This window comes from Trachurus japonicus, chromosome 21, assembly GCF_045865225.1.
Source record: "Trachurus japonicus isolate A0001 chromosome 21, Traja_1.0".
NCBI classification, from domain to species: domain Eukaryota; kingdom Metazoa; phylum Chordata; class Actinopteri; order Carangiformes; family Carangidae; genus Trachurus; species Trachurus japonicus.
Window position 1 is genome coordinate 20,037,889 of NC_140927.1, and position 121,896 is coordinate 20,159,784.

General features: G+C 42.8%; 3 protein-coding genes and 1 long non-coding RNA gene across 10 annotated transcripts; 3 read left to right on the forward strand and 1 right to left on the reverse strand.

Moving 5' to 3' along the window:
- Nucleotides 1-9,819: 9,819 nt before the first annotated feature.
- Nucleotides 9,820-14,111, forward strand: abhd13 (abhydrolase domain containing 13). The gene is made up of 2 exons (XM_085764966.1): nt 9,820-10,045; nt 11,180-14,111. The coding sequence occupies exon 2, from the start codon at nt 11,214-11,216 to the stop codon at nt 12,267-12,269; it is 1,056 nt and encodes a 351-aa protein (XP_085621092.1). The 5' UTR covers nt 9,820-10,045; nt 11,180-11,213; the 3' UTR covers nt 12,270-14,111.
- Nucleotides 14,112-15,370: 1,259 nt separating this feature from the next.
- tnfsf13b (TNF superfamily member 13b) lies at nt 15,371-18,432 on the forward strand. 2 transcript variants are annotated; one of them, XM_085764967.1, is made up of 6 exons: nt 15,371-15,984; nt 16,076-16,190; nt 16,774-16,830; nt 17,080-17,204; nt 17,520-17,670; nt 17,827-18,432. In XM_085764967.1, exons 1-6 carry the CDS (start codon nt 15,751-15,753, stop codon nt 17,937-17,939), a joined length of 795 nt encoding a protein of 264 aa, XP_085621093.1. In that variant the 5' UTR covers nt 15,371-15,750; the 3' UTR covers nt 17,940-18,432. The 2 variants fall into 2 exon arrangements, with proteins under 2 accessions (XP_085621093.1, XP_085621094.1); XM_085764968.1 differs by having other exon boundaries at nt 15,493-15,984; nt 17,104-17,204.
- A 5,489-nt stretch (nt 18,433-23,921) lies between these two features.
- myo16 (myosin XVI) lies at nt 23,922-121,250 on the forward strand. Of its 6 annotated transcripts, XR_015034662.1 has the most exons (36): nt 44,443-44,687; nt 48,661-48,930; nt 59,223-59,293; nt 60,214-60,357; nt 66,324-66,432; nt 68,767-68,891; nt 69,041-69,166; nt 72,492-72,567; nt 74,549-74,699; nt 74,869-75,019; nt 75,206-75,316; nt 78,444-78,509; nt 79,913-80,040; nt 81,525-81,630; nt 82,948-83,065; nt 84,573-84,720; nt 85,076-85,193; nt 87,161-87,278; nt 87,981-88,052; nt 88,286-88,427; nt 89,089-89,161; nt 91,738-91,890; nt 92,454-92,654; nt 93,125-93,200; nt 94,229-94,425; nt 95,608-95,688; nt 96,766-96,971; nt 102,638-102,740; nt 103,421-103,517; nt 103,615-103,888; nt 105,883-106,256; nt 106,375-107,634; nt 110,736-110,888; nt 111,675-111,760; nt 113,917-114,029; nt 117,824-121,250. XR_015034662.1 is itself a non-coding variant. In XM_085766180.1 (35 exons), the coding sequence occupies exons 2-35, from the start codon at nt 48,696-48,698 to the stop codon at nt 117,992-117,994; spliced, it is 5,820 nt and encodes a 1,939-aa protein (XP_085622306.1). In that variant the 5' UTR covers nt 23,922-24,085; nt 48,661-48,695; the 3' UTR covers nt 117,995-121,250. The 6 variants fall into 6 exon arrangements, 5 of the variants coding, with proteins under 5 accessions (XP_085622306.1, XP_085622307.1, XP_085622305.1 ...); XM_085766180.1 differs by lacking the exons at nt 44,443-44,687; nt 113,917-114,029 and adding an exon at nt 23,922-24,085; XM_085766181.1 differs by lacking the exons at nt 44,443-44,687; nt 113,917-114,029 and adding an exon at nt 29,320-29,469.
- Nucleotides 82,644-85,919, reverse strand: LOC146965142 (uncharacterized). Its single transcript, XR_015034663.1, has 3 exons — nt 85,885-85,919; nt 84,590-84,674; nt 82,644-82,725 (listed from the first exon to the last, which is right to left on the reverse strand). It is a non-coding gene; the product is annotated as an uncharacterized LOC146965142 (long non-coding RNA).
- Nucleotides 121,251-121,896: the final 646 nt, after the last annotated feature.

Genomic DNA, 121,896 nt, shown 5'->3' on the forward strand with positions numbered 1-121,896 from the left:
CAACTATTGACAGGCATTGGAGTGAATGTATGTTTACAAATGATATTAAATTACCTTATTAAAAGCTTTAACCTGACTGTGTGCTCCAGCTTCCTTCCTCTAAACATATGAAGTATATTTGTATGGGCTAGACATAATACTGTACTGTATGTCCGTTTTTGTTGTACACATTTCATATATGGTAATTTACATAGGTATAAAGAGTTACATTTGCATACGGAAACACATAACTAAATATTGCAACTATCATCAGCGGGGTAACATTACGGTTACATACCATTGTTGTTATATGACATTATAACATGGTTGTAGATCATGCTGGGTCTACTGGTAGAGATAGAGACAGTTGCAAGAGATATTAAAAATCTATACATATGATTTTAAGAAACAGGGTCTTGCAAGGGTTCGATCAGACATGCTGTCGACATGTTTGATCAAATCAGAGTCTTAAATTCAAGCGTCCCCGAGCCCGTGGGCCTGTTTTTCTCCAGATGGAAGGAGTGGGCCCCTGTAACATCAGCGTCAGTCCAAGTGTAAACAGCAGAAGGCAGGATTTACAGGAACTCCAGGATGCAGACAGAGGCTCCACACTCCAGCAGAGAGAGCTGAGGCCCAGCCCAAAGAGTTTCTGTCACCAAGCATCCCTGCTGTCAACACCAGTCTGAGCTCATTCTCGTCTCCCTATCCGTCCCCGCGTCTCGGTCCTCTAGCTTCACATTAAATCTTATTGACTTCAAAATAGAGATCTCCCCTAAAGTGGCTGTATTTCTCTACCTGCACGAAGCTGGTGGTATCATTTTTACTTAGTATTCCTTATGTCATTTGAGTTTACATAAAAAATACATATGCTGAAGCCAGTGGGTCAACATAGAAGACGTTGGCTGAACCATTTAGTAATGCAAAGCATGGTAAAGGCTCAATGTGTGAGCACAGAAAATGAGCATGGCGTTTCTAAATGCATTTGCCTCTCGCTAATCTGTGCTGTCAGAGAAAAGCACCTCTTGATGAAAGGGATATGTCTGCCCCTGGATCCAACAGGAAAGTGGAAGGGGGAGAAAAAAAAAGGCATAGTACAGCCTTTGAAGAAGTGGGATTGAAGTCAGTCCTGGCTAAAACATGGAATCTGAACAGCATCCAGCACCTCGATTCAGTCACCTCTCATCCTGTAGCAGAGGGGGTTTCACATGAACCAGTATACAGCTACTGCCCAGACTGTGCCTGGGATGGGGCTGGAGGGAGGCCAGCGTAGCTCTGCTCCAGTCCCTATCCTCCTTTCCTTTCTGCTGTATGTTGTCATATGTCTGGTACACTGAGCTAAAACATTTCACCAAGCCGTCACTGCGACTGTGCTAAACCGCAGCTTATAAGGCTAATCACACTGGTACATACAAGTTCCTGCTTTATGTTTCTGTCTCACTCATTTTGCTGTGTGTGTACTACAGTACAATGGCTCATTCTACATTAATGTGTTGTCGCTGCTATTTTGGCTTTAAGGCTTCTAAGAAATAGTGGGTCTACCTGTTTGGTCCACATTGAACATCTCTTGAAATTCTGTACAGACAAATTCATGTTATAGCGATTGTTAGCTTGCTAGAGCACTAAACCAGGACAAAAAAGGAAGAAAAAAAAAATCATGCTCATTTCCGCCTTGTCATTAGCATATTAACACATTTAAATTTTAATTTAGATCATAACACATCCTCACAGAGATGTTATATGGCAGTGTGGACTAATAAATCCTAGTAAATCTTTGATCACGTAGCTTAACTCTCCACTTGACACTCTTTCTTGTTTTGCAAATAAAGCCAAGGTTCAGTCACCATCTCATCTCGTATGCAAGGTGTTTGTGAGCCCGGGCCTGTGTGGCGATGTGCTGTACTCGGCCTAAGCCCTTACTCTGCGTCATCTGCCTCATCACACACAGACTGGCCGACCTCAGATGACTTTGCAGACACACTCTGCAGTCTACCAGCCACATGCGAATCTCTCCCCTCTCTCCCCATGGTGGCTTGCTCTACTTCTGATCACAGCTCACATCTGTGCATCTCCTGGCAATCTAAAATCTATGTCTGAGGGGGAGACAATCAAATGAGCGGTGCCAATCATTAGCAACTTGCTTTTTTGAACGCACCGTGCTATATTCAGTTAACCCGGGGTCATAGCAAATGTATAGATTGCGCGACTGTAAATTGGATTATTCGTCCACATTTGCAGCTCTGCAAACAGCTCCCGAAAAGCTGCTTTGATAGGAAGGAGGCAGCAAGTCGCAGACACTCAGACTCATGACCTCGTTCCTTCCTAAACCACTCTCCTCCTTTCTCTCTTGGACACTTATCCCTCTATCTCCAGCAGTCATGCTCCTCTCTACTAGACTCTGCAAATATCTGCCACAGACAGAGTAAAGTTCAGCAAAAGGTCAAAAGTGATAAATTCTGCTGTGGTTCCGTCCACTGTGTCCCAGTTTGAGGAAGTACCTATTGTTCCACCTCAGCGTATATCACGGTTTCATCAGATGAGAGGTTATGAGATGGCTGCAGCATGACCTGCCTTCATTTTTGACTCCCATTCATGCATTTATTCGTGTCATTCAGCTGTTACTGTAACCATTAGACAGACCCACTCAGCAATGATCCCTGGAAGAACATCAATCCTTCTCGCTGTAGTCCTCTAGGCTCGCTGGAGCCGTGATGCATTGCACCACTGAGATACTCGATTTGAAGGAAGGGAGACTAGGGGAGAATAAATGATATGCTGAATTATGGCTGTAGTTAAATCAATCAGCTCCAGAAGATCGGCATCATCTGATTTTCGCGAGCTCCCATCATGCAGCGGGGTTAATTTATGGGGTCACAGTGGGGTCACGGCTGTATCTGCAGTGATACGCTGTAAACAAGCCAGGGTCTACTCTGGTGAGCCGAGACCTGCACGGGGGGAACATAAGTCAAGCACATGAACTGCGGTGATCTGCCACACACACACACAGTAGGACAAATACACTGTAACTCATTTAACCAGGTATCATGCACTGTCATCAGGATGCTCACATTCACACACAGATACAGAACACTCTGCTCTCTGCTAATTTCTCCCATTAACAGTGACATTTAAAGATATCTCCCCAGTGCACAACCGTCAGTGTAAAGTACCTTTTCATTAAGCTCTTATTGTGTGAGCCTCAGGGGTGAGGAGCAGGGGAGGTGCCTGGGAGAGTGTGTGTACCTGCATGTGTGTGTGTGTGTGTGTGTGTGTGTGTGTGTGTGTGTGTGTGTGTGAGAGTGAGAGAGAGAGAGAGAAATAGCTTGAAACAGATGACAACTAAGAGTCATGTGTGGACATAAAGCGGGGGAGGAGAGGAGGGGAGGCATTTGATATATTGTTCAGATTTGCTGATTGCAACTCTTGTCTTTAAATCACATGGCTCCCTAAGCCACAGCCATTACACTGGGTCACATGACTGGAAAGGGAGTGAAGCAGGACACTAAATACCTACATCACTGCATGGATTTGTATGGAGGCCTTTCCTCTCTGTCATTTTTGTTCCCTTGTCACTCTCCCCGCTGCCTTTTCCCACACTCCTTCCTTCCATTCCCTTGTTTTTTCTCTTCTCTGTTTCCTCTCTGGGTAAAGATGTCACATTTGTAAGCTGCATGCTGTGGTGTGATTACCCACAGGTTATTTATTCTGATTTTATAGCAGCCACCTTATGTGACTTCCTGTGGACTTGTTGGATGTATGAATTGTAGCATTGGTCAATCAGTCTAGAGTGTTTGCGACAGGCTTTTAAACGGATGGATGATTACTCTGCCTGTAGGTCTTAAGAGCCAATATTTGGTGTTAGTGGACTTATTTGCCCCCGGACTGAGCTATTAGTCTTTATTTGTAACACACTGCTGCATGATCTGTTGAGGATATGGCCGGCTCACAAACACTGATGAATAAACGCCTGCCCCTCCAATTTTGGATTTCATGGAGCATTACTTTCAAGAAGACAATGATATTGTACATTAGTAAATGGCAGTACATGTACTGGGTAAGAGCCTTTACTATATTGCAGAGCATGTATAGCAACATCTTGGAAAGCTTTTTCTTGTGATAAGGCTTAGAAAAAGTCATTACACAATGCAATTAACTTGCCATTTAAAAGACAAAAATCCTAAATTTTCAACAACTATATCATGAACACCCCACTGATCAGCCTTATTTATCAAAGTTTGTATATCAGTTTATCTAAAGTCAAAAAAACTAAACTTGAGAAAAGATTGTCCACTCTACTTGTAAGCTGACCATTTTTTGTTCATCCGCATACCCACACTCACGTCACGTGCACAAACACACACCCACACACACACACACATATATTAAATGGGAAATGAAAGATGGCCTTTCCATCCCCACAGGATAAAACAGTAACCTTTAATCTTGACCACAACCCTGTCTTTTTCTTCTGGCGACCAGCGTCTACGTGTCCTCTGGTATCAGCTCAGTCAGGAGTGATCTCCCAAAACAACTCAAACAATCACTTATTACTGGTTTGACTGACCTTCACAGAGTAACTGAGCTTGCTCTAAATTGAGTGAATTTGCTCTTAAAGTGGACGGCGGTTAGAGCATGCACTCACATTCCTGCAGTTTACCTCACCTTTAGAAACCTTCTTGACTTCACTCAGACAATGTGGCTGCATTTTTCAAGGACGGTAGGTTTCTATTCCTCTGCAGAGTCTGAAGTCTCCACAGGCCAAATTGAACACATTGTAATTACAGCATGCCCTTGATATTGCACTTTTTCAAACTGGGCTCACTGCTGACACTGTTTCATAGTTGCAATTCCTTCAAAAAGAAAATGCCCTTCACAGAAATAAAACATAGGTTTTTTTTTCCCCTGATGCGATGCGCTCTGGGCCCCAGGTAGCTGTTAAAATATTATTGTAGACAGGATTAATAATGATGCTAATGCCAATGATGATGAGGAGGAGGATGTGGTTGTGGCAGCTGGGGGTGGTTATTGCCTCAGGGAATCTGTTTGACATGTCATGACATATGGTCATTCCCTTTCTTGCTAAGAGTTAGAGGGGAGGATCAATACCATTCACTTATCTGTAGCTGGAAAGGAGGAGCAAGAGATTAGTTTAGCATAAAAACTGGAAATAATGGGAAAGAGCTAACATAATTAACATGCTGTGCCCATTTAGGTTGTGGTTTTACAGAGTACCATAGAACTGTTTCTTGCTAAAAAAAAAAAAAAAAGTGGCCCATGATTCATTTTGCGCTATTAATGAAAGCACATAGATTGCCATTTAAACAAGGGACCTTAAAACCTGATGTTTTTGTGAAAAAAAGTTGTCAATGGTTTTAAAGGCAACAGGAGATGTATTTTTTGACACAGTGGTAACAGTAAGCAACCGGTGGTGCACGGCACAAATCCTGCATTGACCAAACCATCTCAGTTCAGTTCAGTCCTCAAGCAATGGCTAAAAATAAGAGGACCACACCTTCATAGACCACACCCTCGGGAGGATGCAACACCTTAATTGGGACTATAGGGTTATATTCTAGTATTTATGCTTTGATGTTATACTACAGTATGCTATGTTATCTTAGGCTAATCGTCTCCTAGCTTGTATCCTTCAACATGAGTGCAGAATTGACACTTTTCACGAGAAGGTTAAAATGTACTATATTGTCCAAAATATTAACTTTAACTTAAGAATCTTCTATCCCAGAACTTAGAGACTCTGCAACACCATTATCGTAAACAAAGCCACATTCTAACTTATACAAATAAATGAGGAAGGGAAACAGACTTAGATGAAGTGCATTAATAAACCACATGAAGACTGCTTGATTTAGAAGCTCTGGCAAATGATGTTACCGATGAGGCTGTTCAAGTGTCTGGAGAGCCAAAGAAGGCTTTCTCTGAAAGTCATCGTTTCATCTTTATTTTTGGCACAATGGCCAAATGTGCTAATTATCTATCTCTACCATCACAGGAGGTTGGGCAAAGACCAGGAGATTAATGATGGTTTCGATAACATCATTCCCACTCTAAAGATGCTAAGGATAATGAGAGGAGCATTTTAGGGAAAGTGGTGATTATCCTTCTTAATGTCCTATGTGTCATGTTGACGCCACAAAACGGAGCGAGGAATGTAAATTTGCTCAAATCCAATGTAACCACAAAACTGTGTCAGCATGTACAGTATATTGCCATTACTCCTTTATAATTCTACCAAATGGCTTTGATCAGACCCCACTCTTTCTATAACCTTAAGTCTCCAAATCCGCACCACTACTTGCACTTCAGAAATATGGGTCCATACACACGAAAAGACACATGTACTCACAAACCTATATCTGCAGGTTAATTAGAGTGATTAATATCATTGTAGGTGTGGCAGAAGGTTTATTTGAAAGGGAAATGAGGGAAATGCAGCCTGTATTAAACGTCTGCCTTTTCACCACAGGAGGCCCCTAATTGCTGCCTGAGACGTACAGCAATTTCCCCACCAATTTATTCCTGCCAGGCGTATAGTGTATAGGGGACTCTTTTCGCTTTCTGCAGGTATTCATTCCTCTGGAGCTGCAGAGTTGGACCTGTGATTGCAAGCCACCTACTGCCTCCACAATATATATTATTATTATTACTAGTATTGTTATAATTATTATTATTAAAGTAGAGTCGAGGTCCACTCCATGTGAAAAGTGCCCCATGACTTCTGTTACAAGTTACTTGACTTGAGTAGGCAAACTCTTTGCAACATGCCCACAATGTCTAGCAGGTTTACCTTCTCATTGAGTTGATAGGGAAGTCACAGTACAATGTAGAGCCTCTAAACTTGGTTGACTGACACTTGAACAGAGCCATTGGAGCTACACCAGCTCCTACTGTTGCCATTATGTAGCTGTCCTCGCTGACTCTGCTCTGTCTCTGTGACAACACATTTACATTGTAGCCATGGACACTGCATCACCGAGCGCATGGCATTCAGTGACTTGCAAATAAAAGGAGAATCACTCATGATGATGTCAGGCGAGCTCAACCGTGTCTTTCACAAACCCCGGCAAAAAATGCAATTATGGCAACTCTCTCACGTGCAGAGATAAAGCCACAGCACCAGTCATACAAGATGCTGACTGACAGAAAGATCAATGTGTATCGATAGGTTGGTTTCTGTGTAAAAGCCAAGTGCAATTTTCAATCATTCTCATTTCATCAGTGGGAATCATGGGTGCCTTGTAGTTTTATACTCTGTTGCTCTGGTGTCCCTAGGAAGCAAATGGGTGCATGGCATGAGGTGAATGATAAGCATGTCCCTTGGCCTGATGATATGATATGCCCAGCCAGGTCGTCGGAGTCACTCCTCATCCTATAGCAGCTCTGACTTTGTATTATTGAGCTCAGGCCCTCCAGCTGTTTGGAGTGCTATATTTCAAGTAATAGAGTCGTGGGATATGGGAGCGGAGTGACAGAGCGCGTGCATGTGTGTGTGTGTGTGTAAGGGTGTGTAAGTGTGTGAGTGTGTGTGCATATACCCATCAGTGTGTGTGTGTGTAATAGATGTTTTGACTGACATGTCAAAGGTAATTGAGTAGTAGGTAAGAGAGAGTGGACTTGCCAGCTGTCAGTCTTATAAGCTGAGTCCATCAGAATGCCGCACTCACTATAACCTAGACCGACAAGTGTGTGTGTGTGTGTGTGTGTGTGTGTGTGTGTGTGTGTGTGTGTGTGTGTGTGTGTGTGTGTGTGTGTGTGTGTGTGTGTGTCTGTGTGGATAATGAATAGAGCATAAACATAACATTAAAAACCGTCTGCTCAAGCTGAAAAAATAAAGTCCCTCAAGCTCATTCTTCACTCTCATTTGATTCATGGTAGTGTTGTTGTACTGTCATTAACCTCGTTTGAGCCCAGACTTGAGTCGAGTCCCTGGTGTTTCAGTCCAAGTCTAAGTTATCAAAGAAGAGTTTGAGGCAAATCCAGATGGAGTCCCAATTACCTGAGTATGGGCTCCAGCTTCCTGTCACAACAATCACAATACCCAAACAAGCATGCACACATATTCACAAAAAGAATGAAAAGTCAGAGTCCTTGTCCTATATCTAATCAAGTTCAGATGAGTCACAAGGCCTGAGAATGAGGACCAAACTCTTTGCTCTGACATAAAAAACAACACTACAACAAGACCCCTGTGCTCACACCAACTGTAGTTCTGAGAAGTTTGTCAATATCAAATACGCAAAGACAAATACACTGAACATCATTTGCAAGGGAGATTTTCAGCAGGACAATCACAATATATACTGTATTTCTGTGTAGATCACAATTTATTTCACCTATACCTACTTTGTATCGACAGCTATCATGCCGTATACAATAGTCATGCCACCATAACCACCTCCAATGCCATGCACAGCAAACCTCTGCTCAACAGCATCTCTGCTGCATCTTAAGGACTTATTACAGCGCTGTCAGCATTTCTGCCCCAGCAATAATTAATCCACATTAACCATATACTTTCAAGTATAGTAACTTAATTTTGGTACCCTATAAGTTTTATCTAACAGAATATAACAGCATGCTGGCTTAGACACCACAGAATCAAATCAACGAACCTCAAGGACAGAGCTGAATGGCCAACAGCTGTGCTAGTCTGCACATAATCTGTCTGTCTCCTCCAAGGTCACACTGAGTGTGAGCAAGATGTTAAATACAAAAATACCAATGGGCAACCTAAGACAACCTAAGAGAACATCAACTTACAATATTCAAATATATTTTATGAAACCCTTTTTACATGATGGCATGTTTATTTTCTCATTCATTTCATAGCTCATCATATAAAAGTAATTCCTACATCTAATGCAGACAGTCAAATCCTTTGTAATCTCACCTGTTGTTGATCTCACCCTGTACAAGCAGTTGTCAGAGCCTGTTGAGTCAATCTCCCAGAAAAATAGTGACTGAGGTGAATGTTACGTGCAGCTTGACATGCTCTCTGGCCTCACTGTTCTCTCATCATGGGACATTTCATTCAAGGACATTTCTCTCATCACCCTACCTGCCAGCAGTCAACAGTGTTACAGCTCACTGTCACATCTACAATTTGACCCACTTTTGTAGGCTGTGAGATGTCTCAACTGTGACTCCACCAAGACAAAAAGGGAGGGAAAAAACAAGTTTTTTATAGTCTCCCTTTGAGATCAAAGCAGCAGGTTGACATAAGCTGTGGAGTTACGGTTTATATTAGGACCATGTATTAGAGGGTGAAGGGATTAGGCTACAACAGTCCTTACCTTTGGGACCATACTTCCTAAGAATACCAGGCTAGCTGATTTTTGCATCTCTGTATCAATATTTTTTTTAAAAACAATCCTCTAGCCTAGGCTACAACTGGAAAAACTACTTCCTGTATTTGATTAGTGTTATGCATGCTTGATAGCCTGGAGGCGCTACACAGTTACAGTGGCCTTCTTATTTGTGCTATCCATTCACGGCACTGTTCATTATTCATGAAGCATCCCCGAAACCAGCTACTTGTATTTAAGGAGTTTACTAGAGAACTGTTAAATGAACAGTCACTGCTATTTTCTCTCTAAGAGCAGCACCTGGTGGACAACAATCAAACAGCACACTTACTGGTGATGGCTCCACTAAACACAACACCAACACTATAAAATAAAATAAAAACACAACTGTTTTATTTACATAATGAATTTTTTTTTAATAATGTGAGATATTTGTAGTATATTAAGATAATTTAAATGCTGCTGCACTGGACGTGAGTGAAAATCCTGTTTTATCCCGGAACCTTTCTCTCGTCCTCCTGAGTTCCCACACGGACCTCATGAAGGGAGCGGTAATGCTAAGGAGCCGTGTAGCTAGCTCTACCGGTTGCAGCTGTCAGTCACTCACCTTTCGTTTTCGCTCCTTTTCTCGCCCGGTGTAATTTAGTCTGCCAGGTGCGGAGCTGGATGACAGCGACTGTACTGTCTACGTGTCTCTGTTTCGCAAAGATTTCACGCAGCTGAGGCGCTGAAAAAATGAGAGAGGGGTGAGTATATGTGGCTGCTGCAGGTGGCTAGTTGTAGCAGCGCCGCTAACGTTCATTTTAACAGGCTTTGTCGCGGTTTTATGGTCAGTAACTTCAAAGCTAGGTGTGTCGCCGTTGTTGAATTCACATCTTGTTTTGGCAGCCTATATAGATTTGAGTAGTTTTGACATGTACGGTATTTAATATTAGCTGGCTAACGCTTACTGTCAAAGCTGGCTGCTGGTTGAGTCGTACAGAGGCAGCAGCAGCAGCAGCAGCAGCTGTAAACAGCTCTTCCTGCTTCTAGGTGGGGTCAAGGCACTTTACAGGCTTGTAATGTTCACGTATCCCTCGTTTATCCCCAGCAACACTAACGTTAGTGTAATGTAATGTGACGTAAGTGGTGCTCCGTTCTCGTTTCACCAGATGCTCGCCAACATCTGTTTCTACATCTGTCCACATCTTATTAAGTCAAACTGGAGTTAACACTTCACTGAGACCGTGTGTATCCACTTGGTCGTGACTGGCTGCACCTCCACCGGATCCATCTAATTACAGTAGGTGTAGGGAGTTCAGCAGGACCAACACTGGTTGGTGCTGGCTACTATCTGTAAAATGATTTTTTTTTTTTTTCGCGTATTTGTTCAGCTGTGATGTATTACCCTGAACACAGGATGGGAATGGACAGTGTTTTTCCAGTAGCAGGATGGGCCGAGTTACAGAATCACACCATAAACTAACTACAAATACTAATGTGATAGTTTTGGTCTTGAAATGAAAACATGTTTCTTTACATTGAGAAAAACCAGAGCATCTCTGTGGCCCCATGGGGCTTAAATGTATTCTTCAAACCTGTGTCCTGTGATCATTAAAAGGTGGCATTACTGATAATCAGTCATCAATTGCATTGATTAATTCTTTCTCCTTTATATGTTATCATCACAGATTGATTTTAACTTGTAAGAACACATACAAAATTGCTGTGAATTTGTCAGTTTATTTATAATGTAGATTAAGAAACAGACAATAAATCTGGTTAGCAGTAAGAAGATTTGATACTTTTTATATTATTTTTTACATGGCTCATTGGTGTTCTTTTGTCAAACGATTTCTGTGCAGATTCACTAAAGCTTTCCCTTTCTTCTGTATTTGCAGAGTGTTTGTTGTGTGACTCAGTTCGTGTCTAGCCATGGAGAAGCCGTGGAGGTTGTGGGGAGCAATGGAACGCTGCACCCTGGCTCTGGCCTCCTGGTCCTGGGGCGCCTGTCGAGTCTCCCTCTTGGCCCTGATTCTCACCTTCCACCTGTACGGAGGATTTTTTCTCCTCGCTCTCATCCTGGCCTCTGTGGCTGGCATCCTGTACAAATTTCAGGATGTGCTCCTCTACTTCCCTGACCAGCCCTCCTCCTCTCGCCTTTACGTTCCCATGCCCACAGGAATCCCTCATGAGAACGTGTACATCCGCACCAAGGATGGCGTCAAGCTCAACCTCATCCTGCTGCGCTACACGGGAGGGGACGTGGCCCCCGGTGTCACTTCTGGCAATCAGAGCAACCCTGCGTCCTCCTCTCCGCCCACCATCCTTTATTTCCACGGCAACGCAGGTAACATTGGTCACAGAGTGCCGAACGCTCTGCTGATGCTGGTCAATCTGAAAGCCAATGTGGTGCTGGTGGACTACCGTGGCTATGGAAAGAGCGAAGGCGAGCCCAGCGAGGACGGGCTGTACCTGGATGCAGAGGCCACACTGGACTATGTCATGACCCGTCCTGATCTGGACAAGACGAAGGTGGTGCTCTTTGGCCGTTCACTAGGAGGCGCCGTAGCGGTTCGCTTGGCGTCGGTCAACCCTCACCGTGTGGCGGCCATTATTGTTGAAAACACCTTCCTCAGCATCCCTCACATGGCGGCGACGCTCTTCTCCTTCTTGCCCATGCGCTTGCTGCCTCTGTGGTGCTACAGGAATCAGTTCCTGTCTTATCGGCAGGTGGCGCTGTGTCGCATGCCGTCGCTCTTTGTGTCTGGTTTGTCGGACCAGCTCATCCCGCCAGTTATGATGAAACAACTGTATGAGCTGTCGCCCGCACGGACTAAACGCCTGGCAATCTTTCCAGAGGGAACGCACAATGACACGTGGCAGTGTCAGGGCTACTTTGCTGCTTTGGAGCAGTTCATGAAAGACCTGCTGAAGAGCCACACCCACGAGGAGAGTGCTCAGCCCTCAGCTAGTGTTACCATTATCTGAGAAAAAAAAACAACAGTCAGGGAGTGGGACTGTTGAATATAAGTTCTGGGCATGATGGAGTGAAGGCTGTCGAGGAAATAGCTTGGATGGACTTCATTGATTTTTGGAAAGAATGTACATTTTCTATGCTTTTTCTGGGTTTTTATTTTATTCTTCTGTAAATGTAACATATTTGTCTAAATAATTTGACTATTTCAAGGTTTTAAGAGAGGGTGACAATCCCTCATGGATATTTTTTTTGTTTGATTTTCAGCTATGATTGCATGTATTTAAGACCTTTTATGAATGAAGCCAGAGCAAACATGCCCACACTGCAAGACATGACACAGAACAACTTGCTAGAATGGGTCTTGATAAAATCAAATGAAATGAAACAGTTGCACATCGTACAATGACCATATGAGGACCATGTCTCCATTGAAATTGATTACTACTAGAATTAAAATGACACTTCTTCTAATATACATTGTGAGCCACTGGTAATATATAGGCCTATATTAATATGTATAATTGTTTTGTTAATATGTTGCACTTTTTTTGTTGTTGAGATTAAAGTGTTGACTTGTGTAGTCTAACATCTGATGAGCAATACGTGGAGAGGCATAAGGATGTGTTTCTTTTTGTTCTCTGCCCTTTAGGCGAGGGACATTGATATTGAGTCTGTGCAGCAGCTTGGCATGTCATGACATTGTAGTGATTAATATTTATATAGTCCCTTGAATTTTTTTTTTTTTTAATTTCTGGCAGAGTAGCATTCAAGAAAAACTTGGGCTTTTGTGTAACCCACAGAAACCGTTGACTGAGATGAAGTGGTTAGTAAGATAAGGTGACATGCTTGTTACATCTGGCGTTTAAAACACATTTTTGAAATCTAATTTCCTGTCAAACTGCCTCTGTTTCAGTGCGATTGGGATAAGCCACAAGATTCTCTCTGTTGTCGTGTCCTGCTAAAACACAACCAGTACACAGGAGAGCGTTTACTCTCAAATGGTCGTGAGTTGAGTAACTTTGGCTCCTGCAGCTTGGTGAGGAGCATTTGCTCTGTGTGTAGTTTGTCCTTTAAAGGATGGGTTCAGATTTCTTCAACTCTCTGAGTACAGCACCATACTGCCCATGTGAAAATCATTTTATGCACAAGAATAAAGTTGAACATTGGCTCCAACAGTCTGAAGGACACAAACACAGACAAACATGTCTTCTTGTAGAGTAGAAAATCAGGAAACAGTCCAGCAACTTCAAAAAAATAAATTTGGTATCAAAAGAGGAAAAGGACTAACTCCAAATGATACTTCTATTAATCAAACTCATACTGAAACTCCAACCCCCGCTTAGGCTGAACTTTGCAATGAACCTTTACACTGAAAAAGCACTGTGGACTTTGTCCCATGTCTTTCACACTCGCACTAGTAGGGGATTTCTTACCAGCCAGGGCACACATAAGGAATCATTATGGTAACCAGTTGCTTTTTGAACGCTGCATTAAGATTGTCTTGAATAATCCTGAACCTATCTCAAGAACTAAAAACAATATGAGCTTTCTTTTTTGAATCAAATGTTGTAATTATTTGTTAGCTACTATCATCTCACCCATGTGGCAAAATGGCTTTACTCACTTGGAGGGCTTTTAATGAGTTAATTAACCTTTCCTGCATGTCTTCCAGGGGGTGGAGCAGAGCTTGACGATTAAAACACTGTTTTCTGCTCCTGCTTTCCAAATGCAGCACGCTGCACTGCAGTGGTAACAAAGCCATTTGAATACACTCAACAGATCTCCTTAGCCATATTTGATACTGTTTGTAGACAGTATGCTCAACAAAATTTAACAACACCGAAAGACCAAAATTTACTTGTGTCAGTGTTAACAACAACTTGAAAAAAAAAAACGGTCTAAAGGCTACTATGAATGTATAATGTGGTCTTAAATTAACAAGTGTGCTTTATATGAAATTATTTATAGTCTTTTTCTCCCTTGTGTGTGTTTTTTCCACCAGTGGCACTGAACAGTTTCAGATATTTTTGTATTATATCAAAGCTGTAAGCTGAGTTTGATGCATCCTATGTAAAACATTTTGATCCCATCACACGTTGGAAGAGCCTGTTGTGCAATCTGAACTTCACCCATGTGAATATACACTTTTTTTTCACATGCTTTGCTTTACACACTTCTGCTGTGTGTGTGTGTTTGTTTGTTTTGTTTTTTGCATTGTGCCATTTCTTCATTCATGAAAAGATGTAGGAACTTGTCATCATGTATTTGATTTATTTTTTTGGTGGCTGGTCGAAAGCAAATTTAATAAACAATATTATATAAATGTTTTTATCTTAGCCCAGTGTATTGTCCAACACTTTGATGAAAGAACTGACTCAGACTGAATGTCCTTTAATTTTTTTTTTTTAAATAAAGAAAATCACTGGCCAGGCACTGTGTGAATGCACTATAAGAACATATTTTTATATGTTCATACAACTCTGAATATAGTGAACCGATGCTGGCATGATTTGGATTTTACAAGTTGCATCTGCAAACTGGCCTGTGATTACATCGAGTCTTTACGGATTTCTGTAATAAACCTGCACAGTGATGACATAATGTGTACATGGCCACACATGGCTTTGTGTACATCTACCATGACTTCCAGTTACTCCACACTGAAGAAACATTAATGGGACATGTGAAAAGTTAGACATCTGAATGATTCATCTTTCTCTTTAAGTAGAAGCAGAGTGAGTTTTCCATTTTAGCATTGTGTTTCTTTTCTATTTCAGAAACAATGTTGACAACTTCTTTTATAAGCACACATTTTCACTTTCTATTTTCTGTACTGTAACATGCAATAAATTGATACATTAAAGCACTGGTTTGATTTGTGTTTGCTTCTTCAGCGTGACTTCCGAATTGACTCAGTGGTCCTAATATCACTTCACTTTTTACATTCTGAGAATTGTTTGATTGTTTTTCGGGTTTTCTGTTATGTTGCCAGTCACAGTTGAGGTATTTTTTTTTGCACTTCCTTCTTCCAGTGAATGTTGGGTCCTCTGGCTGCCAAATTCAAATGCAATATCTTTGTTTTTCTTCTTAGTATGAATCACTTGTCTGAACTGTCTGTCGTGCTGTTCCCACAGATTATTAGAATATGGCACCGTGCAATTTGAAAGAGCAGGATGAAGAGAAAGGCACGAGAGACTCGTCAGAGCTGCTGGTCAGACAGGAAGCAGAGTGGTTAGCTGAGCGGAACAGTAGAGGGGAAGCTGTTTTTTTTTTTCGTCTTCGTCTTCTTCTTCTTCTTCTTGACTGTATTTAGTCTGCGTAGTCCCTCCGACTGAGCTGGAGCCGCATGAGGATAAGAGTGAGTCAGGAGAATCAGTGGCGGGTGATTAAGGCAGACAAAAACATCCACCATCCCTGGGTCAAGTCTTCGAAGCCTCGTAAATTCAGGGGTGGGTCGAGTCATGCTGCCAGTGTGAGCGCTCAGAAGACTGCATGGGCTCTGAGATGGCAGTTTTGGCAGGTGTGAAGCCTGGGACTGGACAACAAGCCGGCGAAGGGAGACTGTCCTGGTCAGTTTTCCTGCTGACATTAGCTGCTGTCACCTGCTCCTCTGTTTCTGTTTTGTCCCTGTATCAACTGGTGGCTCTCAGGGCGGAGGTGGAGGGACTCAAGTCAGAGGTCTGCCGCAGGAGAGAGGAGGGACAGGAGGCCAAGCATGGAGACCAGGTGAGAGACAACAGAAACAACAAAAGCCCATCATGAAGATATGCAAATTGTTATATTTCACTTCACTTTTGCTTGCTTTGTGTCCACACAGACTGAGAATATCAGTGGAAGGAGAAGCAGCCACGAGCCTCCACACAGACCTGAGTCCCTGCAAACTTTCCACCTTCCAAGGAATAAGAGAGTTGCGCCTGAGACAGACACATTAGGTGAGACACAATAATGCACACCTGACCATGACACTTTCCTGCTAAAGAAATGCAGCAAAGTCTGTGATACAAATGCTTTGGTTTACTTGCAAAAGACTGATTATATACTCTTATGGTCTCCATGTGGTTATTATCATGCCAAGTCAAGTTTATCTATGTAGCTAATAATCATCAATCACTCAGTTTTACTCTCTTTCCTCATCTCTAACTTTAGACATCTGCAAAGAACACAAAAGGTTCCTCTGAAAAAATTAAACATCCTAACAACCGAGCGTTCATGACTCATCAGTTAAGGATATACTGTAAACAAGTTTTTTTTTAAAGTGAAGCCGGATGTCCCTGCGGTTAACTGAGAGTGTGAATCATCTGCATGGTCATTTATACACTTCCTAGGGTGCACAGGGCACCAGTGTTTATACCAGTACTGTTGCTGCTGCTTCCCCTTGTGGAATTTTGCCAGATAAGGAAAATTGGACAGGGCAGAGGGAAAAGAGACACATCTGAAGAGCGAGCAACATTTAGACTGCAGGGAAACAGAAGAGCAGTTTTAAGATCTCTACGTTTCTCCTTTGTTTTGTCACAGTGTCTCAGCCGTGCCTGCAGCTGTTGGCAGACAAGAAGAGACAAACCTTCAGCAAAGGTACAGTAGCCTATGCCAGACTTGCTTGGTTGTTTGACACTGTGTACTTATTTACATTTTACTAGTTCAAGCTGTTTTTTGTTTGGATGTTGCAACATTGACAACACTCATAATTACACGGTCAAATTATATTTCACACAGGAAACAATTTAGTGCAGCGACCTCAAACAGAAACTAACTCACTAACAGGTGGACTCCTGGGATATATGCTTACTTGCTTTCTAATATATTCTTATTTATTTTGATCAGAATTGGACTCGACTGTCTACACAGGTATCCCTTGGCAGACTGGGCTGAAGAGGGGCTCTGCCTTGGAGGCAGATGGAGACCGCATAGCAGTCAGACAGGAAGGCTACTTCTTTGTGTACAGTCAGGTGGGTCTGTCTGTTGTCATTTCATAGTTCATCCACAGGGAGGTGCTGCTGCTCTGTTTGTCAATTACCACATTTTTTACATAGGAGTGGGTGCATGCCTCCGCATAGTGCGTAAAAAAAAAAAAAATGGGTGTGCTCGATCTACGCATGCAGTTGGTTAACAGACCTTGAAGAGAAAATGCAAATGATGCACGCATACTAAATGACATTGCAAATGCTACACCACCTACCAGACTGTTTATGCATGTTAAAAACCATGCCAGAGCCACACCTCCTGGATTTAACCCAGCATTTCTGATTTACTGATCTACACAGGTCTTCTATGTGGACAGTACCTTTGCAATGGGTCATGTGGTGATCCGGCATAAGAGCAATGTGGTGGGAAACGACGATCCTTTTGCAGTCCTGTTCCGCTGCATCCAGAGCATGAACCCTGTCTTCCCTTACAACACCTGCTACACAGGAGGTGAGCCTGCAATCACCTTTTTTTCACAGCAGCTGCTAGGGAGGCTCAGTGTGCACACAGTGTGAGTTCCACTTTTGAAACTGAAATGGCTGCACATGTGTGTTATTAATTAAATGCCAATTCAAGGTCTGAACAGTTTACATTTACATCCTTCAGGTATTGTGAAGCTGGAGGTCGGGGACCACTTGGAGCTCCTGATCCCCCGCTCCACAGCCAACGTGTCCCTGGACGGAGACGTCACCTTCCTGGGCGCTTTCAAACTGGCTTAAAGGGTGTCACCTTGCTCTGGACCTGAGGGATGCTGTTGTCATGGGAAACATGTGCCACACTGGGAAGAGAGAAAGAGAGAGCGACATGACACAATTCTGCTGACCTTGCCTGACCTTGGGTGTTTGGGAGAAGAATTCAGGAAGCGGCCATTTCTGCTCAGGCTCAGGAAATGAAGGGTTCGATAAGTTGAAAGCACAGTCTTTACTCTCTCCATATGCACCTTATAGCACAGCTTTATTGTGTTCATTTCTACCACATATCAAGACAAAATATCAGTAAAAAATTACCGAGTCACACTGTTTCTTCAAATAATCACAAAAGTTATGACATGTTCTGACTTGTAGGTGTGTTACCTGTGTGAAATCATTCTTATACTCTTCTTATACTCTGCAGAAGCATTCGTTTACCACTGAGATTTATCTTTTCAAATGCTTTATTTGTTTTTTCTACTTTTATTTTAAGATTTTCTAATAAAAGCAAGAGTCGTCCCAATGCCAGCGTTTAATTTAAGTTCCCCTGCATGTGTCTTAAAGGATGTGACAGTTTTAGATACAGAAAAGTGACAGTTATTGCTCAAGAGATGACATCATCTTGAGTGGAGGAGGAGGTTGTTGTTCCAGCGTTGGCCACTAGAAGGAATATGACATCCTGCCACACAGAAGAGACACAAATCAAACCTAAAGCTGAGCAGGAACAGTGAAAAGAAAGAGCAGAGTTTTAGCTGGAGGCAAAACTGTAGGCACTCAATGTCGGCATATTCAGAGGAGCTGCTCAATGAAGTTGTAGTGCCTGAGGATCCAATGGAGGTAAAACAGTGAAATATCCTCAGTGGGTAATTCTTCAGTTCTTCAGTTTATATTAAGTTATCCATCTATGTGACATTTGGAGTACGTTAGTTAGGGAGTACGATAAGTCACCGTTATCTACAGTGATAAGTTAGAAGCTCCACAAATAAATGGACTGAAGCAAACTGTAATCAAACACATCACAGCATCTTATCACATATCTTATGTAACAGTGAAAAAAGTCGGCAAAGTGTTTGGTACTGTTGCCTCTCAGCAAAAAGGTTCTCGGTTTAATTCCTGGGGCCTTTCCGTGACATGCACATTAGGCTGACTGGGAACTATAAAGTGCCTGTAGGTGTGAATGTGAGCATGTACAGTAAGGTTGCTCATATTCATATGTCGGTCCCGCATAGCAACCTGTTCAGGATGAACCCCGCCCTCGCCTTATATCAGCTGGGGTTGGCTCCAGTTCAACTGCAACCCAAATGGATAAGGGGTACAGCCAATGGACAGGTGGATAACAGAGAAAGATAATTCAAAAATGAAAAACAATTTCACATGATTCTGCATAAATTTCACATATCACTACATACTGATCTATTAATCACTATGAAACAATAAACGATAGAAGCCAGAATAGAAAAAGTATGAACATTGTGACATTGATCTCAGCCATGTCAACTATTGCTAATATGAAGTACACTTTACATAAACTTGTAGTTTGAAACAATTCAACAAGAAATAATGACACACAGAAGCACAGAGTGCCTAATGTATTGTGGGTATAATCTTTGGAAATTCTACAAGTTTTGATATACTTGTTAAAATTTGTTTTTTATGTGGTTGTTTGTTTGTGTCTAGACAGGCGGCAGACTCAAAGTAATGCAAAGAGGAGATTCATGTGGAAACCCATTCATCGCTTTGGAGCAAACATTCAAAATGATTTTCACTGATTATAAAAAATGTGAAAATTCTACATTTAGGGCAAGATGCCACCTAGTGGTGGCAAAATGTCTCAGGGAAGTTTTCACCCACCTCTTATTTTTTGTTGATGCCTAAAAATGTATAAAAGATACACACGCGTATCTGAAAAAACAATGAAAGGACATGCGATTGGTTGATTCTTCATCTGCTTGTATGCAAAAACTCCTGAAAATGATCCGTGAAGAATAAACCATTGTTCAGCTGCAGATGATTTCAAAAATTAGGAACTGTTATTTTGTTCAGTGGCCTATTTTAGTTAAACATCAGTACTTTAATTTGACTTGTTCGTTTTAAACAAATGTAATATTTGTTCATTGGTGTTCTCCACTACCTGCCAGACTGTCTGGTTTGTTTCTCCCTCTGCGTGGAGCTCTCTCTCTCTCTCACACACACAAAAAACACACACACACACACACACACACACACACACACACACACACACACACACACACACACACACAGGCCTTCTGTCTGCTGGGGCAAAAAGTTAGACAAAGCCCAGTGGGTGGTCACTTCTTCACTAGGCATTTTGCCCTCAGAGTCATGGCTCCATTTGACAAGAAGAGTGACCAGAAGAGGGGGAGGATGGAGGGAGGGAGGGAGGGAGGGAGAAAGTCTGAAATAGAACTCTTAGAAAGAAAGATTTCAAATTGTCTTAATGGGTAGCCGTAGCCATCAGTGGAAGAGCGAGCGGAAGAGAGGAGGAGAGGCTATGAAGCTAAAACACATACGGAGAGGAGGCCAAAACCAGGGCACTAGAGCCAGAGAAGTCAGAGAAGCTCTTTGATGATCTGGTAAACAGAGCAGGCGGCTGAACAAACACAAATTGAGAAAAAAGAAGAAGGAGGAGAAGAAGAAGAAGGCGGAGGGAGGGAGAAGGGGGGGGGATAAGAGGAGAGGGTGAGTGGAGCACAGACCTCTCCTATAAATGTGTCAAGCATGATGCTCCCCCTCCCTCTGGGCCCGAAATGTCTTTGTGTGGTGCCATAGTGACGACTGGTGTGTCGGCGGAAGCTGATGTCATTGTGGGCTCGGCTTTAAAAAGAGAAACCAGTGTCTGACTGGAGAATCAGGAAATGAGACCTGCTGTGGACACATGCTGGCGTGTTGTGTATAGTTCACACACTCACATAGCCTACACATTGTTGGTACACAGGGACTCCCCCCCCCCCAAAAAAATATATTTTTAATGTTATTCTTCAGCACATGATGAGAAAAAAGTTTACCCCAAACTTACTTTTTGCACCTTTAAACACAAATATGTGATTTCATTTTTTTTTTTTTGTAGTATTCAATCATATTTTATTAAAGAGGAACTATGCAACATTTTTTGCCATTATTAAGTTTAAATTATTTGTTTATTAAATTAAGCTTGGGAGTCACTGTGATGGTTACTTGTTACGGAGAGAATGGGGGCTCTTCCCCCTAGCATCTATTGGCTGGAAAACCAACCTTGCAAAATCAGTGCCTCCACCCTGGTGCCCCACCTTTTGTCCCGATGGCACCGCAGCATGTAACCCATAATCTCTTGTTTATGATAGATACTACTACACATACAAACATGTATATGATATACTGTATACGATATTTAACATTATCCACCACTCCATGGATCGCCTTCTCGCCAGCTTTGTTGAAAACAAATGCACATGGCCGGGAGGAGGATTAGCAGAACTTACATAGTTCCCCTTTAATATTTCTTTCAAGAAATAAAGCAGGATAACATCATCCAGATTGCTCATTAGTACATTTCTCACCTTTTTTGTGTAAAGGATAAAATTGAATGGAATTAGGGTTTTTTTCATTCTGCTTTTATATAAACCTATGAATTCTAAAGTAATTCCACACACCAGCTACCCCACAGTACCCCTGGTTGAGAAACGAGAAACGCTGCCCTGGAGTCTGTCTCTTTTTCTCTCTCATTTTTCAGGCTGCATCACTTGTCCCCATCTGTCCTTTCATTTCCTCCCCCCTCCCACTTTCCCTGTTTGTGAGCCCTAGGACAGGTCTGACTGATGACAGGGGCTAAAGGTGAACCCTGAATCCTGATTATAAAACCCAGCATGCTCCGTTTCTGCAGCAAACCGCCACAGATGCACTCCTACACACACTCCGCTGCACACTCTTTTTGCAGATAGGCACACATTTGCACATACACGTGTGCCTTCATGTACACTAAACGCTAACAAAATGTACAGCACCCACATGGTCTCCCTGTTCCTCAGTGTACTACACAGTTGCTCCATGTACTTCTCTAGTATTTGGGGATTACTTTGATCTGCTGCAGTCAGCCCAAAGTAATCAGGCTGATCCAGAGCCCTCAAGCTGAACTGGCAGCAGCACTGCGTGGATTTCTCATTTAAGTGAGGATTTGGTTTATCAACAAACTGGATTGTGGCATCCGTTACTCTGAATTCTAAACACCATGTTCAGTGCTTTGCCATGCTGTAGATTTTTTAATCGATTCAGCTTGAGGAGACACTAATTGTCTCTGATCTGAAAAACGTGACTGACCCAGCAGAAGCAGAGCTTTATTTGTTTTGAACAGCGTTACTTCTGAAAAGGGTTTTAGTTTTCTCTCCCCTGACTGCATAGGATCTGTTGGAACGAAAGCTGATCTATAATTCATATGGTTCTGCCTCTGCCTGGAATCAAACCCACGAACGACGAAAGCGCCGGTTGTGCAATCTGCATGTGTGCAAGAAAAGTGTAAGAGCAGATTCATAAGCTGAATCTGATAAAGTGTGCTTCCTGGTCTTTTTTTCTCAAGGACATCAGCCTATTACAGAGAAGAGGAAAAACATCAAATGGATGAGAGGAGAGAAGCATTTTTGGTTTGCCACAACTCTGCCCCCCCACCCCCCTTCCCTCTCCATCTCCAGACTCCCACTCACTACTCTGCTTTAGTAATGGCTCTTTTTGGTATGCACACTCACAGGAACAGCAATATTTGTCTAGAGTTGTTTCCATGTTGTGCTAAAAACATGGTCTGTGTTGTTTATTTGTTTAATATGTGTATTTGACTGATATTGCAGCTCTGCGAGGCTTTACTTAACCACAGATGCGTTTTGAGCTCAGTGCTAAAATCAGCAGCATGCTGACAGGTTTGCCATCAAAATGTGAGCGAGGTTATACTGTGTCTGCTGGGGAGATGTAATGAGTGTTTGCTAAGTGCTAACATTTGTTGATTTGCACTAAATGCAAAGTACAGTTGAGGTTGATGGGAACATAGAAATTCATATTATGGTGCCAGAGGATCTCGGGAAAAAAAAAAGAAGTTTTTACAGCAATCCATTCATCAGTGCCTGCACTAAATGTGGTCACCATCCATCATGTACATGCAGAAAATGTTCACAGGATCAGTGAATGCGTTGGCCTACTGGTGGATACAGAATGACAAGTAAAGGCAACATGAAAAATCAGTCAGGTTCTTCCACTGGGAACGAATAATTTAGTGCTGTTCAACCAAACATGTTAACCTCCTGATGGCACAAGAGGGAAAGTCAATGGAGTTCTTCCTCTGGTGACCATGAATGTTGCTCAAATATGAACCATCTATAACTAACTATAATAGCTCATATCTCCATATTCCTGTCTGTCGGTATTCCTACACCAGCCACTCTTTGTCATGCTGATGGAGAATAGAGTTGAAGAGCAGCATAAGGAGGAGGTGGGGTGAAGGAAGGAGTTAAAGGGATGAAAGAAAAGAGGAGAAGGAGAGGAGGCACATAGTAGGTAGGAGCTGCCTGGCACATCTGCTGTGTTTTGCTCTCTCTGTTTTTGTCCTATTTTTTTCCACTCTGGTTTCCCTTTTAGTCCATTGTCTGAGTGTTTGCTTCTCCTCCCCGTAACACTAATGCACAGTGTACACACATGCACGCAGCGCAACAGTGTGTGTGTGTGTGTGTGTGTGTGTATGGACTCCTGTGTCAATCATTCCCACCAGCTGCTTATGGGCTTGTGATAAGCAGTTGTAATTAGAGATTTAAACTCCCGTCTCGCTCTCTTTCTATTTCTCTCTCACACAAACACGCACCCTCACTAACTAACTCCTAAATCTCTCTCTCTCTCTCTCCCTCCTTTCTCTCTCACTGACTCACTTTCAACTACTCCCCCTTCATTCAGCCAAACTGGCACACTCCCCCCCCCCCCTCTCTCTTTCCCCCTCTCTCTCTCTCTCTGACTCTCTCTGATGGGATGTCAGTGGTGGATCTTTGCCTTTGGGTGTAGATGTAGTGGGAGCTGGGAGCTGATTCCTCCCCTTGTGTCTCTTCTGTAAGTGTTTCAAGCCTTTGCAGCTGAGAGCAGACTGGATTTTATTTCTCAGCTGGAAAGAAAGAAAGCATCAGGAGCTACAAGGCGAACGTTACAATGAGGTATGGTGCCACTTGTTTCTTGTGTGTCCTTTTTCTGTTGTCCACTGTGTTAGTTACTGTGTGAGCTGTGGTCACAGAAGGCCTGATAGTGGGCCACTGTCAGTCTGTTCTTCTTCTTGTGTGAGTTGAATGTTTTATTCTTTCCCTCAGTTCATTTTCGTGAGTGAAAATCTCACAAAAACAGTCAAAAGCCTGTGTCTGTCTGCTTTCATTCAGGTGTATATATATTTTCCAAGCAGTATTTCTTTTTCTTAAATGGCATTATCTTTGTTCGCCGCCTGAAGACTGCCCTTTGTTTCCTTCCCTTTTTCCATCTTGCATGCTGTTGTTTGCCCTGAGATGTTGCATGTGTGCCGGCTGGCAGCACAGCAAAAGGGAAACAGGTTTGTTGGCTTGTTCACTGCGCGCGCACACACACACACACACACACACACACACACACACACACAAACAACCCACACACACACACCATCCAAAAAGCCCTTGGGCTACTGGATGTCAGCTGGGAATCGTCCCAGTTTCAGAGGACCTTGGGCAACTTTCACCCAAACGCTGTGTAGTTTTGCGATGTGTACAGTGCCTTGCCTGTGTCTCGTTGTTTAGAGAAAGTGAGACAGAGGGTAGAGTCCAAAAAAAAAAAAAGCAGGAGAGGCGGAGGTAGGAGTGAGGGAGGGAATTAGAGACACAGACCAGAGCACTGTCTCTGCAAGACAGAATAGAGTGGAGAAGAGACAGAGAAAGGAACAGATTTTACAGTCTGTAAAGCTGATGTGACAGAATGTAGAACATGGCTCTGGATGTGTCACCCCACAAAACTCTTCCTTTTGTTTCATAGGGGCTCACAGATGGGCTCATTCAGACGGCGGAGAGTCTGCACGCCCCCAGTGTGTTTGTTTGTGTGCATGCATGCTCGTAAGTGAGTTCATGCAGGTTGAAGTGAAGTTGTTCACCCCTGCGGTGATGTGATGCAGAGCAGCAAGTGTTGAAAGCAATCGTGGTAAACTGCAAGTACAAGGAGGAAGAGCAACCGTCATCCCTGTGTGTGTGTGTGTGTGTGTGTGTGTGTGTCTGTGTGTGTGTGCGTGTGCATGTGCTACACCCATCTGTCCTCTTGCTCGGACAGATTGTGGGCCTCTGTCTGGCAGCAAGGAGGTATCACTTGCTGTTTATCCCCACCATACATTTACTTAATGCCAGGCTCCAGCTGTTGCATTCAAGTCTCTTTGGTTTCTTCTTCTTTTTCTACACGTTTTACTTTATGACCATGACTGCTGCTGGTCTTTGGGTGTAACTGGCAGCAGACAAATGTCTGAAAACTGTAGTCTGTCGGTCTGTGTCAGGACACAGCCCAGTCCCCTGTGCTGTGGTCAGCTGTTCTGCCACATGGTCTCAAGACTTAGTCACCACCCTCCTTCATAATTATGGGTTGATTTATGAGCAATAGAGGATGATGACGAGGAGGGAGGGAAGGCTATGCAAAGACTTTGCCTCACAAGAAAGGTTTTTGATGTATCTGCTCCCGTCAGAACTCCAGAGGTGTTCAAGGGATATACAGCCCCCCCGTTGTTTCACTCATGTAAAGCAGGCCACCGGCCGTGTTGCGATGCTGAGGCCCCGTGGCTTCAGCAAGATTTAAATGACACCTCTTATGCATGATTAAAGAGGGCAATACTCATTCGCCGAGGTCTGTGGGGATGTGCTCTGAAAGTCATGGCTGCATAAAATTCAGAAATATAAAACTAGAAAATACCTCCACCACCTGTTTGCGAGAACAGTTGTGTCTGCTTTCTGATCAGTGAAGTCAAGCTGGAGAGAAATTCCTGTTTGCTATGAGATCTATTCTTAGACCGACTAGCTGGTTACCAAGCTTACTGGATTTCCAGCTCCTCAGACAGACACCCCCCCCCCCCCACTGTACCAGTCAGCCTGTGCTCATATACACCAAGTAGATAGATGCATTTCATGTGCCTGACGTCAGAGAGCAGACAGCTGATCTGGCAGACAGAAGTAGGGGGTGGGATGGGATTAAGGGGGTTACTGTTCATCTGAGGAAGCCATAGATTTATCACACCCTTAAATCTGATTAGTGCAAACTGTAGTCTCAATCATGTGCTATTTATGACTGGTGACCCGGTGAATAGACGGGTTAATGTTGTTTTAGACTGAAAATGTGCAATATCCACAAAAATGAGAATAATAGAGGAATAATATTGATTGAAACTCTGGGTTATACTTTGAGTCATTGTTCAGTCTGTGAGGTTAAAAATATATTCCCAAAGAGTCCTGAGCCAAAGGAAATATCTGACTGTAACAATGTGTACTTTGTCTGACCAATGCTTTTCCAATTCCAGCAAATGCCCAAGTAAAACAAAAAATAATTGTTGCAGAAACAGAGATATCATCATTAATTTATTATGTTATTGCATTCTGCTTCCTTGTGAAATCCAGAGACCTAATATTATCCATAATTCACAGCTGGTGACTTGGGTGTGTTTTGCTAATGTAGCCTCAAGCCACCAGTCTCATGTAATGATGAGGACTGGACTAAAGAGGACTGGTGACATCACTGTTTTCTAACTCCACACCCATATTCTTCTTTTTCCATTTTCAGTTTGTAGTCTTCAGACCCAAATACTTAAAGCAGAAGTAAGTGATATATTTGTGTTAATATAAGTCTTAAATAGTTATATCTTCCGACAGCAATCACTTACATAGAGTGTTTGGACCGAAACACAGGTCTCTCAGTCCCTCTGCTCTGCTCTGAGCCGAAGAGAAAACATTTATCGTATCCTACAGTTTTTATCCAATGAGGAGAGAGAACGGCATGCAGGGCTGTGTGTGCAGCCAAGGGACGCCGTGAATGTGGCGACGTAGGGACGAGGACTGTTATGGTGCGTTCAAGGAAACTCGTGTTTTTCCGACCTGTGAAGTCATACCAGTTCGATCTGGTACGAGTTCACCGGTCGGAAGTTACGAGTGGCCATTAGTGACTTTCACCGGTAAAACAGGTCGGAAAAACACGAGTGGGTTGCCTGAAACGCTACAAAGTCGTAAGTTGTGACTTGAAGCTGTAATTTACGATTTCAAAAGCCTGCCTGGAACGCAGCATTAGCGAAAACGACCGGACCACTTACTTCTGCTTTAACTCAAGTCACTTATCTTGTTTGGCACAGCTGCCTCTAGAGCAACAAAAGACTTCATATAGTTTTTTGTTTTTGTTTTTGTTTTTACAACAAAGGCATTAAATCAGATCTTCTCCAATGTTTAGAAATTATTTCATTAATCAATTAAAGTTGATCTGTTTGAGAGAGATTTCTGTTGTCTGTCCACAGTCAGCTGAACTGCTGTAATGACAAGATGATTTAGATGAATTCAAAATGAAAATATAATAAATGGAAGTAATATAAACATCAAGTGTAATCTATAACCTCTCTTCCTCCTTTATACATACCTCAGGTGTCCGTAGAGTGACTGTGAGATGCAGATGAAATCCCAGACTATTCTTATAAGTGAGGCCCATGGGACTGGACAGTTGGTCGACTCAAACAGCAGCTAAAGCTAATGACAGGTGGTGGGAAGCGCTGCTGGCAGCAGCAGCAACAACATGTTATTTGGGAGTGGAACACTTCCAGCAGGGCTAAGATTAAATCCCAAACCTTTGGTCCAAGATTTCCCCCATCTGATGAAACAATATCATCAAAGCAGAGCTGTCCACATGGGTTCAGGACTAAACAGGTGCATACAAAGGTCTGACCGAGCCTATATAGTCTTTGTGGGAGAGGGGGTGGGGGGTGGGGGAGTCTGTTCTCTGTGTGACCTCATCTTTCTATAGAAGACTTCCTCATACTAATGCAGGCATGCTGCCACTGGCATGTGACTGGCGGCCTTGCAGACTTTGTTTTCCTTCCAGGGCTATCATTGGACAGCATGTCAGTGAGGGACATTGATGTCAGGGTCAGTGTGTCTGGGCTTGCCAGGACTTGAATCTGCAACATGTGTGTGTATGTGAACATGTATTGCCTCTCATATGTTTGGACTGTGAACTGGAACGGGTGGATTTTATTTGTCCATGGAGAGGCAAAAGATGAGGTGAAGTGGAGAGTGCTGGAATTTATAACCGTGAAAAAAGAAGCATTTGGTGGTACTTGAATATTATGAGGGTAATGTAGTGTGCAGGAGTGGGAGCTGAAAGGACTAGATTGTGTGACACGGTGAGGATGAAGACAAGGAAAGAGAGAGGGTAGAGGTCCTTCTTAGCAAAGAGAGAAAGAAAAAAATAGAAAAGAGCAGGGCAGACAGATCGGCAGAGTAGATCGGGAAGCAGCTGGTTCTCTCTCCTCTTTTGGGAATGTGTGTGAGGGCAGGTGCATGCAATGTAGCTGCTTCGCTGCTCCCATCTCTATCAGGCCTTTAACCGTCCACACACATACAGTACACACACACAAAAACAGACCCTCCCCCTTGCCACAAACACGTGTCCACCTACCAGGTTGTCTTGCTTGAAGCAAGACAATAGTGTACATTAGAGTGCTGAGTAGGAGCCCAGCTGCAGAGCCCTGGTAATCATTCGAACAGCATTGGTTAAGTATTCCCTTTAAAAACTCTGCTTTGATCTAACCAAGGAGCCGTGAGGGGAATTTACACTGAGATGAAAGATATCGTCTGGCTGTGATGTTTGTGCACTCGATTTCAAACATGTCATCTGCCACATTCAACCCATAATCAAATTAGGTCAATACTTAATGGGGCATGATGCTCCCCTCTGAAGATGCTATGATGCTACTCCCACTTACTACCATGCTGATGTTCTGCAGATCCCTGTCAAACTGGTATTTATAACTGTGGGTGTGAGAAAGACAGAGGGTATATTGATGGTGGAACATGGTGAAAGGAAAAAGAGAGGATTGAAGGTGAAGGGGAATGTGAGAGGTGAGGAGAAAGAGCATGAATACAGAAGGAAGGGGCACTAAAGGATTTATGTAAGTCTTGTATTCTCTGTTCACGTCTCTAAGTGGAGGTAAGGGGTCTAAAAGAGGGATAATCTCTAGTTAAAGCTATATTTCAAACCATACTGTGAAGGAAATTGCTTTGGCTTTGGATCACAGCCCCCGCCCTCACCCCTCAGGTGTGTGCATGTGTGTGTGTGTGCAAATTCTATTTATATGTGAATATTTCGTGCCCATGTAGACCTCAATTCCAAAGTTTAGATTCTTACTCATCACTGAACCTTTTCCGTTTCTTTCTTTTCTTTTGTATTTACTCTTTCCTTTATTCATCATCTTACACTTCCCAATCGCCCTTTAACCAGAGTAGAGGGAGATTAGCTCAGCTGGAGCCATGACCACACGCTTACCTGCAGTGTGACTATAGGGGACGAGATGAAGGTGAGTGCAATAGAGTTGTCAGAGTAAAGTGTGATAAGTTCAAGGGTTCATATTGTACCAGTGCTGTGCTTTTAGATTAAAGAGTGGCGTGACAGATTGCTGTAAGCATGGCTATTTTCAGTCTCACATAGTCAGAGGTAGACTGATGAGAAGCACATTTTGCTGTGTGGATATCTAATGTGGTCAGTTATGTAAGCGGTTGCAACCAACAATTAAGTAATCTAGTTTAATAAGCACGAGTTGTTTACTCAGCACTGTGCCAGAAAAGATAAATGTGCAAATTCCATTGTGCAAAATGTGTTTACGTTTTTTTAAGGAGGTTTCAAACATAAACTGTTATGAGGCATTATGAAGGGATCCAGACTATATTATCTTCAAATAATGAACAATTGATTAGAAAAATTAATTGTCATAGCCTACAGCAGCCAAAGATTTGTAGCCTAGGCTTAACAGTGTAGCTTTCAGTGAAATATTACCCTTTCCCAAGCATCACTGTTGTAGGAAAGTAGGCTAACAGTAATGTAGCCTATAGGCTACTGTAAGTTACCTTTAGACAGTCTCTTACTTTTATTTGGTGTAAGAAGTGCAGAGATGTAGTAGTAGCCTATCATGAAAACCTCAATATCAACTTCAAATTTGTGAAAACTTTATTTTGATAATCAAAACAAACTCTGCTCTGTTTTACATTTGGATGCACTGGACAGGATAGGCCTAGGCAGGTTAAGATATTTAAAACCTTTATTATAAACACGCACATCATTATTTTTTTATTTTGTCCACACCAAGACAATATAGGGTTAGGGGGTCAAGTTAAATCAAAAACCACCACACATAGACTTCATAAAATTTGTAATAATCCGTTTACCCAATTAGGTCACGTGCTCTGAAGGCCCACGCGAAACTAGCGTCCACCAGGGGAACCGCCCATTGGTCCGACCTCCCATTGGTTCGACCTCCCGTTACTCCGACAAAATCAACCACAAGTCGGAGGCTCTTCAGAGTGGAGAAGTAGCTAACCTGTTCCTAATTGAGCTGTTTCATTTTATTTTTACTTCTCTAACGGGACAAACACGTAACAGATGACAGGAAAAGGAAGAATTTAACATGAAAACTTTCATAAATTCATATAAATGGATGGGAATCGAACTGCAAACATCATTATTGTCCCACAGGTGAGTTATGTAAACACGAACTGCGTCATCATCAGGATGCTAATTGATGCTAGTTAGCATAATGTCAAATATGATCAGAATAATGGGAAGGTAACGAGGGTAAAGCATTTACCAGTTTATTTAAAACTTTTGCAGTGGCTTGTGTTGTGTTGTTTAACCTTTGAGCACCCAGCGCATCTTTTTTTTTGCAATAGTTTGACGTATTTCTTTAGCATCTAAAAAAGTAATCAATGTCAGCATCTACAATTACACTAAGCTGTGCCTCACTCTGCCAGCAATTACTGAGTTAAACCAGCTTTGACTGAAACAGGAAAAGTTAGTAATCCATAATGTCCACTATACTATGTACAGTAGATGTAGCTAAGCAGCTTGACTCTCCAATTTAGGTTTTCAGCTAATACAACTATACATCTCTTCTAATACAACTATGTAGGCTACAGCCTCTCCATGTAGTTCATGATGACTGGTTATTTGCCAGACCAGTACTATTTGGAAAGGGGGAAGAGAAGAGGTGGTAGTAGGGTAAGACTAGTCTAACCAAAATCATCTCATCCAGGGTATAAGACTAACTGTAGTGACTTCTTTTCCTCTTGCCATAAAAGAGAGTCACTTACTGTTGCTGATGTAGTAGCTTATAGTTGACGCGTGCATGGTGCTAGTAAACCCAATTGCCACAACAAAGTTTACCATAAAAAGGGGATTTATTTGTACAAACCAGTGGAACAGGTCTTCATGTCACAGCACAGCATGTCACGGTCAAAGAATTGTTTGCTTCCAATCAGCAACACCTGCCGATCGTTTAGCTCAGTTTAAATAAGCCACCGTGACCGTATGCCCCACCTCACTTCCTATGTGGGCGGAAGTTACAAAATAAGACACAAAAATATACCAAAATAAAAGCCCAGAATGGCTCCTACACCGGCCCCTAAATTGCTTTCTGGCCGTAGACAAAACAATTTACAAAATATACATATGAGGAGCCATCATTTACACAAATCAAAACAGTCAAGTTCATGTTTCATATTAGCTGGCAGTAGTGGCAGTCGGCCTTCCGCAGCCCCAATGGCCACGGTGACTGCTGGCAGGTAGCTCTCACAGCTCCGACGACAACCCATGGCCCCAATAGCCACGGCAACGGCGGGCAGCTCCGCTGACGACCCATGGCCCCAATAGCCACGGTAACAGCTGGCAGCTCCAATGACGACCCGCGGCCCCTATAGCCACGGTGCCCGCAGCTCCAGCCGCTCTGCTCCGCCGCCGCTGCTCCGTTGTCGACCCACAGCGCCAATCGCTCCGTGCTGCAGCCGCTGTCTCCGCCGCGTAGCTTCAGCCGCTCCACCCCGATGACGACCCGCAGCCCCTATGGCTCCGATCCGCACCGGTGATGACCCGCAGCTCTGCTCCGCAGCTCCTCCACACCAAACGCTCCGCGCCGCCGGCGATCCACAGCTCGGCAGCCGCTCCCCTCGCCCCACCGCAGCCCCTATGGCTTTGGTGAGGGCCAGCAGTTCGGACAGCTCCGCTGTGGCAACAGCCCCAATGGCCCCGGAGACGGCAGCAAGGTGGCGTGGCGTGGCGTGGCTCAAACCCACTCCACTCGGCATGAACGGCCGCTCGCTCCCACCATGCTTTCCTCAGTCCACAAATGAAGCAATTCTTTGACTTATGTAGTGACTTCTTTTCCTCTTGCCATAAAAGAGAGTCACTTACTGTTGCTGATGTAGTAGCTTATAGTTGACGCGTGCATGGTGCTAGTAAACCCAATTGCCACAACAAAGTTTACCATAAAAAGGGGATTTATTTGTACAAACCAGTGGAACAGGTCTTCATGTCACAGCACAGCATGTCACGGTCAAAGAATTGTTTGCTTCCAATCAGCAACACCTGCCGATCGTTTAGCTCAGTTTAAATAAGCCACCGTGACCGTATGCCCCACCTCACTTCCTATGTGGGCGGAAGTTACAAAATAAGACACAAAAATATACCAAAATAAAAGCCCAGAATGGCTCCTACACTAACCGTTAATTATGCCAGAGAAGCAACCAAGAGATTAACCATGTCGAGCGAGGGATTGATGCAGACAGATGGGGAGATTTTCCAGGAGAAAAGCAGGGGAAAGCTAATTAAAAACCAGATGATGCAGGAAGCGATAGGACAGAGAGGAGATCCCCCCCTCTTTCAGACAGACCCTCTTTCTTTCTTTCTTTCTTTCTTTCTTTCTTTCTTTCTTTCTTTCTTTCTTTCTTCCTTAAGGGGCTTCTTTATTTACTTGGTCACTGCTTAATTACTTTCTTTACCTCGGTGCCACTGTGTCTTTTGTTTCACTGCAAACCTGTTTCCTCAGATTGTCTTTTTTTTATTATTTAATTTAAATATAACCGGCCATGTGTCTTTCTGTTTCCATTATTTAGTAGTATTATATAGTCGCTGAGATACTGAATGGGGAATTAAAACATGAAAACAGCAGGGTGGTGGGTGCGCAAGGTGAAATGGTTGAAGTGAGGTCGTCAGCCCTTACTTACAGTACTGTAGATAAAGGAGAAGGCTTCAGACAGGGTGATGGTGTGTCTAAGTGTGTGTCTGTGTTTGGTTTTGTCTCTCAATGACCAGGTTTTCCTCCAACCCCCTTTTTCCAAGGTCAACATGAGGATTATTAGCAGAGGGGCACCTTAATAATGATGGTGCTGGTCATTAACTATTCATCACCTCACAGTAGTGCACTGCAGGGCCGAGTGTTAAGGATTTGTGTGTGTGTGTGTGTGTGAGAGCTTGTTGTGAGTGCACTGGGGAATTACAAACACATCTGTGCATCAGGCTGCATTACATGTTGTGTTTTTCTGTATGTCTGTGTGCAAATGAGACAGCTGGCTCACGTCTAAACAAGTGATTTCCAAGCAAAGCCACTCAGGCTCTGTTGTGTCTGCCTTGTCTGGCAGCAGGTCCCCTTGAAAAAAAAAAAAGAAAGTGTGTCTGTTTGACCACAAACTCTTCAGGGCGTGTATGCTCCATGAGGTGAATCCAGGGCACCTCCCCTTCTTGTGTTTCATACCCTCCTCCTCGTTTTTTTTATTATTTTTTTTCATCACACCAGACAGGCGGCGTGATAGTGGAGAAGAAAAAAGGGGGTGGATGCAAAGTGTGGCTCGGGGTGTAACTGTACCCCACAGATGGAGTAAGTGGGCTGGCTTCACTCGAGTCTGGAGAGGGGGAGGGACGTCGAAGGAGAGAGAGAGAGAGAGAGAGAGAAAGGCAGACGTAGAAGAATGAACAGGTCCAAGCGGCGGAGTTGCCATGGCTACGGAGAAACGGATGAATGAGTGACATCACAGTGGCGGGGAGGTGAGGGAGTGTGAAATTGATTTGGTGGCGGAGCACACGGGGGAGGTGGCTCTTGTTGGTGTTCCTCGTTTGGGCAGACACATTTCTCTCTCTCCTCCCGTACGCTGGTGTCTCCTGTGTGTCGGGCTCTCACCGGTAAGGCTCCGCTTTTACCTCCGTATGTTGCCTCCCTTCCCATTATTAGAGTGAGGGTGAGCTGATTTTTGAGGACGATGGATGGCGAGTGCATGCGTGATTTCCACTCTTTGGTCTTGTCAACATGTGAGACTTAACACAGAGAGAGGATATTAGCCTATGTGTGTGTGTGATAATGTTCATATGCTGCTCACAGGGAATGAAAGGAAAGGCAGATGTTCCCTGCAGTTGTCATTGGTCTAAATATATCATGAGATACTTAAGTGTGGAAGAATGTGTGTGTTTCTGACCGGGAATGAACAGCTGATTGTGCGGGAATGATGAGCACTCCTGGGTATACATGGCATGGTTTGTCACACTTTAGCGCTGGACTTGAGCACAAACCTGTTGTGATTGTGTTTATGTGAGTTAGAGAGACATGCTGCCTTGTTGTTGTGGTGTTGTTGTCAAGCAACTGGGTGTGCTGCTGCTGATACTTTCACTTGTCATGAATCAATGCCCCGGTCCTTTCACTTTTAAGTTGTCCGTCCGTTACTCTCTACATAGTAAGATCAAAACATTGGACCAGCTACAGAGGAGCTGCCTCTCCAACAGTGCACTGTGAACCTCCCCCCCTCCTCCAAATTAAGGGTGGTCTTCTCCACCCTCCTGTGAGTTCAATTGGAAGGCCTGTGCCATTCATGTAGATGTGTGATTAATGATGACCTGCCTTGACCCCTGAGACACAAACAGTGACGGGGCTAGAGATCATAGGAAAGCCAATCAGAATCCTTAGCTCAGTGTCTCCTTGGCCGGCATCCTGAATGGAAGAACAGATTACTTCAGGGATCAATGGATCAACATTTAGTCTAGATTTGGAGAGTATAATCCATTACTAGGACTATCAGTCGGTCCGCATATCTGTTGGAACGCATCATATCTCGTGTTGTCGTTGAAGTGAATGCGGGGTGTTCATGTTTCACATCTTTTCAGTGGCTACCATCAAGGTCACATTGTTGCTGAGCAGCGCAAACAGGCTCTAAGACATTGTGTTGAAGGCAGTCTTGTATTCTGGCCTCCAGTGGCAGTCATGTGTGAAGCGTTTGTATCTAGGGAGAATATGCAAAGAGATACATTTACATTTTGAATTAACTTTCAGTCATTTAGCTGCTTCTCTGAGTTCCTGCTCCTCTGAGTTCAGGAGCAAAGCCGCAATGTTTCGTTGCAAACAGAGCTGAACAAAAATAACTGGTGCTATGTTGAAGAGGGATTTGAAGTCGGTTTAGGATAGACCATTTAAGATGGAGTTTAGTGTAGCAGTGTTGATACTGGGAAGGTGTCTTTGATAAGGAGTGTGAAAAATGAGTCTGTTCAGCCTCAGTAATGTTGGGCTCAGGGCATTAATTATGAATAGCAAGAGGATGAATACACATTAGGCTATTTCAGACAGTTTAATGTGGTGCCATAAAGTTGCTGTTTCTGAGATTGTGGTGCAACTACGAATTTTATTATGTGGCTCCAGTTCCATCATGACAACAAGAAACCTCTCCTGAAACAATACCAAGGGGTCGCATATCCCTTGCATATAAACCATTTAATCTTATTCCTGATAGCATTTTCATTAGCTTTTGGCAAGGACCATGTTTAAACTGAGAGTGCCTGTGATGTTGTCTTACTTGGGTGTCAAGAGAGCAAGTAGTACGCTGATCCATTGTGATAGTCTTGTACAAAGCTGACAAACAGACCTGTGTGGTGTAGATCCACTCGCTGCTTCTCAGATTTGTGATCTCATTTGTTTCTACTATTCAGGATGGGTTGGCTCATTAGTGTTCTCCATTTTTGTGGCAAACAACGCAACAATACACGTTTAGTTAAGTGATAGGTCAACAGGGCATGCCACAGGTCAAGCTAATGGTGAAGCTGTAGAGCACCCTCTGCTGGATCACAAGGCAAACTTCTGTATGTGTTTGTTTTGAATAGATAATTACAGTTCAATCATCTTTGATGTTCAAACCAATGTTCAAATTTTGAATAAGCATCGCCTCAGTTGGTGTGGGTCTGTGTTTTTGCATGTAGCCAACATGGTCCTTCTACAGTGCATTTTGTACAGCACAGACAGTATAAAAGAGTGCAGGCAAATGTTTTCAGTCAAATTAAGAGCTCTGCTGAGTGAATCACTGTGAGTGACATGGTCGGGGGCACAAGTGGGTCACTAGTGGATCACTAGTGGAGATCTCTAAGAGCAGCACTGCCCTGTAGCAAACACATTTCAACATAATGCTTCTTTTTTTCCATGTTGTAGGTAACGGTTGTGACTAAACACTCAGAATTTGGCTCTAAGCCATTCCTCTCCACAGAGTTTAGTTTTAGATTTGATCTTCAGCGCACGCTGTGCTTCTCTTCTTTACTGTTCATGACTACTGGAAAAGAGAAGGCATTTTATTTCAAGGAGGTTGCTTAGCGACACGATGATGTGTTTACACCATGCTGAAGTCAGCTTGTGTGCATGTGTGGTTTGTGAGTGTGTGTCCATGTGTGTGCAGTCAGTCCCTCCTGCGTGTGGTGTCAGCTGTTTGGCCAGGCTGTGGCCAGATACAGTGACTGGACCTGTGCACAAACACCATCATGTTTGAACCTGCCCACACACACACACACAAACTGGACAGTTTAGTTATCGACTTCCAGCCTGTGAGTCAGTGCAGAGATTTGATATGTTAAACGTTCATCATTCGTAGCTTCTCCTTTTTATACTGTCATTTTCAGTGCAGAAATCTGTCTTTTTAATTGATTTTGATCCATTTAAATCAGCAAATACAAGAATTAAGATTTAATTGGTACTGTGATCATAGTATTTCATAGGAACTTTTTACAAAATCTTTCAATACCAGTGGACTCTTTATAGTTAAATCTGTTTGACAAACAATCTTTGAAACGACTTTCAGTGAAGTGAGGTGCGAAACAATAAAAATTCAGATGGTTCAAGAAGTTGTTTAATGAAACACCCAGAGCTGCATTCAGCTGGTGGAGCTCCCAATACTCCTACTGTATGCCTTAAACCAACAGAACAACAGGCCAAATTGAGATAGATTACATTGTGTGCCACTGTAACCTTAGGTCAGCAGAATAAAGATGAACTCCCACACAGATCTATTCAAGCTTATAAGAAGGAAGATGTTTTGAGGAAGAGAGGATATAATATTTTGGTATATTTTTCATGGGCTTTTTGTTCACCTCAAGGATGGTGAACTTGTACAGTAAGGGCAACTGCTGTATACAATAGGAAATCAGAAACATAATGACATGAATTATCTGCATTTTCAACTTCTTTTATGGCATCAAATTACATTTCTCTGTGGAAAAACTAGCTGTTATTTATTCACAGACAGTTGTCTCTTAAAACCTTGGTGAGAAACCCTTCAACCCATAGTGTGAAAGCAGGATACTGTATGTACAGAGGAAATCTGTTCTGTAGGCTCCGACCTTGTTGCTCTCTGCAGGGTTTCACTGAACTTGGTACAACAGAGACTGTGGATCGATTCAGACTTGTCTGGGGGGAACACAGAGATCTACAGGATGCTGAGATCAAGGTGAAGACAGGGTGAAGCAGAAGCAGAAAAAGCTTAAAGCTGAACTTGCATGAAATTTCACTGATGCTGACGGCACCGTCTGTGTCCAAATCTTAATTCTGTTTGCCTTGAAATCTATTTCTTTAATGACACTTGATGTGAGAGCCTCTCACAGCTTCAGCAAGTCTCACTAAGTAGATTATTTTGCCAAAAGAAACATGCTTATATTACCTGATTCTACTTTAGATTTGCAATGTCAACATGTAACTTCATGGGAAATTTCCCTCCGTATTCAAAACTGTCAAGATATTCTTATGATACAGATAAACTTACTTTACAATCAAGCTTAACTTTAAATCAATCTTTCTCTATTTCGTCTCCCTGCGTGTGTTCATCATGGTTGCCTGTGCAGTATTTAGGCTTTGCCGAAGGACAACGAAACAGCTGGTTGTATATCATTTAAATGTTTAGGAATGCGTGCACACTACTATAGTGTGTATGTGCATTTGGTTTCTCTGGGAATATTGGTTCTTGAATTTGAGCAGCTGTGAGCTTCGCATGAGAACACAAGCAGAATGCTGATGTGTGTTTGTGGGTTGGATCCAACTGTCTATGAGTCTGTTAGCTCACCGTGAGTCACTAATACAGTATGTGTCACACAGTGGTCACGCTTTTCACTCTCAGTCAGCTGGGAGCAGAATAAGGTAAGAGGAGGCTGTTTGTGTAGTGCTTCTTTAGTTTGGAGCAGTTCACATGCTTTTCTTTTGTTTGCCTGGTAACTGATTGTCTTTTATTGAATGTTGCAGGCATCCGCTCTGTTCCCATATTGTCCATTGTGTCAGCTGCTTGGGAGCTGGGAGCTGGGTGTGAGGGAAGTAAAGGAGAGACAAAGGAAGAGAGAGTTGGCCATGCTTCAAATGCAAGGGATTTTGGAGAAGAAGAGATGGGGGAAGAGAGGTGATTTAGAGAGAAAAAAATGAAACATAATTACATACAGAAAGTGAGTTATTCAGCTCAAGAATGTTTAACAGGAGAAAAACTGGCCGACGAGTTACTAATTGTCAGAGCTCTCCTCTGTCTCTCACTGCTTTTGTCACATACAAACAAACTTAATTTGTCTGTCAAGTCTTGTTCTGTTTTATTTTTCTCTGTCTCTCTTCCTGGCCAGTGGTGATAAATTTGCTGAATCATTCTGCCAGTCTTCAGCAATCTATCAATAGATTGATGCAACAGATGTAATGTCTCTTGTCCTTGACTCACACTCCTCCTCTCAAGTTCAGCTGTCGATTCTTGCAAAAGAACTTAGAAATCCAGTTTTGTTGGCTCCTGCAGAGTCCAAGTAATGTGTGATACAATGTAGAAATAATAAATCAAGCACAAGAACCCTAAAGTAACTACGGTAACTTAACAAACATTGGCAAAATTACAGAAATGTAATAACCTGATTAAAATTAACAAGACTACGACTGCCAACTAAAGGTTTGAAACTCAGCCCAAGGGCCTGTTTTAACATTAATGTTTCATTTGTTTTGAACTTTATTGCGAAGTTGCATCGATATAACCCCTGGTAATTAGGCAGGTGTTGAGGTTTACTGGTTTACTCTGTTTTTTTGCATTGCATTGCGTTCCCACACAGCGTGTCACAGGATTGAACAAGGTTTGTGTCAATGTGCAGCTCTTGAATTCACAACTGTTGCGTGTTTGTTCTTGTTTAGTTTGGTACAAATGGTTCAAAGGTGACATCGCCTGCCTTATGTGGAGCCCATCAAACAGATTTCCTAGCGTGAAATGTGTCTTTCTGCCTGTCTGTTCGATCAGTGCCTGTGAGCTGTTGAAAGCAACACTTGGCTTGCGAACAACTGTCTGCGATTGAGTCACACACTATGATCCCCCACTCTGTACAGATGGACAGTGTGACTGGTTCTTACATGGTTGCTCTTCTTTCTTTTATTCTATCCTACATTGTCCATCATGTGTTAAATTGTTTTTCAACAAGTGGTGCTGCTTCAACACTGTGACAGGCTTTGCTACATAGTGAAATTCTACATATACGCTCTTCGTTACATTAAATGATGCTTCCAAACTATCATTATTACAGCGTAGCAAACCAGGTACATGGTTTTAAAAAGTCAAAACAACGAATTGTACCTTGATTTTCTGGTCTTTATTTTTTTGGGATTGGTACAGTATGTACGTAGGCGGTTGTATCTCATCCATAAGCTTGAGGCCTGGTGCTATAAGCTGTATACTGCAGAATTATCATAAATTGCATAATGCAGCATTAATTACCTTCCATTTGGACTTTAGTGAGGCACATAAACCTCATTTGTCAGTGGTGTTTCTCAGTGCTCTATAGCATCATGCAGAGAAGCGTTTAAATCCTCTTGCAGGCAGCGATCCACCTTGGAATTGACCGATATTGCTGCTGGGCTATTACCTAGTATTATGAATATTAGATAGTAATTCCTGCCGTTGAATTTAAACCTGAACTGAGCTGCTGATTTGGAGGAAAAAATAGTTGGATTACAATATAATCCAGCCCACGGGGTGATACTGAGATTAACACAGATTTCATACATGCAAACAGAGGTTGGTGGACAGAAAATTGTTTCTGTTTCTGATGTCTGATGTTTTTTGCGTAATTCATCAATTATTAATTCATTTCATCACAAAACCCCTGACACACATCCAAGAGAATTTCAGCATTGCAAATTCCTACATGCTGTTTGCAGCCATAGTACAGAAAGACTCAAGAATATCAGAACAAAGCGGGAGAAGTACCATTTTCTTGCACTTTTCTCTTAACTTAATATCCACTCTCTTGAAAAAACGAGTGAGTAATGCTATTAAATTACGTTTTTGCGATTGTGCATACTAGAACCTTGTCTTTGTGCATGTTGCCTTCGATCATCTTGAATTGTTTCCAGTCAATGACGATCCTTTTTGTGTGCTACATTATGCAGCTTTTTATTTTGCTGTGCTAAGAATCATATTATTAATTTAATATTATAACACACTGTGAAAAACAGGAAATGAAGCAACCCTAAATCTTGTGTAAAAGCCAGGTGTGCCAACAGCTGGCGCCAACCTACATCATTGCAACTTTGCCTCGCCAAAGGATATTTGTTCCTCCTTTCAGACTATCACTCCTCAGTTGCGTTTGGTCATAAATATTTCACTCCTACATTTAGTTCTTGCACATTTTCATCTCTCTCTCCCAGAGCTGTGAGCAAATATCCACTGGGGTGGATCTGTAAGCACCCTTGTTGATGCATGGCTGCTCAGTGTAAAACCAGTTATTACAAATTCTAACACATGTTTTATCTGATTATCCAAAACAACAGTCACACAGGTAAGAAGATGTTCAACAACACTTATGTGTTATTTAAGTTAAGCTTACAGTTTACAGCTTTCTCATAATTATAGTTTACAAGGTCTGAAGTGACTCACAGCATTTGTCATATTTTGGCGATGTAAAAAATCAGTGCATTTCATGAGAGTATGCCTCAGTTAAATATCCAGTGTCACTTACAGAAATACTAAGAGAATAAACTGCAGACCATCTCATAGGGCTTTGTCAGTAGCATAATTAATAAAGATAGCAGTAGGGTTGGGAAATGTAACAATTAAACCTAAAGCAGTGACACAAACACAAGCTGTTACCCCCGCTTGAAACATGGTTGTTGACATGTTTTGTGCAGCAGATTTTAAACAATGAATGCATGCAGTAAATTATAAAATCCTCTGCATATTTAACAGGGAACCTTGTGAAGATGAACATTGTACCATTTTATATACAGTGCTGTTTTCTACTCAAGGACAATCAAATTACTCTGACCACGCCAGTATGGAGGAGAGGGGTTAATGTAAAGACTAAGTGAGGCAAGGGAGATAACGTAATCTAGTGAATATAAAAGCACTGGATTAACCTGACTGGTGGTTTGTGTTCATGTGTGCGAGAGAGAGAGAGAAAGAGGTAGAGAGTTATTCATTATGTATAGATTGTGATCACATACAATCTATATTAGTCAAGTGGCCCATTGAGGCTTGAGGGATTCTTGTTTCTGGTAAATGTGCTCCGCTTCCCCTCTCAAAAAGCTTTGTGGATGCAGGTGCAGGTGCCAATCAGTACACAAAGTGCAAAACACAAATATTAAGCAACCCATAATAGATGCAAATAGCATTCAAAATGTAAAATTTGGCTGATAAAATAAATAAATATTTATTTGTGTAAATCACGTCTGATGAATAATTAATCCAAGGAGATCTCTTTTCATATATAATGCATCACACCCAAAGTTACCGGGTGCCTTTGGCTTTGCCGTAATAGGGAACATTTCCTGCATCAGGCATCCTGTATCATTAGCATCATTTAAACAGACTGCACACAAGTGTGGATTATGCTCACACTCTAGGGTGGTAGCCGTACAAATTAACACAGTCACAGTATTGATTGACACCTGAGGGTGATGATGGCAGAATGACAGCAGTGTCAAAGAGAATGAAAATTGTCGTCTCCCGTGGGACAAAAGCTGCTGCTGTGGAAGCAGCGAGACAATCTGCACATGGCCAATTGCAGCATGTTACTACAGAATGTGCTACCATTCACAATATTAGGGCTGGTTCTGTGCAAACATGCACAGATGTATACTGTTGCACACATCTAGATAACAAGAGTCTGAGCACGGCAATGAGAAATGGCACTTTTCCACTTGTAATTGCTGCATAATTGTTTTTTAACAGACTGATTTAAATCTGTCCCTCTATTATCTATCCCTGTTTTCTCCTCTGTGCACCTCACTGACGATGCTCCTGACCTAATTGTAGCTGTAGTGAGGTAGAAGTGATCAGGACATGACTCCAATCCGGTGTCCTGTCACTTTTACACCAGTAAGAGTAGTTGTCTTGCCCTCCAGCAGGATGTTTCACATTGAGACCTTGTGTTACCTTTTGTCCTAATGTTCCAGCACATCACTGCTCCCTGGTACAGCTTGTACATGTCTATTGCTGCAGGCACAGATAGCAAGATTTGGCACGTGCCATTAATGCCTCATGACATTTTGATTGAAAAACATGACATTCTCTTGTCAGATCTACGGTGCGGTCTGTATTGTCATGGGTGTCAAGTGTTAATGGGGGAGTCATTGTGATATCCTTGACTGAAAATACATGATATGTGAATGTGTGTGTTGCCTGTGTGTAAATTTTGTAACTAATGCAGCTTATTAAACTATTAGCATTCACTGTAGTGAAATCTTTGGATGCATTGCACATATACCTGCCGTATTTTTTTTTACTCACGTCGATGTTAGAGTAGTTGCACCGGCAGTGTTGTGCAGGAGATGCTGCGAGTTGCTTCTGTGACCTGATTTCCTATGACAGGAGTTACTCGAGCAGTCTGTCTGGCACTAACACACACACACACACACACACACACACACACATCCATCTTCCGGTCTCTGTCTTCTTCCCGTTCTCATTCGAGCTTGCTCTGTTCCTCCTCACCGTTCTCTGCTTCACCTGCTTCTCTGCTTCTCGCGCTCTTTTATCCCATCTCCACATACCCATTTATTATAGTACACGGGCATGTGAAGTAGGGCATTACAGCTCCAAATCTCCCACGGAAAAAGCGGCGTTTAACCTGCAGATGTACGAAAGCACCGTGCCACAGATTTTCAAAAATGCGTGTCACAATCCTGCTTTAGTCACACGCTGCACACCCTGTTAAATTGTTTTACGCTCTCACATACTGTATGTGTCTGTCTGCAGTCCTTCTTGCTTCTCTCTCTTGTTTCTTAATTTCTCACTCTCTCCTCCCTCGTTCATCCTCACACTCTTAACCTCCTCCTCGTGCAGATCCTGATTTTAATATTAAGCTTATAGGTATTCATTTATGTAAATCAACCTTTAAGCACAAAGTCATAGAAATGCCTGCAAGCACTTAGTGCACATTGTTTCTCATAGCATTAGAAATGCATGATGATGTGTGTATGTGTGTGTTTGTGTTAATGCACTGGTCACAAGCCCCGGCATTTTAGAGAATTATACTTATCTGTAGTTAATTTGTGGCCAGTTTAAGACCATTGATGAGCACTTAACCTGTCACCGCACCAAAAGCCGCACTGCAGCAGCTTCTCTCTCTCTCTTTAGCTGCCCTTCTATCCAATTTAACACCCCCCCCTCTTTCTGCCTCTTGCCATCTCTTGCTTATTTCTCTTTCTCTTGCTCCCCCTGCTGTATCTACATCATCCTCCACTTTTCATTCCTATCTCTTTCCTTCTGCTTTTTCCATTGACCTCCCTTGCACTCTGCTTATGTCTACCCACCCTCTTTTTTTCATTTTTTAATTTCTATAATTTTTTTTTCTACCTATGAAGGTTGAGAATAATCCAAAGAAGTGTGCATCTGTATGAGTCACTGCCTGTCTGTGTGTGTGTGTGTGTATGTGTGGCAGAAGGAGACGGAGGCAGAGAGGGGGTGTGTAAGGAGGTGAAGAGCATTGCGTCATTGGGGGTGTGTTGAACAGTAGGTGGGCTGAGCCGGCTGTCAGTCAGTGACGCCAGTGGAGCACGTGCATTGGTCGTGGCTGGGAAGACGTTGTGCGGCGGTTATCTGGCTGTAGGCGAGTAGTGCTAGAAACAGCCGCAGCTCCCCTTACCGACGGGCGGATCTCGGGAGTGTATGTCTGTGTGTGTGTTATGTGTGTGTGTTGTGTGTGTATGTGGCTGCGGGAGTGCATGTGTAAGTCTGGGCCCATGTAAATGCCGGATGGGCTGCAACTGGAGCCGCTGCTGATGCTGGTGAATAATGCAGGCAGAGGCACAGAGTTTGGATAGCATGCAGGGAGCCAGATTAATAATGCATCCTGCCGGGTTACAGGCTCTGAATTAGTTAGTTTTGCTGGAACCTGTAGCTGCCGACTGTCGCCCGCCCGCCTGCCTGACTTACTGACTCCTTGCCCACCTTTCCACCTGACTGCCGGACTGTCTGACTTAGAAAATGTCTCACTACCATTTCATCAAATGCTGTAAGTACTCACTCAGCATCTCTTTTTTTGTACATGCCAGTGTGTGTGCAGGTGCACTTGTGTATGCCTTGGACATGGGTGTGTGTTCTGTAACATTAGCACTTACTACTGTATGTATCCAGGGGCTCATAAACTGTTTGAGTTTATATTCTGGTCAAATTCTGGTCAGCCGCTGTCGTCATGGCTGCACAAACTAAACTTCAAATGGGCATTTGTGTTTGTGTGTGTGTGTGCAGTAAGTGGGTGTGTGAGCTTGCTGCAGAGAGCTGCTGCTGCTGCTGCAGATGTGTGAAGTTGACCGGTGAATGCGGCAGGTAGCGGCAGTGGGAGAGAAAGATGAAACAGAGCCACAAAGATGCAGATCCCATGAGCGTCTGGTGAATTCATAACACATTGACAGACTGACTGAGAGAGAAAGTCGTTTCAGAGAGAGAAGGACAGATGGAGAAACACTGAGGGTGATTTAGATTAGTGTTGGAGAAAGAGGGGTGGGGGGGGTGGCAGGACAGAGAAATGGAGAAGGACGTGAGGATGGTATGAGTGACATATGAAGAATGCGGGCAAATAGTGCAAAGTGTGAGTGAAAAAGAGAGATGATGGTATTTGAGAGGTAACGGTGGAGACACAAGTAAAGAGGGATAATAAAAGAGGAGAAACAAGTAAATCCTATGACAGAGTTGATGCAGTCTGTCATAAAGTCTCTCCTTAAATCACCCTTCTCACCCCCGAACCCCTACCTGTTCCAATCATCTCTCTGCATCCTGCACTTTCATAGTGCCTGCCGTTTGCAGCCTGTGTGTGTTTATGCGTGTCTGTGTGTGTATGTGTGCTATTTTCTAATTTAGAAGCTCCTGCTGTGCTGTCAGTGTTATTAGCTGGAGCCTGTATGGGATGTTCCACATTCAATCAATAACTGATAGCCCGGAGATGAAATGGCAGGAAACGAAAACTGCTTTCTATCGCCATCTCTCTCTGTCTCTTCACTCTCTCCATCTCTTCTCAGATTCATTGAGCTCTGCCTCCCATTAGACTCAGTCCTGTACTGTCCTTCCCGTCCTCATTCACATTCAGTCTATCCATTCAGAGCCATTCATCACACACAGCAGCAAATGCCATCGTCATAACTGACTGTTCTGTGCGTGATGACAGTGTCGCCACATCGTACTGTTGTTTTTGCATCCAACTCTCAAGTAAATCTTATGTAAACGTTTAAAAAATGATAAGTAAAACTGAACAGGAGGGATGTGCTTTTCCTTCAGCCACAGTAGATACACACAGCAACACACAGCAGGTTGTTACAAGTCATGAGAGATTTTCTCAGTCACAACACATCACAGCATCTAAAACCACACGGGAACTGCTGTGCAATTAAAGTGGACCTTTTAACACACACTGAGATACATCATCATTTGTATAGACATGCACATCTGTATCACTTAACATCTTTAGTAACTTAATGTTATTTTACTTTAACGTGTTTGACTGCTCTTGATAAACTGTTCTGTTATCCTTCAATCCACTATACACTGCACATACCTTAATGCCTTGTGTATAAATCATGTCTGCATTAGTATAATGCATCATGTGCTGGAAGTTGATGGGGTGACGTAGCCGTAGCCTTGACTGTATGCTTAGTGGATATTATATGAGGGTGACGGAGAGGGTGAAGGATAAGCGGCCTCCTGCATCAGCAGGTGCAGAACATGCAGCTCAGGACCCTTTGTTTTTACTGTTGCAACAAAGATGTGGTGATGATAGGCTACAATTTACATTTTTCAAATTGAATGATTAGTCCGGACAATATCGGTATAATTAATTGAAAAGGAAACTAATCATTAGTTTCAGCCCAAGGTTTTTTTTTCCATCTCTACCCACTCTGCATGTTGACTGAGCTGTGCACTCATAGTATATCCATTTCTGCCCGTTAGGCTGACACACTGACTGAAGCCAATGATCTAGGGTGTGTATGTGTGTATGTGAAAGTCCAATCAGCTTAATGCACCCTTTAATGACAAGTTCTGCTCTTCATCCTCTTTATTTTTCAGCCCTGCGGTGAGCTATGGGTCAGTATATTATAGATCAGGGCATCTTAGATGGGTGACTACTAAGGCGGACAGACTGACCACAGCTACTACTCCACCACTGCTACTGCTACTGCGACATGTCACATATTAAAAAGGACTGAGCTGAGGAGAAGAAAAGGTGCAGGGAAGAAATATGAGAGCAGAAGAAAAAATGGAGGCAGTATAAGAAGCGATTGTTGAAGGTGGACTGTTGAGAGACGGAGTGGCACGATATTGAAAAAGGCAGCAGGTTTTCTTTTGCTTTTGTATGTCTGTGTGTTTGTGTGTCTGCCCAAACTGCGGCCAAGTTCCTAAAATAAAATACAGTTGAAGCAGACACCTGGCATGAACAGTATAATAATGACCCACCACCCCTCCTCCCCCCCTCCTTGTCTGGACCCTGAACACAAAAGAGCCTTCTTTACATGTCTAACCAGAGCAGATGGCACGGGTGTATTGTACAGGAGGTGTGTGTGTATGTGTGACAAAAAAGGGTGAAGGGGGCAGGTGTTTTAGTGAAAAGATATATATCAAACAGTAGAAAAGCACATACAGACACAGCAGCTTCATTTGTCTGCCAGGATGACTTTGTTTCTCTTAGATAAAGATCTAGTCCAAACACACCTCAGGCCCTACTGTATAAAGTAGACACAAATTAGCAACATGGCCATTGGAGGACTGTTAAGGACATCTTTTGTTGTTGCGATATTTTTCATTCCTGGATGTTCGCACTGTTCAAAGACTTTTTGCTCGATGAAAAGAGTTGATAAAGTAGTGAGAGGGAGACAGAGGAGGGTGGGGAACCATGGGGACAACATGTAGTACTTCAAAGGTGTCCTACTAACAATACTCTCCACCTGACGAACAGACTGATGGGCGCTCAGTCATCCTAACAGAGAGAGACAGAGATGAAACACAGAGACAAAGAGAGACACATTCAGGCAGATCGCTGGAGAGACAAACGTGGTCCGAGGATTGGAGAATTAAAACAAAATGGGCTCAAAGGAGCAAGAGCAACAAAGGGAACAGTGAAGTTGAGTTTGATAAAAGAAGACATGACATTTAAAGACAGCAGGGCCAAAGAGGGATGAGTGGGTGAGTCAGAAAGAAAAAAAAACGAAACACAACATTTCTGCAAAGGCATCGTTTTGCTGTTCTTCTGGGCCGGCAGTGACCTGGATTTGTCAAACACTTTAAATGCCAGATTGCTTCAACATTAGATTCCGCTCTTGATGCACAGATTTGGTAGCTTTAAACCTGCCCTGTGTATTTTTTTGTGAAGTGCATGCTACAAAATAATCAAAATGTCTAATACCGAGCATATCCTAATGCATATACAATAGCTTTAACAGCTTTCTTGTGATGAAGTCTGTTTGGCTAAGTTCCACTGAGAGGTGGAGAGATTATGCAGAGTCAGGAGAATCGCTAGACTCTTTTGGGACGGGACAGACAACATGCTAAATGCTGTGATGCTTCCTTCAAATCACCTGAGGGCTAAACAGACACAGAAAATTTTCCTGCACGGTAAATATGCAAAGTGGCTGCCCACATCCAGCAGGGCAGCGTGCACACACAGACATGCAAGCCTCCGTATATGCACACAAAACAGTAATAGAGATGTTTAAACAGAGTTCTGCCAGGAGGTGAAGCAAACAGTGTTTGTGTTTTATCATCTGAGCCCCGTCTCATTAGCTCAGCATCAAAATTGTGTTAGAGTAAACACTATGGTCTGCAGTGTTTTCACTGATTCATCACATTTCTCCCTCACACGTTGCCTGGACAGCTTATGTCCGTGCTATTCAACACTGCATAAATGAATTACATTTGTATGTATTCTTACACAGCTGTCTGGTTTTCTCACTCTGAATATCATTATCGTTGTCTCTCTCTCTCTCTCTCTGTCCCTCCAGGTTGTTTCCAGCTATGTAATGTCTTTCGTCAGAACATGGAGATAGACCAGTGTCTTCTGGAGTCTCTCCCCATCGGCCAGCGCCAGCGCTTGGTCAGGAGGATGCGCTGCGACCAAATAAGGGCGTACTATGAGAGGGAAAAGAACCTTCAGCGCCAGCAAGGTGGAGTCAAGGTTCGAGCCCCGGCCGCCCATCGCAAGAAGCACCGCGTCCGTTTCGGCTCGACCAATATCATACAGGATGCCATCATTCGCCATGACGACAAAGAAGGTGTGTACTGTATGTTGGTGCAAGTGGTGTGATAAGAGTGTGCACGTTGCGTGACAAGGTAGAAGTGCGTGCTGAGGTGAACACAGTAAACATTTGAGGAACAGGACTACCCACTGGATTTGTGTGATGGCTCTGGTGATTAGTGTGACATACACACACACACACACACACACACACACACACACACACACACACACAGCAGCAGGCCAAAAGAGTGCTGCTGACTGCAGGTAACACAATTTGTTCTGCTGGAAGCTGTCCACTTGACCAAGGAGAGCAGAGTGCAGCTTTTATCCTGGTACAAACAGCTCTAAAAGGCAGAAATACCTTTACAGCAATTATATCTGTTATGCTGTTGAGAGCAAACAGAAATTCAAAACAATAGCAGTTATAAAATAGGACCATTTTCCTTTTGTTTTCCGACACCTAACTAATCCAGAGGCAGTGACAAGAGGAGTATGAACGTTCCTCCAAAGACAAACAAATGTGAACGTAACCACTGGACATATGACACAGCCGCTGGCCGACGCAGCTCTGAAGAGGGAATAACTGATGTGTAGCAATAGTGTTTCATTGTCTGTGGACTTGTGTGTTTTCATGTTTCTAATCCAAACACAAATGCATCAAAACAAACATTAGCATGTTAAAATATTAGTTCAGGAGCAATGAATAGTGGGCATCGCCTTAACCATTCAAACATTTGTGTCAAACAAAGGTAGCTTGCCAATACTGGATGTACATGAGTGATTTTTGTTCTCTATAAATACAGATGACACTGAAGATAAAAATAGTCCAAATAAATCAGCAAAGCGTCTAAAAAAAATATTAGAAAGAGGTTTTGATGAACTTTACTCAGGACTTCAGAGCAGTCGTGCTACTTTAACTGCTTTTAGTGGGCATCTATTAAAATGTCATTTATATCTGACAATGTGTGTATCTTTGTGTAGTGCACATTTGTGCATTTATCCATTCTTCATCAGGCTAAAGGACTGTGAGATCTTTTATTAGACAAACAATAAATCATATCTTCCCTCAGGCCTCAGGTTTTAGTACAACTGGCTGCCAGTAAAAAAAAAAAATCTAATTCTCAGGCTGTTTTTATGGATTTCTGACTGTCAATGAATGCACAAGATTCATGAGGTCTTTACTCTTAAGGGAATTAATATTGGTGCAACCTTACTGTCTTTCTTCTTGTCTATGCCAGTCATTTGCCAGTCATTTACCCAGCTGTCCGGGTGTATCTGTGTCAGTCCTACCAGCAGTCTTTGCAGGTCACTGTGCTAATCTCTGCTCCCTAGCTGCCAAGGAGGTTCAGCTGGGGTCTGTGGGAGCAGCTGGTGTGCCATTGCAACAGCCAGACTAAAACCAGGGTTCCTTGGCTTGGCATGAATCAGATCTGGTACGGCTCTGCCTAATGCCCACCTTCCACTCAAGCTCCTCCATGCCCTCAAAACTGGTACCTGTCCACTGTTTGCTCTGCGAAGGGAAAGTTGCATTGGTGATGTTCATGAAGGAACTGGATCTAGAACTAAACAATTCATATACTCAAGCACAGAAGCTACTGCACGTGGGACAGGTTTTACCAGACTCTGAGTCAAGGGGTTACATTGTGGTCTGTTCATGTCATGTTGGCCTGTCTGTTCTTGACTTAATATCTGCATGTCATCCTGTGTGGGACGATGTGTCTGTCCAAACCAATCAGCTGTCTTTGATGATGGCTCTTGAGCATTGCTCAGTGGTGCAGATTTACTGAGTACCAGTTCTTCTCACCACTGCTGCTTGAGTTACCTCTCTTCTTCTTTTGCACAGTGTGATACTGTAAGATTTGCCTCAGGCTAGGACCCTCCCCTGAGTAATGTGGGAACATTTCTGGATCATTTCCCCTTACTACAGAAGCATCTTAAGAGAACAGGGAATGTGTATCCACACGTGTTACAAGAGCCTAGGGGTTAATCTGGTACAGTAGATGGGAGTAAAACAGTAAAGAATCTGCAGTTGTAACTCATTGACAGTACCAGGGAAACCCACTATTTTTCCTAGAAAGAGGACGACAACCCAAATATGATCAATAGTATGTGAATTTCCATTTCCCTTATATGATGCAATCATGTCAAATTCATCACCAGTAAAGTATGATGACTTCTCCATCATTTTATGCTTTAAGTATTATTTTTAAACCATCATCTTGTTCATTTTCCCAAGTGTAACATGCATGATGAGATTTATGGACTGTTAGAGCATCATAGGATAATTAGACCTGTAATGTTTCTGTTATCTTGAGTGAACCGTGCATGTTTTAAAACCCATTTGTTTGGAGTTTTCATTACCACATCCCCTAGATGGTGACTTGTACAAAACAAAACAAAACAATGATGGAAAGATGGTTTGGTGACTCAACATTGTTTTTGAGAACCTGTGAGAGTGTGAGAGAAAGTAGAGAGATTAGCCAAATTAAGTGTCAGAGAGGAAACAACACAAGGAACAAAGAAGGAAAGGAAATGGAATTAGAGAGATAGCAAGATTGGGTGGGGGCACGTGTTATGTCCTAATTAAAGCCCGTCTTTTAGCGAGTTTTAGCTCAGGGATTACAGTCACAGATAAGTGCAGGAACTCAGTTTGCTGACACCACAGCCAGGTATTCAGAAGATATCGGTCTCACAAAATCACAAAGGATTTATTTTCTTATCGCTTGTCTTGTACAGGAAATAAGATGAAGGAGACTGAGATAAGAAGCAGCAGGATGGAGGAAAGGATGAGCACAGATGGTAAATGAAAAATTGGAAGGCACAAGAAATTGAAAGTCAACAGGGAAGAGGCATCAGGTTAGGGAGGAAGGTTGGAGTGAAAAAATTCTAATAGTACAGTAGTTTGATATGAGTACACCATAGCTCATCTCACTCCTCTGCTCTGTTCCTGTCTGTCATGTATAAACATCTGGCTCACTTGCGTTTTGACATTTGGTGAAATTGCTTTCCCCAAACCAATATCTTAACGTCATCAAATCGAGGCACCAGTGGAAAGGCAGCAGCTGTTGTCCTTGCAGCCATGGAGCCTACAGTCTGTTTGTATTATGTCCTCCGCTTTTAACAGAGTAATGATATTAAATATGACATTTTGGTGTCAGGTGATTTTACAGAGTCCTTCTCTTACTGGTTCCTGGACAAACACAATATGAGAAACATGAACCAATGAAAATTAGGCAAGCAGCAATTCATGTAAATTTAAGATATTTTTTTCTTCTGAGGAGACAAGTCTTCTTAAATTGTTTTTAAGTTAAACGCTTAAACTTCCAAATAGTAAAAATTGATAGATAACAAAGACACTCATGGTTGGAAGAGAATAATTCCTACTCTCTTTGTTGTCCTTGTATTTTTTGTATTAGCACAGTCCTTGAGTCAAAGCCCCCTCATGCTAAATATCAGCCACATTACCAAGTGGCAACCACTCCCAATTCTCTTCAGTGGGAATGCCAAACCAAGCCAGAAACAATGCTGGTGGGGATTGTACCCAGATAGCATTAATGGCCAAGTGCTTTCCCCCCGTGCTCATGTTTTGTGTGAGTGTGTGAGAGTTTGCATGCTTATTTATCAAGAGGTTTAGATATTCTGGCACTTGCTGAAAGTGTAATTACTGTATATGTGGTGCCTGCGTACAGAGTTGTCTGAATACCCCCCCTTCCATTATTGATCAGTGTGTATAGATCCATCCCGCAGGCACAGCACAGTGACTCACAGGCTCCAATCAGAGGAAGTGAAACAGCAGTAATAGCTTTCAGTCCTGTGTGGTGTTTTGGAGCACTGCTTTAGACACAATTCTTGAAATTGAATCATACCATGGCTAAAATAAGAATGCTATGTGTGCCAGAGCCGGTGTTATACAATGTTCAGCCGTTTGTGTTGACGCAGCCGCAGCCTCCAGATTAGTGCAGCGAAGCTTCTTAGCAAATGGAGCTGCCAGTTTTCTGGAGGTTTAAACAGGCCTTTGTCCAGTTGACTCCAGCCCTTAAATACTTCTTAAACCAGAGGATTTCTCCAACAAGGTGTCGCTCCTGCTCTTCGCCTTCCTAAGCATTGTCAGCATTGTCCACAGATCAATATTTTAATTATCATGCAGTAGATGCATTTATCTCTTATCTCATGTATAGAGGTGTTCATGCAGTTTAAACCGAGTGTGTTGTTTCACAGGAAATCACATTCTCTCCGCTCCTGTTCAATTGCAGTGGCTTTGCCGGACAGCACTGCAGCTGAAGTTGAAAATCAATGTAACACTCAGAGCAGCAGTGATGTGGTGGGAACCTCGAGACATTTAGCTGCCTTTTAGTTATCAGTCAGCTTGCTGTCGCCACCACTTCACATCGATCCAACACTCAGGTGTCCTGCTCAGCGGAGAAAACATGTCACACTGTTACTACTCGCCACTTTGGTTTATACTGTATATATAATTCATCTTTCCAGATGTTAAAACACAAGCCAGTGAAAGGAGAGGAGGAGACATAAGTGAATATGAATGTTAGTGGAGTACATTGATATCTTTCTGCAGAAGAGCATGCTGGGATTAAAGGCATGTCAACCACCTGTCATGTATTTGACAGAACGGGGCCTGGGCCCACAGAGGTGGTAGAGAAACGCATCACGATATATTTCACTGGAATCTAATTTTAAAACCTTATGACTCTCAGTTTCCTACAGAAGGGATCCCTTAATATCAACTGTATCATCAGGCAGTATATTGGAATTTTTCACAGACTATGGTGTTTATTGAGCATCTAATATTAAACCTCTGGTTCACTTGATGACTCATCATTGTTGCTTCAGGGGTTCAGCCGTACAAGTTAATATGAGAGGAAACGAAGGATGTGAGGGGATGACAAATAGGTTGTGACAAATACTTACTTAATTTATTTTCTCACAGAGGCGTGCAGTGCACAGTTTGAAGTTTACTTAACTTTAGATAGCCCCGTTCTATATTTGAATATTTAACTTAACATTAAGGAAAACTCATCAGTATGTGTAACAGCACTTTTATCCCAAACATAGCCAGCCTGACAACTGATTATAACACAGTTAAGTATTTGCAATTCCTGCGTTGGTTCTTTTGTAGTGTTCACAAACAAGAATTTGCATTTTCATTGTCATTGTGTTTGCTAGATTTCCTTAGGCGACTTCACAAATACCAAATTGTAAAAAGAGGAAGCACAGAGAGAACCTTACTTGTGTATTATTATGATAATTTTTCTCCACTATGGTGGTTATTTACCGTGTTGGGAGTAAACCTTTCTAATCCGGCCACTGCAGATTATTTATTTTGGAATATACTTGAAATATATTGGACGTTAGGTGTGTAGCATTGTTGCCAAGACTTTAACACCTGAAATCTTTGAGATCATCTTGTCTAAAGTGGGCAGGAGAAGCCTGATCCATCTTATAGAGCTCATCATAAGAGAATCTGCATTTAGAGTTAAGTGTTATTGGAAAAAATGCACAGTACCTTTTTTTCCCCATCAGACTCAGAACACAGGAAAACTGTCTGAGCTCATTTCAGAAACATGGGGCAGTGAAGTGAGACGGTCCCTGTTATGACTATGACTGTGTGATAAGGACAAAAGAGGCATACACATTTATAAAGGTGAGGGATTTGAACAGAATCTCATATGGGCCAGCCCAGGAGTAGACTGTATACGGCAAGAATATGTGTGTTTGCTGGATGAAGTAAATTGGCAATACTGCTGTAAGTGGCATATTATGGAGGTTTTATTACTGAGATCTTATCAAATGCATGGAATATCACAGCCCAGTGAGATAAGGAGCAGCCGAAGAATCGAAAGGAGAGGCTGAAGAAAAATACATTTAATCTTGTACTGTATAAAACATGCTCATTCAGCATGTTACACGTCTACTTCAGGTAGAGAGAATAGTATTATCACTCACACACCCTGCTGCGGAGGTTAGTGATATTGTTTCTTAGCATAGGATCGTGTTTTGAATGGGGGTTTTGTTTTTTGTTTAGTTTTTTGTATCCTTCTGTGTGGGCAAAAGATCCAGATCTTGCAAGTTAACATGTAAACAAGTTACAGACAGACATTTCGTCAGTCCAAGTGACAGTATAGATCTCAAGGTGAGCAGATGATTTGTTTGGAATTTGAGAGCTCAGTTGAACATGTTTGATTCACTGCTCAGATTATGTGGTGTGCACAGTTCTTACAAAGAAATGCAGGTTTATCCATTTGAAATGATAAAATATTGTAATAATAATAATAATAATGAAACAGTCTAGACCAGGAGTGATTAGACTGTGGCAGAGGACGTACTGGTAAGTAGAGTGGCCAGGCCTGTCCTTCAATGCGACCAGGATGCATTTGTGTTCACACTGTGAAGGGAATGTGGACACATGTAGCCCGGATCACCTCCTGAATGCATTTTGGGTGCATTCACACCTGTATTTGGTGATTGGATCACCTGACATGGATGTTAATACCAGGTCTGAATGGGGTCTTAGTTTTAGTTTGGCTGTAGGTACAGTATTGGCTGTATGTGATATCGTAGCATCCCTCAGTAATGAAGCGAGGAGGTATTCATCGACACAGCAGAGCAACAAACCTGTCTGGTTGACAGTGTTATCTCTCCACTAACATCACTCCCTAGAGTAGCAGGGGCTTCCACTTTCCTCCCTCACTCCCTGCCAGTCACATGTAGACTAGGTCATACTGTAGGTAGCTAAGATGACTGATGTCTAAATGTCACGCATTCACTGACATCCTGGAAAATCAGTAACTGCAATGAGCAATCCCTTTTTACTTAGCTGCACATAACACAGCCTCAAGACAGTGACACTAACCCTAACCCTAAATGCAGAGTATAGTATATACATTATACTGTAGTAGTTAATCCAGTTGTTACAATATTGCTATAGAGATGTGGTGCTGAATTAACTGGCGTCGTTCATTTGGTAAAGGGCTCATGAGGGTTTGGGGGGATTTCTTTAAAACCTTGAAACATATTTATTCCAAGACGCCCAGGTAGCGATTCCTCATGCATATTGAATGTGTCTGTACCTTATTTAGGTTTTCCTCTCATCCACTTCTCTGGTTCGCTCTCTTTTCTACTCTTCCTACCAGTTCAGATCTGGTTGCCATGGAAACTCCACATATATCTCGAACAGCTGTTTTGCAATTTTCCACAAAATGACGGCTGACTTTGCCTCGTGCCCACTCTCCATTTCCCTACTATCATCAGCCTCCCGATGGAGTAACACACACACACACACACACACACACACACTGATACACAAAGATTGAGATCAGTACATAATGTATATCAATTACCAAGTGACATAAAAAGATTTAACATAAAGTGAAATTGACTGTGGTTGCTGTGGGACAAACGTACAGTACATCTGCTCTCCTGTACCTGCTGTGTAAATCACTCATCGGCTATAAATCTCCATGATGTCTGGGCTCCTTTTCCCTTTCAGCTCCCTTACAACAGAGATAAACACGGCCATTCTTTACCGCAAACCTTCAACACCACTTAAATGCTCTCAACATGCTTCTACCGTGTGCTATTCATGTGCCATTCATTCATTTCAGCAGTGAATAAAATCAAACTCCACAGCTGGAATTCACCTTTCAACCAAGACTGGGCGACTGAAATGTTTCAGCAGCTTTAGAGCTTTAAGCCATTTTTATCCCTTCTGGTGCCGACTTTATGGCTTTGTGTCTCTGTGGTTTAAATCACTTAAAACAATAAACTAGTTGGAATTACGTTGTAAATCTGTAAAACAACTTACACTTGATTCATTCCTGACAGCGCTAGTATACTTAGCACCAATGCACACACGAGCTGGAGTGCACACCGGTGGCTAACTGTGGTTGATCATGATGAATCTGCCAATTGTACAACACTACTATTGATTGTTGTTGTCCATACTGTCAGACAATCACTGTGCCTTGTTTTTTACTGCTTAAGTGTCAATATGTTGCTCATGACCTCTGACCCCTCTTCGACACATTTCATTTACTTTCCATAAAACTCAGGTAACTCCTGTCAACCCTGTCTCTTAACAGCTTAAGGGACAGAAGAGACTGTCCTGTTGACTTGTAATCACCAAAATGTCAAACCATTTATTTTTTACTGAGAAGCAAATCGTGTTATATGTTGCATAGAAATCTCTCCTCCTTCACTAATAAGCAGCCCAGTGAGATACTGTTTGATATAGAGGGGAAGAATATTCTCTATCCCCTCGTAACTACTTTATCTTTATATAAACCTTAATTGGTGGTTTACAGTCCTGAGTGTCTACAGTGTGTTGAGGAGCTGGGAGATAATAGTACTGATTGACTCTAATGTGGGCCAGTTTGTTTCTCATCAACCATTTACAGGCCATTAAGCACTGAAGGCCATTAGAGGCCTGGGAAAGTGTCCATGTACAGTATGTTGCTGTGTGCGCAGAACTTCTAAAATGATTAAATGACAGAACTGAAAGAAAAAGAAAATGAAATCTATACTGTACATGAATGTAAGTAATTTCATTCTTAACAGTCTATTGCTTGGTTGTACAGTGACCAGGGCTATCTCTGTTTTTGAAAGATACATACTGTATATGCTGGCAAACCTATACTCATACCCTGTGCACATCTGTACATTTTAGTGGCAATTGAATTGGTCACAATATTTCCACCTTTCCACAAATCCTGAATAGTATAATATAGTGTCCATAGCAGAGCACCCTGATGTTCCTGAGACACTATATTATTTCCATATCTACGTATGTGCCAGACATTATATTTCCTGTTGATATTGAAGGTGTGCCGAAGAGCTGATGATTTGATATCTGTGAAAATACCCCAATGATCAAACATCACAGCTCTTTTCATCCACTCAAAACAGCCCTGTTCAGAACGGCTGGTTTCAGTGCCTGTCACTTTAAATGCAAATGAAACACTACGTGCCCCACCCCTTCCCTTCTACCAGTCCCAGGTAGGGGTGGTGTTATGCAAATTTGAATTGTAGTTTACATCACTAGAAGACAACTGAGGGAACAGCTCGTAAAACCACGTGGATTTCAACCTAGGGAGCCTGAAGATTACAGATTATTTTGTCAATTCTCACATTTTGGAGGCCGGAAGGCAAGACAAACACCCAAATTAATGTTAAAGAGCCTTCAAAAATGGATATTTCCATAATATGTCCCCTTTAAAGTTATTTCTTGAAGACATATTGTGTGTGTTACATAGCATTATATTGTGGTCCAGTACACTTTGCAGTACAGTATACTGTAGTAACACTTACAGGGAAAATGACTGGTCTTTAAATAAACGTGTATGCATTTATTAAAAAAGTGGTAATATCTTCACACAAACACCAGATTTCTGCAGTTTGCGGTGTGTGTGGATGAATGGATGTGTGTGTAGCCTGGATGAGTTATTTAAGCATGTCTGTCTAGATAATGACCCTTTTAGTGAAATGACCTCATGGGGGTCATCAGCGGGGTTCATTAGTTGGAATTATCACCATGGTAATTACCGTGGCTACTGTCTTCAGAGTCACCAGCTTTGGTTAAGACTGAGACTGCAGTCAGTGTGTGTCTGCGACGTCGTGTATGTGTTGGGATTGCGTGACAGCGGTGGTTGTTTTGCTGGTACAAGGTCTTCCAGTGTTTAGTCAGTACCCATCCAGTGCTGTCAGTGTCTGTGAAATCACATATGTCCAAACCATAATGCCCCGCCTCCCCCTGTCCTCACCCTCTCCTGTTTGTCCATCCCACTCTATTTATCTGTCACACACTCCAGTATGTCCCCCCCTCCTCTTTTTCCTTCTCTCACTACCTCCTGCTGTGTTTGCTTTTATTTTGTGTACATGTTGGAGAAAAAAAAAGTCAGTCTCTGGTATAATCACTGTGATCATGTATGGCCTGCCACTCTAAGCACATCTCTTATGGAAGTTGTTTGTAATGGCTTGTGTTTACGTCAGTAGATCTGTGTCAGTGTGTGAGTGGGTTGCGCAGCTCACTGGAGCTCACAGTGTGTGTGTGTGAAGTTAACGTTTGTGACCCAAAGGCTTTGTGACTTGCTACTGGAACATGGAGCAACCGAGCACACACGCAGCCTTAACACTGATCCACGGTGACACGTCAATGACAGTCAGAGGACGCTCAACATATATTGGTTTTGATAGTGAGTGACAAAGATCAGTGTGGGTGCTCTGTGTGTTGTGTCTCTGCTTTATATACCCTAAGCATCTTGTCTGTCTTCACATGCAGCAGGTGTTAACATATAGCTCTCCTTTGCCCTGCAGTGTTGCGGCTCCTGAAGGAGGGAGCAGACCTCAACAGCCCCATTCCCTCTGGCGGATCCTTGCTACACCTGGTAAGATAAAACTGATCGGATGATGATCACCGAATTTAAGAAATAAGCCGCAGTGTGTGTATGCATAAAAAAGAATAAAATGACCATTATCTTGCACTAAGAGGTGCTGATATCAATATGTTATCAACCTGGGTAACACTTTATGATAAGTACACTCTATTAACCTACCTGTTCTCCATGGCCTTTTATTCCGTTTAAATTGATGTCTTTTAATATGCTATTATTTATTTTATTGACTAATTTTTACTTATGTGCTGTGCTTTAAATTGTTTTATTGGTTTTATATAGTGTTATTTTAATGCACTTTATTTTTATAGTTTTTACTCTGTTTTGTTTTATGTACATTTTATGTCTTATGCCGATTGCATATTTTATGTTTTATTGTGTACAGCACTTTGGTCCACTGGTTTTTTAAACTGCTTTATAAATAAAGTTGGTATGGTACGTATGGTATTAAGCATTAGTTAAGCATTAAATACTACATTCATCATTTATAACACATGAATACTCCTTAGTATGTAGTTTATAAACACAGTTAAAAATGTTTTCAGTATTTATAAACTACATACTATGAGTATTCATTCGCTATAATTAAAGAATTCAGTATTTATTAATGCTTAACTAATACTTAATAGTGTGCATATATTATAAAGTGTTACCTCAACCTGTACTTTGTCCTCTACAAGAGGACAAGGAAGATGTTGTCACTCCTCTGACATGACATAACAATAGCCCCAAAAATGTATGTATCAGTATTTTGCTAATTCCTGCCGTGTAGCAGCATAAGCATTACATTTCCACATACACCAGTTAATATGCATTGAACCATTCATGTGCATTGTTTATTGTTAGTAATACCTCAGGGAATAGACATTTCTGCAAACTAATCATAAGAAATCTACCGCTCTTGCACTCCTCAGTGTGCTCGCCACGACAATGTGTTTGCGGCAGAGGTTCTGATCGAGCGAGGCCTAAATGTCAACCTGCAGGACGAGGACCTGTGGACAGCTCTGCATGTAGCGTGTGTGTGCGACCACGCCGACGTGGTGCTTCTGCTGCTGCTGGTGAGAAAAACACACGCAAACATGGACATGAATATACTGTGGGGGTGGCTTTTTTTCCCTACCGTACCACAAACACACACAGAGACATGCATGGATACACTTTTTGGATGGAATTTGTGGTATAATTTTCTTGTTGATCCTTGTGTGAATCCAAGCGTGTCAGCTACAAATTAGATAATGTTTGGGAATAGCTTGGCAAAAAAAAAAAAAGCTTCATGTTTTGAATTAGCTTTGAACCAGTAGCTCTATTCACATTAGTCATCCAAAATTCTCCGTCCAAGTGGAGCATCTTCCAGTGATGAGGGGTTTTGGATTATGGGGTGTCTACTCTGAAATGCGACTTTGCGTCGTTCTCAAACAAACTCGGCTCAATCGCTGAACATGAGGATATTTCGAAATTCGGCATTAGCATGATATCAAAGCGAGAGCCCGTTCTGCCGAGGATGTCTCGACAAGAGCTGCGGTTGTACTGATTAGGTCCATAACGACAGCAGGCCCAGCTGCAGGGGAGGGCATGTACATCCGGCCCAGTCACTCAGTGGGCCGGGTCTGCTCTGCTGGTGTTGATTAGACCTAGAGAGAGTTGACTGCAGCCTGGAGCTCGGTTAGAGTCGTGTGCTGCCTGGTTCTGCTGATTGGGTCCTGAGTGATTGCTGGCTTCCCGTCTGTGGGGCAGGAAAGAGGCGTTCCTGAGAGGAATGGATATGTTTGAAAAGCTGCCAGCCAAAGGGTGTGCAGAGTGAATTTGTCATCCTGCACTGACTGACTGACTGACTGACTGTGTGACTGTTGGGTTCATGTATGTGTTGCGTGTTTTCTATTTGCATGCATTTAATTTTCCTGCAAGCAAAGATTCATGCAGGCTGTCTTAGTAGAGCAGGGTGTGATATAGATATGCCAAATGCAATTTATGCGGGGAGTTACGCTCTCATGAAAGGCGATACCATGAGAGAGAGAGAGAGATTTAACACTGCTCCCAGGGAGGAAGTAACTAAATGTCTACCATTCACTACCAAGACAGACGTAGTTCCTAGTAAATGAGGTCATATTCACACTGAACTGACTCTGTTGCAAGAGTGCACGGGGTTAGAAGACAAGCGAACATTTCTAAGAAATTCAAAGAATCGGATTGAACACTGTAAAAAGTGTGAAACGATTTTTCCCAGCTTAATCCAGCAATGTCAAAACATGTCTTTCATCTTTCACAGCCCGGATGCCCTTTGATACTGTGTGCTTATTTATTTGACAGCATCCACATCTGCTTGCATGTGCGTGTGGCCTTGTGACTGCTTGTTTGGTTGTGAGTGTTTGCTTCTGAAGGGTAAGATGGAAGATTTAAAACGTCTCAATATCCAAAATAGTGCATTTTTTCTCCCTTTAGGGTAAGATAAACACATGAGTTTTTTTTACCCCTATATAATCAGCAGCAGTGAAGTTGGACTCTGAAAGAGGAGCCCTAGGCTTTTCCGGTCTACCAGGGTAAAAATAGCTTCAGTCAAGCCATATTTCCAATAGAGTTGCAATATGCCTTTTCTTCTATTCATCTATTTTGACACCCATCTCCTCCACCACATACCCTGCCAATACCCAGTCACTCTGCTGTGTTCTCAGGCTGCTTCCTTATCAGAGCAGTCAATGAGAGATCTCCCCTCTAAATACACGGTTACTGGTTTACACTTTAATGAGAAACGGAACAGTGGTCTTGCTAGAGGAGCTTGAGTGGCAGCCTTATCTTTGATTGGCACAGGAAGGAATAATGCTGTTAATATGTACTAATCTATTATGTCCTACTCCACCATCTCTTTCTCTGGTTCCCCCGCCCCTCGTCCTCTGCTTTTCTGTCCTTGATTTCCTGTCTCCAGTTCCTACACAGAGCAGCGGAGCGCTGGTTTTTGCTGACAGAGATGTTACCAAGCTTGTCATGTGGGGAAAGTGTGGGGGTTGATGAGAAGTCTGGGTGCATTGTTGCTCTGTGTCCGGATTGGCAGTAATGTTAATTCTCTTATCTCTTGCCTCCAAACAGCAGCATAGGGAGTAAGCCGTCTCTAAACTCTCTCATTCCCAACTCATTCCTAAACCTATTCCTAGCTTGAGCTCTGGTTAATGTTCACCAGTGAGACCCTGGCAGGATTAACTGGAGGTGGATTGTCACCAGGCAAATAAGAACATGACAGGGTGTGTAGTCTTTATGAGTAATTTTCCGGAAATATTACACTTGTGGTGTAATGTTTAATTGTGAAAATACACAGTGACTATCAAGAAAAACCAGACGGAGCTCTCTACCTTTTCCTACTTATTTCCATGTCCAGCACTTAACCAGACTTGGCTCATATACATGCATCATGATAGCTCAACTGAGGTTCTTGATCTCCATCTGTTACATCTTAGCTGGCACTGTATTAAATCCAGCGCCCACAAGATTCTTATCAAATCATATTTTTCTAGCGGCTCAATTATGTCTTCCTAATTTCGTTTCTTATGAATCCCGGAAAAAGTTGTGGTGAGCAGTTTGGGTTAATTACAGACGTGCCCTAATTCTGCATCAGTATCTCTCTGACTACAAGTTTCTACATTTTGACACAGCGCTGAATATATGAACTCTTAAACTTCATGAAGATAATCGCTGTCTTAAACTGCTGGCCACCACTGCACTTCACAAAAATTAAGAGGAAAATGCTTTTCTTTCTTTTTCCCCTGTCATATCGTATTTCTTCATGAGATAATAGCTTTTATTCTCTGTAATTCTGCAGGGGAAGGTGCCGCTCTGCCGCCATGTGATCAACAGGAGAGTGGCTCTGTTCCAAAGTGTTATTTCTCATCTTACAATCCAAAACCCAGTGGGGTTACAGTTACAGAATTGACCCACTTTCTGTGCTCGTAAATGATGAGTTTAAAACTTCTGAACTCTGAGTCCTTTGAAGTCTAACGATTAACTTCCAGCCCCTGGCTGCACTGAACTCCACTTCACACCAGTTGATTTTTTTTGGTATCTGCTAATAACATAGCCCTCCTTGCTCCTCTAAACAGGACAGTGGTCCATCAAATAAGTGTTGCAGACACCTGTAGTGTATGATTTATTTATTTTTTTAATTCCCAACTCAGAAAATTCTGACATCAAAAAAAAAAAAAGTTGAAATACATGTATAATCACAACATGTAAAATGTGTGAATATACTCCTGATTAGGGTTAGCACATACCAAATTCATGTCTGTTGTTGATGCACATGTTAGTATATATTTTACACTGAAACAAATCTGACTAATTTAAAGACATGGTACATGAAGTGCGTTCACTTTATGCCACATTCATCCATTATCTCGCCTCATTCAACACCCATGCACACACTCACGCACTGATGGAATAGCCATCAGTTCAGTGTCTTGCCCAGTGACCCACTCTGTCCCCTGAGCCACGAATATGTTTCCATGTATCAGCATCTGCATAATGGTCAATATGCAACAATAGCAAAGTACACAATGCAAACAAAAAAGTTTTACATTTGATTTGAAAATAGTGTAATAATAATAAACTTTGTCCAACAGACATATCAAAGCCGAGGAGACGATGTGTGCAGTGTGTGAAAATGGGTAAAACAAGTCCGTAAAACAACATGTCTTTGCCAGTTTAGAAATTATAAATAGTAGTATATACATAGGCATATATACTATATTGAATTTATAGAGATGAGATACAAAAATTGAATTCTTTGCATTGATTATATTTACCCAAGCCCAGCAGTAATTTGCACTTACTGCATGTAACAATTGCCATTATATTATAAAGCATGTGCAGCTTGGCCATAACAGATTTCCATCTCCGAGGTGGATCCATCATATTGTGGCGGAGAGCGTGTCGGGGTCAGAGGTCAACTTGTTAACTCCTTGTAGCCCGCGTGGCCGCCAGCCGGCACAGACTCGTTTATATCTGTCAGCACTTATCATGTGAGCTCAGACGCATGATTTATGTCTCTCGATCAATGGCCTACACATCATGCTTACTCCACCATAATTCGCAGGAGTCTGTTGGTCTTGGAGCTTTGTGCGGCATAAAGGAAACCTGCAGAAATCATTCCTACAGTTCCCTGTCAATCATTTACACATTTATTTAGTACATTTGTAGTTCATTTTTCACATTGTTATGTTAAACTGATTCACTCCAAGCTAATCTCACACTGTCAGTCTGTTATAGTTTGTGGAGCCTTTAAAAAAAAAAACCCCAGCCATGAGTGAAAGTGGTCAGTGGCGCAGCAGCTTCCTGACGGACAGAGCAAGATAAATCTGTCAGTCAGCTTATAACTTCATCCAGCCTGACTCCCATTGACTTTTACTGAACCTTGAAGTGAATTGTCTGGGTTAGCACACCTCTTTACAACCCCGCTATGCAGCACGCACACACACACTCACACAAAATACACAGAGGCTCCCTGACAGCAGCCATCAGGTTTATGAGGAAGTTGATTACTGTTTGGGAGCAAAGCACAAATCAAAAGTATATCGATGGAGCAGTCCAAATTTGACATTAGAAGGCAAAGGAGGGCCAGTGTGTGTGTGTGTGAGTGTGTGTGTGTGTGTGTGGTGGATGAGAGGGAACACAACATTATGCTCTCTGTGGCTTTCCTCATATCCTTTCTTGCTCTTCAAGCTGTGCTTCACATGCGATAAGGTTTCCTGTTTTTTCTCATGAATATTCACAAAGAAGAAGCTGATAGTTGTTAATGTTAATTAATTCTCTTTGTTAACCCCTAATAAACCCTCATAAGTGAGCAAAAGCAGCTCCCACTAGAGGACACAGATGGGCGCACAATGAAAGTGCAAACCTCACCAGAACAGATTTCCCGATAACTTGAATCCCCAGCATTGTGCCGCCTTTATCACTCTGTAACGGCGACGGCGTCTCTTGAATGACAAAAAAAATAAAAGTTCCCTCTGAATATCTGCATGAGAAATGAAAGGCCGGTTTCAGTGTCCAAATTTTTAAATCAGTCACACAGTCTGAGGATGTGTTGCGGTTTTGATGCTTTAGCTAGTTCGTTTTTAGAGCATGAAGGTTACCAGCTCTCATGTTGCTCTGTCAGCTGGATCCCTCCTCGCATTACCAGCCCACTTTCCACCATTTTTTCCACTTTCCCTGCCCCTTCCCTCTCTGTCGGCCAGAGGACCAGCCCATAAATCTCTTTGCCGCACTGCAACTGTGTCGTTAGAATTCTATTAGCTGTAAATATTCAATAAGGATCCTCACTTAGAGTCCCCTGTTCCTGTTATCAGGCTTGGTCCAGCTCTGATCGTTACACCGGCTTGTCTTTTATGGTTTAGTCAAACAACAAGCAGCGATTTATGGCTGGATGGTGACAATTGCCACTTGAAAGGATGTAGGTTACTTTTAGTGCCTAACCCCAAAGAGCGGGGCAATAAAAATGAGAAGGAAAACAGAGAGGTGCATGTAAGTAACTGAAATCCATTTTGCATGGCTTGTAAACAATTCTGCTTTACTTGTGAAGCTGTGCAACATTTTCACAAATAACACAGTGCAGTCGAGTTTCCCCCAAAGAGGAGCAATCAATCATAACCACACTGTGACCAACGACTGTGCTGTCGTCACAGTAACAGTCATTAAAGGAGCCCGAGGGAAGGTCTCCCGTGTTATCTCGCGCTATAACAGAAGACTGCTTTGGCAGGGTCCTTGTTGAGTAAACACACATTAATCTTGTCACACGCACACACGCTCACCCCAGTGATCCCAGGTAACGGTAACCAACGCCCTCGCTCTCCACTGCCCCACCCCCCCGGGCGGTTATTTAATGAGTTCTTTAATTCAATGTATTGTCTGTTAATGTCTCCATGGTTCTGCTCAGCAACACGCCTCTGGGAGGCCGAGATAATTGGACCCACTTTATCATTGATTCAAGTCTGATGAATGGACCGGGCTTAAACTCACTGTTTATGTGTCCTCTGCTTTTTTCTGGAAGGCGGGAGTGAACGTTATGCTGCAGGACGTCAACGGAAACATTCCTCTGGACTACGCCTCCGAGGGAACTGAAAGCAGCTACATCCTCCGAAAACATCTGGAGGAAAATGGTAAAGTTCAGCACAATTTGTATTCTTAGTTTTGTATGTTAAAGTGCATTTACAGGTCATGGGGAACGCTACTGCTCACGTGAAAAAAACATCTACATATAAATGCACATGCGACGTGCGTCAGCATCGGTTGGGTCTGAACTATACGAGTTGTAAAACCACAAAAATCTGGCAGTGCAGTGTCACCTCCTTGTCATCTTTAATTTTGGGTAGCGGCTTGAGGCTACAGCTGCCACTACCAGCACACCAAATCCTTTTTGACAAGGAGGAAGAAAGAATGAAATAAAAAAGACAATATTTCTGTTTCTGCTCCATTGAGTTTGACACTGTTGTAGAAGTGCCGCACTAAATTAGTGCACTACTCTTTCAACAGTGTGGTTCAGTGAAATGTGTTGGTCCATTTCCATGTTGGCACACTCCTTTCAGACAGAATGAACTAATGTGCAATGAGAAAAAGTAAATATTTCATTCCCTTCATTTTCAGAAGGCACTAAAAATGGTTAATATTTCATACCTTCAGTTAACAGGGAGATGTTCTGTGTGGATGTACAGCATGAAGGTGAAGTACGCCAACAGGCCTAATGACGGTGGATTGCAAATCGGGCTCTTGTCTCCCACAGAGAAAAGAGAAGGTCAACAGAGAAGCTGTGAATAAGCGAGATAAAGGCACATGATGGTTTGGGGGCACGCAGAGACCGAAGTAGAAAAAAGCACATACTGTAGATAGAATAGCAGAGGGGGAGCAGGGAGCAGCAGCAGAGAAACACACAGACGCATGGAGGACGGGTAGCAGAAATCATGCTGACGAAGCTAGACAGAAACAGATATAGACAATGATGGAGGGTCTTCCCTCATCAATCTCTCAGCAGCCACACATGAGCCTGTGCAGGGATCACATGACAAACGCAAGTGTCTGACTGCAGACGGCGGCTACTCATCACAGCTCAGACCACCCTACACACACACACACACACACACACACACACACACACACACACACACACACAGAGGTCTCACTCCTCGACTCCCCAGCCACAGAGAGACCTCTCCCTGCCTCTGTCTGCCCAGCCCCTGTGGTGATCTCTCTACTCCTGCCTACCTTCAGCTCCCTTGATACCAACCCCCCCATTGTGTTGGGCTTTGCCACCATGAAACCCACTCTTACTCACGCAGCCTCACTCAGCCTCTGTTGCTATAGCAACTTGGTTGCATGCTCTCTTTCCCCATCAAGTTTGTGTGGTTGTGGGTAAGACAGACTGTCCATGTGTCTCTGCATCAGGGATGAAGGAGGAGAAGGAGTTTTTTTTGTGCTTCAGTACATATTCTGTTTTTAGTTTTCATTGTCCTGGCTGAGCTGCTGGTGCTCGATGTAATACTGGAGTATCGGCACTTTGGAGAACAAGTTTTCTCCTCTGTTGTGGTGATGTCACGATGAGCATGTCTTAGATACCTATAGAGCTTGGGGGCTGCCATGTGTTTGCAGAGACAAACACATTGATTAGCTGATAGAACCAGTCTATTTGGAAAAGTCTCATTAGTAAGTGCCCTGGAGCTTATCCGAGAGAAATATAGATTGATTGGTAATCAATGTATGCTATTAATGCAACCGAAGTCAGGTCAGTTGCTTGAACGAGATTATGGAACAGGCAGTGCATCGATCTTCATAGTTTGCGATGCCCTTGTAGACCCCTGTATGTCTGCGTCGGCCCAGGAGACAAACTACAGTGGCCTTGAATCATTCAGGTCAGGGACCAGAGCCGAGCATGAGAACACCATAAACATCTGATCTGAAGTGTCATTAGCTTCTGGGGCGCCTCAGACCACGAAGTTCATGTGGCAGGGCCTGGTTTTTAGCACAAAGTGTGTTCCAGTTTGCCATCAGTTTGTGCTTGTTCTCACTGTCGGTGACATGTACGCAGGCAGCATCCGTCACTGTCATAAAACACCACACTTAATTCTAACCAAACCTATTTAACTTATTTACCTACCACAAAAACTCAGAAGTCTTAAAATGCAAAAAAGTCAGGACCCTGTACTTAATATAATTCATTCCTATATATTGCAGAAGTGACCAAACTAGTAAGTTTGCTTTAAATTGTTGAATCCCAAGTGTGAGACTTAAAGAGATAGTTGGACATTTTGGTGGTGTTTTTGTATTTATGCTGCTCTTCAGTAAGAGGATTGACACCAGGAAGCCACTGGTTAATGAGACATATTGTGTTGATCACTGGAAGTATAGTCTGATTTTTACCAAAAGAATTTCATTAAATGTCAAACTTGCATGACAGTTGCATACTGTATTATTAATGTGCTCCTCGTGTTTGTGTTTTCTAGGTGTCGATGTGTCGTCTATGCATGCCATGAAGACACAGAGACCCAGCACCATGTTGTCTGATGTTAGACAGCTCGTAGCCACGGGCGTGAACCTCAGCCAACCCAATGATGACGGGGTCACTCTGGTGAGTAAGGTCGCAGCCAGGTGTGACCTTTTTCTTCCTTTCTATCGATAGTTTGTTATCTTTCTTCTACTCAGTCTGAATCAGGTTTTGGAGCTCTTTATTTCTGCTGCCATAACTTCTCTTTCTTACTTCTCTTTCTCTCTGTGTAGCTGCACATAGCCTGTGCAAGTGGTTACAGAGAGGTGGTGTCTGTGTTGCTGGAGAACAGAGTGGACCCACATCCTGCAGACAACAACTTCTGGACCCCTCTCCACCTGGCCGCTAAATACGGACAGGTAATTCACAGCAGCACAACAAAATGTCAGAACATGTTTGACATTAATGAAGTCGTCCCCCACTTTCAACTCATCCAGCTCCATTGATCCCTTGTGATTGCAGTCATTAATGAAATAATGAGGAAATTATTGATGGATTGTCCCTCTGAGCAACTTGCCTCCAGTTGCCCTGTAAAACCTCTGATAAACTGCTCTTTTTGGGCCTATTGATCAGAAACAGTCAAAGTGCCGGGACTGCATATATGCATTTGTTAACACTATTTCAGATGAGCAGTTTTAATGGTTTTTCTTAGAGGAGAGGAGATTGATTCACAGATGGGGCAGAGGTGAGTTGTTGAAACGATGGGATCTGGTGGTTTGGAAGTGGTCCAACTATGAAAGACGGGAGGTGATCACATTCAGATCTTGCTGACCCAACTAGATATTTAATTACATTTCTCGGCTGTGTGCCAGGCCACAGAGAAATATATTCATTTGGTATTTAGAATCCCTCTCTACTTTGGTTCATCTATCTACACGCCATTTTTCACCCCACTGGAGTGTCTTTTTTAAAAATTCTCTCTGTAGTAGTCTGACATCCTTTCTCCTTATCATTCATACAGATGTATTGACCTCGTTCTGTTCCTTACGTTTCACACAATTCTTTCATTAGCTGATCAGATGATAGTTAATCAGTAGAACAAAATGTACACTCATCCACTCAGCACTCCTCCAATAACTTCCTTGTGTGTCCTTGCTTTTCAGACTTTGTGCATATGCAATTACTCTGTGTACTTGTGTGTATGTCTGTGTGTGTGTGTGTGTAGATATGTAAGTGCATCTGACTTAGGAGTGGCAGTCTACAGGATTGGAGAATCGATTAGGTTTCCCTCACTGTGTGCTAAATCACCACAGCCATCAGCTCTTTACTGGTGCCAGTGCTTTGCCTCCTGCATACCAACTACTCCCTGAGCCGTCTCAGTGCTCACCCCCTGCCACCTTCACCTTGTAGACACTGACACATCCAGTAATGCTGGACATTATGGGTTCAGGATGTGTGCATGTATTCAGCTGAGTAAATCACTGCCCCCACCAATTTAAATGCTGAAGCAAACCATTGCTTTAAAACACTGAGTGGTGACTGTAATTCTAGCTGGTATGTTGAACCCAAAGACCCCCTCTGCTGCGGTGTGAAGTACATACTGGACCGACCCTTTAAGAAGATGTATGAACCTATTACTGCAGCTAATTAAGCTTCCCTCTCTCTTGGCCTTGAGATAAGTTAGGCCCTGACACTTGGCTTCTTTTGTTTGAGTAGGAGGTTTTGAAGTTATGCTCTCTTGAGGATTTTTTTTTAAATAGTCCTGTGTTGGATTTCCAAAAGAAAGAAAAAGACAGGCTGTTGATTGGATTGGATTAATTCTGTATGTTTTATAGGGAGGGCACACATGAAAGTTGTGGTAATAGAGGAACCCAAACATTTATATACAAAGCACTTTAATGTTAATCTCAGGATCAATTTTCACATCTGACAAATATTGTTAAATCAAAGCAAGATAGCTGACTATATATCAGTTTTTGGTTCTTTGGTTAGTTGAGATTAATTTGACCCTGCTGATCCCCATGTACTCATGCCCTTTTTCTGGTACTCCCATTAACTTTGACCCATTGAGGAGTTGAGATCTTGTGGTGCCACTGACGTGGTGTCAGTATTTATAGGGTGTTAGTGCAGCTGACAGGGTTTGTGGGCAGTAGAGATGCTGCAGACTTATAAGTCATCAGCTGTTGGCATGGATCACAGCCAGTCTGCTGAATGTACTCTCCTCCTTAATGCAGATGATGTCGTATCACTCAGCTGTAGCACAAAGAAGTCCAGTGACGGTGACGTACAGAAATGTATGTTGGTATGTTAGACCATAGGAGAAAATAATAATAATACATTTTATTTATAGAGCACTTTTCAGGGAACTCAAAGTCACTTTACAGACGATAAAAACAGCAGATAATACAAGTACAGTAAAATAGAAAAAATGGAAAACTCATTACAACATAGAAAACATTTGAATACAGATTAAAACAAATACGACTATATATCAAGAAGTACTACATGTTAAAAGTACAGCGGAAATGGTTGAAATGAGTGCAGAAGGGAGTTATCCTGCCTTTTAAGTGGCAGGACTGTTCAGTCATATGTTTTGATGCAATAAACTGAGAATCAGTATTTTTATCCTTAGCTTGTGGTTAATTGCATCATCTAGTAACTTGGTAACAGGTAAAGCATAATCATATAGGTATTTGCTCCTTGATATACTATATACACCGGTAACTGCAAAAAACAAAAATGTAAATACATTTGATTGATTTGATTTGATTTGTTCTGATATATAACCATGGAAATCACCATACAGTCAGAGGCAAGTATTACCATATAAGTGATTGACAGTGTAAAAGCTCTTTAAGCAGTGCTTTGTTGCAGTGAAGCTAAATATAACAGTCTGAAAACTTTATTATTTTCTTCAAATATTTTCCTAGAATTACCTCTATGTAGGTTTTTGTGTTCAGTTATAAGCCATAGTCATTTCATTTGCATTTTGAAATGGTGTATTTATATTCGTTAATCTGCTGAGGCAGCGTCTTTGTCATGTCATCTTGCCTACATTACCAAGAAATAATGAAGAAGATGCTCCTCTATTATCCATAAATTGAGTCACACTTCACATACATCCACAAACTGATCACGAATCAGTATTCAGAGACCAGATAGTGCTTCACAGTCCTTGGATTCAATGCAGCTGCGCATCGAGTCCAAGAGGGATGGTGAAAGAGACAAGTATAAAGGGCCAGAAAATGAAATGAAGGAGCAATGAGAGGGAACGGGGAACAAGTCAGATTGTGGCCTGTGTGAGCAGAGTTTAAAGAGAAAACAGAGACAGAACAATAGAAGACAGAAGTGACAGCCATCACATGTCACGCTGCGTAGAAATGAGGGTGGATAACTACAGGGTTCTTCTGCTGTGACATGTGACGGAAGATGGGCTCATTATTAAAGGATCTCCTCAGTCTGGGGCAACACTTGTATAGACCTGTCATATGTGTGACATACACTGCATATATCATCTGCTCGCTGTTTCAATGCTATGCCTGTGTCAAAGTATGTCCTAAATTTACATATCTACATCTGCACTGTAGCGATACATCCATATATGGCCTTTCACTGCAACAGCTGCAAAAAAATGTACCGTGTTGGTGGTTTGAGAGAAGATGCAGTTAATAGTGCCCGAGAAATGTTTGAATCTTTCTAGGATCAAATTAAAACAGATGCGGATGCTTCTCCCATCTCTTACAGACAAGCATCGTTAGCCAGCTCCTGAGACGTGGGGCAAACCCAACTCTGTTGAACTGCAACCAAGACAAACCCTCAGGTAACACACTTCTGCATTCACACAGATATACACATGTGCACGTACACACACACACAAACACACACACACACAAATATTGCAGTGAGACTGAGAGATTTAGCAAGCGGGAGGTAATGAAGCAAAGAGGCAGGGAAATGGATTTTGACTTATTCAGCTGAGGTTTTTCAAATGCATTAATAATCACTATGATGATATGGTTGCACAAGCACACACACACACACACACACACATTGTACACAGTGAATAAAGCTTCCTCATAATCAGTCTCTGGTGAAAATATCTGTGCACATCCAAGTGTATCTGCAAGAGAGAGAAGTCATTCTGAAACATTAACGCCTCACTCTTGTCTGTACACGCACATGTGCACCGATTAAAATTGGACATTAGCAGTAGTTTTAAGTGGATGGTGGGATGAGTTTGCTACTGGGCATTGGTAGCATCTTAGCTAAGAGTGTGTGTTGTATTTTTTAAGGATAAAAACATAAAAGATCAACGGATCAGGTCTAAATCAAGACAGTTTGATCCAACTCAGCGTGGTGGCAGATTTGTTTAGAGATTCCTGTTTTGACTGGTTGGTGCCAGATATCGGGAAAAACTTATTTAAGTAAAGAGTTCCAAATAGCAAATTGATATAGCTACCATTTGAAAAAAGATTTGCACTAATGGGATGATCTCTTTAATTTAATTTAAATATCTTTAATTTGTGTTTATAGGACCTTGTTACATAAGTCTGTCTAGTAGTAGTCTTGCAGAGCTGTGTTTTACCAGAAAAACTAGATTCAGTTAACAGTCGTCTTAAACAGGAGGCTTAGACACAATTTAGGAAATTCTAGTGGGGGTACGAATCGCTAATTTCAACCTTCCAGGACAAATATTGCGGGCCATCATTGGAGCTTTAAATTCCTGGCTTCGCATATGTGGTATTCTTCTGAAAATGATCATCTATCCTTCGCTTCTCAGTAAAATTCTCGGTCTCACCGCGGGTGTGTGAGTGTAAATTAACATATTTCTATTAAATTCAGTTATATTAATGTTGGAATGTAACAACACCCTTTATTGGCTGATGATCCAGATCAATCTTCCAAATTTCCTTCCCACACACACAGCGGAGACACAGCAGGGGTACGTCTCGCCACATCTCCAACCTTAACAGAACCGTACTAAAGCTGCCCCCTTTTAGAGTCAGGCTGCTGTATTAATGTAGTGTCATTGTAAATGTTTGCAGAGTCTCTTGTGTGATAGTGATGAAATGTGTCATAGACAGGGATCTACCGAGAACATCATAGCTGCCTCGAACCATTTACTCCCGTGTCTTCATCTCATCACCGACTGCCTCACTCCGGCCTCAATCAATAGCTCCTTCTGGCATGTGAGCTCAGAAAAGATGTGAGAGACGAGACGCCCTTAGAGACTAAAACAACCCCCCTCTTTTTTTTCTTTTTTTTACTTGAATCCCCCACCACCCCACCCCACCCTTCTGCAGCAACATGACGAAACAAAGACAGAGCAAGAGATGGGAGTCTGGGGGATCGTTAGTCACATAGAAATGAAAATACAGGATGAAGCCATTCCCCTCTCTTGTGACCTGTTAGACCTCATTACAGACGGGGGGGAACTTAACTCCCCTTCTTTTTAAGCACAGTTGGATCGATCCACAGCGGGGCTCACATTCTGCAGTGCAGGCTCATTGACAGGGATTTTCAAGAGGGGTTGACAGTGCAATGATGAGAGAACAGAGAGGTTGTCGCACAGCAGAATGTTTTGCTCTTGTGCTAACAGTGTTTCCACATCCTCAGTGTCTTTTCACCAACGTCTTTGTAGTGTTTGTAAGTTTCAGAAAACAATGAGAAAATCCTTTTTTGGAGCTTACAAATTTGACATATAAAGGTTTTAGTCAAATCTAATTAAAGTAGTCTCTGTGAAATATAAATTATTTCTAATCTGTACACTGACTGGCCCGTCTTGTGTGTCCTGTCACCAGACATTGCTGCAACAGAGCCCATAGCCGAGATGCTTCTGAGTGCAGAGGAGAGCTGGCTGCAGAGACTGAAGGACCCCTCTGCTCCTCTGCCAACTACAGACCAACGCTATGATGGCGGATCACATGACGTCACCTTGCCTGTGAAGAACTTGTGGGTCAACTGTTTTATAAGCACAAATGTTGTTTAATATTTACCACATAGATTGTAAATCATTTTATTTTTTTCTCTTTCTCTGCCATCCACCCCTTTGCCACAAAAATACATCTCACCTGGCTTTGTTCTTTCTAACTCCATGATTCCCTATCTACACTATATATAGGAACCCATTGCAGCTCCCGATCTCTAAGCGGGACAGTCTGCTGGAGAAATGTGCCATGTTCAGAGAGGCAGGTGGAGCACTGAGCGGACAGCCCTCCCAGGACAATTGTTTAGATGGTCCCTTTAGCTCTGGAGCCGGCAAACTAGAGCAGGTACCTCATCCTCTTACAGTTCCTGCCACACAGTAACATAGAGAGGACACAGATCATTTTTAAAAACCCCAGAAAATAGCTAAGATTTCCCATTTTACATTTGTTACATTTTTGTTGCTAAATCATTGTTTTTGTCAGCTCATCATCACATGTCAATTTGTCACTGTTGCGCTGCTTTTTCTTCAGGTCAAGCTGATGCCTCCGGCCCCTAATGATGACCTGGCCTCCCTCAGTGAGCTGACCGACAGCAGCCTGCTCTATGAGATGCAGAAGCGCTTTGGCAATGACCAAATCTATGTAAGACTCCACTGTCCTTGCACCACTAACCAAGGAATATCACATTAAACATACATTAGAGCAGTGAGCACACACAGAGAAGACAGAGAAATGCAAATATATGATATTTTTCCCTCTTGGGCATAACTGGGCCACTGTAGTTGTTTTATTTGTAATGTTGTGTTGTGTTGTGTTGTGTATGGGGATTTCAGGATGTGATGTTTAGATCACATCTCGCATACTCTATACCCATGAGCTCTGAGGCTGAGGTTTTCCTGCGGCATATGTGTATATATATTTATGCAGATGTGCATGTATAGATACATCACACACAGTGAATTTTACACACTGTGTCTCCTCAAGCTCTAAAATCTTTTTCATAATACTATTCATACATATGACTTGTGTTACAGCTGTGATACAGTGACAGGCAGTGGATAGTTATTGAGGGTCACTTCCTGACCTTTATAGACCAGTCTGTTTAGGGGGTTTGACAAGGATCCATTCTAGGACTTGTCTTATTCACCATCTATATCAATGACATTACACCCACAATAACAAACTGTAACACCCATCTTTATGCTGATGACACAACTCTCTACTGCATTTCTAATACCCCACACTCTGCCATTGACACCCTCCAGCAAGCCTTTGGCAAACTCCAGCGTTCTCTCTTTAATCTGAAATTAATTCCCAATGCGGATAAAACCAAGTACATGATCTTCCCAAGAGCCAGAAATATGGCACACGATGGGTTACATGTCACTACAGGGTCACAGAATACAAACATTTATCTAACCTCAATCTAACCTCGCAGTTAGATTAAAACAAAGAATCGGATACTTGTATACAGGAACAAACAAATCAGACTTTCCGCTGCCCTACAGGAAACGGATCATCAAGGCTGTATTCATGTTTTGGACTATGGTTACATCATCTACAAACATGCATCTGCAGAAAGTGGGTTGGGCACCCTCATCTATCAGGAGAGAGTGAGAGACATCTACTATTACCCTTTTCTTTCCAAAGTTTTAACAGGAAACATGCCACCATACCTCAGTAATTTATTAAACTGGCCACTCCAAAACTACCCAACCTGTTACAGCGATTATCTAACACCCCATGTTCCAAATTCAGTCAATCTGCTTTTAGTTTCTCTGCCGCACACACCTGGAACAATTCACAACTGACTCAATCAATACATTTGTTACCTTGGGCCAGTTAAAAATATTATCATAAATACCCGTTCTTTTGAAATCAACTGTGTTTAATGATGATTGTTAATTTGTTATTGGAATGAGCTTATGTGTGATAGTACTTCATGTCTTCCAATTCTACTCTGTGTTCTGGTTTTTTTGTTTGTTTTTTTGGGGGGGGATTATGCTCTCGACGTCAATGGAAATGAGGGTTTACCCTCAATGGCTTTTGAGATCTGAATAAAGGTTAAAATTAAATGAAAATGAAAAAAACACTAGGTTGTGGTCATGAGTCCATTGCGCTTTCTGTCAAGGCTTACTGACTTGGGTAACACACACACAGACCTAGACTGGTGACAACTACAAAATCAATACGGTTCAGATCAAAGATAAATCCATAACTATACTAGAGTAAAATACCTTCATCTCTAACAATTGGTCCATTTCATATTCCTGTCTCCTTCCCTTGAAAACTGGGGTCTGGCCCAGGATCCTCCATTGGGACTGAGCTCTATAAAGACTGGAACCAGATCAATGTGGAGCTATCTGGTGCACTCTCTTCCCTGTGAGGAGGCAGTAATAGTCAGTTATTATGGAAACCCAGATGGGCCACAGACAGTAGGGTTAGCCACAGCAGGGGACGCAGATAAGGGGATGACAATAAAAGGTGGTGGTGGAAGAAGAAAAGAGGAACGATTAGAACTCAGTATAATGAGCCCTGGATACTGAGTTGGAGTCTATTTGGAGGAGGAAGTGGTGAAAGGAACATAACAAGTTGCCAAAGTGCAGCTACAATGAGTATAGTGGAGCAAGTCTGATCTGATTGGCTATAAACCTTCTGCTATAGATGTGTAATGTTCAGTATTGTGGTCCATACATAGAAGTTAACAAAGCCAGATACGATAATAACATCTTGGATTTGAGTTTTAGGCTGTAACTTACATTAGTACATTTCTATAAATTCCCTTTTTCTATATTTAGTTTGGCCTTCTATACACTACATACAATAATGGAGGACATGTTAAGAAAGAGGTGAACAAAACAGAGATGTGGTGAAGGACAGAAACAGCAAGTGGACAAAGGCAGTGAACGCTCCATATGTTCCCAGCAGGGTGGTCAGAGATGGGGCTTTGATGAGTGATCTGCTGCCTTCTGCCAGGATAGAAGGACCAGTGCACCACGAAATCCCCAAGGAGAGCGGCGAGGAACTGGGGACAGATATGAGAGAAGACTCAGACAAGCGTGTCATGAGATTAAATAAAAGAAGTGGTCAGAAAACTGGCTCAGTATTATCACATACTAGGTTTACCCCATTAAAAACAAAACAAAGAATGCTGCCGGAAAGTTAGGAGAATATCCCTCTGTCTGCAAGCAGTGGGAATTTGTTCGAGTCATTAACCTTGAGCCAGGGCCTAAGGACAGAGCTGCGTGTTGCAGAATGTTAGCAATGCCGGTGTTTTCCCAGGGGACGGTCTTCGCTTTGAAACAGCCTCCAGGACTCTTTGTGAGAAACAGAGTGTTAGTTTAGTGGAAAGGGTCAGAAATTGAGTGCTGGTTATTTTGATCCAAAATGGCCTTGGGGGTCTGTGTGTGTAAACTGTGTGCGGGGGGGGGGGGTGGAGGTCATTACTGAGGTTATCGTTGAAGGTCACCTCCTGACCTTTCTCTGTCATGAAATTACCATATCCTTATGTTAATAGAGGTAGTCACAGTCATGAATATTGATGTCAAGAAAAGAGCGGGACAGCACTTCTGTTTGCAGGTCAGTGTTCGCTCTAGGTCATCTGTAATCGGTGAAAAACCCAGCAGTTTGTCAAAACGGTCCATCCAAGCAGAACTGAGCCACCTCACAGCCAATAGATAAATGTTTCATGATGTTAAATGAGCTTCTTGTTTTCAGCTGAATTACCGAGTTGAAGATGACTCAGGTGTGTTTTTGTGCTCTGTTGTAGACTTACATCGGACACATCCTTCTGCTGGTCAACCCAAATAAAGAGCTGCCCATCTATTCCACTTTGGTAAGCATCCATTTAAGTTACCTCTATTTCAAAGAAGCTTACATGTACATTATATGGTGTGTTTCAGGCCGCTGGCGTTTCAGGTGCAGGTCAAGTAGCATATCATCAGTCTGGTCTGAAACCCGCGCTTTGCATCTTACAGCCAAAATAAGGGCAGTTGCTGTATAATATACAGAACATGAACAGATGAAATGGACCTTGAGGTTGATAAATAATGCAGTCTTCCTGTCAGTGATACACGGCATAAGGCTGACTCTGCATCAGCCAGGAAATAGAGGGATCCAGTTTAGCGAGACAAACACACTTACTCTCAGACTTACATTTATTACGCTACTTCTCCACTATAAATAATTAATTTTCAAAACACTATCACAGTTGGAGAAAAGCAGCATATTTAACATTTCGAATATAAAGAGGAGATCGACAGGCTCCGGTGCTTCATTTATTTCAGTGTGTGTCAACTTATTATAAATGGGGGATGATTCATTTAGAAAAATCTGAATTAACACTAGTTTAGTGCATGCCCATGTGGGCCCAGGAGGGGTCGAATCCTCTGCTGCCATGACAGAATGAATCCAGGCCCCCTCTGGCTGCCCCATTCCTGCCTATGTCTGGATTCACTCCAGGCATCTATACCCAACCGAGAGAAATGTGTGGAAGATCAAGGAGGAGCCAGGGTGAGAAGGACATATGTTACAACATGTGTGATCTGCTGGTCGTCTGTCACCCCCTCTGGCCTGGTGGTGGTGGTCGACAGCCCGTCCTCCTTTCCTCCTCCACACATCTGCTGGTTTGGTTACAGATCGGGGTGTTACAGCACAGTTACCTCACACAGTTTAATCTGATAGATGATGAGGGTTCACTGTCTGACACACTTCCTATGTTTTTTTCACAAAGTTAAAACTACGACTTATTCATCCTTTTTTAAAACTCCCTTAGGTATCAATTATGCAACTCGTTCTGTTTCTGTCCTTCCTGCTTGGATCCTAACCGGGACTGAAGATTTAAATACCGATGTTCAAGCTCAGCTCCATATTGTCTTATTTTATTATATTATATTATTCAGTGATGCGTTGTTGAATCCTGAAAAAGATGGAGGCAATGGAAGTCTTTTTACTTTCTTCTGTCACACTGACATGGTGTGGACATTAACCAGCAACAGTCTCAGGTTCACCCGAACCTTATTTGCTTAAATTAGTCACAGTTTTGTTGAACGACATGGTCAGGATTAGTTGTAAACTACACCTTGTCAGTGAGCTGGATGCACAGGCATGTTAAATGCAGTGTGGTTTCACTGTTGTGCTGAAACTAGATCGTATGTGTTGCTCAGTCCAGGCCTGTATAACCATGTTACGTAAGAGTGTAATACAAACTCCCTCTCTCTCTCTCTCTCTCTCTCTCAGGTGAGTCAGTTGTACTTGAGCTCCACAGGTCGCCTGTGCTCCTCTCTGCCCCCTCACATCTTCTCCTCTGCAGAAAGAGCTTATCACATGATGCTGCAGGAGAGACGCCCGCAGTGTTTCATCTTAAGGTACACTTCCTTCCTCCACCACTCCGCGAACACTGAACTCTGATGAGACAAAAAAAAAATGTCAGCAAGTTCAGCAGGCCACCTGGTTTGTCCACGCCCCTCTGCCACACACCTGTTCAACACTCCCTGAGAGATTAATAGACCTCACCCTGTGCTGAGCTGTTCAGTGCTCATACAGAGATGAATGTTTGCTGGGAGCGCTGCAGCATCTTGCTCTTTGTCCTTGGATGGACGGAGGCAGCTCCCTGATTGCAATTAAATCCTGTTCCGGCTCTCCAGTGACATTCCCGCTGAGTTGTAACCAATCTGGCAGAGAGTTAATGTGCCCTGGCCACAGGCTATCCATCTCACTCACACAGAGAAACGCACGCACGCACACACACACATGCAGGCATGCAGGGACACTGTGCATCCACATCTCTGCTGCCCTTTATTACACACCTTTTCTTATTCATCTATAGTTCAAGCTTTCTGTTTAACTCTGTGTCTCCTCACATATACACCAAAGAACACGCACACTCACATGCTCTCACAGGTTTACAGGCAATCAGCTGCCACGGTCCCCAGAGCCCAGTGCTCTAACAAAATGCCCTTGAAATCTAATACAAACTGGTAAATGAAAAGACAGTGAAAAGGCCTTTAGACTTCACACACAGCAGGGCCATTAGTAGGAAATATAGAAACACACATACTCACAGACAAACAGTGCACCACAGCACACAGCAGCCATTAGTAAGGGCTCCTGACCTTCTAAAGCCATCTGCTTGGTGTTACTACGTCAGTCTCAACTCTCTGCGTGTTGGTGACTGTCAGAGCATGTACTGTAGAGGTACCTTATGTCAGCTTTAATATCCACACAGTGCCAAATTAAAAACTGGCCTCCAGTGTCAGATAAGTTGCTGCAGTAACAGCATGTGGAAAGCGGTGATGGTCAACAGTGCAATGTTAGTCGTGTGAGACAGAGAAATAGATTGGAAATTAAATGGGAAGGGGTCCCTGAAGGGGTGATGTCAGGTGGGTGGAAACATGTCACAGAGGTGATGTGTAGGAAACACCCTGATGACTAAAGCATCACACCTATTCTCCTGAGATATGCGGAGCAGAGCAACACACAAAGTGACAAACATATTTTATATTGTCAGGCTCTGCATTTCATCCCAGATTTCTAGCCTCTATTAATTTTACTGTTTCTACTTGCTCAGGTTTGTCCTCATTCAAAATGTAAATACAGTATATCTATCTATAAAGCAAGGTTATCATAATCTTATTTATGTAATATTGGATATAATAAAACAAAAACTCCCTTTATCCTACTGTATAGTACAGAACTGAACTGTTGATAGTGGAAAACACATCTCAGCAGTGTTAAACGCTGAGAGATTAAGAAATGAAACATGAGACTCAACAATGCGTAAAACAATAATAACATCGCCTAAAATATGAATAACAAAGAATCTACTTTTTTTCTGTCTTTGTCTCTGTAGTGGTGAAAGTGGTTCTGGGAAATCAGAGGCTTGTAAGCACATTGTGAGACATCTGACAGCCCGCTCCAGCCCCAAAGGCTTCTCACTGGATCCCAAAATGAAACATGTAAGTCTGGGCCTGTCTGTCTGTAAGATATTCCTCTGTTTTACACTTCAGGCAGTCTTCAGGTGGGTTGTCCTGGAGGCTTTAATATCTAAGCTATATGTCTGTAAGTGCAGTGTCCTGGGCATCAGCATCGATTCCTCTATTGTACACTCATGCACTTGTCTCTTTGCTTTTCTTTGCAAAATATCTCTTTGTATATATTTGTCCCGTTTATGGCCGTGCTCAACACACTAAATCCTCACTTAGAGATACACAAATATGTTTTGTGTTCTTCAAAGCAAGACACTGAATACATCCTACATCCTTTCTTTCTGTGCTTATTGTTCCACCCCCCTTGTCATCTCTGTAATAAAGAAAATCCGATAGGACTCATTGAAGTGGTGTTCGTAGGTGTGTACACGCATCCTGCTGTTTCTTGTTGCTGTAGTGGGAGAGAGAAAAGATGTATGGATTACCACGCCACAGTATGGAACCAGTGTTAGGGGTATTTTCCTCTCTGCCTGATAGCTGTTCATTTGTCAGACACCATTTGAAAATTCAGACTCCATGTTTGATTGCATCATTAAGATTTCTGCTACGCTGACTCTTATCGCCATAATGCTCTTTCAGTGGGACAAAGCCATTTGCAGCAGGGGAAATTGTTTGTGCTTTCTTTTCTTGGATGAGAGTCTATTCTTCCTCTCCTCCTTTTCAGCCTGTAGAGGAAGGGAATAAAAGATAGAGTATAAAATATCAACAAGTATCTATCATGGCACATTTCCCAGTAAATCAAGAGATGCTACAATCCAAAAAAACATTTTGTAGAGAAAAATGAATTTGCTAAAACACATTTTCTTTAAGTGAAATATGCAGAGTCAGAATTTAGTATCCTCCTCCCCCCTGTATGTGAAAAACAGACGGAAAGAAGACTAAAAATCTGTCATGTAAGTCAGCACTTGTTTGTATTTTTTGGTGATGTTTAACCAGATTCACCAGCTCTGCTCTCAGTCAGTCAGTAGGTAACAATGCAGTGATAGCGTGGAAGTACAAGTGCTGTGTTCTAATGAAGTCATCGTTATGTCGTCGATATCTGGGTCAGCTCGCTCTCTGATCATCCTGGGACAGAATAAATGCCGAGTGCCCAGTTAATGGATACATATTGACATCTAGTGGTAGAAAGTGGGATAAGACTAGAATTAATTTTGTCTCAGCAATGGAGATGTTTCGTGTAAATTGAGTTTGTTATTGAAAAAAGGATGAAATGAAAGCAGAATGAAAGCAGAATGTATTTACTCCACATTAGAAGATATTAATCTTTTGGTCTGATATCATACACAGGTGTACTGTATTCTGGAGGCTTTTGGTCATGCAAAGACCCAGAGGAACAACAGTTCAAGCCGCTTCATCAAGCTGTTGACCATGCAATACTGTGAAAAGAGGAGGACAATGCTCAGAGGTATGTTACAATTGTATGGATCTGAAGTAGTTACTTTCCTTTTCATATACTGTACAGTAGCTTCTGATAGTTTTCAGACACCTTCATTTTTTGCACATGTTATGATCTAGGATAAAATTGGCCATTAATACACACTCACTATGCCATAGGTACAATGTAGAAGCGTCCTTTTGGAACTCAAGTCTCTTAATTTACGAAAGCATTCAGACCCTATGCTGTGACACTCGTAAAAGTGGTCAGGTTCATCCCGTTGGCCTTAAGTTTCACCCTCACTCAATTCTAAAGCTTTAAGTGTCAGAAGCACTGTGACCAAAATAACTGTGAAATAATGGAGTTTTGAATTACCAGGACTCTTTCTAGAGCTGACCGTCCAACCTGCACATGTGAAAATCAGCATATTTAGGCTTTACACTAGATGGTAACTAGTTGGAAGTCAAAAAAAAGAAAAAAAAAAAGAGTTTGCCGGTCTGCATTTAAAGGAATTTGAGAGCATTAAGCAAATGAGACTGATCAAAATTATAGGAAGGATGACTGTAGCAAAATACAGAGCCTATCGGAGAAAATCTGCTCCAGGGTGCACATGACCTGTGACTGGGGTGATGATCACTTTTCAGCACAACAATGTCCTGAAGCACTCAGGTGGCTTCAGGACAAGTCCCTGTCGACTGCTGTTGTTGAATAGTCCAGGCAAAGCCCAGGCTTAATCCCCATAAAACATTGTGAGGAAAAGCTGAATATGGCAGTTTAGACACTTCCCATCCAATCCGACAGAGTTTGAGAGGATCTGCCATGAAGAATGGGATGAACCGCTCAAATCCAGGTTTGCAAAGCTTTTACAGACTTACCTACAGCTGTAACTACTGCCAAAGGGACAAAATTCTGAAGTTAGGGATAAATGAGAGATTTAACTTCTGAATTTTCACCATCTGGAATTAATGTACAGCACTAAGTGTGCAAAAAATAAGGTGTCTGAACATTCAGTGTTATAACTGTGAACACATTGTATAGAAATCTTCAAAATGTCGAAATTCTAGTTTTGTTTTGGAATTAATTGTCTCTTTAGATCTTTTTACCGTATTTATTTATGATTATCTAAACACACACATATTCACATATTAACTTACAAAGATAACTGAGGAAATTGTAGTTGTTTTCAGTCTGGAACACTAGATTTACAACGGTAGTACAGTAGACACAAAAAACGCACAATATCCACAGTGAAACCAAGACAGTATTTATAGTAAAGATGTGATTGTATTTATGAATCCCTGCAAAGCAGTGAAATACCAGCAGGGGGTGGTAAAAGCTCATCAGTCTGCTGCTGCTGCAGCTGTTTGTGTTACATTTCTCCACCATGCTGTCCTTATTTTACCCCGGCTAATTTGATCAGCAAACACTGGCTATTGAACAGTGGACACAGATTTAATGTTCAAGAATTATAACTTTACTATAATTAAACTCTGTTGAAAGTGCATTTGCCCACTCCTGTTGTATTCATGTGTTGTAGCCCGTGTGTACACCTACATGCTGGAGAAGTCTCGTCTGGTCCATCTGCTTCCCCACCAACACAGCTTCAGCATCTTCTATCTGATGGCTGAAGGCCTGTCATCTGAGGACAAGAGCGCACTTTACCTCAACAATGTCCTGGCTCATAGGTACGAGGCTGTCAAGTGCCTTATGCATCCTAATTAAAGCAGATGATCTGGCCCACAAGAGCCCTTCAGTTTAATGATGCTTTATACGTCCAGAAATGTAAAGGATTGATCTTTTGACACCTTACTGAAGACGTGAAGTACGTGCTACAGCAAAGCTGTCACTATATACCTTTCTGCCAAACCCTGATAATATAATGCATTCATGTTTGATATCCTTGAAGAATGTATTTCTGTGCATACATGCCCATGTGAATGTACTTTGTATCAATGTTCCAAAACAGTGTATTTGTTTATGTGCAACAAAATGAATCACTGGTTGTCTGAACTATTGCCCCATACCCTGTTTTTGCTCTAGGTATCTCAGTGGAGGATTTCCTGGGGAGAACCCTCCAGTAGCTACAGCCTCTGCTCAGAGCAGGGAAGGCCTTGCTGCAGTCAAACAAGCTCTACGAGCCCTGGGTTTCAACAAGCAGGTATTGATTGGTGCATACACCTTCTGTTGAGCCTGTTTCTTCAAAGCTTCTTGAGAACAGGGATTATTCAACGTGTTGATTTTACAAACAGCCCCTCATGGTGTCATTGATGAAATTTCACCCCAGATTTGGCACAAACAGATGCTGTAATGGTGTCTGAGTCCAGGTGTTTGGAGCTACCAGAGGGGTTTGACCATAAAATGAACCTTCAACTCGTTATTCTGGTTGTACACAAGGCAATACAAATACTTCATTTTGACACTTTTAGACAGAGTGGAAAGACAAATTGTTTAAATTTCATGACCAAAATAGTCACGTCCCAGTAATACCTAAATCACTGACCAGTGCAAAATGGATTGTTGACTACTGAGAGCTGCAGAGGCCTCTGTGGAACAGTGTGTCGTGCCAGTTCAGGCACATTAAGCATTTGCAATGGGACAGACATTATCTGTTGAGACTTTTTTGGCACGGATATGTGCATTTCTTGGGATCCTGAATTGGGACACGGCACGTGTTTCAATTATCTAGCTAGAGACCATATGAAATTTGTGACTAGTGCATACCGTGCGCAAGAAGTTGGCTGTGGTACAGTCCGTCCTGTACTCGACCAGCTGTGTTCCCAGGCTATTATCAGGTTCTATTCTTATATTCCCAGACAGCATCTGTCAGCAGTGAGTGACCACTATCTCACCTTTTAATCCAGCAGCAGTCAATACACATAGGGAAAGGAGGGGACAGAGAGGAGCAGAACGATAGTGTTGTAATCAGAGGGCACTAGTGTTCACTGGATAAGACAGAGACACCAAGGGACAGAGGAAGGAATGGGGGAGTAGGAGTGGAGGTGGTAGACCACCCATTGGTCTCTGTCTAAGCTCTCATCAGGGGACGACTCCCAGTCCAGACCCAAAGGTCAATCGTCATTAACGCTCCCTATCGCTCCTTTTCTCTCCCTCCTTCCCTTTCTTCTCCTCCCTAAGTGGGGGGGGTTCTCTGTGTATAGAGTGTCAGACAGAGACTAATGCTTGTGTTTATCTCCCAGATATCAGCTCCAATATCCTGCCTTGAGAGAGAGTGCACACGTAGACATATTCACATACACACGCACACAAGCCCTCAAACTCAAACATCCCCCTCTCAGAACAGTGGGTAATGGGGTATTCCATTAAGCGTCCTCTACTCAAGGGCAGAGAGGGAGGGAGAGTGGGAAGTCTGTGAATGGAAGGAGGCTGCTTCACATGTTGTTAAAATAGCATTGGATTTTTGTGGTATTGATTGTTTTGTTTTTGTTTTTGTTTTTGGGGACATTTTACTACATTTATTCTATATTTCTCCATGGATATTCAAAACCAGCTACTATGCTTATTTCAATTTCAATGGGGTCCACCACTCCTTCCCTGCCTGTCACCATCAGGGATTATTGCTGCTGAAAATATGAATCTCTGATAAACTGTTATTTAGAAAACTTATACTGTTATAGTTTCATCATTAAGATGGATTAAGTTTAGTTTATTTATTCATTTGGTCGATTAAAAAAGAAGAGACTGACAAAATGCATAGATTGGTCAGTAATACATGCAGCGAAAGATGTAGGCTGTAGCAATAGCTTATTATGCCTACCCTTTGTACATACGATTTCCATTTACATAGTGAAAATAAAGAGCATTAAAATAAAAACAAACAAACAAACAAAAGACAAGCAAACACCAAACATAGTGAGAATAAAGAGCTTTGAAATAAAAACAAACAAGCACAAAGACAAACAAACTAACAACAAAACAAAACCAAAACAGATCAGGACAGAGTTCGTATTGTGTTATGACTTGTAAGTAAATTCCTAAACTAGTTGGCCAGTGTAGTGGGTAACAAATGTTATAAACCAGGAGTTAACTAGGAACTACAGTATTTTGAGTGTGGGATTGATACAATGTCATGCACTCTCTCCCTCTTCCCCTCTCTCTCTCTGTTAGGAGGTTGACTCCGTGTTTACGCTGCTATCCGCTGTGCTCCATATTGGGGACCTACGTTTCACTGCGTTGACAGATGCCAATACAGCCTTCCCGTCTGACCTGCAGCTGCTGGAGAGAGGTCAGTGCCCCTGTCACAACTGGGGCCACGTTTCTGCCCAGTGAGGAGGAGGGGTGTATCTTCTTGTTTACCTCGTCACCGTAGCTCCTCCCCCTCTCTCTCTGGCTCTCTGTCTTGGAGCTCTACTTGGCAGCTTACCAGCATTAGCCAAAGGCCAGTCAGTCACCTGTTTTGTAAGCTGCATTTTCTGCCAAAACGTAACCTTGGTGAGGAGAGAGCTCTTAAACACTCACTTTCCCACTATTGGGGCAGTGTTTTCCCTCTGTCTGCCTCTTTCATTATGCAGCCGCGTCATGTGCTCCAGTGATCCCTGACCTTTTTGAGATGGTAAACAAATGACATCAGTGCCCGAACGGGAAAGAGCCGGTCGTTGTCACGGAGATGTGATGTTATGGCTCGTGATATCACCAAAGTGTTTCCGGGTTGCTGTCACCTTCTGCTGCTGTTATATGGGCTCTGCTCAGAAATTCACTGATGACTAATAGCCTGATCCACCTATTGATTATGCAGGAGTGAGCAATAGCACAGCTCAGCTTGTTGTGCCGTCTCCATGATATCACCATCGGAGCCGTGCAGGGCTTATTGAATCCACGGACGGTATCAGCACTACCTCTCTGATGTTAAGTTAATTTTGATGTTTTTCATCCTTTTATCATGTCACACTGTCATTTACTCTGTCACTCTTTATTCCTGTCCCCGCAGTTGCTGGATTGTTGCAGGTGTCCTCCAGCGACTTAAGCACAGCGCTCACGTCCGACGTTCAATATTTCAAAGGTACTGATTCACGAGCCTTCACTATCTCCTTGTCCTTCGTGCCTCTTGAATGCAAAGACATGTTGAGGAAAAACCTTAATTCTGTTGATTAAACACAGAACTGTAATACTCTTTAGTTTAGGACTATTGCTAGACATTGTTTAAACTAACCTCACATATACTGTACTGTCATTGTGCTGTCATCTGAATTATCAGGTGCCAGAAATTGCGTTACCATGTCCTTTTTGTGTCAGGTGATGTGATCACTCGGCGCCACACAGTAGAAATGTCAGAGCAGTACAGAGACCAGCTGGCCAAGGCCATCTATGGACGCCTCTTCAGCTATCTGGTCAACAGTATCAATGACTACCTTCAGGGACAGGACGACAGCATTGGGTACAGCGCACAGTGTGTGTGTGCGTGTGTGTGCGTGTGTGTGTGTGTTTTGGTTGAGACCTCCACATAAACCTTGGGTGTGTCCTCCACACCTCTACACTGTTGTTTAGTATTTTCCATTTCAGTGCATGTCATGCAATGTGAACCATTACAGACACCCACTCTAAACCTTGTGTCAAGTTTCATTATCAGTCACTCCACAGGCTCCGACTGAGTTACTGCTTGTGTGTGATGACAGATATAGTTCATTAGTGTTGTGTGTGATAATAGATATCAACGGCCTGGGCTTCCACAGAATTTGTTTTTTCTCTTGGTTTACAGTGAAAACACCCTAAGGCACGCACAAATACACACACACAAACACACACTCCCAGGCGGAGGCCATAGGGCCCTTGGTGTTGGGGATGCTGGGAAGTCTTATCACACACTGTTAGATAACCCAGGCTACATCTTATGGAATGTGTTTGTGCTTTGCCTTGTTTACGCACGAACCACAGAATGTAATAAATTTGTCAAACACATGGTACATCTCCTTCAGAAGTGTTATTGCACACACACATACACACACACACACTGCAGACAAGCATGGTAATTCTTGTCAGAGTGATGCAAGCAAGCAGATAAATTCTCACTTTAATCCACTTTTTTTTATGTCTTCCAGTGATCCTGCCCTGGAAATTGGGGTCTTGGACATATTTGGCTTTGAAGAATTTCAGAGGAATGGATTTGAGCAGGTGAGACGGTGTTTACTATTTTTAGATTTCAGTCAAACCTCAACCCCAAACAAACCCATCGATGTTTTGTCAATGTTCTCTTCAAGCAATGTGATATTTTCTTTCTAATTAAACTAAATGCATTTGTGACATTCTTTGAGTAATACCCTTGGTTTGGAAGGCCCTCCTGAGCTATAAAAATCTCCCTCAATAGTATGTGGTCTTGTAATTTCAAACAGATCTTAATCAAATTTCAAGTCAAATATTTGGGGTTGTTATCTATTTTAGCCTGGACATTTCAGTCTGTAATTGTAATGAATGAGGTGAGGTCTGTGGCTGACTGTGGCGAGATTCTTCAGCCGTCCTCGGATGAACTGACTGCTGATACAAGGGCTGCCTGTGTGCGAGATCTTGTACGTAATGCGCAGCCTCAAACGAAGCGTGTGTTTGTGCTGTGACCAGTGCACAGCAGTGGCAACCTTAAAGTGGACACCAGTGGCTCTTTCTTCTTAGACATATTATTGAATCCTGCGTTATAAAGCCCACATGTAGTTCTTTCTTCACCAGAGCATCATACAGCAATATGCAACTGCACCATGCAGTAAATCAGTGCGTTAAGCAAAGAGAAGCAGTGACATCTTTTTTTTTTATGAATTTGGGTACTTGTTTAATCATCTTTATTTATGTATTATTTTTATCAGTTGTGTTGTTACGTGTTTATGTACCTGAATGTATTTTTGCATGTACTGTACTGTACTGTGTACCTGTATGGAGCAGCATGTCTGGCGCTGCTTGTTTTCACTGTGTTATTAGATTGCATTTGTACAGAGAGAACAACATGTGCAGCTCTACACACAGCTCACCTGTTGTGGGTTGTAAATCTGCCATGTGCTCATCAAGCATGCACTGCATTAGACCTCACTGTTGTAAGACCAACAAGGATATGGCGAACAGGTCTGTGTGTCACTGCCTCTGTGTGTGTGTGGTGTCTTCGGGTGTAATTCCCAGTGCTCAAGAGGCCAATTGCTTATTCCTACCACCCGGAGTTTACACTCCCTACCATTTGAGCTACAGGCCATCTCCCAGCTTTTATTAAGCCCACTGTTTGCCTTTGCTTGTGTGTGTATGTGCATATGACTGTGATGTTTGTGTGTGTGGCACTAAGATGTCAGTGGCCTTACTCTACCTCTGGATGTTCTCTAAGCTAAGCAGGAGTGAGGGATTGCATACCTTATCTTTTCAGGTCACGGAGTGTGTTGAGTGTGAGCACCAGAAGGGAGGAGGAAAACAAAATGAGCAAAAGAAGCTGCCTCTCTCTCCTTCATGCATCTTCTCCATGGTTTCGGCTGAGCTGCCTATTAATATCAGCCTGGTCAAAGCACACAGATCAGCCACCACCCACTGGGAAGAGAGGAGTAATAGCACAAGCTCCAGATAAACAAACATGGGGATCACTTACAGTAGATGTGGCACATCGGTGACAAACAAGTCCTGACATGTTTGTACACAACATGTATCCACACACACGTGCAGACATATAGGTAGACAGCCACGCTCCACATGCGCAGCGTGACCAGGGTCATTAGCGCTTGTTAATTAGAGCTGTGTTAGTAAGGGGTGTGTTGTACCTGCTCAGCACTTCGCTAATGAGCTAACTCAATCAACCACCTGCTGGGACTGAGCCTTTAACAGACTAGACTAGGCTCAAGACAAAGAATAGGCCGACATCAATGACAGAGAACCAGGACTAGAGCCGTCTGCAGCGGAGAATTACACATCTCTAAATCAGCACTTCTTAATGGAGCAGCCTATTAGACAGCATGTAGGTCATAATGCTGCTCTGATGCTCAACCATCAACCCAGCCATGTTTATTTACGATTTTCACATGTTCATCAAATGAGCATTCAGACTTTTCAATGAGTAGATAAATCTATGAAACAGCACTTACTGTAAGCGAAGGGCCACAGGGAACTGAATACCACATTAGTCTTTTCATTTTGACTTCATTTTTAAGCTGTTTACTGTCACGTAACTGACAAGATTTATGTTTTTATCCCTTGCATTGTACTGTATTTCTTGCTTGATCTAGCAGCGTTTTTCACACTGGATGCACAACATGTTAGATTATTACACTGGGCAGATGCATGAGCTCCTCGGATAAAAAGAGGAACACCCAACTGAAGTACAAGTGTGACGACGAGCACACACGCATGGCAGACAAACCCAGTTGATTGCTTCCTCACTGCGCTATGATTGGACGACTGCTGGGTTGGGAAGAGTTCATGTTTTTGTTGGGTAGCAGAAAGGCCATACAGAGGAACGCCCATCGCTGTGTACGCCATGCAGGAGGTGCCCCCGTAAGCAGTTTGCATAATTTCAGGGTCAGGTGTGTTGTATGAGTTGTCAGGCAGTTCATTTATGCCCCATTGACTTCCCTGTTGGTGCCACAGCAGTTTATGTTTGAGGTTGTATTCATGCATTTTGTTTGCTCTAAAAACAAACATTCAGCAGCGAGTCTCTGAGGAACTTCACCATGTGCATTGAAGTGTGTGCTTACAGGTTGATGTGTGTGTCTAACTGTGTGTTTGCATTCCAGCTGTGTGTGAACATGACCAATGAGCGGCTGAGACAGTATGTCTCCGAGGTGCTGTTCCAGCAGGAGCAGGCTGAGTGTCTGCAGGAGGGCATCGCCATGGAGACCCCACCCTCCCCCTGCACCCACCCTGCCATTCTGGACTTCTTTCTCCAGGTACTGTACATTTCTGGTCAAAACCGGTCCAGTCCAGTTTGGTCTCTCATGAGCAAATTCAACACCGCAAGCCCACCCAGAGCTTTTGACAAAAGATTAACAATCACACGGCTAAATTAAAGTCACAGACAATTTAATCTAATGTTTGTTTGTTTGTTTGTTTGTTTTCCAGAATTGGGAATGGGTTTTAGCAAACTGTTTCCCTTTTTTTCCTCATTGAATTTTCATTTGAAAGAGAGATATTTGGCAAAAAAGTAACATGTTGTGTAAGAATCAGACTGGCGTGTGACTGGTCATCTCATAGCCTTGTGGTTATGATGAAGATACAACATTTGTTTTATTGTGACCACTGATAATAATAATAATAATAATAATAATAATGCTGATAACAATAACTACTAAGTATATAATTGTTTTAAAACCTAAAACATTTAAACAGAAAATATAACTGAACCTATCGATGTCAGAGGGTCAACTGTCCCCTGGGGCGGATCAATAAAAGTGCTACGACGACATGCTCGGAGCATGACTGACTTATGAGCATTTGTCGGTTCCTCCTGCAGAAGCCTCAGGGACTGCTGTCTGTGTTGGATGAAGAGAGCCAGAGCCTGTGGCCAGCAGAGCAGACCCTGTATAAGAGGTTGTCAGCACAGCTGGACTCCAGTCCGACGCAAGGCCTCTCTCTCACCACAAAGGATGGAAATGGAAACCCCCCACCCAAAGACCAGGGCCCGGCTTTCACTGTCAGCCACTATGCTGGACAGGTCTGTGTTTGTTACATTTATTTTTGAATATATATCATTATAGTATGTGTTTCCCTCCAGAAAGCCTGTCATAAATTAAGTAAAAAAATGTTTTACCATAACAAGAGTGGTAGATTTGAATATAATCATATTTATACCTTTATCTCTTATCTCATTTCATCTGTAGAACTTTTAATGTAGTGAGTGGCTTCAGCAAACACAACGTAGTACACCGCTGCATCTAAAACTAAAACATGCCCTTGTCAAGTGTTTGAGCTTCGGTTGTTACTGTTTTATGGTCATGTTTTATGACATTGGTCAGTATCACAGTATTTATATTTAGTACATTTTTGTTGTGTGTCATGTTTGAAGGAGCTTCAGCATTTTTTTCCCCCTGTTTTAACTCCTCACAGCAATTACCATTTCTACAACCTTAAATGTACTGTATGAGTTTTTAAGTGAATGTCCATAAATAATTCATTCCCCACCAGATTTCATATGACCTCACGGGATCACTCACAAGAAACAAAGACTTCCTTCCTCAGAATCTCCTGTTTACGATGAAATGTAAGTACCCAATCAATAACACCCATAAAAGCACATCGTGGCCTCAGTGCACACTTGATCACAAAGATGCACTCTTGTCAGAACTAACAAGGCACAAGTCCACTCTTTGTCAACATGCGGTTGTGTTTTAATGTGTGTGCGTTTCATCCCATATGTGGCAGACAACACCGTCTGTGTGTATATTGTCTATACAAGGTGCCAGATGTGGCTTGTTGCGGTTAGGGCGACACAGACTGTCATTGTGTGAGTGCCAGACTAGCCTTGCGTCCAGCAGCCTAATTGCTACAATTTCCATGATGAGGCTAATCTTCTCAAAACTAGCCCTTCACTCACACTTGGCTGTTATCCCTCCTTCTGACTGAGATGCCTTGCTGCCTTTCATCCACACACATTGACATACAGTTGTGCTTTCTTCTTTAAGCTAAAACGTGTAAGCTAATAGGAGGCCGAGGGGATCTGTGTAAGTCAATATTGAGGCGGTGGCGATGATTGCTTTAAATGAACAGACAATTATCTTTGGAGCTCTGTGTAATTAAGTCCTTAAATGAGTCTGAGTTACGTTTGTTTTTCTTTGCTTAGTACGCCTACCTGTCATCCTTTCCTCCTCTCTCTTTCTCTCTCTCTCTTTTTCTCTGTCTCTCTCTCTCTCTCTCCCTCTCTCTCAGCCTTTCAGAAAGAAGTCACACGCCCACGTTCACACACATGTTGTTTGGCTTTCTGAATGAACTCATTGTTGTTGTGAACCATTCCACGTGTTGTCAAGTGGCATAGTCCGCCCCCTCTTGTTGCCTGACTGATTGTTTACATGGAACCTAACTTTATGCCCCCCTCTCCACCCCTCACTGCTCTGATCCTTTCTCTCCTCCTTGTTTACATCCTCCACACTGCTGTTCCCTCCTTTCTTCCTTTATATCTCTTCATCCCACCTCAACTTATTCTCCTCCACCCCCTTATTTCAACCAATGGTGTTGCTTCTTTTCACTCTTGTTTTCCTCCCTCTCTGTCCATTTGTGCTTTGTGCCCGGCAGCTAGTGAGAGTGTGTTGCTGCAGCAGCTCTTCCAGTCCAAGCTGACTCAGACTGGTTCTCTGGTGCCAGCAGCTCACGGCCGCATAGGGCTGAGGGGGCCTAAAGCTGCTTTGTTGCTCCACAGGATGCCATCAACCTCCCCTTTCACTGCCAACTCTGTCCCCCAACAGCCTCGCCGGTATCATGACCTTAGCAAGGTACAGTACCGTGTAGTGAGTCCAGTGCTCCAGTGTTTTGTTGTTCTGTACCTGTAGATTCATGCAACTGCAACATACAGCTGAGCCTCAAATCCATCAAATATATTTAAGCCATTTTCCAGCAGAGTTGTCACACATGCACAAATGAATATTGATCCTACTCTGGTGGAAAACTATTAAATGAAATCTTGGAAATTATGACATCAAGGAGCTCAGTCGGTGAGAAAGTGACACAATCAGAAGTGTTTTGTTCCAACTGAAGACGGACTGTACTGATCAATGGGAAAAAAACAGGGATGGTATTTTTGGAAAAAACAACAGCCTAATTTAAGATACTTCCCATCACTGCACTATATATAAACCTCTGGGAATTGGATTTGTTTGTACAGCCCTGTGAAGAGCTTGAAAATCCACAAGCCCACATACACATGCACACTTAAGGATAAGACTGGGATTATGCACTTTCCTCATGGCATACAAACAGAAAAACTCACAATATCTTTTCATAACAAGTCTCCATTTTCAAAGAACCCCTCCATATCTCTGTGTCTCTCCATTTGATGGAAAGAACATCGAAGTGTTGCACATGTGTTAGTGGAAAGGCTGGTTACGTAAACTACTGAGGAGGGTCCTGCCTGCAGTTTCTGTGGCTCATTAGCCATCTAGAGTAGAGGCTTACGCCAGACCCCTTTCACCTTTCTGATCTGCCCCAGCAACCTTATATGGTGACATTAGGCAATATTGCAACGCTGCATTGGAAGAAAGACTGTAATTAAGACAGTATAGTTTCATGTACGTAGTCCAATATCACAAGTTTGCCTCAAGGGGCTTTTACGATCTGTGCCGCATGACCCTCTGCCCTAAAACCCTTGAATGACACAGGGAAAACTCCTAGAAGAGGAGGGATCCCTTTTCCAGAAAGAACTGACATGCAATAGATGTTGTGTGTGCAGCAGAGAGAAACATGGTAAATTTATAGCTTGTAAAGTCTATGAATATATATGACTGATTTAACTGAAGCTTATGGAAAATCTGAATTGGCTGACAGACAGTGGTTTAGTGAGACTATTTAATGTTGTTGCACAAATCCTACACAGCATCAAAGGCCAAACATATTATCTGTAGATGATGATGATGATAATGATGATGATTTTTTCCCTTTTTAACTCTTTCCAATTCCAGATCTTGAAGAAGAAAGGCTCAAGCTCCTTCCTCCAACGACTAGAGCGGTGTGGGCCCATCACTGTGGCTGTCCAGCTGAGGGTCAGAATCATTCCTGTCTATTTTGGGTTTTCTCTCACACAAGTTAAAAATTGCCAGAACAGCTTGTCTGGAAAACTTCTTTTACTAGGTTTGCCTGATTAGTTCTTGGTAAGAGCAACAGATTCCAGCAGTATTAGTTTTTGTTGAAGAATCTGTTTAGTTGTACAGTCCCTCACTGTTGAGAGAAGATCAAAAATACATTTAATTTACTATTGAGATGACAAACAGACAAAACGCTCTGTTCATTTTCCCTTTGTCTTTATTTTTTTCTGAATATCTGCATAGTGTCTGCTGGTGATGTAAGGAGCCAGCCTGAACTGTGCTCACAAAAGCAGTACCTTTGGTCTGAATGAAGCCAGTGTGTTACACAATCAGAGTTGTGGGCTTGTGGTCGATGAGTCCCTCAGGGAATGGCAGAGAAGGAGAGAGTGGGCTGAAAAATGATGCTGTACCAAGCCAAACATGAAGCTCTCCCCATGAATGAATGAACAATGAACAACAACCACTGTGTGCCATGCACATGCTTCTGTGTGTGTGTGTGTGTGCGCACACATTTGGAGTGAATGTGAACGCTGGTGGTGACGTTCAAAGATGAGGGGTGAGGTGTTTAGCATTGTACCTAAGTGTATGCAGAACACATACTGACGTCAGTTTGAGGCGTGGCAAAGACAAAGATGTAAGTGTTTACTTGTATCTGGATGCGTGCGTAAATGTGTGTGTCTGTGCGAACTTGGATTTGTGAATTCAGGGCTCGGAGAAAAGCTTCCTGACGCTCACACACCAAGAGAAAGCAAAGAGCTCTTTGTGTTTTTTTTTCCTCCCGAGGAGAAACACTCCCCCAAAAATCAGACCACTTTGTTACAAACACAGTGTGATCTCACTCCAGTCATTGTTACAAGTTGCAACATCAAAGAAAGTCAGAGAGCGTTCCCTTTTCTTCAGTAGAAGTTCCTGTAAATTAGCAAAGTGCTCTTCCACCCCAAACACAAAAATCATATTATTCATGTTCTTGTTAATATCTGAAAAATAACCAGAAAGTGTCTTCAGCTATGTCTTCTTTGCTTTTCCCCATTTCAGAACTCGCTGTCAGAGATGATCAGTAAACTGCAGGCCTGCACTCCCCACTTTGTTGAGTGTGTGCGCCCCAACTCCGGTGGTCAGCAAGACAGTTTTGACAGCTTCCATGTGTCTACCCAGCTACAGTACATTGGGGTGCTTGAGATGGTCCGCATGATCCGATATGGATACCCTGTCCGCCTGTCCTTCCCAGGCTTCCTCAGCAGGTCAGTGCTATATGATATCGTGTGGTTAAAGAGTGTCACATCTGTTTTAAGACTTCCTCTGAAGCTCTATCTATATATTCACATTCATTCACCTCACATCCTCCTGTCTGTTGGGTTGCTCCACATCCTCTCACTTCAGATTCATAACAATCCCAGCAGGTCACTGTGATCTCTGCCAGGTTAGATATATCAGTGTGAGCGGGCCAAAGTACGCTGAAAGTTTGACAGGACATTCCCTCTCTGCATCTGCAAATGAATGCAAGGGCATTTACTACACATAATAGGACACTCACGTGCAGGCTGACACATTAACGTCAGCAAGTCGCTGCAACCTGCGATGTTAGAGGTACACATTGACCTTGGGTGGCATTTTTAGAGTATTAGAGTCCAATACAGCTGATGAATGTCACTATCACATTTACCATGTCAGCCTGACATGTATTAACCAGTCAGTTCTGTAAGGTCACTACGTTCCTCACCTAAATGTTAGTCATTATAACCAACCATCACTTCTTTTCTTAACTCTTACACAATGTTCCTGGCTTTCCCCATCTTCACACTCTGCCTCACTGGATGTTTTTTTTTTCTGTATCCCTAGTGGGTTTTTTTATGCTTTTCTTATTTAGAAGCAAAGAGCATGATATGTCTTTGTGACACCACCACTCCTAACCACAGTTTTTTCTCCCGGTTCTTCTGATCCTGAGAACCAGTGAAACGTTTGAGAGGATTTAGCTCTAAATCAGTCTTTTCTCATTTATAATTATCCCTAATACTGAGCCAAAGTAACAAGGCTTAATTGTAAGTCAAAATTGAAGCATTTTACTCCTAAATAAAAGTGAGAGCTGTGGCTTTTATTTGTCAAATGAACGAAAACGAGTGCAGGGATTTTGCAACAAAGAAAACAGTAAAACATGGCTACCCAAGCACAGCATAATGTACAAAAGGTTATAGTGTGTAGAATGTATTGAAGGTACAGTTTGCACATATTATTTTTTTCATCAAACATACACAAAGTGAAAGGGACTTTCATATAATAGGTTTCATGCGCGAAAACATGAACAGGGAATTGAATCTGGAGAATAGGCCCTTGTCAAATGGTGAAGTGAATCCAATATAGATTGTAAAGCCAACGCACTCATTGTTCGAGCTGTAATTGAAAGATTCCTGGTGTGGGGTGTGTGAATGCTGTTTGTTAAGCCATATGTGTGTCTGAGCATGTGTATTTGTAATGATGTGAGTCTGTGAGTGACTGTCATATTTTCTTTTTTTCTCTTTTTTTTTCGGGAAGCCCTGTGCTGTGTGATAATCTCTGTGTTAGTGATGCCTGTGTCCTGTAGATAACTGGGCATCACAAGAGCCGGCTGGTTGCCAAAAAAAAAGGGGGAAACGTAACCGTTGGTAAGCGGGAGATTAAACCAGAGCATATGAGGTCAATAGCGTGTGCACACTGAAATGCTTAGACATAGTTAAGTAGTTTGAGGTGATGTTGATGTAATATCACTCCTGCCTGAGATTGCTGTTTGGTTTCGAAAGCTTCTTCTATATTCTGTGTTAAAGTTGTTCGTCTACTCTTTGCATGAATGGAGCTTACTGTCAGTGGAGGAGTGTGATGGCAGGAGAATATCCATATTTTACATATGCACCTTAATCATCAATCAAGTGGTTTATTAGGTTCTCGATGAGTTTGAACTGAAGCAAATGTGAGGTATCACCTCTTGTTTGTGACATGATCTAGTTGGACACCCAGCAATTTGTGTCATTTCGCCAGGGTGTGGAAAAATAGTGCCTGCCATCTAGTTTTATTTATTGTCTCTCCCTCTTCTACCTCCTGATATTGCAGAGGCTGATTTCAACAAACAAAAGGTACAGCTCCGGAGAAGGTGGCTGAACAGTTCAGTGATAATCATACCGACAAGAATATTTAGTGTACAGGCGGAGAGAGAGAGAGAGGCATCATTTTTACAGACAAAGAGGAAACCTGCTCCAGCTGCTGGAGTGGGTGGATGCTTGCACACAAGTGACTCTTTGATGTCGTCCTCCATGCCAGCTGTGTCTGGAGAGGAGAGGGAGCAGAGTTGATGTGTGTGTGTGTGGACACAGGAGGTGTGATGGTAGAGTGGTTGCTCACTTACTGCTGGACACCCTCCTCCGAGCGAGAACTAAAAGAACCAAAATCACCCTTTTGACTGCATATATGAGAACTAATAGACAAAAGGTGGAGCACGGTATGTACATGGTATAGAAGTGGGAACAAATGGTAGTTGATGCTCTAATGGATCAATGCAAACTACTGGCTTCCATATCAGGATTAGACTCAGTCACGTTTAAGGCCATTGTCATCAGTGTCCAGTTTGTGTCACTCCAAATGAACTAAAGAAAAGCAGAATGTAAAGGTTTGATCATGGCTGCTTGCACAACTCAAGGCAAAACAATACAAGATACTTTTTTCTGAGTTTGTACTTTTGAATTAATGGTACTATTTCTGCCAGTCACTGCACCAAGCCAGCATGACCAACAAATTAGTGTGTTGAACAAACACACAGAGGTTAAACTGATATCAACACTACCTCCTCATGGAAAAGCAAACAGGCTGAATAGCAGAAGTGTAATGCTGTTTTTTACTGAGAAAAAAAATCAAATTACTATCATGCTTTAATCTGTAATGCATTCCTGCCCCGCACTGGCTTGTGTGCACTGCACTGTGCATGTGTGTTTGTAGCATTTTGTCTCCATACAAATGGACCCTTTGTGAGTTCTTTGTCCGGCGTGTGTCCCTGCTCTGCTGTTTATACATTAAAGCCATGCTTCATTTAAGTGGCTGCCACTCACAAAGACACCAGTCAGCCCAGCCCAACTGCCATTCACATCTTCCTCTCTCGCCTCCACACTGGTTTCAGCACAGACAGACCCGATGAATGAACACAGCTTGGCCTGGGAGAGGAAGGAGCTGCTGCAGAGCGGGGGTGGACAACACTGCTGTCCTCACAGAGCTCCTTCTCTGTTGATTTCTCATTCTTTCCTCACATGCTCTCTTCACTGAACCGCCATTTCCTTTTTCTCTCATCTTTTTACTTATTCTTTCCTTCAGATACCAACATTTCCAGTTTGTTCTCATTTAAGCCTTCATCTTTCTTTTTTTCCTGCTTCTCTCTCTCTCACACACACACACACACACACACACACACACACACACACACACACACACACACACACACACACACACATAATAGTATCTCAATATTGTTTCTTATCCCCTTTTCTCTTTCCATTCATCACTCTTTCAAAACAGGCTCTGGCCCTTGACTAACAAAAAATGACAGGCCAATGAATCAGCCATTAATCTTAAGGTTGCCGTATTTTCTTGAAAACAACCACACAAGAGTGTAGACAAAAAAAATACACACCATAACCATGCAGGCCACTTCACGAAGTCATAGTGGCTGCCCGAAGCGAATTACATTAGTGTCCTGGTAACCACAGTGATTTATGAGGAAATCTATTTTACTGTTGCTTTTATTTGTCTTTTATGATACACTATGTGTTTTGTGGCAGGGGTTTATTTTCTGCCAATGTGTAAGGTCAAATCCAACCACTTGAACCTTGTTCCTGTTAGTCTCAGCCCCATCCATGTGCGCAGCTTTCCTCGATTTTACTGATATTGTTTGAAAGCGGATGAGAAAGAGGCATCAGTATTCATAGAACATGTCACAAATGCTTCTCGCAATCCTATTGTTCATATTTCCTATATGGCCAGTTCCAAATGGGTCTTCATCATCACCCTCTGATGGATAAACACACGCACATCTGCGGGCTATAAAGTTCCCTACAAAAGAATATCCATCATTTCCATCTGACCCCCGGGGGTGAATGTCCGTGATTAAACAAAGTCGATAGGGTTTGACGCTGTGGCAACTCAAACTTTGTCAGATGGATAAGAGCAGCTTCACACAGGAAGTGAGCGGTTTGAATGCCGTTTGTGTTCCACCTCGCCTTTACCGCCTTAGTGGCGCTCAATAACACTGGTCACTGATGGCCCTCTGGTCACAGAGATCTCCGTTAGCGCCCTGTACCCCTCCATTTAAACTCTTATCAAAGGGGTTATTTCACTTCTTTGACTCCACATGAAGCCCCCTTGGGTCTTGTAAAAGCAGGGACCATCGATGGTTTTCATATCCTCATAGGGGAGGTCATGGGTTTACAGAGTTCCTTTGTGTTTTATGGGCCCAGGGGGGCGGCATGTGTTGTCTGCTGGACTGGTATTACCATACAGAGAGAGGGTGAGCGAGAGTTCAGACAGACCCCACTCCTGCAAATCAAAACACATCCTATATTCACGTGCACTCTCGTACTCACCTCGGACAGTACAGGTGGTTTATGCTTCCAGCCATCTGCTGGTTAAAATTGTCTCATCAGATGACATCATCAGCCGGCTCTGCCTCTCATTGATAACATTGGAGACAGAGCATTGATGGAAAAAATGCACTGAGCAGCTGATCAGACGTTTGGGGGGATTCACATTATTTAGAATAAGATAAAATACTGTATATCTATAACAGTATTTCTATTCTTCACTTTTAATCCAACAACGTGCCTCTTATTCACATATTAATTGCAGCAAGTGTTGGTCTGACCATCAGGAACCATTGCATATTGTTCCATGGAAAGTCTGCTGTGGAAAACCCTAGTGTCTTTACTAAATATCTTGGACTTCACCTTTGATCTTGGTTGTAATAAATACGGCTAAATTAGATCATATGAATTTGTGTTGTTTTAGTTTTTGTATAATCTATAGTGAAATGTCCATACTGACATGTCCAGGAGCTTTTAGACAGTGGGGTACATTTGCCACCCTCCCTTGCAGATGGTAATGCTCTGGTCAAAGTTGAACAGTGTAAATAAAATATTTATAACACACCATTATCAGGATCACCAAAGCCGATGTGGCCCAGTTTTTTAAATTAAAGAATTCATCATAGCGACCGCTATTTGAGGCCAATGGTGCAATTTTGTAGCCAAATTTCACCATCTTTAAACTAGAAACCAAAAGAATAAATGATTCCCTTTCTCTCTTTTTAATCTACTAAATTCATTAATTCACTTTATTTTAATTTTCATTTAAATTTTCTTTACATTTGTAAACAGTGTGGCTGGTGCGCCTGGTGGAGAAGGATGAAAAGAGCTCATAAAGACTTTGGAGAAATTGCTTATGAATGAGAGAAGGTTTTTGTTTTTATTCCAGCCCCATGCTCTTGTCTGGATCAGACATTCATGTCTGCAGGTTTATCTTCATGAACCAGCCTCTGTCCCCCCGACGCTCCACACAGTCCACACAGCGTATAAAAACATCTATAGCTTGATATTTTCTGTCTGTGAATTCTGTATCAACATAGCTTTCACTTTCCCTTTCACCCCCACCGTCCCAGGAACAAACAAACCACTGTCTCCATCCAGCTGACCATTCATAGCAACGGTTGCCTAGGGCAACACCAATAGGAACAGATGCCGTTTGGCTGGTCTGCCGTATGACCCCACTGACCTTTGAACCCATTGTCTCTGAAAAGAGGCGGTGTCACGTTGTCTCGTCTAAATTCTTAAATTCAGCACTTTGAAACACTTTTGTCCTGCAGCTCTGACGTCCTCTGTTTTTTTCTCCCTGTGTGTTTCAGATATAAAGACCTCGCGGTCCCAACTTTGGGAGACAAGAAGAAATTGTCACCAGAGGAGAAATGTCGCTCAGTTCTGCAACAGTCTAAACTCCAGGGATGGCAGGTGTGTGTGTCTGTGTGTCTTTTCTGGTCTCCATCTATGACAAAAGATTTTCCAAATTACTTAATCCCTGACCCTGTGTTTGAAAGATCCCATGGAATCTTTGACAACTCGTTCCAGCTGTCCCACCTCATCATAATTCTTCTCACACACACACACACACACACAGAGCAGCATGGATCCCTCCGCCCCCCTCTCTGTGCTGTCTGCCAGACTGCTGTTGTGTCTGAGTGTGTGACCCTGCAGGTCACGTTAGCTCCTGCCTCACACATGCACACACACTCCTCAACAATGCCCAGCAGACACCTTTTCATGCTCCTTCTCCTTCACGCGCAGGCACACACACTACTCCAACAAGTAGCGTATGTTGGATTGAATTGTGTCTGTGTGTGGAAGCATGTCACCCCCACATTTCTGTGCACCTGGCGTAGAGTGACCTCTGTCGACCCCCAGATGCCCTCTGAATTCATGGAAGCAAATGCAGGGTCGACGTGCAGCCCACCCTCTCCACACTCCACTCCCACCTATTATCATACATCATAGCTACATCACTGCTCTCCCAACTCTAGCACACTCCTTCTAAGATTTCCAACAGGAAACAGCCTCACAGGGTTTGTTGTTAGTGTGTATCAATACTTTTTCCTGTGTGTGTGATCAGCTCGTTTGTTTCTTTGCATGTATAGATGGGCAGCAGTAAAGTTTTTCTAAGGTACTGGCAGGCTGACCAGCTCAACGACCGGTGCTATCAGCTTCAAAAAAAGATCATCACCTGTCAGAGAGGTAATTATCCCAAATGACAAAGCAACAATCAATATGTTCTTTGAAACGTTCGCCTCTCTCTGATTTTTACCTTCACTTTCTCGTCTCCTTGTCTCAGTGGTGCGTGGCTGGCTGGCCAGACAGCGGGTCCACAACAGGCTGTCGCTGCAGCAGAAAGAGGAGTGCAGTGTGCAGCGTTTCCTGCAGGGGGCAGAGGACATGGGGCTGCGAACCTATGACCAGCTGGTCATCCAAAATGCATCCGACATCGCCAGAGAAAGCGACCGATTGCGCTGCCATGGCAACAGCCTTGTCAACACCCTTGGCAATAGCCCACCACTCGGTGAGAGGCCTGAGCCGGTGGGTAAGGAGGAGGATCAGCCTGTCAGGAGGTAAATTAAACAAGACGCCGTCACTACTCATATATCAGATCTGAAGGCAAAGACATGCAATCAGAATTCATTAATGAATATTCAAGGCCACGCAGATGCGCAGTTTGTCATTTTGTCATCATTTGTCATTTGTATGTCATGTTGTTTTACACCCGTTCTGGCCAAATATTGATTTGATCAAAAAGTTAAAGTTTTGTTTTGATGATTAACTTCCACCGTGCCACTGATTACTTCACACTTATGCAAATACTCAAGACTGTAATGTCTCTAAAAACAGGACTTTTATCACTCACAACACCATAATTCATTATACTAGATGCAGCGGTCTCATCGTTATTTAGCCAGCAAAATAACAAACAGTCTGGAGTCGCTGTCATTCACAGGATTTATGACTGTGTGAAAGAGTAATTTGCCTTTATAAATGTACTGGTGTGTCTTACTTCATGCGTTTTTGCATGTCTGTGCCTATGGCAGTATGGCATGTGTTTTGTGATTAATGATGTAATTGTATCTCCGTGCGCTTTAATTGTAAGCTTCATGATGGATCGTCAGATAATGAGCTGCATTATCAGATTGTATTAGTATTGTATTACACCTATGGTATGGTATCCTTATCTAATTTTAATATAATGCATCAAGCCTGGGCTGAATTAGAGGGAGCACAAAAAAGGTAATAAGAAGCTCTTTAGATGTGGTGTTAAATAAACGACCTTCATTTTTGAAACGTTACTTTCCTACTTGCGGGAAAATGATGGCCTCATATATGGTGGTACCTGAAATGTAACTTGTGCATTTCAGCTCCACTAAATGTGCTGTGTGCACAGATGATATATTGTATGTTTAGGGTTAATAATTGCAATTATTATAATTAATATCACCTTTCCATCTCTTCAGAGATGGAATATCATTTGTGTTGCTTATAGTCACAGCTTCATAATACAGGCTTTTATTCCAGGTTGACAATTGGGAGTGACTAATACACCAACATGTTAAAGCTTTGTGACGAAATGACAAAATTAATTGGAAGATTTGTTGTTGCAAATGTAAGCATCATGCTAAACAAATGAAATGGCATGAAGTATAGGTAAGTGTATGTTAATATAGTGAAAGAAGAAGAAAGAAGTCTCGCTTTTTAGAAATTCAGAAATGCAAAAAAATTAAAAACTCGCAAAAGTGTTAAGTCATCACATTTCATTGACTGTAACAGCAACTTTTAAATATATTTGATATTTGTTAAGATTAGGATGAAGCAATGTACATCCCATAAGATGAAAAGACACATACACATGCATGATTTCTGTATCCTCTATGTGTCCTTGTATATGTAACATCTGCTGCTGGGCCAGGAGACAGGAGCGCAGGGAGGCTTCGAACAGGAGGAGGGGTGTCAGTAGGCAGACTGGGAGAGGAGGCAGAGTTGCTGTATGGTTGAGGGAGTTAATAGGCACATACTTACGTTTGCGCACGCACATACAAATGTGCTCACATGCACACATTTATCCAAACTCACCTAATTTCTGAGCAGGTTTGTAAAATGCCCTCCCCCATCACTTTCATACATGTTTGCTCCGCCTTCCCTCCCAACCCCCCCCCCCTAGTCATTGAACCAACAGATGGCACACACAGATTAGCAAAGGAAATATCAAAGTGGATGCTATCAAATTACAGCAAAGAGATTAGATTAAAAGCATAATGTATATGGTCTTTATCCTACAATTGGCCTCCTAAGCTCACTTTAGCTTGAATAGACAGTTTAAGATGGCATTTATTAGGTTTAATAATGGAAATCATATTATTGACTTAATCAGAAAAAAAAAATTGTATGGGAAGATGTTAGGCTAAAGCTTTTGTGCATCCTTTCTGGATATCATGAATCAAGCACAACTAGTAGATAGAGATAATATAGTAGAGAGATAATACGAATGGTCAGTCACAACAAAATCATCAACTTTGATTCAAATATGATTTGTGTTATTCTTTATCCCCGTTTGTAGGGTCGGGGAGAAAAATGGGAAAGTCCACGACGGTTCCGGCAGCCGAGTCTTTCGCCACTTTCGGTCCAGCTCAGTACCCACCCCCCTCGCCATGGAGAACATGGTCCATTCCTCTGCCAGTCCCCCCGTTAAGCCCGCCCTGCAGCAGGTAGCCCATACCAGTGAGGAGGGGGCAGGCGGGGCAGGTCTTTCATCTCCACGGAAGCAACCTCCCCCAAAACCAAAGAGGGACCCCAACACCCGTTTGAGTGCATCTTATGAAGCGGTTAGCGCCGGGTTGACGATGGCAGCCAAAGAGAGCCCCACTCCAGAGGGCTACGGTTCACCAGCTGGAAGCCCCCCTAAATCCCAGCTGTCCCCCACAGACCCTGCAGGTATATCACCTCCACTGCTCTTAAGAGGACATGACAGATGGTGGTTTTTCTGTGCTTGAGTGCTGTTGCTTAATGCTTTTCTCCCTGTATTTAATTGACTTATTTGTAATTTCCTCAGCCCTGTCCAAGCCCCGCCCCCACAGTGATGACTACACAACCATGAGGAAGGTGCCACCCCCCAAACCCAAGCGTAGTCCCAACACAAAGCTAACGGGCTCCTACGAGGAGATCAACGCCGTAGCGCCACACCTCCACCAGCTGCGCCCCGCTGATGTGAAGCTGGCCTTGCTGTCCCGCGCCGGGGGATTCGCAGGGTTTGGTGGTTTAATGCAGAGAGCCGCGTCCATCGATGCCCCACAAGGGGTCGCGCTGAGCCTCTACCAGGGTCATGACGAAGAGGATGTGTACATAGAGATGTTGGGCTCTCAGCCGCGGACTCGGAGCCTCCAGGAGCCCCCTGACAGCCCAGAACTGGCCGACTCTGAAGCCGTCTATGAGGAGATGAAGTATTTTACTACTGAAGATGGTGGACCTCCCGCCACCGTTGTTACCAAGGCAGCAAAACTGGAGGCTCTGGGTTTGGGTCTCATAGGATTAGGGACATCTCCTCCTCAGAGCAGGGAGACCAAACGGCTGACGGGAGGAGGAGTGGCCGCCGGCTTGGACATCGCTCACTCGCAGGGCTTGTCCAGCAGCGGCGCTCCCAAAGCTCAGCACGGCAAAGACGGCAGCGGTTGTGACATCCCGGCTCCCTTCCCCAACCTGCTCCCTCATCGTCCGCCTCTACTGGTGTTTCCCCCTTCTCCCGTCACCTGCTCCCCCGCTTCAGACGAGTCACCCCTCACCCCGCTGGAGGTCAAGAAGCTGCCGGTGTTTGAGACGAACCTGAACTACGCCACCGGCCCCGATAGCCCCCTGTCTCCACAGTACGCTCGCCAGAGGGCCGACTCCTCCCCCAGCCTCACCGTCCTCATGCCAGAGAAGAAGTCTACACCTCCACTCACCCCTCCACCACCACCTCCTCCTCCCAGCGCCCCCCCTCCTCCCTACAGGCCTCCTTCACACTTCCCCTTCCCGCCTGAGGCCAACTTCCTGACCCTCACGCGAGCAGCATCTGTCACAGGGAGCACGGACTCCCCCAAAATGTCCTCACAAAGGGCCGGGGGGGAACCGCTGGGGAAGCCGCCTCCCTACTCCCCGGTGAAGATGACTCGCCCTGAGCCCCGGAGAGCGCACTCGTGCTCCTCCTCTCCTCTGCTGTTCAACCCAGCCAATGGCAGACCCCTGACCAGCCCTCTTGATGAACTCAACACTCTGTTCAGCTCTGGACGCAGCCTGCTGAGGAAGTCCACGTCTGGCCGGAAGACAAGAGATGGAGGTCTGTCACTCATGCTCACACGCTCACACATGCACTCACTCACAGTTGCACACATCTAAAACACTGGCAGAGAGAACATTACGGCACAATATCAGTTTTTCAGAGTCTAAATGAATCATTTCTCTGTCCTTTCTTCCCTTTTTAATCGATTCATTGTTTTCAATTCAATCTGCAGTCTCAGTTTAATGATCTACTTATAGTTGCTTTAACCTGAGTCAAACCAATATATGAACGCGATGATGGGTTGTTATTTATGTACAGTATGTAAGGGGTCGAGACTCAGCTGAATGTGTGAGTATGTGTTCGTGATCAAAGCCTCAGCCTTGTCTGTACCAGATGATCTATTGGGTACTGGGTGATTACCTTCTGTACAACCGGAGTAGTGCAGGGTAGGGGTGTGCTAATAGGTAGGGATTAACCCCTTGTATTGTGTTTGTGTGTGGATCTGTGACACACATGCCCTGTGTTTGAGTGGTATGGAATTGAGATGCACCAGTGTCCAAAACACCTTCCTCATAAATCCTCCCTCTCTGCAACAGAAACACGTTACATTAATTCAACCACCCTCTTTGGCCCACTTGAGGCAGCTCATTTGTTACAGTCTCCAGTGTAGTGCCCTTTGGCTGTTGTAGCTGCCCCGTTACATGTTAGCTAATGAGCTAGCTGGTGTAGCCCACTTTGCATCTCACTGCACTTTAAGTATGATCTGTCTGCGTTGTAGCTCAACCTACTACAATGCAGAGCACATACAGAACCTGTGACACTGATGCAAGGGTTGACCTTTGCGAAAGCAGGACAAACATATTTGTCTCACCTAGTAAATGAAATGGGTGGGTCCCCCAGGTCAAAGGTTTCAAACCCACAAGAGATTACTTCGTGTTGTTTTACTCAAGTACATTTCCCATCAATACTCCAAACATACTGAGAAACCATGGGCTCATCAGACAGAGTTGTGCCACTGTGTTTTAACTGAGCCTCTGTTTCCTCAAAGTGTATTAGTTGTGGCTGGGTTAATAATACATGAGCAGTAGCATGATGAGGGTCGGCATTAAATATTCAGCAGCTCACTCATGTTCTGCTGAAGGAAGTGCGAGTGACCAGCAGCATAAACAGGCCATCCTGGACTTATTATACAATTATCAAGGAGACTAGCTGGAAAAACAAGTGAAAGTACTTGCTGCTGTCATCATCAGTCTGTCATCTCTACAAAGGGTTGTCGTTGTTGTGGAGCTCTGTGATTTGTATTTGCCACAGTTGTGTCATACTTCTATAATTGCAACAGGTTTAAAGGGCAGGTAGCTGAACTCCTTATAAGCGACGGTATGAGAGCAAGTGCACATGCTGACACATATGCCTCACATGACATGTTGCACTTGACTCCTCGTCAGCACCTGGACCTGTGCGGGAAAAGCGCTGGCGTCATGGAAACTGTGTATGTGACAGGGGAACCTGGCACTGGGGTATTTTGAGTGGGGAAAGCAAGGCGGTCCGCTTAGATCAGGCCACAGAGGGATGCCGATGGGCTTAACAGGATGGCCTACTTCCGTTCCCCCTCGGCTGTTAAATGACTGAGTGTGATACCTGACGCTATGGGAGTGGCCAGGGGTTGCAGTTGCTATCCCAGACATCTCTGTGAAGAGCAGCTGTCTCTCCCTCCTCCTCCTCCCCTTCCCTATCCACAGGGAATGAGAAAACCACAGGAATGCCAGGGGAAGAGGGCACACAATATTAACAGAATTGGATAAAAGTCAAATTCTCTCTCATTATGGTCTTTATTGTACAAACCCAACTACTCACTGTGACGCATCCTTTCACAAGTGTGCAAACGTCACACGGACCCCTGTCTGCATCTCTCTCCCCTACCTGGGCCTTTTGTCCCACACAAACACACACCTACCCCACTGGACCTATAGTAGACTAAGTTTATATTTAGGCATCTTGTGACCATGGGGCGGACCAGAAGGCACGCATTCTCAGTGTGGGACAGCAGCTGACGAATTCCCATTCACACTCCCACACGCATATGCACCCACAGCCTCTTACTCATTCAGTGTGTGAGAGCATGTGAGGCCTGGGGAGCAGCAGCAGGGGCAGAGGCAGGTCATGTGGAGTCACCTTCCTACCCGACAGAGCTGAATGAATACTTTTTAAAAGGCTAGGATAGCTGTGCAAGCGAGGGAGTGGGGGGGGGGGGGGGGCTAAGTGGAACAAGACGAAGTCAAAACCCAGTATATGGCTGGACTGCATCGTAGGCTGTTTGCATTCTGCCTGGTGTCAGCAGGTTTCAGCCCTTTATCTGTTTGCTTCTCTCCCACTTAGTGTGATCATACACAATATCATAATGTATCCAAATTCACAATAACGCTGTTCTCATTTACATATTTTGTCTGTTTCTTTTGTCAGTATTAAATAGTGACTGGCACGAGACCCATTTAGGTTACATGTTCATCAGCAGTTACTTCCAAGCCATTTCCAAGCGGCTGCACTGCTCAATTTTCTTCTTTTTTAACCATGACCTTACAAACCCACTAAAAACAGAAGTTAAAAACAACAGTAGTGCTGCAATTTCAGCTGTATTTACTTGTAAAATGATCAGTAAGAGAGAAGGTCAGATACTTATTCATGTCAGCTGCTGAAGAGAGGTGTGTCTGTGGGGGGGATGGCCTGACCTCGAATACATCGGACAATGCTGGTGACACACTTGTGTTGATAGATGCAATATTGTGTACAATAAGTCATACATTTTGAGCTAAATGGCTCCAAAAATTTTAACAAAAGACAAAAGAACTAATTCGGCAATACTGCTTCTTTGTGTTACTTCATTTCAGAAGAGCAACAACCGTGGTGGAAACTACAGCACTCAGTCAGTCAGTAACATTTGCATTTATACAGTGAGAACTACTGCTGTGGTCCTGCCAGAAAAAAAGGAGAGAGAGGCTGGGAATTAACGTATAATTATCCAAGTCACAAAATTGAATTTTTTGCTGTCGCCCACAGGTACTCTGATGAACCCATGCATAATGGAATCTTATGTCTGTTGTCTGCCATACATGACATGTACTGACATGTGCAGTGTTTTCCTCTGGCTATATTCCTCGCAGGATTCAATTCTAATATCAATCTACCAGGGAGGGAAGAATGCGGCTCTGCCCCCACCTCACCTTCTCTGCAGCTACAGGACAAGAACGCCAACAACCACTCTCCCCACTCCCCAAGCCCCGGCCCTGTAGAGAACGGCAACCAGATCTCCAATGGTAACCGTCTATCTATGTATTATGCATTTACATTGTTCAATATTAAATCAAAGAAATTAAAAAAAAAAAAGCAAATATAAACAGTTGCATATGAAAGTCCAGGTGGATATAAATTGCTTTGCAACGCACCCATATCATATATAGTTTAGCACAGGCTGTGATCCTGTAAAGAAAGAGGAGCAGATAGAGAGGATATGGATAGAAACTGGAGTCCCTGGTAAGTGTTCTGGTTGGTCACATCTAGATGTGCACAGTGTAGAATTAAATGAGAAGTATGATTTACAGTTTAGCTTAAAGCAAAAAGGCTATGTTGTACGAAATAGAGAATACACTGCTGCTTTTATTGGTGTCCTGGAGAGAACAATACCACTGACTAAACATGTAGTAGGCCTTTACCCTTTTTGTCACATCATGACTTAAATTTATCTAGAAATAAAAGCATTGTTCAGGCAGGGGTCAGATGTAGGAGGGAAGGAGGAGTTATGCAGAATTAAATTATGAAGTCACGTTATAAGGTAAGGAGACCACAGATAGGTTAAAGGAGGGCCATAAATTTGTCAGCTGCAGCCGAAGAGTGATAACAGTAGTCTTTTACCTCTCATAGAGTCTGTCTGTGTGTCTCTTCTCCTGTACATTTCCCTCTGCATGAGGGAAGGTTGTTTCCTGCAACGTGTCTGTGATTGAAGAGTGAGGCGTCCTTCAGTTTCTACCTGCCTGTGTGTGGGAGGACCTCAGGTCAGATGTCTGTCTGTGTTTCATAACGTGCTTTTGATATTGTGTGTTCAGGGTCACTGGAAGACGAAAGTCACAGCAAGTCAAACTCCTCCAGCTCCACCTCTCTGCACAGACACATGGACAGCCATCATACTCAGGTAAACACACAAGACAGGTACTTAAGAGCACAGGCAGACACTTGAGAGCGCGCTGACATTATGTGTGTGACATATTATCACAGATTTGTCATTTAAATTGAATATAAGATATAAGTGTCAGATGCTTTATGCTAATGGAAATAAGGGATCAATTGTATTTGTTGTGGCCTTACTTTCTTGTGTAAGTCACAGAGCCGGGAGTCCTAGTTTCACAGAGCTGTGAGTGGCATGTACGGTACACTTGCTTACGCCCGTACACCCACACTAACAGACGCACACAATTACAGCACAATCATAGCAGGCCTGTATTTTGTTTTGGGTTTGTTGACATTTTGAGTGGACCGGAAAGTGGCCCCCCTCAGAACAACACGTATCACTCATGACATGCAAGCTTTCTCTGGCTCTGTAGACAGGTGTACAGTTTCAGGATTGAATTTAAAGTCCTGCATGCATGCACACAAGCTTACACACACACGCAGCTATGTGTGTGTATATACTCACACACACACACATTCACATAGACATACAACAGCCTCATTAAATAGGAAGAATAAAAGTGGAAACCATCTTGAACCAGAGCCAGAAGAACAAACTGAGATAAACCACAAACACGTGAATGTTATAGCAAGCCTTAATAATTGAAAGGTTTAAAGATGTATAGCTTCATTAGCTTGATCACACTCACATGGTTGGTCTAGTAGCATAGAGGACGTCCACAGGGAGAGCCACTCACAACTGGGAGAAAGCTCTTATGATGATTATCACGTGCTGTACCCTCACCTCAGGCAACAACAACTGAGACTGAGTACAAATTGTCTTTTATCCACCAACACCACCAAGTCTAAGATCTAGATAGATTTATCCATATATTAATAGAAAAATGTATCCATATATTGTAATCAAAATGTCCCAACAGCTTGAGAACACTCCTCCTGCTTGAGGTTTCCTTCATCTACTCTGTAAATGTTATGTTAGTAGCTGATGTGTAACTGCATCATGTATCTCAGGCTGCAGCTGTTTCATCCTTACGCTCAAAAGAAACTTTCACCACATGGAAAATTGATTTTGGATCCATCAGCGACTGCAGCAGTCAGTGATTGAGTGTCACAGTCAGTAGAGCACGAAGCACAAAACAGGGGCAAAGTACGTAGTGTCCCACCTTGGGAGCAGCCCAGAACACATGATTCATAAGGTCCCGCCACTAGAGATCTGAAGGCACACTGTGTATCCTCCTCGCTGTCCTCAGGTTGGCTAAGTGCTGTGGCCTGGCTCTCACAGCTGTGGTGAGCTCACCAAATTCATCTTTTGGAGTTCCCGTCTGTGTTTGTGAGACATCATAGTGATGTACCAGCACATGATCTTTAAGGTTTTTTTCTTACAGTATTAAAAAAAAATAGAATGCCGCATATTCTAGCTGCTAATTCAATAGACAATTTCTTTTTTTAATGTGATGGTTTATCTTAAAGGGTGTGAATTACTTGCTGAAAAAAACCCTCCAGGGGCTTGTAGGGTGGCATTCTCCGACTACAGTTCCAGGCTATTGTGCATACATTTGTGGGGTACAAGAACCTTTTATACATAGTAAAAACAAACATGGTTTAACGTGATGTAACATAGTACAATGCAGTACAAAAGCTTGAAAAATTAATAATTGTGCTAAGCTCTCACTCACACATATTTAAAGCTTATTAATAGGTCATCATTATTGATGTATTGTTTGTTGTCAATGTGGCTGTTAAGGCATTTATGGCACAGCTGCAGAATCGAAGACAAATTTCCCTGAGCTGAAAGTATATTGTATCGTATCGTATCGTATCGTATCTTATCATCAAAAATATACAGACATACATTAAAAAATCTGAGGGCATATACTGGTAACACATGACAACATAATTTTCAGTTAATTGAATACTGATAAGAATATCAAGTAGTCCCAGTTTATATAGGCAGACCATGTGGAAAGTATTGGCTAGTTAGCAAAAGTGACTTTAGTGGACTCCTAAATTGCTGTAAAGATAAATTTTAGAAAAGTACAGGTAATAGATTTCCTATTCGGGACCTGTGATGAAGTATACAGAACTGTGTGATTCTCTTCTTCTCCCTCTCTGACTCTGATGAGTTTGGCTGTTTCTCTCACTCCCTCCTTTATCTTCCAGAGGGGACATCTCAACTTTTCTCCGTTCGGTGCGGGGGCCGCCCTCTAAAACAGCGAGGGGGGGTCGGGGGGGGAGGGGGCTCATTGGAGGCCCTGTTCACATGTAGGGATGTGGTGAGTGTATATATCATGCCTCGCGACTCTCCACCCTTAATGGCAGTGTTTTTCATAGACCCTGTGTGGGATCATGGCGGTAATGACCGTCATTATGTAAGGGGGGAAAAAAACTACCTCAAATATTTTGTCTAAGTTCAAGATAATATTCTGCTGAAAGTCTGTTTCTGGAGTATACAAGAAAGCTCCTGTAGAGTGTTTAAGTATTTACAGCAGAAAATTTATTAAAAATATCATATCACAATTTTCAGTCATTGTGATGCAAGTGAAATCTCTGAAAACATCGGTCCTTGGGGAAAAAAACTGAAAACCACTGCTTTAGCAGGACATCATCTCAGCTTCACCTGCTCCCCTTGTTTACCGTGCTCGTCCTTTAAACACTGGTCTGGAATCAGACGAGCAAATCTGCCCTGTCTCCTGTTATGTCAGGATCAGTGGTAGATTCAAAAGTCTGATCCCAGAATCAGTTGCACCACTGCCCCCACCCACCTTTTTTTGTATTTTAGTTATTTCTGGAAGAAAACTGCAGCTCTTGAGTTCAGCATGACTCTCTGCATCAGTGTACCTGCACACAGTCGCTGTCAGAAGACACTGTAATCTTGCCGTCTCAGTTGAGGCTATTGGCATAGTTTGTTTTTCAGTGAGATACTTTATTAGATGGTTTGGAGTCAGTTTAGCTCCATGTCGTCTGGTGTTGATGACTGGTAAATTCAAATACGTGGAGTAAGTCTGTTTACAAAAAGAGAGCTGCAATTTTGATTATTGCTTATTCATCTGCTTGGATTTTTATGTTGCTGAAACCATCACATGAACTCTTTTTTAAACCTTCCGACCCTGTTATTTAGCATTACAGTTGTTAGTATTGTCACTGGTGCTAACCAACAGTTGTCCAGCCTTGGAAGTCACTCTAGATCTTTGTCCAAATGTGTTTGACATTGTCTCCATGAATGAGTTCATATGTTCACTGTTACAACTGAAGCATGGAAACATTTGACTTGGTTCCTTTCTTCATTAATTTGTTATGTTTTCTGGAGCAAGTTCATTATCATAAGTTCATTCAAGGGATGGGAACAACTCTATGACCCAGAATACCATTCAATTAGCTGCATTCCAGGCTGTGTTTATGCAGGATTAGCAGATCTAATGGGATAGATAAAAAGGAAAGGATGAAGGAAGGAGAAGGGGGTGGATAACTCTGTTAGGAATGAATGGACTAACTTGTTTTGGTTTCTGTAGTCAGTAGTCGACAGCAGTCTAGACGGTTATGTTTGCTACTTAGAATAACAACACTCAAAGGATAAGGAGGCCTGACAGACAGCCTTAGTTTCTCTGCATGAATCCCTTGTGTTTGCCAGTGTCAAAGCGTGAGCGAGTTAAGGTTCCATGCCAGTTTCTCTGAAATCCCCACGTCACCTAACCTATCCACTGAAATTTCCGGGAAAGAGCTCACAAATAGATCATCAGTGACTTCCAGCAGCCTCCACCCCCTCTGCAGTTCCTCTTTTTTGTCCAACAACACTGGCAAACTGGTTCTAGAAATACAAGCTGTTTAGTGACCCTATGTTTTCACTGATGAAGACAAAGTAGTGCAACAAATCAGGAGACAGACTTACTCAACAGAATGCAAAGACTACTGTTAGAGGAGTGTTGTTTCAGGGTACAGGTAAAGACCCCTCTGCATTGGCACTCCCACACTGTCACCTGATTGGTCCCATTCAAGCGAATGAGCTCAACTCAGCACAAACTGTTCTATGTTCTACACTATATGATTGAAATTATAGGGACATCCCTGCTCTCTGTGTGTGTGTGTGTGTGTGTGTGTGTGTGTGTGTGTGTGTGTGTGTCCATGTAAAGTCAAGCATTGCAGAAGGACACATTGTTCCTACTTGACTACTGTTCCAGTAGCTGATGTTCCCGGCTGGCGCCAGTGCAGAGAATAGCCTGGCAGGGAGGTGTAAATTATGGATTAGGTCGTTGAGTATTGTGCTTGTGCAGGCAGTCAATCTGTGTGTGTGTGTGTGTGTGTGTGTGTGTGTGTGTGTGTGTGTGTGTGTGTGTGTGTGTGTGTGTGTGTGTGTGTGTGTGTGTGTGTGTGTGTGTGTGTGTGTGTGTGTGTGTGTGTGTGTGAGAGAGAGAGAGAGTGCACACATATGAACATTCACAGCTGTGTGCTTCTGCATGTATGTCAAAGTTGGAATGCATCACTAAATGTACAGTATGCTTGTTCCATTATACTGTATGTTCTGGTGACTTGATTTAGCTCACTGCTATAACTCCAGCAGTCGTGAAAAACAGAAAACGGGGTCAACGGGAGCGACCGTAAACATTGAGACACCAGAAGAAAAAAAAGTTCATTTTAATCCGATGAGGCTGGCTTTATATTTTAAGTATTTGTAGTATTTGTAATCTTGTCAATAAATGATTCATGAGAAGACCCAAAACCAACAATGAAAGCGTGTGGCCAAAGCTTGATAGATCTCCAACTCAGTGTGCTGCACCATTACACTAGAAAACATGTTCCCTCGCTATGATCAACATGGACACTGTAGTTTATTTTAAGTCAGTCCTAAATAAATTGTCCTGCTGCTGCAAATTCTCACGACGTACCAGCTGTGTATGAATCAGCTGCCGAAAATGTTTTTATCATGAACGAGCCTTTGAAAAAGTTAAACTCTATTACTGAGCTGCGACAGAGTGGCACATTTTTCCTTTTGGTGTTTTCCTGTCAGCGGGAAATGCACACTATATCCATATAATTTTAATCCCATCTCTGAGCATAAAGATCAGTTTTTTGCCCTTTAACTGGCCATCAGCTGCCACCATTATAACCTCCAGTTCCTAATCTGATCTGGATCATCAGGGCTCGATCCCAGGCCGCTGGTATTACTGACTGAGGCAGATTGGAATTCCTATCTGATTGATTTATCTGGGTATTGACTGGCAGATGATTGATGATGCGCTCAAAAGAGACAATTGTATGCATGCATGCGTATGTGTGTGTATGGGGGTGTGCACTTTGTGTATGGCACTGAGTATTTGTGAGAAAGTAGAGGAGCCAATTTGAGATGCTCCCCACTGTAATCCAAAAGATCTTCTTCAAGGTGATGTACAGCGCGTGGGCTCCAGAGACTGAATATGGAAACGAGCTGCCGTTAAAGCTGTCAGTCAAAGGAGGGATTCCCCCCGCTGCTTCCTGCTGTATCAACGGTCTCACCAAATGGCTGTGCACCCGCCCCAGATTCATCTCCGTGTTGTTCATTAGAGTGATTCATGAGGAAAGCTGTCCCACTTTAGGAGGGGGAAATCAGACCACTGATCGCACTGGCTCTTTCAAGATGATGAATCAGACAGCGTGCTCTGTGGCTGGTCATCTCTAATGGAGACAAGATTAGATGATGATATTTTAAACGTCTTTCATCTGTTTTTAGGATGATTTTGCGGTGACAAGGAGGTGAGGTTTTTCCACACCATTGACAGCCAGAGCCAGCGGCATATTGTTTTTGAGCTGGTTCTCAGTTATAGGAGTCAAGGAACTGATAAGATTTTGGTCAAGGTCTAGAAAACAAGTTTCACACATGGTTAATAGTTGATATGACTCTGGATAAACAGGGATGTAACCTGCAGAAGTGCAAGGCCGTAATTCTACTTTTGCTTGTCACTTCTCTCACTGCTATCTCCAATCACAGCCTGGTCATTTCAACTCCACGTCATCTGTTTGTCCGTCCATTTGGGGGGAAAGTTGTTGTTGTTTTAGTGTGTGATGTGGATCTAATTGTCCGCCATCTCTCCTCCAGGTGTTCCAGCGGTTACGTCTGTCCAACAGGGATGAAAACGCCGCCCTGGGGGAGCTTCTGCGGTGGCGGCGAGTTCAGTGTGAGGGGCGGGGGGACTGGAAACAACGTCCACCTCCGTCCCCACCCCTGCCCCCCACGCTGCTCTGGACCAACAGGAAAGCCTCTCCATGACGGAGGCTGTGTAATGCAGTCAGTCGCATGTATTGGTGCTGAAGTTCCTCCCTCTCTTTCTCTTCAACCACACTCACACATGTTCTTTTTATTATTACTATTATTATTATTATTGGGGTTTTTTATGTGGACCAAGAAACCTCAGCACCCAGGGGCTCGGCTGAAGCTCCAAGCCCCAGAGCATGAGCCTAGTCCCTGGGCTGTTGGTCCTGCTTCTCCACCTTTGACCTCGACTGTGGAGGACACCCCAACCTATATGATAGAAGCTCAGCATTATGTGACAGAAAAATGAGGAGAGATTCACAGGGAGCTGGGGGTTAAGATCAAATATTTTACTAACATACAGTCAGAATAATAATCAAGATCACGTTATTATTTATCTTAGGGCTTCTGAGATAAAGATTTATGATGTCTGTCCGAGGAATTAAAGAGCTAAGGAGTGGTGTTTTCATTGTAGGTGGATATTAAACACTTAGAGTGTCCATATCCTAGCCTATGATGAGGCACCGCTGCACACAAAGGAGCTCCACCCCAAAACATGGTGCTGATTATACTTGACATGCTGACCTGTGATGTTCCTGTGAAGAGTTTGTGTGCACCCCCCCACCAACCCCCTCCTCGGATCTCAGACCTCTCTGAAGTTTACAAGTCAACTGACGCCTTTGGACACCTCCGGTTTTTCATCAGTACTGGCTTAGATGTGGGACCTTTTTCAGGTAGACAGCTCTCACTTAGCCTCTCACGTTTGGGCTCTAAGTGCAACTTCAGCCCTGGCAACACGTGCGACCAGGGGTCAGGGTAACCTCAGTGATATCCCACGGTGCACTTCTCTCTTCTCCATTGTTACCACCAGCCTTTGAGGAGCAAAACCCTCTGGCCAAAATGCAAAGCACTGCACTTACCTTTACTATATAAAGGGGATCTAACAAAAAAAAAAAAACCTGCTGAGGTTGAAGCTAAAATAACAAATCTTTCAGCTGTGAGGTATACGGTTCATGTTGTGAACATGAAACTCTGTGCCAAAGTGACACGACTTGTGAAATATATGTCTAAACTAACACGTACAGTTAAAAAAAACAAAACTGATGTAAACAATTGTCCCCATATACTCAAATATGTACAGACTGGCATAAATGACCAAATCAAAGCTGTTACTGTGCTTCAGTGATGATCGTCTTTGAGAAGATCAACAGAACATGTTAGAAAGAAGAGACAAATAAAAAATAAAAAAATATTTAAAGAAAACAACAACAGTCTACACTTGAAACGTAGCAATTTAACTCTCATCGTTCATCATCAACATCTGAACAGTTTTATGTGTTGGGTGTTGTTCAGGAGACTGTGCAGAGCTCAGGGACTCGCGCACAGATGAACTCTGAATTATTGTACAGATTCTTCGAGTCCTCACAGGCGCCCACTACCTGCCGTACCCCCGAAACAAACTGAACCCCTTCCCAACTTGGTCTTCGACCTCACCCCACCAGTCCACCGCCAACTTTCTAATGGATCAAACCGGCTCTACGGGTGTTTCCATGGTAACCGCTATGTAAATTGTGACTAGTGGCGTATGTTGTAGCTTTGACTATTGCAGAGAGCACAGAGATTGAACCGAAAGACAAGGAAAAGGTGAGATAATACTGTCTGTGATGGTGAAACTGAGATTTAAGAATGTCTTGGGTTAGATGCAATGACTAAGGTAAAGAGAAGAGGTTTATTTTAAAATGTGAATATCTTTTTTTCAGAATGATTGTCTATGGCTATGAAATTCTTTATACTCTATTTAATATTATTTGTTTTACCCCTCTTGATCCTATTGTTCTGTTCCTTTAATGCAAGGCAGATGTCTTCATTGTATATGGATGTTTTATTGCACAGTGTTTATGTGGCATCGTGTTGACTTCTGTAATGGGCTGGGTGTGTCTCAACAAGGTGTTTGATCTTTGAAGATCGGAATTGTTAGAGCAACAAAGTATCAATAGCTCTAATTGATTTCTCATTCCCACTGATCACCCACAATGTGTCTGATTGATTCAGCCTTACGAATTAGCAGCACCATCACAGGATCGATGGCGGCTGCTGTCGATGCATGAAGGTGCGCAAATATTCAAGAGGAATTAGAGGAGACCACTGATATTCACAACCGAGATGGCAAATCAGCTGAGCTGCATTTTCGACTGACTGGCTGAATGTATAAATGCTAATTTTTATTTCACTGCCTGTGTACATCAATAAACCTGTGTATCTTATTACTGGAACATGCGCCTGTATCTAGAGTGTACCTGACTGCTTAATGTGATTATTGTCTTCAAAAGTTATGTATGCAGTTCATTTTTATAAAGCAAGTTAATACCAATAAGATTTTTGATTTGCTCCATGATCCACATCTTGTTTTCTGTGACAGGGGGGTCACATGAGGAGTACAGCGTTACAGAACGACTGTACGTCAGACATTTTCATCATAGTACGATTTAATTCCACCTGAGAGAGACAGGGACCAGAGATCAAATTAGTCAACTTTGCCAGTGACGGGGAAAGAGAAATTATAGCCTCTGCTCTGTGTCTGTCCTACATTATGATCAGGGTTCTGGTTAAGTCGTGTGCGTTATTGTGTATAAACATGTTTACTGACATCATGAAATGAGAAGATGATACGTTTGATGTCATTGCTTTTTACGTTGCATGACCACGTGTTGGAACTGGCCCCCTATGACGTGCTCATGTGGAAACATTTTTTTTTTAAGGCTGTCTAATGTGAAGAACTGCTTCCCACTGCACTGTGAATCATTGCACTGTCCCCCGTGTCTCATCATCTTTCCACATCCACCCTCACATATCAGCTACATAGTATGCAATCCCTCATGACCTAGCTGTGTCTGTCGTGAGCACACCAAACTCTGGCAGCCAGATTACTGCCAGTCATCTTTGTCAGTCAGGAATCCTCTGCTCTGAGATCAGCTGGCTCTCTGGTGCTACAGCCAGTGCAGAACGGCCATTCAATCCCATGTATAGTTGTCCAGAGAGACACAATATTTTAGCACCTGAACAGAGGTATCTCACTGCCTTTTCATAGTGTTGTTGTTTTGTTTTTTTATTATTGTAATCTTTATTTTGTACATGACATACAGTATGTTTTAACCTGCATACATATGTGTTTGTGGAAAGAAAAAGATTGTATGTGAAATTTCATAATTATTATGTTCCCAATGTTTTATAAGTACTGTACATGTACAGCAATAAAGCACAATTGTGTCAATGCCAGTCGTGTGTGTGTGTTTGTGTGTGAGAAAGTAGTAGACGTGCTGCAAAACCTAAGTACAGTACATTTGCAGTACTGTAAATACTTGACTGCATTCCACCACGGGCTTGTTGTGTTTGTAAGTTTCCAAGGAAAGAGCAAAATGGGCAACAGTTCATAACACACTTTGATGTTTAACAGCAGGAGAGTGAGAGGTGGAAAGACATGATGGGACAAGAGCCATTACAGATCTCAACCGCCATGTCCCCAATAGTTGGGTTGACGCACATAACGTCATTGTAATGTTTTTATGAGGACCAGTTGTTCTGTAGAAAGTAGCTCCACTGAAAACCACTGACAGCCATGCAGGTCTCTGGATCAAACTGTTCTCTTGAAGGAGACGGTATTAAATGTCAGCACAAAATTGCTTTTACCTCAGAGGTATTTGGGTGGGGATAAATTGCACAGTCGAAAATATTTACATATTAGATGTGAGGTCTTAACTATCCAATGTAATGTACGAGTGGTGACATTTCCCAGGGTGGGAGGATGCCCTTCCAGGTATTTACTAACCCACGGCTGTTTCTTTTCAGAGTCAGGTCGTGACAAGAACAAGCTATTGTACGTTATCTGGAACAAATTTACCTCACTCCCTCATAAATAATCC

Coding starts and splice junctions, on each gene's coding strand:
- abhd13 (XM_085764966.1), top strand. CDS start 11,214: ATGGAGAAGCCGTGGAGGTTGTGGGGAGCAATGGAACGCTGCACCCTG.
- tnfsf13b (XM_085764967.1), top strand. CDS start 15,751: ATGGGCTCTGAGATGGCAGTTTTGGCAGGTGTGAAGCCTGGGACTGGA. Junction 16,831..17,079: donor GAGACAAACCTTCAGCAAAG/GTACAGTAGCCT, acceptor TATTTTGATCAG/AATTGGACTCGACTGTCTAC. Junction 17,205..17,519: donor ACTTCTTTGTGTACAGTCAG/GTGGGTCTGTCT, acceptor TGATCTACACAG/GTCTTCTATGTGGACAGTAC.
- myo16 (XM_085766177.1), top strand. CDS start 44,660: ATGTCTCACTACCATTTCATCAAATGCT. Junction 81,631..82,947: donor TGGATCCCAAAATGAAACAT/GTAAGTCTGGGC, acceptor TATCATACACAG/GTGTACTGTATTCTGGAGGC. Junction 91,891..92,453: donor TTCTGGACTTCTTTCTCCAG/GTACTGTACATT, acceptor TTCCTCCTGCAG/AAGCCTCAGGGACTGCTGTC.